Below are 144,179 nucleotides of genomic sequence, written 5' to 3'. Positions count from 1 at the left end.
TAAAAGCAAACCTAATATTGTATTATCATGTATACAACATACAGTGAATATAAATATTTTCTCCAGTAAATATTATAACAAACAAATAACAAGTCTAGTATATCCAGATGCATCAGAATAATGTAGCTACTAGCTAACAATGCTTCTATATTATACTATATACTATACTGTCTTATCTGCCTCTGTGCTAACTTACCTGAACTGTCTCTATCAAATGTCCAGTCTGCATCATTCTCATGGTCAGTAAAACCCATCTCATCCTCCCTTTCATCTGCAGGAAGAGCCAGTTCTGTCCTTTTCTTCTTTCACTTACCATAGAACATGGTGGTGCTCGCTAATACACTGTTCCTGCATTCATATCTATTCAAAAGTAGTATTGCCATTAAAATTTGATCTTATAATGCAAATTCCATTAACATATGACTAATAAGCATTATAATACTAGCATTCATGTTGTTATTGTTACAACTTAAAAGATCACAGCTGACCTTGCTAGCTAGCTAAGCTATTGCAATAATGCACATTCCACTATTGCACAGTGTTGCTATTTGGCAACACACACGTTTGAACGAATTACAAAAAAATAATTTGATAACTTTTTTGAGTTGTGAATATGTCATCATAACTTACTGGAAGTTTTTTGTGGATCTGACATCATTTAATCCTTTATTTTAATTGACGTTTACATTAGCATTTAGCAACTACTCACAATAAACGCCAGCCTGTCAGAAATCACGCTACAGAAAAACACAGCATGTCACGTGACTTAACCAAAGCACATCATTGGCTACACTAAGGTCCTCTCTTTCCAACGAAATTTTTTTAATGTTGGTCTTGAAGAAACAGTGGCAGGGAAATGAACCGAAGTGTCATGTTGCCATATGGTAACAACATGCGGTAGAGGGTTAAGGGAAATATGAATAGAGTGGAGGAACTATGATGTCAATTTGTATGCAAAAACCCGGAAGCGAGTTAGCATTTTAGCAGTTCTGGTTCCCTTGTTCCCAAGTAAAAAAAATTTTAAATGGGATTTCAAATAAATCGCTTAAATAAGGTTCGTGGCAAACACAACTTCAATATACTTTCACATTTTATTCTACGACATAAAACACATCAGTTACATCACACTCTTGAGTTTTTAAATCGGTTCAGCTTCTTTAAAAAGACTGTTGCTATCAGGTTGCTAAATGGGACTACAGGCGGTGTCAGAAACATTATACATCATCGAGCTGAACTCGTCTGGAGCGCAGCTCGCTTGTGTTGGGCATTTGGATTTGTCTGTTATTTAAGTATTTTCATAAATAGTAATTTATAGTTTGTAGTATTTTTCTAATTGAGAATTCATATTGTGTGTAGATAATGCCTTCACTTGTAAAGACTGTCAAGACAGATTAATTTGTTGATCATTTATTTTAATTAAAGATATGGGGATACTGCTTACCAGTGTAGCCTGTCTCTTTCCTGCTCTCAGTAATGCAAACGTGTCAATAAATGTGTAAGAAATACATACATATTATCTGTCATTCCAACGTGATCAAGTGATTTTTTGTCGTTTTTTTCATCATCTGAACACATTTAACTCTGTCATAACTGCAATATTTACACTCCTCCTTAAAATGTATAGCATATGTGACTGTATGGGCTGCTTTTTGCTGTACTTCGTGACATAAAAAGGAAAATTGAATGTTGTTCTGTGTCCATGATGGAACTTGCAGCATTTGATGGACTTTCTGCTCGCGCCTCATTTCTGTCGTCTGTTAAGGTAAGCGGGCTGCGTGCACGCGAGCGATTACACTTATTTAAATGTGTCTTATGATAATATTATGTTGGCACTTTTATACATAGAGTTTTAAAACGTTTACAACAACCGTAAAGCAAAACGTATTTCTCACGTATAAACGATTTATACGTGGTTTAATCCAAAAGGCACGTAGGTCTATGTGTATTTGCGTATTTATTTGTTTATAATATAAAGCGTGGATTATAATATAATAAACAGAGAGATTAACTCTGTCCTGGACCATATTTTTAAAAAAATAAGCTTGAAAAGTTGTCTGAAGCAGGGCGGTGCTGACGTCACAGGCGAGCGTCCCGAAGGCACTGTAGTTCGTTTGTAGCCTAATGTTAGCTTTTTAGTTCTTGCATTTGCATCCTCACATTTTCAGCTGGTAGAGTATTGTAAGATTAAGTAATAATAACTCTGACTTCAACAGTAGGTGGATGGAAACATAAGCTACAGTATAGCAGGATCTCTCCTATTAGCAGAACACAAGCACAGACCTCTTTTATAGCAATAACACAAGCTTGATTCCAGCTCCCAATGGTGATAGGACATATCTTCACACACACACACACACACACACACACACACACACACACACACATAGATACTGGAGGATTTAGCCGCTACTGACTAATGAAACTGTCATCAGTATGAGGAAAGCTGATTCTCAGAAACCGGAAAATTAAAAATATGCCCTCGCTGGAGCACCACTCTCTGATGCAGAAATTATTAAAGCCCAAAAGAAAGTGCACACCGTCCTGTTTGAGTGCGGTTTAAATGGACTGGATCTCATTCATTCATTCATTCATTTTCTTTTCGGCTTAGTCCCTTTATTAATCTGGGATCGCCACAGCACAATGAACCGCCAACTTATCCAGCATATGTAATACGCAGCGGATGCCCTTCCAGCTGCAACCCATCCCTGGGAAACATCCATACACAACGGACAATTTAGCTTACCTAATTCACCTGTAGTGCACGTGTTTGGACTGTGGGGTAAACCGGAGAAATCTCCTCAGTTGTTTGGATAATTATGTATCCAGATGTTAAAGGGCACCTAGGTTACCCCCTTTTTTCAGATTTAATATGAGTCTTTTGTGTCTCCAGAAAGTGTCTGTAAAGTTTCAGCTCAAAACACCTATCAGATTATTTATTATACCTTTTATTAAACTCTAATTTATACATTTTTGCACCAGGAGGCTGTTTTGGTGTACTGCTCCTTTAAGGCTAGTCCTCCCCACCCACCGTTTCTATGTGCCTTTCTGCGTGCCTTAATCTCCTGCCTCGGCTGCTTCAGACAACAAACAGACATAAAGGAGGCAGATCTCACGTAGCGTTTGTGTGAAATATTACAGTAAGAACTTTACCAATGAGTATTTGTTGTAGAGTTGCTATGAGGAGTCACACACAATGTCGTTACAAAGTTCACGCACACACACAGATACACACGCAGAGACACAGACAGCACGCGTTTAGCTTTAGCTTTGGACTCTTTTTGCATGCAAATGTGACAGGATACAGGTTAATCCCCACTGCTGTATGGATATCTGTTATATTAATGAACAAAATAAACCTGATTTAACGTCCACAAACCGCGATTGAAGCGTCTTCCTTTATAATTGTTCTGACACACGGCTGTGCTGATGAAGTGAAGCTGAAGTGAATCGCTGTAATTCATTACACACATGCTCTGTTTTAAAACATTTTAAACTTGTGAAAGTCACTCTTGATCACGTTTGAGGATGATTGATCCTAGAGAACTGAACAGATCTTTTATTCCCGGCTGCTTTGCGCTCGTCTGGTCTTGTTGATATGATTGTACACGTGACTACCAGGACATGTTAATGCGCGCAGCTGTCAATCAATTCGGTGGGCGGGGGGACCGCACTCCAATGTAAAGTTGCGGTCAATCTGAAAACAGCTCCAATTGGTCCACCGTTTTTATGTTGTTAAATTGAAAAAAAAGGACTGGGTGTGTTTATATCACCCCAATATGACAGTTTATACACTATATCTACACTCATGTCTGTCCAAACGGCTTGAAAAGTAGATTTTTCACCATAGGTGCCCTTTAATGTCCAAACACGTCTTTATAAGTTCAGTATTGTTGTTGCAGATGAAATATAACACAGGAAACGTGATTAAAACATGTTCCAGTGGGCTAGATATTAATTAACAGTCATACAAGCATCTTTACCAAAGCCTCTCCACACTTTTCACCCGTGTTTGTAGTTCTAAATTGAATTCACGTCCTACGCGCAATGTATTGTGGGCAATATCAGTGGTTAGAGTATGGACGCTTCTACACTTCGAGTTTTTACTGGAAATAGTAAACCATACGGGAACCATTGGCATACTCTTCTCAACATACTACGATTTGGGAAATACTAATTTTACTTTCAAATACTATTTAGGACTGATAGTATGCGAATTGGGATGCAGCACGTGTGAAGTTTTCACAAACTAAAGCTGCGGTCACACTGGGCTTTGTCCCCATAGACTTCCATTCATACACACGTGAATGCGTCAGACCGGAAACGCAGGGTCATGCGTTAACTTTCGCAGTTCGCTGCAGAGCAAAGTTCAAGCTTGGTGAACTCTGACCAGCATGAGACCAATCGAGGACCAAAACATGACCTCTCTGGACAGAAATTTAAAACATTGACCAATCGCTCGCTTTTTTTAATGTCTAATCATCTTGTTTAATCCCGCCCCTTTTTCGCAGCGCCGTACGACAGAATTTCGCACACACAAAAGCTGCAGTCACACTGGGCTTTGTGTGTGCGAAATTCTGTCGTACGGCGCTGCGAAAAGGGATGGTATTAAACAAGATGATCGCAGCTAAACTCTGGTGTGACGTCACATTGGGCTTTGTGTGTGCGAAATTCTGCGACTGCTCCATGTTTTAAATTTCTGTCCAGAGAGGTTGTGTTTTGATCCTCGATTGGTCTCACGCAGTCAAGTAGCGAGATTTCGCAGGTCAGCGTTCACCAAGCTTGAACTTTGCACCGCAGCAACATGCGAAACTTGACGCATGACCTTGCGTTTCCGGTCTGACGCATTCGTGTGCGTTTGAATGGAAGTCCATGGGAGGAAAAGTCAAGTGTGACCGCAGATTAATTTCGAGAGGAGCACGTGATAGGATTGACTACAGCTGATCCCTATCACTAATCACTAACTAGCCAATCGGATCATTCAAAATTTATTATAAAAATCCAGCCTAAACTTCATTCCTCATGTTTGTTTTGGAATCCCCCCCCACAATTCACCTAGAGCGCATGTGTTTGGACTGTGGGGGAAACGGAAACGCATCAGCTGCGTAAAACGCGGTGGCGACCCCTGATAATCAGTGTTATGTCCTGAGACGTACCTTTTTGTGTGCACAATGTGCTTTTGTGTTTTCGCTCTCTCTGTGTCTCTCTCTCTCTCTCTCCCTGCAGGTAATTGTGTCCACCTGGTAGCGATCATTGGATCTTTGCAGTGATTGGCTGTTAGGAGAGGGGAGAGAGAGTATTTAACCTGATCTACACTTCAAACCACTGTTGGTGGTGGCTAGATCGTGCAGTGGCTGAACTTTTCTCCACATACAGACCTTGTGTTTGTTAGAGCTTTCAAAATTTGATTTGACTTCAATATTTACAGTGTGGTTAAGCTATTGAAGTCAGACTACTACTTTCAGTGATCTTCTTAACATCTAATAATTCACCCAAAGAGAAGTGAGTCTGGTTGATTTGTTTGTTTGTTTTGAGCAGGGGTCACCAATCTCGGTCCTGGAGGGCCGGTGTCCCTGCAGGGTTTAGCTCCAACTTGCCTCAACACACCTGCCTGGATGTTTCAAGTATACATAGTAAAGCTACGGTCACACCGGGCTTTGTGTGTGCGAAATTCTGTCGTGCGACGCTGTGAAAAGGGGCGGGATCAAACAAGCTAATTAGACATTTAAAAAGCGAGCGATTGCTCCATGTTTTACATTTTTGCCCAGAAAGGTCCTGTTTTGATCCTCGATTAGTCTCACGCAGTCAAGTGATGCGATTTCGCAGGTCAGAGTTCACCAAGCTTGAACTTTGCACTGCAGCAACATGCGAAACTTGACGCATGACCCCGCGTTTCCGGTCTGACGCATTCGCGTGCGTATGAATGGAAGTCTATGGGAAAAAAAGTCAAGTGTGACCGCACCTTAAGACCTTGATTAGCTTGTTCAGGTGTGTTTGATTAGGGTTGGAGCTAAAATCTGCAGGACACCGGCCCTCCAGGAACAAGTTTGGTGACCCCTGGTTTTGAGGGTTAAGTATGAAGGTGGGTGCCCTTTTGTTTTGAATCAGTTTTCTCCTGTTTATGTTAGTAGAGGGAGTTAGTTTGTTTATGTATTTTTGTTTCTTTTTATTTCAGATTAGCAAGAGTTCATATTAAGAGTTAGCTTGTTTTTGTTTGTTGTTTTGGCCTTGCCCCTTCTGAATTAATACCCTGTTTTCTTTATGTTTTGATATGTAAATAAAATTCTCTTTTCTTGATTTGACCTTGTTTAAGTCTCTAGAAATTCTGTTTGAGGCGATGAGTTATCAATCTCTCTTTTTCCAGCCATTGCACATCACCCACCACCAATCATTCATTTTCTGTTGCGGTCACATCCCTAGACCTGAAAAGATCGTAACATCAGAGACTAAGCCGATGGAAAATGAATGGATATTTGCAAGTGTAAAGCTGCGGTCACACTTGACATTTCTTCCCATAGACTTCCATTCATACGCACGCGAATGCGTCAGACCGGAAACGCAAGGGTCATGCGTCAAGTTTCGCATGTTGCTGCGGTGCAAAGTTCAAGCTTGGTGAACTCTGACCTGCGAAATCGCATCACTTGACTGTGTGAGATCAATCGAGGATCAAAACACGACCTCTCTGGACAGAAAATAAAAACATTGAGCTATCGCTCACTTTAATAATGTCTAATCATCTTGTTTAATCCCGCCCCTTTTCACAGCGCTGCACGACAGAATTTCGCACACACAAAGCCCAGTGTGACCGTAGCTTAAAAGGGAAAATACAGTAGAAAAGGATGAGAAATATACAACACACTTCAGTTTTGAGAGATCTCGTTTATAGAAGTGCTCTGCAAAACCCATTGACTCAACATGTGATGTGAAGCAAGTGTTTCTGTAGCCAAAGTGTATGTTTACTGTATGACTCCAGCAGCGCTTCTGAAGCAAACACTGCAGCTTGTGAACGCAGAAGCACAAGGGCATGAAATTTTGATGAACGCTAATGTTGTGGCTGTGGGCCAGTGTGAGATAATTGCCTGCAGATCCCCTGAGCTCCGGCTTGCTTTCATGAGCTCTGCTAAAGCACACAGCACATACTGTACATGAGCATTACTGCTGCGCGCACACACACACACACGTGCACATGCGCACACACGGACACACACACATAAAAGATGAAGAGCATGTCAAAACACACACACAGCATGAAGATCTCAAAACACACACACACACACACACACACACACACGACATTAAGGACATCTCAAAACACACACACACGATGAAGATCTTAAAACACACTCACACACACATGACATTAAGGACATCTCAAAACACACACAAACACACACACACACACACACACACACACAGCATGAAGATCTCAAAACACACACGACATGAAGGGCATCTCAAAACACACACACACACACACACACATGACATTAAGGACATCTCAAAACACACACACGCACACACAAAATGAAGATCTCAAAATACACACGACATGAAGGGCATCTCAAAACACACACACACACACACACACACACATGACATTAAGGACATCTCAAAACACACACACACACACACAAAATGAAGATCTCAAAATACACACGACATGAAGGGCATCTCAAAACACACACACACACACACACACACACATGACATTAAGGACATCTCAAAACACACACACACACACACAAAATGAAGATCTCAAAATACACACGACATGAAGGGCATCTCAAAACACACACACACACACACACACACGCACACACACACACACACACACACACACACACACACACACACACACACACACATGACATTAAGGACATCTCAAAACACACACACACACACACAGCATGAAGATCTCAAAACACACACGACATGAAGGGCATCTCAAAACACACACACACACACACACACGACATCAAGGGCATCTTAAAACACACACAAGACATGAAGAGCATCTCAAAACATGCACACACAAACACACACACGTGACATTAAGGGCATCTTAAAACACACACACACACTATAAAGAGCAGACACACACAGACACATACGCACACATGAAATATGAAGAACATCTCAAAACACACACACACACGCACATGCGCACACGAAGAGCATCTCAAAACATGCACACACACGGACACACATAAAAGATGAAGAGCATGTCAAACACACACACACACACACACACACACACACACACACACACACACAGACAACATGGTGAGCATCTAAAAACACACACACACACACACACACACACACACACATTCACATACATACAGCATAAAGAGCATCTCAAAATAAACACACACACACACACACATATGAAATGAAGAGCATGTCAAACACACACACACACACACAGACACACACACACAGACAACATGGTGAGCATCTAAAAACACACACACATTCACATCCAGCATGAAGAGCATCTCAAAATAAACACACACATATGAAATGAAGAGCATCTCAAAACGCACACACACACACACACACACGCACACACACACGCACACACACACACACACACACACACACACACACACACACACACACACACATACACAACACGAAGAGACATAAGAATGGCTTTAAAAATTTATGTAATCTTAGAATGCAGAAGTGGGTGTGTCTCGGATGAACTGACCAATCAAAGCAGACACCGGCACACGCACTCTCTCTCTCTCTCTCTCTCTCTCTCTCTCTCTCTCTCTCTCTCTCTCTCTCTCTCGAATGTAACACTGATAGCAGATTGAAGATTCTCTAATGTTAAACACATTTCCCTCTGTCCTGAAGGATTTGGCCTTTGGTTTGCGATTATTCAAAGGTGAATAACTGACAGTTCGCGGTTTCTTCATTGATCTACAGCAGTGGCGTGATTGACAGCAAGAATGTGTTCCATTGTAACGCGGCGCCTTTGATCTTCCCGCTGAGAGCACACATTCTGACAGTTATGGAACCAGAAAACGACACAAGTAACAACCAAGTGTGACATCATCATCAGTCTTCTCAGCGCATAACAAACACCGCGTTGACAATTAAAGGGATATTACACAATTTCTTTTTTCTGTTGAGCAAAAAGATATTCCGAAGAATGTTGGAAGACCCTCATATTATTTTATGTTCCTAATAGTCAACCCATGGCGAGTTTTTTTTTTTTTTTCTTCAAAAATGTCTTCAGGATCTCATGTTTGGTGTTCAGCGGTTGTAACTAGCTAGAAGGGATACAGCTGCGGCCGTTCTGTCAGATTTGTCCAAACTTGTCAGATTGTCCTACCTCCCATTCAAAAAGTAGGTAGCACATTTTAATGATACAATATGCTACGAGTGTAAATGTTAATGAGGAGTAGTGTGATATGAAGCTGTTATATCGCCCTAACCCCAACCTCAGAACTATTCAAATACAGTGTTCATAATCTAGGACAATTTATTAATTACATATTTATTGCCACATCAGCAACTTATGGCTATTTCGTTGCCAAATGGATATACATTAAAATGTTACATAATTTTAAACAAATTCGTATTATATTAAAAAAAATTACTTAGACAAATATATAAAATATAAATAGATAAAATTTACAAAAAAAAATTATTCAAAGTTAAATATGATTTTTCAGTTCTATTTTTGATTTAAAAAAATAAAACTCTTCCTGGTGGTACCTTTTTAAAAATGTCCATCAAAGTACTCTCCTTATAAAAATTTTGTCTAATGGAAATTAAAGTTCTACATCCCAACACAATATGTTTGATGGTAAGAGCAGTCTGGCAGTTATTACATTTAGGTGATTCTTCGTTATTTAATAAATATGAATGTGTCAACCTAGAATGTCCAATTCCACATCTGGTATAGACCGTCTGATTATGCCTGATTTCGAAATTATAATTTGCTAAATGTCTTTCATTTATTATCGGGTTAATTTCATATAATTTGTTGTTGATGCAGTTGTCCCATTCTCGTTGCCATGTTTCGTTTATGTACAAATTTATGGTGGGTTTCAAGTCCTCAGGAGGAATTAAACATTATGTCACATTCAAGGAGATAGCCTTTTTTGCAGTTTCATCAGCCAGTTACATAATCTAGGATAAAATGTCAGGAAATTAACGAGAATTATTTATAATAATCATTACAGTATCCATTAATAGTATTTAATTACCAATTTATGGGTAATTAATGGCTAATTAACGAGAAGTATTTATATTATTAAACTATCCATCATTGTATTCACCTAACGTCCACGTCAAACACAAACATTACAGTAATGTAAAAACACTAGGCTAATTATACAGAGTATTAATCATATTGTTTATAAAATTACCCATTAAATTGTGTTTCATCAACGTCTACCCCATACCTCATCCCTCTCAGTAATGCAAAAACATTAATTATTGCTGTACAGGCAGAAATCATGCTGTACAGGCATGAGTATCCGCAGCTGTATCCCATCTACATGTTTTCATCAGACGAAAGAAATTAATAAAGGTTTAAACAACTTTAAAGTATGAGTAAATGGGTCAATTTTGGGGAAAATTATTTCTTTAAGTTGTGAAATGAGACAGCAAAGCACCTCTGAAGTAAATACAATTATTTAAATCCATTTCGAGGATCCTGTTACATCTCAACTATCATTTTGCTTTGAGTCACTGGTGTCCTTCATGCAACTCAGTTCATTTTAAAATTGCATAAACCAAATTACTTATTACTAGTATTTCTACACTAAGAATAATATATTAAAACAACTTCAGGAAGTGAATCTATGAATTAGTTTCAGTTTCCTTTTATTTTGTCATTCAAAACATCACAGTAAAATTGTAATGCAGAACGAAATTACGTTGCAACAGACCCAACAAGAACATAAAAAACATCACTATACAAACACTATAAAATCCTAACATGATAAACAAGCTTTTAGAATTTCATAAAAATATAGTTATATAAGATATAACCTGATCTCTCAGGACCTGAAGTGGGACACTCACATTGACTCCATTGTCAAAAAAGCTCAACAGAGGCTGTAGTTTCTTCGTCAGCTGAGGAAGTTTAACCTCCCAAAGGAGCTGCTGAAACAGTTCTACACCTCCATCATTGAATCAGTCATCTGCACATCAATAACTGTCTGGTTTAGCTCAGCTACTAAATACGACCTCCAAAGACTACGTCGAATAGTTCGGACTGCTGAGCGAATCACTGGTACAACCCTTCCTACTCCCCAAGAACTGTACTTATCCAAAGCGAGCAGAAGGGCTGCCAAAATCACTCTGGACCCCTCACACCCAGCACACTGCCTCTTTGAACTTTTACCTTCTGGTCGACGCTACAGAGCACTGCGCACCAGAACAGCCCAACACAGAAACAGTTTCTTTCCTCAGGTAATCCATCTCATGAACACTTGATGATAATAATTGTGGAACCAACATCACTACTTGCTATACACTTTTATACACATATACACTTATTTAACAACACACTTTACATGCCAATTTGCACATAACAGCTGCACATATAACGTTGTATATAGTAATATAGCTGTACATACACTTGTCCATCTGTATATTTGCACTCACTACTTCTATTTTTTTTAAATATATTTATTATCTGTTTTTTGTCCTGTCTCTGTAATGCTGTTGCACTGTAGAAGCTCTGTCACGAAAACAAATTCCTAGTATGTGTGAACATACCTGGCAATAAAGCTCTTTCTGATTCTGATTCTGATTTAAAAAGAAATCTCAGTAAAGAGTAACTTAATACTAAAATACCTATTTCACCATTTGTTATAATAGTTATAATATTAATAATTTATGCTAGTTTAACTATTTATTGATTTACTATTTTACACTAGCTATCAATAGTGTTTAAGAATTGGTCTTATTCAAAAGTCTTATAATGACAGGATAAAAACTATCACGAAACCGCACTGATTTGGTCCTCAGGCTTCTGTAACGCCTGCCTGATGGCATAAGCGTGAGCAGGCTATAGCCAGGGTGAGTTGGATCCCTTAAAATGCTATTTGCCCTAGACAGACAACGTCGTTGATAAAGTTCCTCGATAGATGTCCACTTGACTTCAACAGACCTTTCAGCTGACTTTATGATCCTCTTGATGGTGTTCTTGTCAGATACACTACTATTCTCATACCAAAGGGAGATGCCATTAGTGAGAACACTCTCAACAGCCCCTCTGTAAAAAGTTGTAAGAATTGATGGGCTGAGGTGTGCCCTTTTTAACCTTCTCAGAAAGTGCAGTCGTTGGTGCGCTTTCCTTGCAAGACAAGTGGTATGGAGAGACCAAGTCAAGTTCTCAGTAACGCGGACTCCCAGGAATTTAACCTGCTGTACAGTCTCCAATTAAAAGATTGACTAGTGGTCTTGTGTTTTGTTATAGTCATGACCAGAAGGTGGCAGCAACGGGGCGTTTCTTCAGTGTTTTTTAACTAACAAATGAAAGTGTTTTCTTTTTTCTTTTATCAAAGCCACTGACTAAAAACCTTGACTTCGTTTGCATTTATATAGTAATTTTACATTTATACTCTCCCCTCATGAAAACAATTAGTGAATAATACTATAGGGGCGACACAGAACATGCAAACTCCACGCAGAAATGCTAACTGACCCAGCCGGGACTCAAACCAGCGACCTTCTAGCTGTGAGGTGACAGTGCTAGCCAAAAAAGCTTTAAATAATTTGCAAATGGAAATTAAATTAGCCTTAAGTAAAACAGAATTGAAAAGAATGATTGCAGTTGAGATATATAAGGAATGGGAACAGGTGTGGAACAAGGAAACTAAAGAAAGACATCTGTACCAGATTTAGGAATATGTTGGAAAGAGAGGAAAAGGTACGGATATAGAAAGAAAGATGTCATCATTATAAGATTAAGGATTGGTCATTCATCATTAAATTACAGCCTGTATAAAATAGGAAAGCAGGAATCAGGGAAGTGTGATAATTGCGGAGAGTTGGAAACAGTTAATCATATAATTTTAGAATGTCCTGCATATGAAAGAGAGAGGTTTGAGTTTATACAAGAGTTAGGGCAGCTGGAAGGTGAGGTAATTTCTTTGAGAGTCTTGCTAAGAAATGGGCTTAGACAATCAAGAATTCAAGAAATGTTCATGAAATATTTGGGAAATATAGGAATAATGCATAGAATTTAGTTTTTATTTTTATTTATTTTATTTATTATTATTATTATTATTATATAGTTATTTAATTTAAATATAAATGTTTTCTTTCTACCTCAATTATGCACAATCCACACTCCAGATCAGTAGGAGGCGGTAATGCACCTATTCGTTGGTTTGCCAAACCGCCATAAAACACCAGAAGAAGAAGAAGAAGAAGACAGTGGAAAAAGGCAGACATTTATTCGAAATTCAACAGAAGGTAATAGTCAAAAAGAACAATTTACTAATACGGCAGGAGGAAACATGGTTTACAAGATTAAGAATAGGACATACTGGGTTAAACAGTGGATTATGTATTATAGGGAAACATCAAAATGGAATGTGTGCACATTGTAATGAACCAGAAACCGTAAAACACGTTACACTGTGTTGTAGGAAATATTCAGAAGAACGAGAACAATTACAGAAAGTATTTAAGAACATGACATTGAAGCACATATTGAGTCTGTCTGGAGCAAGTTCAACAGTTAATGCAGTTATACAGTTTCTGAAAACAACACAGCTAGCAAACAGGATCTAGAAATGTAAGTTTTTAAAAAAAATTTATTTATTTATTTTTTTATATATATATTTTTTTGTATTTATTTATTTAAATTTTTTAATTTTATTTTATTTTTTTAATACAGTATATAAATATATATATATACACACACACATCCCTAATGATCACATCTCAGTCCAGAAGGTGGCGGTAATGCACTAAGTTTGCAAGCTGCCAATAAAATACCACAGAAGAAGAAGAAGACAGTGCTAGCCACTGTGTCGCCACCTCCACTTCACATTTGGAAAAAAAAAAATTGATATGAAAACTGCAAAATTTGATCAAATGTGGGATCCAGTCGTACATCCCTAACACAAAGACTAATAATGTTTCATTTCTGATTTGTAAGGTTTTTTTTTTCCTCTCTCTACATCCTCTCAATTGCTGTGTCTTCTTATGGGTCACTTATGTCTTGTATGTTGCCGGTTTCCCTTGTTTCGAGCATTTTGCTCAGATAATTGTTACATGATGGGTTTTTCTGCCTGTACTTTGTTTTTTTATGTCAGCAAAAATTATAATAAAAATAATTTATAGTTGCTGAATCTATTGTAATTTAAAATCATGCAAAATGCTTAAATATTTTATAAGGAATCAGAATCAGAAAGAGCTTTATTGCCAGGTATGTTCACACATACGAGGAATTTGTTTTCGTGACAGAGCATCTGCAGTGCAACAGGATTACAGAGAAAGGAAACAAAACAAATAATATATTTTAAAAATAAATAGAAGTAGTGAATGCAAATATACAGATTGACAAGTGTATGTACGTGTTTATTACTATATACAACGTTATATGTGCAGCTGTTATGTGCAAATTGGCATGTAAAGTGTGTTGTTAAATAAGTGTATATGTGTATAAAAGTGTATAGCAAGTAGTGATGTTGGTTCCACAAATATTATCATCAAGTGTTCATGAGATGGATTGCCTGAGGGAAGAAACTGTTTCTGTGTCGGGCTGTTCTGGTGCGCAGTGCTCTGTAGCGTCGACCAGAAGGTAAAAGTTCAAAGAGGCAGTGTGCTGGGTGTGAGGGGTCCAGAGTGATTTTTGCAGCCCTTCTGCTCGCTCTGGATAAGTACAGTTCTTGGGGAGTAGGAAGGGTTGTACCAGTGATTCGCTCAGCAGTCCGAACTATTTGACGTAGTCTTTGGAGGTCATATTTAGTAGCTGAGCTAAACCAGACAGTTATTGACGTGCAGATGACTGATTCAATGATGGAGGTGTAGAACTGTTTCAGCAGCTCCTTTGGGAGGTTAAACTTCCTCAGCTGACGAACATTTGATTGTTACTAATTATTCTTGCTAGTTGACAATAACAGTTGACATGTTCCTCCATTTTGTGATTTAGCTCAAATCTGAATTGTGCGCATTGTTTTTAAAAAGAGATTGAGGAATTAAGATCACAGCAACAGTTGACTTATAATTCATCTACTATTGATGTATCTTTTCAATTTTGTATAAATTAACGAGAGAAAAACAATGACATGCCTCAACGCCTTCCAGAGTTTCCCGCCACAGGAAATGACATCACTTGGAGCCAGAAACAGAGTTGAACAGAAATTTGCTAAATCATCTCCCACATCAACAGTTTTTTTGTATCGAGTTTAACTTTATTTTACTGTGAAATTGTTAAAAAGCAAAAAATCTGAGATATGTATCAATTATTATGACACTTTTTTGTCAATTCTTAAAATCATTGGATGTAGAAGTGCTGTACACTATTGACCTTATTCTTCAATGCGGAAGTGCGCGCGTTTTTGTGATTGTTTCAGAACTTCCGATTCAGTCGCCTATGGGAGAAATTACTAGGAATAATAAACGGCAAAAAACGGTCAAACTACTTACTCTACAAACAAGTGTTTGCATGACAATACAGACAAAGTAGAATAATATAATAAGAAAATATCAGTTTGCAACAACAAGCAGCAAAACGAGCTGCTTTTAACATCTAAAAATGAATGGAAGTGAATGAAACCGGAAGTCTCGAGCCAAAATGATTCAAATGGCTGCGCCCACTCGTACGCGGAGAATAAGGTGAATACTTTGTGTAATTTAACTTATTTTTATTTATTTGTTTGTTTTTCGTATTTTCTTATTTTTACCATTGTTGTATTAGTTTTTTTGTTTCATTTTTTGTATTGTGTTGTATGATGTCCCTGGCGGTTATGCAATAAAAAAAACCTAACGAGACAGTAACGCTGGACAACGGAGTGAGGATCCTTATGCAGGTCTTTATTGAACAGGGTGGTCAAGCAAGCGGTGGTCAATACTGGAACTAAATGTAAGAATCTGGACGTGGAGAAAAATAGGTATAATGGAAGTTTTCAAAATAAAATTTTCAAGACAAAATGTCTTAAAAACAAACAGGATAACTTAATTCCCTCGTGTTGTCTCAACACAATCGGTTTGTGCTGAGACAGGAATTAAGATGGCCCCTTAGTTTTTACAAATTTAAGTGGATTAAACATAAAACAATTCAGTTGTACCCCCAAATTCAAGAATTGTGTTGTTTCAGCTCATTTTAAATACGTAGTTTAAAGAAACAACAAATGTCATTTCTTCAGTGTAAATACATGCAAACATAATTTTTAGACATAACTTGATATAATGTTTGTTATTATCTGTGATGGGAAAAACAGCGCTATAAATAAATGGCGTTACTAATGTCGATACTTTTTTCAGTAAGGAGTAATCAAATGAGTTACTGTTTCCCCCGTTACAACGCCGTTAGCGTTACTGACAATGAAATGTGTGTTACTATAATTGAAAACACTCAAGCGGTTTTCATGCGAGCAGCATCTCTTTCAGCTATAGGACTTCTCTTTCTCTGGGGTGTGTGTGTGTGTGTGTTCGGGGGTGGGGCAGGACACATAACCAACCAGTGATGATGATTGGTGTGTCTGTGAATGTGGTGTAACTGAGAACGTGATGATTGGCTTAGAGTGCATTTCCATCGTTCGCCAATCAGAGGCAGAGTAGAGCGGGTGTTCACACACAAGCACACACACAAGCACACACACAGTCAGTGACTACGTTTACATGGACATCAGTGATCGTATTATCTGCTTTAATCTAATTAAGAGAATAATAGGACTAAGGGGTTTACATGAGTTGCTTTTTTGAGTGTTACTTTCATGATCCCGTTTTACATGTTATAGCATATAATTCGATTAACGTCATTGCGTCACCTGGCTTTCCGCATTTCCTCTGGAGTTTCATACAATTTCAGGTGTTTCATTTTTAATTTGTCGACTTTAACTGCAGTTTGGCACTTTCACTTTCATTCACGGACATTTCCTGCATGCCCTCCGTGACAACCGAGATATTGGATGCGACTATGAACTGCTGGAAGAGTGTTGTTTTAATGGAAGTTCATACCCGCACGCTGAATGGAAGAAGAAAAACCTCAGCATTTCACGATGCAGGTGTCTGTGGTCTGCACTGACTGGGTAGGTGCAAAGACTGTCAAACAGCCGTGTGTGTGTGTGTGAACTATCCTGTCGCAAAACACAGCGAAAAGTCCTACATGACGGTAATAATTCGATGTAAGGTGTTTACATGTCTGTGCGGCACTTCAATAATGCGACTGAAATCGGCATACTCCACACGTCTTAATTCGATTTCTCTTTAGTTCGATTATGACCTTAATCTGATTAAATTAATCAAAAATTGCTGTTCACATGGTTAACTCTTAACCAGAGTATTGTCTTAATCGTATTAAAGTCGAATTATTGGTGTCCATGTAAACGTAGTCAGTGGCACACACCAACGACCAGGAGTCAGAACAATGGCAAATCCAACAAGCTAAAAGGTAGCGTTTACAAACTGGAAATATAAGCACTATTTTTCCCTCATTGAGGTGAAAGGCAGGAAGGTTTATGTATCATGTAAATTATGCCCAGGAAAAAGAGTCTCTCTGCATCTGTGACGAGTAATTCTGATCTAATGAAGCACCTCACAGCGTCACATGCCCGCCACAAAATTAGAGGATACGTAGGTGTGATAACCTGAGCTCTGCTACCAAAGGAGGAGACGAAGCCACAATGTCAAAACAAATAAAACTTGATTTTTCACCATCACAATCACTTATTACTCAGACAGAATTAAACACAAGAATATCTATATATATATCTATATCTATATCTATATATATATATATATATATATATATATATATATATATATATATATATATATACTTGGGGAAATGCTGCCGTTGTCTCTCACATTGTGCCACAACAACTTTGAAATAGTGTAGATTAGTGTACAATGTTTTAGATTTATTTTAGTCACTTATAACACAATAGTTACTTTCCCTGGTAATTAGTAGGCCCTCACGGAATAATTCCGCAGATTTTTAGCCCAATAATTCTGTTTATTTACTTGTAATTTATTAATTTAACAGGGACAATGCTCATTAATAAACAGTGAGACTGTAAATAAGCCAGAGTTAGCCACGGGGGCTAATTTTCATCTGTTGCCGCCTGCCAGATTTTAAAAGGCAACCTAAAATCAAAAAACACATGATCACACATACAGAAACAGTAAAGTTACAAATGACAACAGGATAAAACGTGTAATGAGAATTTCTTAAAATGTTAGACAGAAGAATTACACATGATTACAAACTTGATTTGCTTTTAGCCATTTCTTTAACTTATATTTAAAAGTTGAATCATTTGTAACACCCCTTAACTCAATGGGAAGTGTGCTCCAAAAATGACTGGCTCTGAGAAGACTGATCTGTTGCTCGACCATTATTGTTCTTGTGTGTTACAAACTCACATAATGGGGGTGGAGCATATCCATTTAAAATCTTAAAAATCAAACAAGCATCAGCCAAATATTACTTGAGTAATTACTTGAGTAAATACTTGAGTAAATGTGTGTAAATCTACAGTATATTTATTCAGTTTTTTAATTAATTACAGTAATATTATTGACTAACATGAAAATGTTCATCTGATTTATTTACAATACAGTTTGTACAGTAATATTTTACTAGATATATTATATGAGAGACTTGCTTTGTTCACGAAATAAAGTCTAATTGGATTTGCATTTTAAACATTAAATAAAAGTTAAAAAGTAATTCCAAAATAATTCCGCACAAATCCGCAGATTGTTACCAAATTTCTCCGCAGAAATAGCAAAAAACGTCCGCAGATTCTGTCTGGCTCTAGTAATTAGTTATCTTTATAATTATGTAACTCGGTTACTATTAGTGAGAAGTAAGTAGTAACTAACTAATTACTCTTTTAAAGGAACGTGCCCAACACTGGAAATTATTCAAACATTATTTCATACATAATTTTTTTAAAGTTCAAAATGTACTCGCAATACTAAAATCACCCTTATATTGAAATGGCTTTGAATGTGTGTGATGTTGATGTTTGTGTTGTGTGTGAGCGTATTGAGTGGAGCTTTGCATCATCTTCAGTCCTTCTGTTATTAATCTGACCAGCCCAGAGTCTTCATCACTGGTGTGGACATTCATTGTGTAATCAGAATTGTTTAAGGTTTTGGTGTAAGCTCAGAGGCCTAAACGGATCTTACATAAACCTCTAGATGTCATGTTTCCCTGGTTACCACATTCTGAAGCGTGAAATGTACTCTAGTCCCCATGGCAACATCCTCAGATGTTGAGGTTGATGATTTTTGATCATATTTTTTCTGTGTTTTTCATTTTAGGAGGTTTGGGTCAGCTGGGGGTCAGCCTGGCCAAACTACACAGGTGATTATATATATTTTTCTATTTTTAGATGTCTTATTTTTGTTGTGGGCGGCGCAGTAGCGAAGTGGGTAGTGCTGTCACCTAACAGCAAGTAGGTCACTGGTTCAAGCTTTGGCTGGGCCAGTTGGCGTTTCTATGTTGAGTTTGCATGTTCTCTCTGTTTTCATGTGGGTTTCCTCCGGGTGCTCTGGTTTCCCCCAAAAGTCCAAATACATGTGGTATAGGTGAATTAGGTAAGCTAAATTGGTATGGGTGTTTGCCAGTACTGGGTTGCAGCTGCAAGGGCATCCACTGCGTAAAACATTTGCTGGTGAGTTGGTGGTTCATTATGCTGTGGCGACCCCTAATTAATAAAGCGACTAAGCTGAAAAGAAAAAGAATGAATGAATGTTTTTGTTGTTTAGACTAGACTACACTAGAGCGTTTTGATTTTAAAATGTTTGAAATTTTGTCATTTTACAAAAAAATAATGATTCTTATACTGAAATTTTTCGGTTATGTCAAAGCAGTAAGTAAATCAGCATACCATGAGCTCAAAAACATTGCAAAAATTAGATGCTTTGTTTCCAGTGAGGTCTAATGCTGTGTTCACACCAGAAGCGGAACTTGCAGATAAATCGCGCTATTCGTGCGTAAATAGACACGTGAACATTTGAGTTTACTTGCTTCATTCGCAAGTCAAATCTCCTTCGTTCGCGCATCAATTCACTTCAGAACAGATGCGGATTTGCATCATGGGCAGGGCTTCTGTCTGCCCGGTGACTGTAGCGTCGTTGCTAAATGGCTAACATGGATTTTATTGAGAAAATAACTGTGTTTGTGTGCTTTATGAAGCCCGAAAAACAGCGTTGATTCGTTTGGAGCCATGTCTGAGTCCACTAGATCCTTTCAGATGTGCACCCAGCTCTGTAAGCTCATAAACTCCTCCAGAAACTTAACCTGGATAATGGAGACTTTCAGCGGTGCTTCTGACTGAGCCGAGCCCAGTTTGATGAACTGTTGTTAGTGTAGGCAGGAGGATTTCCCCCCCCAGGACACCAACAACAGGCACTACGTCATAATCACGGTCACAGAAGAGCAAGCTCCTGATTGGTTAACGCGGTACGAATGTCCGCTCAGATTTTCAGATTTTTCAACTTGAGCCATTGGCACGTCAAACGCACAAAACGCTCAATTCGCGCCACACCATTTGCGCTGCGCAATTTGCACCATTCGCGCGATTCACATTATTCGTGCCGCAGGATGTCTATTCACGTCTTTGCATTGACTTAACTCGCGCTTGACTCATCTTACGCGTCTACTGTGAATACAGCCTTAGAGAAACTTGTTCATGCTTTTATCAGCAGCAGGGTGGATTACTGTAACGGCCTCCTCATGGGCCTTCTCAAAAAGACAGTCAGACAGTTGCAGCTCATCCAGAACGCTGCAGCCAGGATTCTGACCAGAACCAGGAAATCAGAGCACATCACACCTGTCCTCAGGTCTTTACACTGGCTCCCAGTTACACTCAGAATAGATTTTAAAGTATTATTACTGGTCTATAAATCACTAAATGGCCTAGGGCCTCAATATATTACAGATATGCTGACTGATTACAAACCTAACAGATCACTTGGATCTTTAGGATCAAATAAACTAGAAATTCCAAGAGTTCAGACAAAGCAGGGTGAATCAGCCTTCAGCTACTAACAGCGCCCCCCGCTGCTGGATTCAGCTTCCAGAAATGATCAGATGTGCTCCAACATTAGGCACATTCAAATCAAGACTGAAAACACATGATTAGCTGTGCCTTTACTGAATGAGCACTGTGCTACGTCCCACAGATATCACTATTTTGTCTTTCTTTACTTTTTCCCTTCTTTAATAACCTGCTTTAACACATTTAATCTGTTTTTAATACATTTTTAACTATTTTAATTTTGTATTTCTTTTACTCCTGTTTATGTAAAGCACTTTGAATTACCATTGTTTAAGAAATGTGGTATACTGCATAAATAAACTTGCCTTGCCATACAGACTAGTGATTTTAATGCATTTCAGAAAAATCATCTCATTCCACAGTATCCAGCCTAAACCACATGATACATGACTACACACCGTCAATGATTTTTGTTAATTACACAGTATTTAACTGTAATATGAAGTGTATTTGACTGTAGGACATGTTTTGCAGTATGTTCTGTATTTTGAAAAAAAAATCTGTCAGTGCGTTCCTAACAGGATATATCATCCTCCAAAGGGCACTTCGGAGTGAAAAAACAAGGCCACCATATTGAAGTATCATTCCAAACCAGAGTGATCAAAACTGGCCACTTCGAAGTGGCCTTTTGGAATGAAGGATATGAAAAACACAACTGATGGACACTTCGGGAAATGATCCTTTAAGCAGGAAAGCTGTTTGGTGTCACACACTGCACTCAACTCGGAGGAGTTGATTCATGTTAGGGATGAGACCTTCACAATGGAATACACCCACAGACATTCACATTCTGAGGGATTAGATTAAGGACTGCAGAGTTTGCTGAAAAACAGAAGGTAATTTGCTCTGTTATTTTTATTTGTTTGATTGTTTGTTGGATGTTATTAATCCCAAAGGGAAATTCACGTCACAGCAGAGCTCTCCATACTGAAAATAGATCAAATAAATTACATATATAGTTGAAGTCAGAATTATTAGCCCCCCATATTTCCCAAATGATGTTTAACAGAGCAAGGAAATTTTCACAGTATGTCTGATAATATTTTTTCTTCTGGAGAAAGTTTTATTGTTTATATTCGGCTACAATAAAAGCAGTTTTTAATTTTTTTAACACTATTTTAAGGTCAATATTATTAGCCCCTTTAAGCTATATAATTTTTCGATAGTCTACATAAACAAACCATCGTTATACAGTAACTTGCCTAATTACCCTAACCTCCCTAGTTAACCTAATTAACCTAGTTAAGCCTTTAAATGTCACTTTAAGCTGTATAGAAGTGTCTTGATTAATATCTAGTCAAATATTATTTACTGTCATCATGGCAAAGATAAAATAAATCAGTTATTAGAAATGAGTTATTAAAACTTTTATGTTTAGAAATGTGCTGAAAAAAAATCTTCTCTCCGTTAAACAGAAATTGAGAAAAAAATAAACAGGGGGGCTCATAATTCTGACTTCAACTGTATATATAAAGACAATAATAAAACTCCATTCATACTGCACACTTTAGTTTCAAACAACGAGTAAACATTTGTCCATATCTAATAACTATAAAAATTCTGCATAATTGGTTATTCGATCTGATCACTGTTGGTAAAAATGACTTGTATCGTTCTCTGTAACTCCCTCTCTCTGCTCCCCACACTTTCCTGTCAATATTCTCTACTATCCTGTCCTTTAAAGGTTAAAAAGAGCTTGGACTGTATCAGAATATGGGGATGATTATTGTGGTTCATCATACTGACAAATTTGTTCATGATTCGATCATGTGCAGTCTCTTCTATCGTGGGTAGTACACACCACACAACAGAAGCTACCCTTTTTATAAGCTTGTTTAATTAGTTGTTCTCCTTCCCAAACAGTCCCCCTTCTCAGCAGGTTACAGTATACAGGATCACAGAAGATACCACAGAATCATAAAAGTTTTTAACAGTGTCTGACACACACCAGAAGACCTGTCGTCTTAATAAATAAATGTGACTCTGGCCCTTAACATACAAATGAGACCAATTGAGCTTGTTATTCAGATATACACAAAGATTTACAAAGGTTTTGTGAGAAAAAAAGACAGATGTGGACAGAATTAAACTTACAATGTATGCCTGTGAAACAGAAATTTCTCTAACGTCCCCTCTGTATGAATAGGATGTAAGATGATTTGAAAACCCAGATTACTTCCCTTTTTAAAATCTATATGGGAAAAATAGTTCCTGAGCCAGCGGTGCTGCACTGCCCTACAAAGGCAAAGTGTAGTATCTATGCAAACACTGAAACTAAACAAAATGCCTTTAAAGGGCACCTATGGTGAAAGATCAACTTTTCAAGCTGTTTGGACAGACATATGTGCATGTATGGTGTATAGACCGTCATAATGGGGTGATATAAGCACACCCAGTCCTTTTTTTTCAATTTAACAACATAAAAAACGGTGGACCAATTGGAGCGGTTTTCAGATCGACCGCAACTTGACATAGGAGTGCGGTCCCCCCGCCCACCAATATTGATTGACAGGCGCGTCATCATATCCTCAGTTTGTTGATTCACGTCCACCATTTTCAGTGTGTGAGTCAAAGCGATATCACTAAAGGAACACCCTTGCTTTATTTTTAAATTTAAGGCTCATTGGGCTCAACACACGATCAACATTCACCACATGATCGCTCTCATCGGAATTGTTTGGAACTTAGTTTGTTTGTAGGTAGGTTTGCAAACGTGTACTTTTCATTGCGTCTACCTTAAACTTCAGCTGTTTGCATTTCTCGCGATCCCAGAAGCTCCCTGTGATCTTAACTATGTGCAGCTGGAAAGTGCGAGTGCGTTGCCTCACGTGTGCGTCCCTTCATTGGAAATACAATAACGAACTTGGCTGCAGGTCGCACACCAGAAACGGCGCTCGGCGACGCTCATCGTCGCGTCAGGCAGCGCCATGCATTTCAGAATTCTAAACATAGGTTTCTATCAGTATACACACAATGGCACTTCAAGTCGGCGGCTGTCCGCGGCGCCCAGCCACGATTCGGGACACTTCATATTTCTGCTGCGCCACAGAGCGCCATCTGAATATTTTCATTTTTAACAACATCCGAATGTGCGTGTCTGAGTGTGCCGTGTCGCAGCTCTGGTGCCTCAGTCAAAGTTAATTCAGTGTGCGTGGTTATTAGTCTCGGTTTACAAGCTCGTAACTTTAAACTAGCACACAGTTGGCTGTAAAACTGTACAAAGACACAAATGATTTTGTACTCTCTGCTTGGTCTGTGTCCGACTCGTACATGTACGGCTTAATGCTGGTCCTCTCACTCATGTTGCTTCTCTTTGTCTGCCTGTCTGCCTCTAAATACAGAGTGGGGGAGATCTTGGCTCCGCCCCTTGTTACGTTGGGCGGGAAGTTGAAACAAATTTTCATGTGAAGCAACACACCCCTAAAATGGCTGACTGTGGACACGCCCCCAAAATGACACTTTTGAACACATTATAATAAAACAATCTGAATTGTGTTTTGAACTGAACCTAAACTGGCACACTCAGAAGAACAATAATATTAATATTAAATCTTAAAAAAGGGGTAAACTATGTGCCCTTTAAAGCTTTGACACCAGCTTGGGTTTTGTAGTTACTGCAGTTCTGACACAGTTGTTTTTTCTGAAACGGGGAAAAAAATCGAACCAGGAGATTTTGTCACATGACAGAGCAGGCCTTTTTTAGGCTTTAACTGAATTTTGACCAAACGTGTAGTTCCTGCAGTGTAGAAGTGGACGGCACTGTTGTGTGTGAGTCTTGCTGAAAGCTGGCTGATGGTGCTGGATGATGACTCCGCTGCCCGCTGTGACGGGCTGGAAACATGACTTTGGTTTGCCAGATCTGGTTCAGACGATGTTCAGCTTCACTACTTCACAATCCAGAATGACTCGAGCCAACTGAACACCATCTGCCAGCATGTGCTGGAGGAGTCGGGATCTAATGGTTCGGATGGTAATTGGGCTCTGCAGTGTAATGTATAGGGTAGTGCAAGGGCGTAGGTTTGTACTTGACATTGGTGGGGATAAACAACCCCCCCCACCCCCATCACCCAAGAGTGAACATATATATATTATTTATTGCAATTATTTATTTAACTGCTATTAAATTATATTAATAATTAATCCTCTCTTTTTACAGTTTATTAAGTTTTAGGCCTGTAGCCAAGGGGGGTTCGGGTGGTTCGAAAGACCAAAGTTGGATTATTATTATTATTTTTGAATTTTTCTTATTATTCAAATGGCCAAATTCTGAAGGAGGAAAATTTAATGTGCTGGCCAGTTTGTTAATTGCCTGTAGGCTTCAGTTTTTAATTTAAAACAAGTTTTAACAGATTTCTAAAAAAAAAAAAAAAAATTATGATAGATGATAATAAATTTGTATTTTAAAAATAAGCATCTTTTCATATTTTTTATAAAAAAAAAGTTCATTTAATTGTAATATAAAACTAAATGTACAATTGTAATTAAAAACTTAAAATAGTAAAATAGTGTGATAAGTAATTTGACAGAAAGGTTGAAAATATTTTTGGTATATCAAAAAGTGTGGTTATGATAACCATCCGACAAGATAACCCAGCAAAAATGAGTTCTTAAAATGTCACTAAAATCTAATATTTACACACACACACACATATACACACACATATATATATATATATATATATATATATATATATATATATATATATATATATATATATATATATGTGATTTAAGTGTTGGTGCCAGGCGAGCTGGTCTGAGTATTTCAGAAACTGCTGATCTACTGGGATTTTCACGCACAACCATCTCCAGGGTTTACAGAGAATGGTCAGAAAAATAGAAAATATCCAGTGAGCGGCAGTTCTGAGGGCGCAAATTCCTTGTTGATGCCAGAGGTCAGAGGAGAATGGCCAGACTGGTTCTAGCTGATAGAAAGGGAACAGTAACTCAAATAACCACTAGTTACAACTGAGGTCTGCAGAAGAGCATCTCTGAACGCACAACACGTCCAACCTTGATGCAGATGGGCTACAACAGCAGATGACCTCCAGTCAGCTAAGAACAGGAAACTGAGGCTACAATTCACACAGGCTCACTAAAATTGGACAATAGAAGATTGGAAAAACGTTGCCTGGTCTGATGAGTCTCGATTTCTGCTGCCACATTCAGATGGTCGGGTCAGAATTTGTTGTCAACAAAATGAAAGCATGGGTCCATCCTGCCTTATATCAACGGTTCAGGCTGGAGGTGGTGGTGTAATGGTGTGGGGGATATTTTCTTAACACATTTTGGGCCCATTAGTACTAATCACTAATTGAGCATCGTGTCAACACCGCAGCCTACCTGAGTATTGTTGCTGACCATATCTATCTCTTTATGACCACAGTGTACCCATCTTCTGATGGCTACTTCCAGCAGGATAACGCATCATGTCATAAAGCGTGAATCATCTCAGACTGGTTTCTTGAACATGACAATGAGTTCACTGTTCTCAAATGGCCTCCACAGTCACCAGAGCTCAATCCAATAGAGCACCTTTGGGTTGTGGTGGAACGGGAGATTCACATCATAGATGTGCAGCCGACAAATCTGCAGCAACTGCGTGATGCTATCATGTCAATATGGAGCAAAATCTCTGAGGAATATTTCCAGCACCTTGTTGAATCTTTGCCATGAAGGATTTAAGCCGTTCTGGAGGCAAACGGAGGCCAACCTAAAACTAGTAAGGTGTACCTAATAAAATGGCCAGTGTATATAGTAACAGTACATATAATTTTAAGTAACTGTTCATATACTTGATGAAACCAAGTCAACAAAACCTTTATAGTATGTACAATTTAATTAAATTAAGATTCATTTGGTAAGATGTGTGGATTGGGAACTAAATGAGCATGGACATCTCAAGTAATAAAACTATATGTCAAATTCCCTTCTTTTTGGATCTTGTTGGCGTTACCAATCTTTGTTTATCAGGGAAAACAGGTGTATAATCAAGCTGTCTTTGTACTTCAGACTGTCTCAGTTTAACCTGCAGTAGATTTTCTGTCAGGCGAGTTTCCTTCGTCAGAGACTCCATTATAATCTCTCCTTGCAAACGCAGAACACTGTGCAGCAGTTCTTCAACCTCCTACAGGAATAAGAACATATGACACACACACACACACACACACACACACACACATACACACAAACATGCTTTGTGATTAAATCTTTCATTTTTATCCCCAAATGAGTTTTCAAAAGAGCATAATAGAGCATGTGTGTAAGTAGTCACAATAAAACCCATTTGTTTGCTTCAGCTCGTTTCCCATCAGACAAATATGAGGGAATAGAGAGGAAACCGTAAAGTAAAAACCCCATTTATTTTCTCCACAGTGAAATTGATTTTCGGCGATAGCGCATAAACCTTTCAGGGCAGACCTACCGCCAGCTCGGAAGCTGTTAAGAGATGATCTATGCTTTTATAGAGGCCACAAGTCCTAGTCTTGTGTGTTCATTTTTATATTGTGGAACTAAAGCGGTTGTGCTCAACAGGGTTAAATAACAGTGCTGCGCTCATTTAATCCATCTTAATCCATCTGGTAACTGCTGACAGCCCGCAAATACTTAATGAAGTGCTCTATAATGTCTTTGGTATGAGTGTGATGATTGTAAAATAGTGTTAATTAGTAGTAAATAACTAGCTATTGTAACAAAATTACGTATGCACTGCAAAAGTAAGCGATTACTGTTCATTTTTAGGTAATTTAATTAGTTACTTGTAATTTACATGCCTTTAATACTGTAAATAAATACAAGAATTCTGTATATATCAATCCATTTATTGTTTTCCAAATACATTATTCTATTTTTCAGTACAATTTTACATGTTGCCCCCTACCCTAGGTTTTTTATTTATTTATTTATTTATTTATTTATTTATTTACTTATTTATTTATTTATTCAATTATTTATTTATTTAATTATTTATTTATTTATTTATTTTTTTATTTATTTACTTATTTATTTATTCAATTATTTATTTATTTATTTTTTATTAAGATTATTTTATTATACATTTTAATCCATTTCTAATCCATGTAATCCATTTCTTTTTCTTAATAATTTTTATTATGTTATTTATTATAATATTTTATTATTTTTATTATATTTGTTTCTGTGTAGTTAAAAAACAAACAAAAAAACTAATATACCTTTGTCATCGAATACCTGTAATGTATTGTACTTTTTGTCAAAAACACAATAAAAAAAAATAAATAAAATGTTACATGTATTAATTATTAGGATGATTACATATTCTTAAGTCAGAAATCAGTGCATGACAATATTTAGTATTTATATTATATTAATATTTTTATCTATTTTAATATATTAATAATTTATATTATTTAATATAAAATATTTTTAAAATATTTTTAAATTCAGAGTAGCAGAGTAAATAATTACAATTAAAGAAACAATTAATTGAGTAAGATAGTGATGTCGATCTATGATTTCATTTTTACATTTATGAATAGTTCATTTACTCAATCATTTTAGAGCATTACACACTCGAAAAAATGGTCGCTTGTTCAAACTACTTATTTAAAAAAGCTGAAACGACACAATTATTGGGGTTTTGTTGGGATAACTTAATTGTTTTATGTTCAATCCAATTAAATTCATAAAAAAAGTAAAAAGTTAACCTAATTTCTTCATGTTGTCCGAAAACAAATCGATCGTGTGCAGGGCCGGATTAAGACCAAATTGGGCCCTGGGGCTATAGCAAACCCAGGGGACCAATTTATTTTCTTGCCTCACAAAAGTATTTTTGGTCACACTTTGTTGATGGTCCGTTTGTTGAATTTAAGTTACATTGCATCTACATGCGAGTGTGTGTGTGTGGATGTTTCCCAGAGATGGGTTGCAGCTGGAAGGGCATCCGCTGTGTAAAAACTTGCTGGATAAGTTGGCGGTTCAATCCGCTGTGGCGACCCCGGATTAATAAAGGGACAAAGCCAACAAGAAAATGAATGAATGAATGCATCTACATGTCAACTAATTCTCATTAGATTATAAGTAGACTGTTAGGTTGGGGTTAGGGTTAGTGTAAGTTGACATGTACTTGCAAAGTTTCTTATAGTCAGTTAAATGTCTGTTGAAGGAGCAGTATCAGCAGATATTAAGCTCGCTGGTTCGAGCCTCGGCTGGGTCAGTTGGCATTTCTGTGTGGAGTTTGCATGCTCTCCCCGTGTTGTTGTGGGCTTCCTCCCGGTGCTCCGGTTTCCCCCACAGTCCAAAGACATGCGCTATAGGTGAATTGAATAAACTAAATTGGCCATAGTATATGTGTGCACATAAGAGTGTATGGGTGTTGCCCAGTGATGGGTTGCAGCTGGAAGGGCATCCGCTGTGTAAAACATATGCTGGATAAATTGGCGGTTCATTTCACTGTGGCGACCCCTGATTAATAAAGGGACTAAGCTGAAAAGAAAATGAATGAATGAATGAATGTTTACTTAACTCAAATTTTTTATGTTCAATGATGAAATTAGTCGGCGGTTCATTCCGCTGTGGCGACCCCAGATTAATAAAGGGACTAAGCCGAAAAGAAAATGAATGAATGAATGAATGTTTACTTAACTCTTTAATTTTTTATGTTCAATGATGTAATTAGTCGGCGGTTCATTCCACTGTGGCGACCCCTGATTAATAAAGGGACTAACCTGAAAAGAAAATGAATGAATGAATGTTTACTTAACTTAAATTTTTTATGTTCAATGATGTAATTAGTCGGTGGTTCATTCCGCTGTGGCGACCCCAGATTAATAAAGGGACTAAGCCGAAAATAAAATGAATGAATGTAATTAGTAATTTGAAGAAACTTGCCCAACTCTGCTGTGGGAGAATTAAGGATAACTCCAGCCTTCACAGTTTAGATTTGTGCTGTAAAATAGCAGAGTTTGCAAGATGTTTTTTTTAGGTCAGTGCTGCTGAAAGGCCTGTGGTTTCGCATCAGAGCCCATCAGAGACTGACTTTGATGGTTTTTGAAGAGGTAATGGTGTGCCAACAGCTACAGGGCAGCTTAAGACCACAATCCTGTTTTATATTTTACCACTGAGCAGGAAACCACACTTCAGGTTGCTTCAGGGCCACTGTGCACACTTTAAAATCCTTCTGTTTTTTATAAAAAGGTCAATAAAATACTAAACAAATAAAAATTATTGTTATAAATCATCACTTTTAGGGTGTTTACAAAGTCATTCTTATGGAAAAAAAAAACACAATGAAAAATACTGTACAGTAAAACATTATTTGATATATTACATGTGTGCAAAAGTAGTGCTTACATTTTTAAATATACTGCAACATGTATATGGCTATATAGTGATAATAAAATATACTGACCAGACACTATGTATGGGATGAAATAATATAAGGTCAAAAACTACACTAGTATCTTTAAATGTTATAGTCAATTTTTTACTTGCCTAGTTACATATTCATAAACTAAATTTTTTAAGTATATTACATTAATATATATATTATATTTCACTAAATCTATCTATCTATCTATCTATCTATCTATCTATCTATCTATCTATCTATCTATCTATCTATCTATCTATCTATCTATCTATCTATCTGTCTGTCTGTCTGTCGTTTCATGCAAAAGTTTGGGCCCCCCTCTGTGGTTGCATAATTATGTGCCCTTTCTTTATAAGAGAAGATCACAGTGAAATGCCATTCGGTTTCTAGAGAAAGCTAGATAATGTAATGTTTTTTTCAGACAGAAATACGTAGTGTAACAGTATTGAGATGTGTGAAATTAAATTGAAACTGAAAAATAGGCTATGCAAAAGTTTGTGCACCCTCTCTTTTGTGTGGATTTCAAAACCTGTAGTCACTCAATGCTTTCTGATTACAACACGAAATTGATTTGAGTGACTCTGTAAACCTTTACAATCCTAACACAGGTGCAACCAGTCATGAAAAAGGATATTTAAGATACCTTAAAAGAACTTCCTAATGACCTGAATCTAGGACAATTTACCAACATGAATTAGGAGACGGATACAAAAAGCTATGACAAAGGTTTAAAGTCTCTATCTCCACAGTCAGAAATATAGTAAGAACCACAGGAACAGTTCTTGTGAAGGAAAGATGTGCTAGACCAAGAAAAATATCTGAAAGGCAAAGGCGAAGAATAGCTAGAATGGTCACAGACAAACTACAGACCACCTCCAAAGAGCTCCAGGAACATCTTGCTGCTGATAATGTCATCGTACATCAGTCCACAGTTCAGCGCACTCTTCACAAAAAACAGCTCAATGGAAGGCGATGCAGAACAAGCCTTTTCAGTATTCTGCCAACAAGAAGAGTCGTTTGAGGTATGCAAAGGCTCATCTGGACAAGCCTGAATCATTTTGGAAAAATATACTGTGGACAGATGCCACAACCATAGACGCTTTGCATGACGGAAAAATAACACAGCATTCCAGGAGAACAACCTACTCCTTACTGTAAAATATGGTGGAGGGTTCATTGTGCTGTGTGGATGTGTAGCAAGCACAGGTACTGGAAACCTTGTCAGAGTTAAAGGTTGCATGGATTCCAACCAGTCTCAGCAGATTCTTAGGAACAATGTTCAGAGATCAGTTAAGAGGCTGTAATTACGACAGGGTTGGATGTTTCAGCAGGACAATGACCCAAAGCACAGTTCCAGATCTATCATGGAATTAATGCTCAAACACGATACAATGTTCTAGAATGGCCATCCCAGTCCCCAGACTTGAACATCATTGAAAATCTATGAATTGATTTAAAAGGGCCCTTTCATGCTTGGCACCTATCAAACTTAACTGAACTGGAGAAATTTTGCAAGGTAGAATGGCCCAAAATGCTTAAGCACGAATTCAGAGACTTATCCTTGGCTATAAGAAGTGTCTACAGGCTTTTATTCCAGCCAAATGTGGCTGTACAAAAGATTGATGTCAATATTCTGTTAGCGTGACCAAATTTTTGCACCTACAATCTACCTACCTACCTATCTTTCTATTTACGGGTAGTCGGTTTTATTTAGAAAACACCCAGATATCACCTAAAACATCCTAGCAAAATTGAGTCAGTATGCTGTAAATGTCTGATATTCAGTACCTGTCTGCTCATCTGTCCTTCATCCGGCAGACTGTGTAATCTGTCCTGCAGGGTACTCATGATCTGAGTCCGGCTGGTCTCTCTGAGCTCCTGGATTTCTGCTTGTGTTCTGGACTGAGCCGAACGCAGCTCCTCCACAATCTGCTGTTGTTTCCACCGCTCGGCGTCTGTTCCTTCACTGAGAGGCTGCGGCTGAGGAGGTGTTTCAATCTGAAGATCTCGTCTGATGCGTTTCAGACTCGTCTCACCGCTGAACGCTGCCTGGTAGAGCCGCTGATGGGGAACGTATGTTTGCACAATGAAGTCCAGAAGAACAGCATGATGAGTCGAGGAGAGGCAAGGATTAATCTGTGATAAACCTGCCTTCACAAGACTAATGACCTCAGATGACTTTAAACCTGATATGAGGATTAAAAACAGCAGAGATGTTAATTGTTTATGAATAAAATATTACAAATTGTAAAAATAATTTAATAGTACGGTTATTTTATCCATCTGTTTGTCTGTCTGTCTGTCTGTCTGTCTGTCTGTCTGTCTGTCTGTCTGTCTATCTATCTATCTATCTATCTATCTATCTATCTATCTATCTATCTATCTATCTATCTATCTATGAGGCATGTGATCAGCTTAGGACAAAAAAGAAGGAAGACGAGATCCTGCCCCTTCAAAAAAATAAAATAATTATTTGTGGCCATCACGGTGGCGCAGTGGGTAGCACAATTGCCTCAAAGCAAGAAGGTCCCCCATAAGTCCAAACACATGCACTATAGGTGAATCGGGTTAGCTAAAATTGACCGTAATGTATGAGTGTGATTATCTATCTATCTATCTATCTATCTATCTGTCTGTCTGTCTGTCTGTCTGTCTGTCTGTCTGTCTGTCTGTCTGTCTGTCTGTCTGTCTGTCTGTCTGTCTGTCTGTCTGTCGGTCGGTCGGTCGGTCGGTCGGTCGGTCGGTCGGTCGGTCTGTTTGTCTGTCTGTCTATCTATCTATCTATGAACAAATATATATTTCATTAAATTTATCTATCTATCAATCTATCTCTCTCTCTGTCTAGCTCCAAATATATATTACATTCTATCTATCTATCTATCTATCTATCTATCTATCTATCTATCTATCTATCTATCTATCTATCTATCTATCTATCTATCTATCTATCTATCTCTCTCTCTGTCTGTCTAGCTCCAAATATATATTACATTCTATCTATCTATCTCTCTCTCTGTCTGTCTAGCTCCAAATATATATTACATTCTATCTATCTATCTATCTATCTATCTATCTATCTATCTATCTATCTATCTATCTATCTATCTATCTATCTATCTATCTATCTATCTATCTATCTATCTATCTATCTCTCTCTCTCTCTGTCTGTCTAGCTCCAAATATATATATTACATTCTATCTATCTATCAATCTATCTCTCTCTCTGTCTGTCTAGCTCCAAATATATATTACATTCTATCTATCTATCTATCTATCTATCTATCTATCTATCTATCTATCTATCTATCTATCTATCTATCTATCTATCTATCTATCTATCTATCTATCTATCTATCTATCTATCTATCTATCTATCTATCTATCTATCGGTCTTTTTGTTTGTCTGTCTGTCTATCTATCTATCTATGAACAAATATATATTTCATTAAATTTATCTATCTATCAATCTATTTCTCTCTCTGTCTGTCTAGCTCCAAATATATATTACATTCTATCTATCTATCTATCTATCTATCTATCTATCTATCTATCTATCTATCTATCTATCTATCTATCTATCTATCTATCTGTTGGTCAGTCGGTCTGTCTGTCTATCTATCTACAAATATATATTTCAGTAAATTTATCTATCTCTCTCTCTGTCTGTCTGCCTGCCTGTCTATCTCCAAATATATATTACATTCTATCTATCTATCTATCTATCTATCTATCTATCTATCTATCTATCTATCTATCTATCTATCTATCTATCTATCTATCTATCTATCTATCTATAAAAAATATTACTATTTCACTAAATATCTATCGATCTGTCTGTCTGTCTACCTACGGTATCTATCTATATTTTTTTATAGAATTATGTATCTCTACAATAAAAAACAACTGAACAAAAAGTGACAAACTAATGATCTAAATATAAAGCTATCGATTTGAATTACTTTTACATTATTAGCCACGTTAGTAAATCAAACTTCCAATGACACCATCAGAATGAAGACAAATTTGACATGAAATTATCAGTTAACATGACATTAACTAATCTACAGCCTGTAACTAATTTGATTTCGAACGTGTTGTGATGAATAAACATGTTTTGCTAATTATGTTTTAAGGTAAAACGCCAAGGTAAAAAGCCAGACCTCTGCGCGTTCCTGTGACGATCACGTGATGAAGTATTTACGCGCTAATCAAAATATCAGTTTGAAGGAGCTCAAATGGACGGCGAAATAGATAACCCACCGTTGATTTTCGGCAGGAGGTCTTTGGAAATATTAGCCACTTGTACCACTATGGACCACGGCAGTCCTCGAGTCACCGCAAACATCACATTCTCATACACAAACTCCTGATGTAAAAACTGCCGCTTATCGTCGCCATCAAACTCCATCCATTCAAAACAGCGGCTCAATCGACCAATACCTTCATCTCTCTGAAAAAAAAACAGAATATAGAAGTTTTTATTCAACGAGTGAGCAGTGAATACGCACAAACGTCCTTCAAACTGAATGATGATGGATTTACTGGATCGTGACATAATACTTCATACAGCATCGGGTTTCTCTGCTCTGTCAACAAGTGTATGCGCGCGCAGGTAAGAAACAGCCGTCGATTTAGTGTATCTCATGCTGTTTATTTGTGTGTGAATGTGGTGAAATGAGAGGTAAAGGGCTGCAGGTTTACCTTCATCCTCGAAATCTCTTGTAATGTGTGTATGGAGGCCATCATGACAGCTGTTGTGTTGTTGTTGCCAGGAAACCCAGAAGACTTGAAACTGCACTCTCTGTTTCTATTAATACAAGCTGTATGTTCTGGTAACACACACCAACATCTAGACTAATAATGTTCTGATAATAATTTTGATATTCTGTTAGACCTACATAATGAGCAACAAGTATGAAACGTTGAACAAATAATATTTTGTTTAATGATAAGTTTAATGCCATTTTATTTTAGAAAATAATAATTTGATAAGCATCAGACCTGTAGCCAGCCTGGTGAAAGGAGTGGTTGTTTTTTTCTCAAAAGTGAACCTTTTTGGGGTTATTCGCCTCATTTTCTATTTAATTATGAGCTTTCAATTCTAGCGACATTTTAAGCACTATTTTTTAGCTGGATTAGCTTGTCAGGTAGTCATATTAACCACATGTTTTGATGTACCAAAACCTTTCCATAAGATTTAGAACAAAGAAATATGAATAAATGCTTGTTTTTAGGATACAAATGTGTGACATCATATTACATCATTAGAAAAATAGGAATCTGTTAAAGTTTTAAATTAAAAATTGTGTCCTATTGTCATTTATTAGGCAAATAACAAACTTGCCAGCACGTTAAATTTCGGCCACTTAAATAATAAAAATTTCAACATAATAATAATAATAATAATGTTGAGCTTTTTCTAGCCTCTCTTGAAAAAAAAGTACATTTAAATTTTTATGGTTAACAACATTAGCCAAATTAGTATTCAAATTAATTTGAATATAGGCTGCTTTTGGTGCTTCACACCTTTTTTTAGTGGTCATTTTTTGTTTCAGGAATAAGGTTCAAGATTTCGATTAAAGTTACTTGTAAAACCTATTCTTTATTTAAAAACAATACAGTATTTCAGTAGGCAAAGATGACTTCACTTACATCAGATTCTTATGCTTTCTTGCACAGCTGAATGTTGGACTCATGAAAAATAATTGTTTGCAATTAGGGATGCTCAAAATAATCGATTAACCGTTAACCGAAAGGGTCCGTTTGTAACCGATTAATGGTATCAGTTAACCAATTAAAAAGATTATTTTATATATTTTTAGTTTAGCTGCAGGGGCTGATTGAATGTGCTTTTGCGTTAAGAGTGGCATCTTTTGAATGGTTTACTAACGGCCGCAAGTGGTTTGCACATGGCTCGTCTGCTTTTTTTTTTTTGACAGAAGACAAAAACATATGATTGAAAAAAACAGCCTATGCCGGTTCTTAAAAAGGATCAGTCAGTGTTTTCGTTTTGTAATTTAAATGAATCATTTAAGTGAAAATTTAGGGCAGGCCTATTTATTTTATTCTGTTTTTCTATGCTGTTGGAAACACTGCAGGTGCTTGAAGATGCTCTGTTGTCATGTTCTGTTATTAATATGCTAGCATGTTAAAATAAATCAGTATTTTAAAATGCAATATTTAATGTGTCAGACACAAAATAGACACGTCAATTTGTTTAAAAACATGTAACGGTAATCTGACCAGTTAACCGTTAATAACCGATTACCGAGCAGCGGTTGTCGGTTAGCAAAATTAACCGAAATGAGCGTCCCTATTTGTAATGTTAAAAACTGATTAGCTGAAGTCACACCGATGTGACCAAGGATTCGGCTTGGTCTTAAAGCCTTTTTCGATGGGTTGTTTGCACAATTTATAATGGCATATAGCAGTCAAAATAGGAAAAACAAGCACATTTTTCAGTGATCTTTCGAATGTATGTATGTGTATATATATATATGTGTGTGTGTGTGCGCATATATATATATATATATATATATATATATATATATATATATACACACATATATATATACACATATATATATTTATATATACACACACACACATACAGAAATATACATATTTATTTATATATATGTATATGTCTGTGTGTGTGTGTGTGTATAAATATATATATATACGCGCACACACACATACATATATATATATATATATATATATATTAATTATACATAATTTACAAAAAACATATTTTGTTTAATAATAAGCATATCTAATACTTTTAAATGTGAATAGTTTATTATGTATATTCTATTTTTAACTTGTAGCCTATCTGTTACACAAATAATTAGTATTATATTAATTCTGCTGTTTTATATTTAATAAGTTTGCTTTGACTGCAATGTTTGATTTGTTCACAGAATGAAGAGAAATGCTTTACTTTTAAAATGATATTGAATCAGAAAATTTAAATTAATAGATTTTCAAAATACATTTACTGTATGCTGTCAGCATACACTATTGTAACTCACACTCTATTGTTGGTTAGCATGGCCCTTTAGTCGTGTGCTATTTATGTGCTTCAGTGTTTAAACCAAGAACAACAGGTAGTTTTTGGAGGGCTAAGAGTTAATTCAGTTTGGCACAGATGGCCATGCAGTCTAATCCTCTTTCATAGAGTCCCACTCCTCCTCCTCCTCTCGGGATGAAGGTCTGCCTGTGATAATTAGCCTAATGGAATGAATGACTGTGGATTGACAATATGCAGCTGTGTGCATGTCTGCGTGTGGGTGGAAAGTGACAATCCTCAAGAGAAACGCTTTCAAACGCTGTTCCATCCTTACACGAGCCGCAGAACGGAGCGCTCGGGTATTCAGCAAAACCTGTTGAATTCTCAGACTGGATTACTTCACAAGTATTGATAAAGTTTGAAGGATTTGGCAGCCGAGGGGAATGAATCGACGCTTACGAGGTAGGACAATGTGGGGAATTAGGACAGAGAGTCAAGATGGCTCTGTTTGTTAAAGGGACAGTGCATCCAAATATTAATAATCAGTCATTATTTCACTCACTTGTTTGAGTTTCTTTCTTCTGTTTAACACAGAGGAAGATATGCTGGGAAAAAACAGCTATTAATTTGAATTGTTCTTATAAAAGCTTAATAAAATGTCATGTGAATGCTTGCTCTTTTTAATTAACACACAGGACACTGTAATTTTTTTTTTAATTTGCATAAATGTAAACCTTCGAGACGTGTATAGATTTTGTTATTTATATTGTTATTTATTACATTAAAGCAGACATTTCACTAATTTTTAATATTGACTATTTATATAAAATGACTTTTATTTCTTTTTATTTAATGCAGGCACCAAAATGGGAGAACTCGTTTCTGACCCACATCTGTTTTAGGATCACTTGAAAATACAATTGTTATTAGCAAAGACTTCAAATAGTGAATGCTTCTGACAGGACTTTAACATCCTAGCTCATTAATGCACTTAACAGCACATTAAATTTTCAAAATAAAAGCTCAAAGGCCTTGAAATTGTTTAGTCAATTTTTCAAGTGAGGCATAAAATGAGTTTAAGAAAATGTCTACATAATAAGAAACGGCAGATATTATTAAAGACCAAATGATTAGCCCTCCAGGGAAATGTCATAGACTGTAAAATATATGGACGTAGTATCCGTGACGTCACCCATAGGTTTCTGAAGAGCGCAAAAGAAGCTACAAGTAGGCGCGGCCAACCGTCGCCATTTTGTTCGCGCGTCATCGCACCCGCGGCGGGATACCAAACAAGGGCAAAGAGGCGGAGAGTGAGCGGAGCTCCAGACACCAGCTGGCACTTTGCTTAGACCTAGCAGACAGACTTTACTTGATACTCTATTACCTGCGACTCGTTTGTGTTCTGACCACATGTGCTTGGCTGTACACTATATCAATAAAGTGTTTAGACTTTTAAAAACACTGTAGTAATACAGTGAGCCACTAAACATTATTCTTATGACGTTTTTCAACAGGAGGAAAACGCAAATTACGTCCAAACACTTCAGATATAGTCTGTGTTAGTAAATGCAAGACTATTGATGAACTCCAGGCATAACACTGTATGATAACGCTTCAGATGACTGTTCTAGAGCCTACAGCTAATCAATCTGTCACATTCTGGAGTGCTTTACGGGTCTAAAGAAAAATATTAATGACAAATGATCTTAAATAAAACAAATACATTTATAGAGATGGTATACAAGTATATAACTTTACTCACATGGGAAACGAGGCCACATTAATGGTTTGTGAGCACAATTAAATGCACACAGCATCCCATATCATCTGATTATTGTAAGAAATAAGTCTAAAAGGAGCTGACTGTGTAAAGCCACATAAAACAAAACAAAAATACGATGAATATGCCGAGATCAGTGGCTAATCTGCCGGATTCAGCTGAGGTGAAGTGACGGCGACCAACCAGACCTAGCTGTCACTCAAGTGGCCACGCCCTTAATTATGCAAACTTAATATAACCTAATATAAAGGAAATGGATGAGTTATAAAAAAAATTCACCCCCCTCACAGTTGTCATGAAGGGTAATAATAGCTATATGAACCAAAATCGTTCTTTGTACCAGGCTGTAAACACCTTTTTTTCTGCTGTAAAGTTGGCCATTCTAACAGTGGGCTCAATTGCAACTTGCTCTATTATGGAGCCAGGACTAGCGGAATTTTGATGAATTGCAGTTTCAGCTACTTCCGTATTGGCTTCCCGAGGGAGAGTGGGAGGTTGCCGTTTGGGAAATGTTAATTCTTTTTCAAATATTTCCCAAGAGCAAGGATGTTTTCAGTGCGATCTGATTTTCCAGCAAACTGAATGAACCAGATCTGACCAAGGAAAGGATAGTATTCATGTAAATGCCTTTATAGCCCTGATAATATTCATACATGTTTTCGATATTCCTGCACTGTTAAAAAATCTTGGTTGCCTGAATCAATTTAACCCACACCTTCCAACATTTGTCTCTGAAAATCCGGGAGACCGGAGGTGGTTTGGGGTTTGTGGCGGTGTTCGGGGGTGAGGTGTCTGAAAAACACTGTTGAGAACCTGTAACTGTACTGTGGCGCTAGTAACTGTACTATGGAGTGGGTTTCGGGCGGCTACTGCGATCAGATACTATACTAAAGTTGCCAACCCTTGGGTGTTTCAGACTGTACCAAAAAGCTGAGGAAATCACAGGATTATTGGAGAATTACGGGAGAAATAACAAAACGGGAGGGTGGAAGGAGATAGGTCTGAAATGTGGGAAACTCCCAGGAAAAACGGGAGTGTTGGCAGGTATGAATTAACCTTATGACTTATTTGGACTTAAAACAGCTTGCATAACTCATAAAATTAAGTTGGAACATGATTAACTTAGTTTCATTAGTTATAATTAACGAAAAACATATGTTGTCATGACTTATTGATCATATAATGTTTTACAGTGTATTATGGATGCCAAATGCTGCTTTTTAATAACATTCTTGAAAATCATTTGCTTTGTGTTTAATAATAAAATAGAAATTCATAAGAGTTTAGAACCAATTGAGTGTGAGGAAATAAATTTTTGAGTGAACTGTTCTTTTAACACAAACAAGCCCTGTTTTTAGATTTTAATGTATTTTGAAGAGCATGCTGTCTTTGCATTGGTGATTTTTGTGCTTGAGTAAATATGAGTATATATTTCAGACTGAAGTATTTATATGTGTGACAGTAGTCGAGACGAGAGAATTTGTTATAATTTAGAGGTTTGATTTCATCCTGATGATAAAGCATTAATTTAAACATTGGTATATAAAGCATTTCTTTGACTTTAAATCTTACAGGTCTCGTGAAGTGCTTTGAAATATACATTTTTATTCAATGTTTGATGTAATCTCAACCAAAACATGATGTGGGACATAAAGTAGCTCCTCCCCTTTTTAAAAAAACCGCCAATAGTGTTTTGTTTTATCAGCGCTCAAAAACAAATGAGAAGTGTCTTGAGGGGGCAGAGCATGTCAGATACTACAGAGAATTTGATTGGTTATGATGAGGTGAAATGAATAAAACTATTGATCCATTTGGGCGGAAGTGACAAGCTACAAGCTTTACATGTTTAAATCAGTTTTATGTCTTCTAAATGCGAATTTTGTCACTGTTTTGGAGCACACCAGCTAATAGATATCCTAAAAACAAATAATACTGATACTAACATCTAAAAAACTTTATTTTAACTTCATGGGACCTTTAAGTGTAGCTGAATGTACTGTAGCTGTTTTACAGTTGATGAAACACATTTCTAAACATAATAGTTTTAATTACTAATAGCTAATTTATTTTGTCTTTGCCATGTTGGCAATACATTATATTTTACTATAGTTATTTTGCAAGATACTACTGTAGTATTCGGCTTAGTGACATTTAAAGGCTTAACTAGGTTAATTACTGTAGGTTAAACTTAGGTTAATTAGGAAACTCATTGGGCAGCAATGGTTTGTTTTGTAGCCAATTAAGAAAAATCCTTATGGGGGCTAACATTATTGACCTTAGCAGCGTTTTTTTATTATTATTAAAAAATTTTTTTTTTTACTTTAATTGCAAAGGACAGGTTACAGACAGGAAAATATCGGTAGCAGAGAGGGGAAAGGTCAGCAAAAGACCTCGAGCCGGGAATCGAACTTAGGTCGCTGTGAGTACTACAGTACTATATGTGGGCGCACTTAACCACTATGGGCTACGGGAATAAGGCTGGACAATATATTGTTTAAGCATCAATATTGCAATGTTTATAATATAATATAATGTATATAAATTATTATTTATTAAAGATATTATTAATTTACTGTTATTATTATTTTTGCAATAATGAACATGTTATTTTACATTTGATTGTTCAGTTTCTGTACTTCAATACTGTTAGACTTAAAAGCACATAAAGCACTGTTTATTTATTTATTTTTGCTTGTAATTTATTATAATTTATGCAGATGCACTTCATAGAAAAAGACTTAATCATCCTAGTCGATCTAAATTAATGAAATCTTTCCAAATAGTCATTAATCTGGTGAAATTTTATTCAAAATTCAAAATAAAATATTGCTATGTCAGATTTTTCCAATATCGTGCAGCCCTGATAGGAATGTTAAAAAAAGAACTATAGGAACCTCTTTTTTAAAAAATTCCTTGCTCTGTTAAAATTAACTTATTTTATACACATATATAATATGAAACTTTACAGGAGGGCTAATAAGACTGTGTCCTCAACTCTATCTGTCATTGTAAATCATTTCTTATTATGTCGACATTTTCTAAAACTCATTTTATGCCTCACTTGAAAAATCGACTAAACATTTAAGGACTTTGAGTTATGTTGAAAAGTTAATGTGCTGTTAACTGCATTAAGTACCCGGTAATGAGCTAGGATAATAAAAAGGCCTGTCAGAAGCATTATGGAAACCATTTTGACTCTTTGCTAAATTACATTTGTAATTTCAATTGATCCTAAAACAGATGTGGATCAGAAACAAGACGTCCCACTTTGGTGTCTACTTAAAATAAAAATTAAGTGATTTTATATAAATAGAACACATATTAAATGTGAGTGAAATCTCCCCTTTAATGTTTTAATAACATTTGTAAAAAAAATGGTTTTATTATCATTCAAGTAGATATATTTATGCAAAATGGAAAAAAAAGTACTAATTCTGACTGGTTTCTGGGAATTTTCAAGGGTGGACCTTTTTATGGAAATTAATGGGAAAATACTGTGAGTTTGGTAAATTGAAGGTTAGCCTATGACAGGGAACTTTAATTATGATTGAAAAAAAAATCTTACTTCATAATTTTGGTACAAACAGCCAGATTTAGTGCAATTCTCTACCCTGCATATTACTCAGATCACAAATTTTTACGTTCACTTAAATGACAAATGTTTTTTTTTTAAACATATTTTTTAAATGTACTTGTGCACCAAAATTCAAGTTCATTTATTTATAGAGCACATTTAAAAACAGTCACAAGACTGACCAAAGTGCTGTACATAAGACAAAGTAAAGATAAAAAGACAGAATGTAAAAACATAGAAATAAGACTGAATAAGAAATAAGAGAAACATCTGAAGTAATGTAAAAAATGTAGCAATAGAAAGGACTATAATCTTAAAAAGCCAAGCTAAAAAAGTTCGTTTTAAGATATGATTTAAAAATAGATAATGGTGGAGCCATTCTAATCTCAAGAGGCAAGGTGTTCCACAATCGAGGATCCGCCACAGAGAAAGCTCTGTCACATCTACGTTTCAGCCTGGACTGAGGAACTAAAAGAAGATTTTGATCACTTGACCTAAGAGATCTCACGGGAGTATAAAAATGAAACAGCTCTGAGAGATAGGATGGGGTGTTAGATGCAGGGATGTATATACCAGTAAAGTCAATTCTGAATTGGACAGGCAGCCAATGAAGGCCTCTTAGAAGAGGGGTAATGTGGTCATATTTTCTGCTATTACAAATAAACCTAGCAACAGCATTTTGGCTCAACAGAAGGCGAGAAATTTGAGATTTTGAAATGCCACAGTAACATGCATTGCAGTAGTCTAACTGTGATGTAAATAAAGCATGGACATCTCTAGTGTGGTGGGAAAATTGACCATTGCATAACAAATACACAGATTGAGTAAACATTTAGGTGGAAAAAAACACACACATACTGTACCATCTAGGGCATACTACCTCACCATAAATACCATTTAGGGCACACTATCCCCCTAAAGTCACTTAAAGGGGAATTCCCCCCCAATTTTCCAAATGCTGAATATCACAATAATATTGAAGCCACATTTCTGCATTTGAACCCAAATACTACATCAATCCAAGAAAGTTTGATATTATTTGGGGCAGGTCATGGAGTTTGCTCATTTTACAGCAGACATAAAGGGAATATGGTTTATCACTTTAAGATTATGACTTTACGCAGAAATAACCTCACTCCAGTTTGACAAATAGCGTTGGCGGCCACCAGCCCGTCGCCACAAGATGGCGACAGTGACTGCTTAATGAACTCAGCCATTTCTTTTTGTATTTCAAACTACAGCTGATCAAATCATTATAAAACAGGTCAGTGACATTCTAAGTCGATCTCTCTCTTTTGTATGTTGCAGTGCTTTATTTTTACCACAGTAATCTGGTAGTGTTAACTTTGGTTTGGCTTTTACGAGTTAATTATTATGATCTCCCGATTAAAACAGAGAAATACTTGGAAATCTCTGTAGACTGATGGCATTTGATGCCGTTCAGCCTTATAATCTTAAAATGTGAGCAAAATCAGCTGTTTTGTCATCACTTTAGACATTACGCTAGAGAATCATTCAAATAGCTCTAAAGTGACGTGTTTTTAAGCAACAGTTTCTGCTGTTCTGACGTCAGCGGCAGATGTGAAGGAATGGCGGAAGAAAGTAGTTCCTAATACAAAAGGGTTTTTGAGACTCTCCATGTTTGATTTTCTTTTTTATATACACAATTATGCCATCAAACTGTTGTATTAACACAATATCACACCAGTAGCAGAGCAATGTGGCTGTATATCGTCACTGGTGGACACTTATGGCCCGTTTCCACTGAGTGGTATGGTACGGTACAGTTCGGTTTGATACGCTTTTATGGCCGTTTCCACTGTCAAAAAGCGTACCGAACCGAACCGTACCACTTTTTCGGCACCCTTTCGAAAGGGTACCAAACACGAGAAAGGGTACCAAAAGGCGGAGCCACATGCGCAGCTGAACACTATTGGTTTACAGAGATACGTCATTCGCTTACGCAACAAGCCAGAATGAAAACAAAAAACCCGCCATGTTTGAAAAACACAGCCGAGAGATTACAGCGGAATTATAAATACATATAATAACGAGCCATGATCGATTGTTGGGAAACAAACCTTGTCGTCATCTGGATGAACAGCCACAAATCCAAGAAGAAGAGCAGATTTACCCTGTGCCCTGTAGTTTTTTACGAGCCAGTCTGAGGCGCGAGCGGTTTCGCTTTCTTGCTAGCGCTCGCAGCGCGTCTAACATTATATCTAAAATAACAAACTTCTTGAGCTGATGATAATAACGTGCGCTTGATTATTGACGTGCTTTTGAAACCCGATCCTGTCAGACACTGACAAACGCGAGAGTGATGCGTGAAGAAACAAAGGAGTAGCCGGAAAAAAAGGAGCACATTATTTTTCAGCAAACAAAATGCCATGTATAACTAACTTATTATCTTCACCTTTTGGACTAATATGAACCGGGAATGACGGAATTACTGTCTAACAAAGGCTACATGTGCTGCTGAAGATTACAGACACAGATGAGAGGTATTCACTGACTGTAGGCTATATTTTGTGTTGTTTTGAACCTAAATACGGACGAAATGTCTGCTGTGTGTTGTTCTTCTGTAATTGATAACATATTGGAGACTGTAAGGGCCTGTATGTGTTTATATATGTTCATTTATTTAGTTATTTAATATAATTACAGACGTTACAGTAGGCTGTTTCGCACTGTCATTGATCTGCAGTTATAATCAACTCATGTTCATTGAAAAGTTAGTAATAAACATTTATACACAAGTATTTATGTGTGTAAAGCATCTGTTTTGTGAGAAGTGCTTCTCATATGATATGTAAGTGACCCGTACAGCTTTATTGTAGACATATCCTCGAGCGAGAATGACGTTGACTGAAACTTTCTGTCATACACCACGCCCACCAAAAGGGTACCCTTGGTAGTGGAAACACAAGCCTGATAAAGGTGACCCGTACCAAACCGAACCGAACCGTACCATACCAGTCAGTGGAAATGAGCCATAAGGCACTCAGCTTGCGGCCTTGAGCCAACAGACGCCTCCCACCAGTGCCGATAGTTATATCACACTGCTACTCATGTATATAAATGCTTTTTGTATAATTTATATGCTTTTGTGTTGCTTAATGAAAGAATTAAAGTTAACAAATCAGTTTTTTTATATGCTTTAGTTTGTGTGCATGTCAGCTTATCAGCAAAATCTTTATAGTTATGTTTGTATATATAGTTTATATAAATTCGTCTACGTTTCTGGATAATTGAAATAAATTCCCTTAAAGTTTCCAACTTGGAATATTTCCATAATTCCCAAGGTGAAGTTTCCCATGGACATTTTACCGGAAATTTTCTGCCCCTTTGCAACCCTGATTCTGACCTGTATGTTAATTAAAAGAGTAAGCGATCGTATGACATTTTATATTTTTTATGAGATCGATTCAAACAAGGTGAGGTCAAATGTTTTTGTAACACTTTTGTTAACATTTCAGAGCAGCTTAAAATAAAATCATGCTGTTAATGCTTATAATCATAATTTCTAGTGCATTGTTAATGAGCTTTGTTGTCATGGGCCTGTTGAAAGTATTTTGGTAATCATTTTACACCATTTAACTTATTTTAAATGATTTAAATGATCCCGAGCAGATGCAGATTTGTGTTGTAGATCTAGTAAATCTGCCTCATGTCTCCTCCCTCATCTCACACATATCCCATGAGTCTTAAATATTCAGTAATCTGACAGCGTTGTATTGCAGGTTTCTCCCAACGGGCTGCCAAGTTCTCAGTTACTAATTGTGCAAATCATGTGTAGCACTTTCAACCGTTAATTCAACCTTTAGAGAGTTATAATTAGCGTCAAATATATGCACACGTCTCCGAGGTGTTTAGTAATTAATTAGCTCTAATTAAATGGGCTTTGTGCTCGCTGTATTATTGCGAGAATTATTGAAATAAAACAGTAGCGGTGCTGGAATTAAACAACATCTAAACTTCCGTATTAATGTTCCTTCAGGTTGGGGGTAATAGTGGGTCACTTAAGAGTACAGAGGATGTGCTGATGTCTTTTCCTGAGATTACAGTAAGCCTGTGCTTTGGCAGTACTAGCAGTCACTTGTGTCCACATTTGAATACACCTAAAACTACAAATACTCTGTTAAAGGGGACCTATCATGGCCCTTTTTACTAGATGTAGAATAAGTCTCTGATGTCCCTAGAGTGGGTATGTGAAGTTTCAGCTCAAAATACCACACAATTAATGTTTTATAGCTCTTTGAAATTGACCCTTTTAGGCTTTATTCCTAATTGTGCCATTTTGGTGACTGTTGCTTTAAATTAAAATGAGATGAGAGGGCGGAGCTACAAATGCCTGTGTGTCAGCATAATGGCAGATTCAAAAACAAGACTAATGTCCTATGCTAATGAGAAAGAGATGGTCACTTATGGGCGGGGCTTTCCCCCTCTGAAGACACGTACAAAGGGAGAATGTCAGTGTTTCTGCAGACTGATCAAGTGTGGTTATAAAAAATAATAATTAAGTTTTCACCATTAGAAGCTGGTTATATTCACACACTGTTTTTACACAACTGTGTTTAAACCCCTTATAAAAGTGATTTATTTTCATAATAGGTTTCCTTTAATGCCCTTGCAACCACTTTGAACGGCCAAGCAATGCCCTAGCAACTATCGAAAACAACTTATCGGTGGCCTAGCAGCTAGCTTGAACACCTGAATCACCTGATTTAAATATATATATTTTTTTATTTAACCTTCAAATGACAAACAGGCATTTTCAACTTCCATTGTTAAACATATGTAACATTATATCCAAGCAGCATATAATAAACAAAACAGTACAAATTAATAATAATAATAATAATAACATAAATAAACCTTAAATAACACAAAAGAAAAACATTACATTCAGGGGGGTCAGTCCATTTAAGCTGACAAAAGTTTTGAGAACTTTGAGGCACCTTTTGTTTTTACCTGTTTTATGGATTTATATAAAATGTTGAAATCTTTTTAAATGCTTTAAAACAAGGAGAAACTTTAACAAATCTACATTTGTGAATAGAAATTTTTGCTACAATCAACATATTACACAGAAATTCAATTTCCTGAATCACCTGATGTGTCCTGATTCGCATACTTATACTTTGTTTTAAAAGTATGTACATATTTGTGCGGGAAAACTACATATGTTTGAATGTGTAACAGAAGATTTGCTTAGTTACGTGCCCTGTCAATCAATCCCTGTCAAAGAAGCAAAAGCATGTTAACTACCATTCAACTACCACTTTGAGCAACTTAGGAATACCTTAGCAACCACCTAAAGCCTCGTTCAGATCACATGATTTTTATTGCTGGTTACAAAAGTCACTATGTCAAAAATCTTGACTTGTCGTGGGTAACAAATATGCCAGACTACACGTTCCTTCATGATCAGTCATCCTGTGACGTCTACGATGAACGATATTTCCCAAAGCAGTCACTAGTGTTGCTATAACAAAATCTCTTATCTCAATTTATTTAATTTTTTAAAATCTTATTTCAATCTCAATAAACACTGATGCTTGCAGACAACTAATTACTATATTATTTAAGGGCATTCGCTATGACATGGATAGGATTAAACTTATGATTCCTTTTTAATATTAAGATATTTTCTTTGAAATCCAAATGGTTATTTTCCTGCCATGGGTTTCTTATTAAACAATCCCTCGCCTGAATTTGCCACGAGTGACAGAAAATATGAAAGCACATAAGCAGCAGCAAGGAGAAAGCAGATTCTCAAGACATAATCTTTAAAATAAGGACATATTAAAAATTTGCAAATATATAACTGAGGTTTGTGATACAACAATCACGGTGAAACATTCATTAAATCCTTATTTTCCTCAGAGCGAAACAAATCATCCACCAGTATAGTTGAGTAGTGGAGGGGCACAAACAAAAATATAATTCGTATATTTTCCTTGGAAAAAATATCTTTTTGAAGCGAATTTCATTTTATATAAATTTTAACTTAATTTTAATGTATTTTTTGTTGGTCAGTTATCTATAAGCAAAAATAACGAAGAACATTACCTCAGAAGAACAAACTCTGTTGGAAGGATGAGAGAACTCAGAAACCCGCTGAGAGAATAGAGATGTCCGCATATTTATGCAAGTCTGTCAGATGAAATTGCTTAAAACACTTTAATATTTTTGAAAAGCTAGGCTAGTTAAAGTTTGCATAACCAATGATTGATCTTATCCACCCATGACCCATCCAAAAGTAAATATGCTGCCTATGTTTTGATTACCTGACCGGTGCATTAACGGCAGCACCCGCTGATATAACCGAGAAATGATGTGCTCCTATTGTCAAGTTTCACCCACGTGACAGAACTCGTCATGAAGAGAAAAAAATTAAACATGCTAGACTTTCTTCGATGGTGTCGTGAGGCGTCGCAGGCATCGGCTGTCGTTAACTATGCCACATCAGACGAGAAAAACAATTGAATCTTGTGTCACAATGCCCGTTTGTCCTTTATGAATTTCAACGACACCCTACGTCAAGGAAATCGTGCCGAAAACGTGACAAAATCGCGTGATCTGACTAGGGCTTAATGAATCCCTTAGCCACCACCTAGAACACCATAGCAACCTTTCAGAGCATGTTAGTAATACCCTAACGACCACCTAGAACACCTAACGAATGCATAGCCACCACCTACAACACCACAACAACCACTCAGAGCATCTTAGTAATACCCTGCTAACTATTTAAAACACCTATTAAATGCCTTAGAAACCACCAAGAACACTGTAACAACCCCTCAGAGCATCTTAGTAATACCCTGGCAACCACCTAGAACACTCTGTGAATGCACTAGCAACCACGTAGAACACCTAATGAATCCCTTATCAACCACCAAGAACACCGTAACAACCTCTCAGAGCATGTTAGTTAAACCCTAGCAATCACCTAGAACGCTTATTGAATGCCTTAGCAACTACATAGAACACCATAACAACCTTTCATATGTTGCTGTGTGTTTGTGCAGAGGCACTGCAGGATTCAGAGAGAACAAGCAATCATTCACTGTAGGCCAGATTCACAGTCACTTTCATCTCAAGGTGACCTTAGAAACTGCATTCAAATCAATGCGCTTGATGCACCAGGGCCACGTTATTGAAAAGATGACATCTCAAACCATAAGGAGGGTTCAGAGAGAATATCCACTATGAAATCAATTATTCTAGACATTATTATTGTCATTATATATGCTGTACTTCAGTTTTATGGCCTAACATGCACGCCAAATCATTTAATGAAGCATTTGCTGTGTTATTTTTATATATAATAAATTATATATGAATATAGTAATATGTAATGAAATTAGTGAGGGCAACATGGTGGCTCAATGGTTAGCACTGTCACCTTACAGCAAGAAGGTCATTAGTTCGAGTCCCGGCTGGGGTATATTTCTTTTTGAAAAATGCAGCTCTGGATAATCTCTGGCGGCCACTAGTCTCTTCTCCATCTTTAGAAGTTTTCCTAGTCATCTTGACACATAGATATATACCCTAGATATTAGGCTTGGGCGGTAATTATGTAATATGGTATACCGCGGTGTCTAAAAATAGCATTGATATCAGTGTCAATACCGTTATACCGTCATAAAAAACAAGGCACTTATATAGGAGACTATTGAATATTAAATATAATTTATTCAATGCCTAAAAATGCATATGTGTGGTTGTAATCACGGGACCATGTGGAGGAGAAAGAGAGAGTTGGGGAAAGATGACGAGTCGCGCACCAAGTGACCTGGTCAGGGAAAAGAACTTCTTAGCAGTATTTCAGTTTTCGACCGAAGGAGAAGTGAGAGGCGGTAAATATGGATGCAAATTTTGCAGCAAAAAGGTGGTTGCAAGAGATGGAAATACCTCAAACCTAAAGTTGCATACATGAAAGCCATCCAGTAACTGCTGTGAGGATGGACCGGAGTTCACTAAGAGCAACAGTTTCAATGCCTCCCGATGCAGACCCAACAATATCTAGGTCCACCTCCAGTACGCAGCCAATGATAATGGGGGCCTTAAGGAAAACAAAGTACAAAAGGGACAGTGTCTGTTGAAAAACCTGTACTGATGCAGTGACAAAATACTTGCCAAAGGAAATTGCATCTTTCCATACAGTGGGGAAAAAAGTCCTTTAAGGACACGGTAAAATGTAATTGATTTGTGTGTGTGTCTCTGCAAGAAAACTCTTCTGGATGTTTAAGTTAATTTAATTCTGTTTGACTGTTGTGTTTGCACTTTTTTATAAACTGCTATTTGCTGCTTTCAAAGTTGTTCATATTGTTGTGCATGTTATGGTTTCAGTATTAGTGTTTGGTATTTCTGAACAGATTGGTGACGCTGTCTGAGCCTTACGTCATTATTACTTTATTATTCACGGTAATACCGTATACTGAGGTAAAACAGGGAGGAGGTATGACGATATAAAAATTTTCCATTTTTGCATGTTACAAACTTTTGTGCTCAACAAGTATTGATGATAATACAGTGTTTTACTGCAATCGTAGCATCAACTTGCACTGAATACTAGGCTTATGCTAGTTTTGTTGAACAAAATAAGAAAACAATGTAAATTAAATATGACAACAAGATGCTGCGGTGCTAGAAACTTGTAATATTGTCGGCTAAATGAACGAATCGTTCATAACGGAGATTCATTCCCAAACAAATCGCTCCCTCTGCTAGAATGAGAAGTGAATGCAGGAGTGTGTTCCAGGACATGGATTAGATAGAAGGATAAAACATTTCCATGCACACAAACACACGCTCTTTGTCAGCAATGCCCGTGCGGTCACGTATCCATCGCTGTAGAAAAGTGATGTAAAATTATAATTTTTGTAATTTTAAAAAGTATTTGCATACTGACCACCGGGAAAACTCCCGATCATAGATATATGTATGTATGTATGTACATATCTCTGGCTCTGGATGGCCAGTCCTTCACTGCAGCTTGGTCCTGCATTCATTTCAAAGGAGCGCTACCCTGTACTAAAATGGCGGCTCTATTGACGCATTCCTTCCAATAGACAACAATAGTGTATGCGATATCTAATGTAAATATCTATGATCTTGACAACACTGCTGTTACCTCAACGGAAACCCCACCTCTGCTTTCATTTAATTGGAGAATGAAAAAGAGGCGACTGACGTAACATGGTTTTCTGCTCAGAGTTGACGTTTTTTAACCGCGAGCGCACAGCGCGCAACAGCAAAAACGGGAGGCGCACAGGACGCATAAGCAGCATGCAAAATGCTCACAGCCGTTAGTAAACCATTCAAAAAGGCGCCTTTCAACCCAAAAAACGCAATCGGTGTGATCGGCCCCTAAGGCTGACTTTTATTTCAGCATGTTGATGTACCTCCATGTAAACTGAATATTTAGTAGGGGGCATGGCTTTCTTTTTGTGCATTATTCCCTCATACAAACTAACGGTAAGAGGGGTGTGGCTAAGAATATAGTGACTGAACCTGTCAAACTGGCATCATCAGAGAAGGACCGCCCACTCCAAATGCAGAAGCAGATAGTCAGACTTTAATTGAAGATTACAAAAAACTTTTTTCAGTAAACTAACTTGCACGGATTAATTGTTCGCCTGATGAACAACAATGTGCGCTAGCAAAATCAACAAATGTGCATGCAGAGACAGAGAGATGAGGATGATGTTGATGAAGATGTCTACTGAATGAGGAGCGAAATCACCAAATGGTCTTAAACAATTGCTGAATTCCCTACAGAATGTTACGTTTTCACTAGGGTTGGGCCGATAGACGATGCCTTCGTCCATCGCTGATGGCCGATGGACATCACGAGGCTGAGATGGCATGGCGATCCTCCGCCCCGCCCTCGTCACAAGCCCGTTCGCGAAAAATACATTAATATTTTTTAGTTTTAAAATGGCATTTTAGAACGAAAACGATCCTCGTCCACACTGTGTTTTACCTAGCATTTCTGAAAAGCCCTCCTTCCACACTATAACCACTGAGAACGAACATCACGTGACCACACGCACAAACACACACACAGACATGTGCAGTGTTGCCAATCTAGCAATTTTGTTGCTAGATTTAGCAACTTTTCAGACTACCCTAGCTACTTAATTTTTTTAAAAAGCACCTAGCAACAAATTTAGCAATTTTTAACATTCATTTGGCTAATTTTAGCAATTTTTAAAAAGTGACTCAAAAGAGCAGCGGCTGCAGGCTTCACTCAGTAGAGTAAATTGCTAGCTCAGATTGTTTAATTTACTGATATTTGTTAACATGTATAATTGTTGGTAATTTAGATAGCAATAGATTCCAATAGTGCTATAATTGTTGTCACTTTCACACAGTGTTGCCAACTTAGTGACTTTGTTGCTAGATTTAGCGACTTTTCAGACCCCCCATAGTGACAAATTAAAAAAAAGCGACAAATTTAGCAACTTTTTTGTGTGTTACTGGAGATTTTTATAGACTGTGTCATTTGTCCATACTGTACCGTTCCTACTCTTCTCAACGATCCGCGGGTGATGCTGCCGGCCCCTCCCCCGCCTCAGAGCACTGACAGGCGGCCTCAGTCCTCATACAGCAGTCTCTTCCACCTGCAACCTCACCCCTCTGCGTACCGACAGCAATTAATTTACCACCGGCAATGTGAAGGTATTTCCCTTGTACAGTCAAACCTTCTCCTTTATTTTAACAATTTAATTCGACCGTTTATTCTTTTCTTGTTCACAATCACAGAGATTTTAGTGAGTTTCGGAACTTGTCTGAGTTTATTACATCTGAGAGATTACAGCAAATTCACTACACATCTATACTGATATACTGTATTCAAACAGCAATAAATTAAGCTAAATTGACATGCTTACATAAAACGTAGTGCAAATTTAAAAAACCCTTTATTAACCATAGGCTGTTAAACAAACAGAAATGGTAGAAGGTGATGATGTCAGCAATATGCAAATTAACGTATTTTTTATTTATTTATTTATTTATTTATTTATACAGGGACAATGTACAACATGACATGTTGTGCCAGAGTTAGCTATAAAGCTAATTTACATCTGCAGTCCCTGGGCAGGAAGTTGTAACAAATTTAACAGTAAAAAAATAATACAATATACACTTACAGTACAATACATACAATACATCATTGTCAATAAAATCAATACAGTGGCTGCATATCTGATTTTGTTTAAGCCAAATTTTAAGAACAATTTTAAAATAATTAAAAGTGGCACTCTCTCTGATATGCACTGGTATTTTATTCCATCTTTCTGCTGCTTTAACTGAAAAAAAACTGATTGTCCAAAAGCAGTTCTCCTAAGCTTAACCGAACAATCACCTCTAACCGATGACCTAGTCTGTCTTATATTCTCCTTGCCGATATCGCGTAAGCTAGTGACTTTTCGGCAAGAGTTTAGCGCCTTTTCATAGAAAATAGTTGGCAACAGTGCTTTCACAAATGTGTTCATTTCACAAGTTAAAAGGGTAAGTACACAAGCTCTGATTGTTTAAAAGCAGGTAACTTCATTATCAGTGTTATATTTAAAAATAAAACATTCTTATCAAAAAGCGTTTGTATTACTTTAACTATATTTGTCATACAAATCTTAAATGGACATATTTCAAATAATGTTTTAGTATTAATTACTTTGTATACTACATAAAGATTACACAATGTCGTCATCACTCAAAGTAACATGTTAATAAGAACCTATTTTTGTGGTTCTTATTGCATCTGGATGTAATATTTTAATATAATATATTACATGGCACCTCAGAGAGTAGAGAAATGATGGGCTTACGCTTGTCAGATACTATGTGATGACGTCACTGATACGCAAATTAGTGCGTGATGTCATCTGGCAACATTTAGCTACTTTTCGGGCAGGCTTTAGCTACTTTTCATTGGAAATAGTCGGCAACACTGCAGTATACGTGCAAGTCTGAGCTCCAGCCAGTCAGCAACCGGTGCTCTGGGCACAAAACCCTAGAGAGCAGTGCTTGTCAGACAGTTTATCAAGGATGTACTGCTGGATTACGTCTCACTATAGTTGTTAAACGTGATATTGAATTAATCTTGTCTCTATCTAACGACTCTTCGGTCTTTTGAATCTGTCAGGTAACGTGTCACAGCGTCAGTACACTGCTTCAATCTTTCGCTTTCACACTTGTACATAGTAATTTTAGTGAAAACCTCAGATACTGTTGGTTGTGCACCTTTTTTACAGACCAAGTTTGTCATCGCCATTATATCAACACAGATCACTCTGCCTATTCATGCCAGAGTCTGACTGACAGGTGGTATTTTGTGTGTAACTTCTCTTTATTTATTTATGATTTGGTTATGGGTAAAACTAAGACCATGCGGGTCTGGTAGTTGAAACGGTAGGCTACAAATAATTAATTCGTTATGAATTAATTAATTATTCATGAATAATTAATTAACTGCTGCCTATGATGACAATGCCATCATCCATCACGATATTTCACATTAGACATCGTACGATGCCAAATTGGTCGACTTCGCCCAACCCTAGTTTTCACACAAAAATACCATACAAACGCTTCAACCTTTCACATTGTAATACTCAATATTCTTGAGTACTTTTAAAAGGGCTAGTTTTGACTCACAATTCACTACTCGTACTACATTTTTAGGCAAGTAATGTTACTTTTAATTAGGTATTATTTTTCAGTACTCTTTCCACGACTGGTGGGCGGATATAAGCGCTAGAGAGCTGCAAACGCATTTTCAGTCTCAGCTTTTGGTGTATCATTGTCTAAATGTCATGTTTGTAGAATAAACACAAACTAAGCCTGCCATCGGGGGTCAGAAAGCAGACGTTTCGCAGCTCTGCGCATCTCTGTTTATGCAATCCCGGTGTCACTGTCATGTGTCTGACGCTCCTGTAGACTTCAGTGAAATCTCAAGATGATTAAAGAAGCTTTGCGTTCTATCCTTAGCAGCCCAAGACTCTGATTAGTGATCTGACCCATGTAAACTTGTGTTCCCATAGCAGTCGAGCGCTCGGATGATGCCGGGAACGCTGCTCTGCCTGCTCAGATTTTCTGTCTATTTTCGCCTTTCACACCATTTGTTTTTAGCATCAGATATGGTCATGCATTCTGTGATTGTAAGTATGTTGTTTTGGATTTCATTTCTCTTGTATGCTGTTTTTATGTTTAGATACACTCCTGAAATCATGCTGCGTTAATGGGAAACAAAGTTAGATCTTTATTACCAATGAAATACAGTGAAAAATATGTGATGGCTATGAAAGAGATGACTTTTATGCTCACATGTGGCTCACAAGTAGAATTAAAACATAATATGCGAAGATAAAATATGTCATTATTTATAATCTGGATTGTGATGAAATGATTTGTTTGATTTTTATGTAAATCAGATACTTTTATTTGTCGAAATGTCATGATTAGTAGACTCTTGATAATTTAAAATGGTTTTGGTCTCAGTTTAATGCTGATAAATTGATTTTAAACTAACTTTGCCCGGAAATGATGCTCTTGAATGTCTTTTAATGTTGGATTAAAGTGCCTATTAAGGACTAAGACCTAAATGCAATTTAAACTAGTCTGTAATTGTTTCTCCAAAGTGCATGAGATTAACCTCTGGATTGGAGCCAAGTTTTAAACTACATAACGTCATTTAAAAGTGATGTATTACATGAAGTAAGTGATCATTACACTTTTCATCACAATAATACAGTATTATTTCTGAATGTATACACTTTAGAGTACCATGCTATTGCTTAGACATGTTAAACATACTGTACCATGGTACTGTATTTACACAGTATTTTGTAATGCTGAACTTTGCCTTTAAACACATTCATAATTTAAATGTTGCCTCTGTTTTACCATCTCTGTTTTAGTGAGAATTTTTTTGATTGAAAGTTCAAGCATCTCACTTTGTCCTATTCGTTAGCATATAAAGTGAAATCTGAAATTAATATGGATGGCATGTGATTTAGCTTTGAGAGAGTTTAATTAAATTAAGAAATATTGCAGTTATGTTTTTAATAATGTTGATTATACTCTGCGTTTTTTTGGTGAAACTACTGAAGATTTATTACTTGCATCTGTATTTAATCCCATTTCTCTTTGTGACTGTAATAGGAAAATTACTGAAACTCTTTGGTCATTTTAAAGTGAGATTTTAAAGCCAGATGCTAATGGTCTAATCTGATTCAATTATTTATGCTAAGCTAAGCTAAAGCTTCTTCCTCCAAACCTGTAAATTGGCTGAATGGATTTTAAAAAATGGTTAAATTCTAGGTTTTTTAATATGAGCCTATTTGTAAAATTAGCCTATTCTAGTGGTTATGAAGATAAATAAACCAAAATTAATTGTATTTAATTTTTTATACAATGAAGACACTACATTTTTTTTTAAGATTTATTTTTGGCCTTTTTGCCTTTATTAAGCGGATAGGACAGTTTTACAGATAGGAAGCAAAGTGTCCACGAGCCGGGATTCGAACTCAGGACGCCCTGAAGTGCTACTGCACCATATGTCAGCGCGCTAACCACTAGGCTATTGCACTGACAAGACAAAAGAAAAGCGATACTGTACTGTAAAACCCAATAAGTTAAGGCAACTCAAACCGTTTGAGGAAACCGATTGATACAAACCATTTGAGTTTAAAAAAATCTAGTTCCGTGAACTTCGTTTAAGTTAAAGTAATGAGGTATTTAATTGACTCATTACGTTCAACATTGAGTTCAAACCTCTTTTAAAATGAGTAGAATTAACTTTCAGTCAATTTTAAGTTAACTACACTCATTTCATTTGATAAAGTCGACTGATGGGTTTTACAGTATACACCAGGGTTGCTCCAAGTTTTTCTTGTAAATGGCCAAAAACCAAACTTGACTGAGGCTAGTGGGCTGAAGGTAAATATACTGTAGTTGCCATGGGTAATTTCGTAATTTATTTAATGATATTTAAAATAATTAGAAAACATTGCTTTATATTAACTAATACAGCAATGACTTATTACAGTTAAAAACAAAAACAATCTCTTTTATAACAGAATGGAGTTACACTAGTTTTTATCTTGATTTGCTCACTGATGTCTTCTGCATGGTCCTCTATCCGTCGAGTAACATTATTTACATTTTACAAAAACAGATTCATTTAAAACAGTTAATTGAAACATCCTTTTTTGTAGCTCAGCAATAAAACAAACAAGCAAGAAAGGTTACGTGAAATTAGAAATGACGATCTCTTTTAAAGGCAATCGCCTCTCCATCATTCTCACTCTATTCTCATAGAGGTGAAATCAGGCCAAATGAAATCAAAGCCAAAATCAACTCTGGCCTACGAGCCCTACATTGGACATCTTTTCTCTACATGATTACCGTGTTATTTTATATATTATTATTGAATTTCTGTGCCTCAATACTGTTAGATTCCACAGAAAACCCTAAAATGAATTTGTATCTGTTCAATTGTGGTGTATTTTATGCAGATACTCCTCTACAAAATAATACCAATCAATGTAAAATCACTAATTAATTCCAAATAGAGATATAAGTCATCTTGTGAAATTATATTCATATCGCAATATATATTAAAGACAAACTAAACATCGTAATGTCAGTTTTTGTCCAATATCATGCAGCCCTAGTTTGGTCTTTTATTTCACTAATTTGGCAACCGTTAAACATCGACTGAGAAATGGTTTGAATTTCCGTTTAGTAAAAAGACCTTGGCGACATGGTGGCTCAGTGGTTAGCCTCACAGCAACAAGGTCACTGGTTCAAGTCCCGGGTGGGTCAGTTAGCATTTCTGCGTGGAGTTTGCATGTTCTCCCCGTGTTGGTGTGGGTTTTTTCTTGGCTGCTCCGGTTTCCCCCATAGTCCAAAGACATGCACTACAGGTGAACTGAATAATCTAAATTGGCCGAAGTGTATGAGTATGTGAGGGAATGAAAGTGTATGGATGTTTCCCAGTACTTGGTTGCATCCGCTGGGTAAAACATATGCTGGATAAGTTGGCCACCTCTGATGAATAAGGTGACTATGCCGAAGGAGAATGAATGAATGAATGAATGAAAAAATTAGATAAAAAAGGGGAAAAAAGTGGTGTTCCTTTAAACTCTCTATGGAAATGTTCACACATTCACAGGCCTTATAAACTTTCACTCCATTATGGCGGTGTGTATGGCCTGGTCAACACTACACATTGCACATGGCGATATCGATGCTGAAACAATATATTGTGCAGCCCAATAACAAACATGCTTTTTTGCAGTGCAGATAATAGAAGCATCCCAAAGTGCTTACTTTGCACTATTCTACGACATTTTATGGTGCACTTTAAATACCCAGATAAAAAAAACTGGGTAGTCAAGTTGCTCCATGTGTTGACAAAAAGCAAGCCAGGGTGCTTTGTAAGTGAAGTTTATTTATAAACTAATTTCGAGAGGATCACATGGTTATGATTGCTTGTGGCTGGCCCTGCATTATCCAATTTATGATTCACCAATCAGACGATTCCTAAGCCACTATAAATACCCTAAGCCATATAAAAGCCATCTTCGTTTAGAAGAATCCCCCCTTCCACCTCTACTTCTCCTCCTTTCCTAAATGGGTGGAACAGTGGCCCAGTGGTTGGCACTGTTGCCTCACAGCAAGAGCGTCACTGGTTCTAATACTTACCATGCCAGCCGACGTTTCTGTGCCAACGCATTCTCCCTGTGCTCACGTGGGTTTCCCTCCGGGTTCTCCGGTTTCCTCCCGCTGTCCAAAAACATGCAACTTAAGTTAACTGACTAATCCAAATAGGCACCATAGACATGCTCCTAGTAAGTAGTTATCTCCTAAGATCACTCACTATCAGTTCATTAGCTACTACAGCAGGGGAGTTCTTGAGATCTACCTGAGCTCAAACTCCCCTCTCGCCTTGCAAACAGGAGGGAGCCCCAGGCTCGAGGATCTTATGAGCTCAGGGCTCTCTCCCGGGACAGCCTACCAAACAAGCTTTATAATCAATCATCAGCTAAGTGTGAAACTTGGCTAACTCTTGAAATAACTACAGTCATAAATATTAACTCAACACTGGACGTCTTAAACCTATACATAACCAAAATACGAGTGGTAATCTAACTGTACTAACTATGAATAGACTATAAGTGTGGTTTATTTATAAACTAATTTTGAGAGGATCACATGCTTATGATCAACACGACTGGCACCTCATTAGCTCCGTAATCTGCCGTATTAGATGATTACGGAAGCATTATAAATAACCAGAGTTTTTAATTCCAGTTATCTTCGTCTTGAAGTTTCCCCCCCTTCTTCCCACCATTTTTTCCAATAGGGCGACATGGTGGCCCAGTGGCTAGCACTGTAGCCTCACAGCAAGAACACCGCTGGTCCAACCTCCTATCGGGCCAGTTGGCGTTTCTGTGCAGAGTTTCCATGCTCTCCCCTCGTTCGCGTGGGTTTCCCCCGGGCTCCCCGGTTTCCTCCCACCGTCTAAAAACATACACCATAGCCAATCAACTAAATCAAATTATCACCCAAGACAACCTTAGTTTACACTTCTCACACGTAGAGAGCAGGGGAGTTCTCGAGACCTACCTGAGCTCGAACTCCCCTCTCGCCCTTCAAACGAGAGGGAGCCCCGTGTTCGAGGATATTACGAGCTCAGGCTCTCTCCCGGGACAGCATGCCAATGACGCTTTATTGATTATCAGATTATCAGTGTGAACTCTTGAAATGCACATAGTTTGTTTACCTAATAATTATAAGGCAATGAGTTTACTCTCTTTAATTAATGTAAAGTCAACTAGTCGTGTTTTACAGTGTATAGTGCACTATAAAAAATGTTCCACACAATTCATTTGTGTTGAAAAAACATGAAGAAATTAAGGTAGCTTAGTTGTTTACAAATTTAAGTGGATCAAACTTAAAACAATTAGGCAAAATCTTAAGAATTGTGTTGTTTCAGCTCATTTTAAATAAGTAGGTTGAACAAACAGCAATTCATTTTTGAGTGTGTGTCATTTCAGATGCAACTATTGTTGTCCATGTCCCAAACTCTTGTCTTTTTTTCGCAGTGTGAACTGACGTGGTTGAGAGATGCAGAGGGCGGCTCAAGGCTCTTTCGACGCTGATCCCCATTTCCACAATGACCCTCATCAGTTCCCTCATCCTCCAACATCATCTTTCGGCTCCATCGTGACAGCATCAAGTCCCGTCAAGAGAATTACTTTCTACAAGAGCGGCGACGCCCAGTTCAAAGGCGTCAAGATGGCCGTCCATAAACGCACCTTCAAATGCTTTGATGCCTTACTGGATGACCTTTCCCAAAAGGTTCCCCTGCCTTTTGGTGTACGTACCATCACGACCCCCAGGGGAACCCACAGCATTAAACATTTAGAGCAGTTCGAGGATGGAGGGTGTTATCTGTGCTCCGACCGCCGATATGTAAAACCAATCAACATGGAAGAGGTAGGAAAAAGGCAAGCGGTCTGGCACAACCATAGCCATTCAAATAACACCCGACGAAAGCCGTCCCGACCTGATGAACCCCCATCAGGACACCATCACCACCATCATCGGCACCCCAAAAGGATTATTCTAGTGAAAAACAGTGACCCCGCCGTTCGCCGATCTATTATTCTGAGCCGACGAACTGCTCGCAGTCTTCGAGTCTTCACAGAGGAGATTTCAGAGCTCATGCAGTGTCACGTCAAGAAACTGTACACCCTAGAGGGACGCAAGGTCAGGATTATATTTCTTCAGTCATTTTTTAATGGGCTATATGCACAGCTAGTGTTTTTCAGCCAATGATAAACTTGCGGTGAAAGGTTAATGTGACTATTTTCAATTTAATAAGGTTCCCTTTTACAGCATGTATGTTGAAATTTCATTAAAATACAATCAGTTAAATAGACTTAGGTCCAATCCCAATTCTATGTTTGTACCCCTACCCCTTCCGCTTGGCCCTTGAAACAGAGTGTGAAGGGGAAGGGCTTCAAATTCACCCCTAAGAAATGGGACAGCACTACAACACCTGCACACATCATCATATGTCATCGCGATCTCTTGCTTTAAATGAGATCAGACGATGACGACTGCTGTAGTTATTCCAGTTGTGTTATGCTTTCAGTGATTTCCTAAGATAATTACCAAAAAATATGTTATCATAATGATATAATGTGGCAATAATATCATAACTATAACTTTGCGTTTACACAGTGGCCATATTCATCTATGTAAACACAAGAATACAACATTAACGTTATAGCAGACACTGTAAAAAGCTCATTCCCAGCCACTAGACTTTTCTGACAGGGGATTGGAGTGTCATCGTTTATGAATTGGAGTGTCAGCCATTATTATGGATTACAGATACCGAAATTTAGCATTTTTTATTTTAGCAGGGTTTTTTTTTTAAAGCATGACGGTAAAACACGAATGCAGTTATGAATGTATTAAAACATGTGCTTGTTTGTTGTAAAAGTTTGTAATAATGTGGATCTCCTTACTTCTGGGTGCCATTGTAGCTGGTGTATTTTGGGAAATTTTCTTACCCCTAGAAACCCCTTGGTTTCTAGTATGGTCCTGAAAAATCTCTGTTCAAAGGGTTATCTAGACCTTCCCCTTAGCCCTACGCCTTCAAGCTAAAGAGAATTGGGACACCCCTACCCCTTCACGTGAACGCGCAAAACGAGGGGTAAGGGTAAGGGAAAGGGCTAAGGGGTAGAATTGGGATTGGGCCTTAAACATTTGTTTAGTTGTTCAAGCGTAAAACGAGATGAAAGACAGCGTAAATTCTAGCGCCGTCAGTAGCAGCAGACTAGCGCAGAAACTCCATTGAAAATATTCGGTCAAATAAATTTCTATGTTTTAGAGACATGGTGGGGAAAAATGTAATTGAATGCAGTGCTTCTTGTCTGGTTTTAAATCCCACTTTATATCAAATACAGTATCAATCAGGCACTGAAGATCATAGATTCTTAAAGAAATCAGATCTTAAACGTGGGGATTTTGCAATGCTTGGCAGTTCACCGGATGCGCTTGGGCTGACTGACTGAAAACTAAAAGTCTGTGTGCATATACCCCATTAGCTGGGTCAAGTATTTTAGGATGAAGGTGTCAAGTCGGGACAGAACTGCAAGCTTTAGGGAATAAAATTAGCTAGCTTTGTGTCTATGTACAGCTCACCTAAAAACATTTACTTAACCCCTTTTGTTGTTCCTCACAGAAATGATGTGTTTTCTGCTGTGAAGCACAAAAGGAGCAATTATATGTTCACAATTGCTGGATTTCCATCCTAATGTAAAGCAAATCATTCCCAAAAAAAGAAAAAAGTGTCCAGTATGTGCATTTTCACCATTTCACCATTAGAGTGGCTGACTGTAGTATTGGTAGCCTAGCAACCAACAGTAAACAAGGCAAGCATAATGTAGTTAGTAGTTAACGTGGGTGTAATTATTAATTACAGTCATTTTATATATATATATATATATATATATATATATATATATATATATATATATATATATATATATATATATATATATATATATATATATATATATATATATATATATATATACACACACATATATACATGCATATATATATGTATATACATATATATACATATATTAGAACTTCAGAAACAGCAAGTTTAAGTTGTTATCATTCACACTAAATTGATTAAAAACATGAAACTATAAATCAATTCTACAAATAAATACTACAAATATATAACACAAATAAATTTCCGATTGTCCCCATGTTTCGATCAGTAGTGTCACATTTGCATTAAATTTAACATAATATGTGTGCGCTACACCTTTAAGGCTGTGACTCAAATGAAGTAACATCATTTGATTGAGAAGCTGACTGTGATCAAGGATGCGTTCTGTCATTGAATTGTATGATTTTATGCTTGTTTTTGTATGATTTTTTTAAGGAGGATAAGCTTAAAGGTCAGGCTCTGTCACATTTTTATAACTGAAAATGTACATTTCTGGTAGAATGTCCCTTAAATATTTGTGAAAATATTGAAAAAATTTGGGGAAATGTTGTTTGTGTGTGTGTGTGAATTATACATATTTGCATATAATAATGTTAACAACATTAATAGGGATTCATTTCAGTCAGGTGTTGATGTAAGGAGTATTGGGTTTAATAAGTTATAAAGTAATTAGTTATGTAACTAAATTTCTTATCTGCTGAAAAAGTCATGTAAGGCATTGCTTTTAAGTTTTAGGTAATTACAGTTATTTAATTAATTACCAATATTTGCCTCAAATACTGTACATAAATTCAACAGTTCTGTATGAATCAATTCAGAAAAGCAGTGTACTTATTTTTATATTTTGCAGAATAATTTTATTTTTCTACTTAATTGGGTTACATTTATCAAGATGTTTGATTATCATTAAGAGGTTTTATAACATTTATAAACATCATATTTTATACAAATATTGATTAATTTGTCTGAAGTACTACTTTTATTAAGTTAAGCTAAAATGCCGTTTGACTCAGATTTAAAGAATCAAATGTCTTTATGTACACTCTCAGAAATCAAGGTACAAAAGGGGTGGGTTGGTACCTTGTTAAAAGGTACAAATTTGTACTTAAAAGCTCTGTATTAATACCTCAAGGGTACTTATTAGTATCTAAAAAGTACATAAAGATTTCCTCAAAAGTATATACTAGTACCTTAAAATTTTTAGAGCAGTGGTGTAGTCCTTAAAAAAAGGTGGTGTACTATTACACCCGACCCAAATTTAAAATGAAAGTAGGCAAAGAAACAACGAAAATCAGTGTTTCTTTGATTCATTAGCTATATATATATTATATTTATTAATATGAATATAAGCTAGCCTTGGCAATTGGCTGGATGTATACAGTATGTAGCTTATATAATCATTTTAATACTGAAAAAAGAGTCACTCAAGATAGTTACAATTTAGTTCACTTTTATTTAAGCTAACTCAATAGGGCCTGTGCATACATGGAAAGACAGCTTTTTAACTTACTTTCTTTACTGGCTTATTACTTTACATTTAATACTGTAGGTTCCTTTACACATCAGTCAGCCATTATTTTTGATTGTCACATTCGTGCACGCTTGTTTTAAACCAAATTATTAGGAATCTGTCTTCTGTTGTCGCTATTATATACTTGTAGTTACCCTTTTAAACTGCATATTGTTACGTGATTTATGAGTAGTCTTTGCCTCATAAAAAAACATTTTAGTGTTTATATTTATATATATATATAGTGTCGTTCCCTTTAGCAGTAGGCACGATTAAGACAAATGTGAAATACTGTTGTACAGGGGCGATTTTAGGATTTTTATTTTAGGGCGGATCAGGAACAGATCATTTTGGGGTAAACAAAGAAAAGTGTATATACATTTACACACATATACATTTTTAAGTAAGAATTTAAAATAATACACAAAAAATTAGTGAATTTTAATCAGAAAAATAAGTGAGTATACCGAGGGTATATGCAATTATTGATCCTCAGAAGTAGTAATACCCAAACGGCTCGTGGAAAAAAGTAAGCATACTGAGTATATGTGCGTATAGCAAGGACTACACCACTTCTTTTGAGGTACCAATATGAACCCTTCAAGTACAAATGTAAACCTTTACTGAAGGTACCACCCCAGTCACAGCTCGCGTACCTTTATTCCTGAGAGTGTAGTCTATGCATTGAGATTCATGAGGATTTTATGTAGTATTGTAGTTTATGATTCAAAGAATTAAATAGCTTATTGAGTAATTAAATTACTTTCAGACAAAGTAGTTTGATTGGTTATTAATTACTTATTTGAAGCAACATTACCCAACCCTGGATGATAGAAAGTAGCTGTTTATGTAGACAGTATCAATAAGCATTCATCTGAGTGTATCTGACTCGTGGTTGTTTTATTTTGCCTGGTTTATTCACTCTTGTCCTTAGATCGACAGTATTCAGAGTCTGATGCAGTGTCCTAGTGTGCTGGTCTGTGTGGGTCGAGAACCATTCAGGCCATTGCTCATGGAAAGCTTGAAGAAACTCTCAGATGAAAAGCTTCCAGGAGTGGGAACAAGGTCACACTCCAGCATCTGCAGTGAAGGCCATGAAAGCAAAAAGAATGGTAAATATTTTCTCTCACTGTGCACACAGTTCAAGTTAATGACCATTTACATTCATTTGTTTTAGGTGAGTCATTAAAGTGACTAACAACCTATCCTCCCATGTGCCCCTAATAATAGACTGAAGATAAAACAAACACCAGCTTAAGTGTTGTGAATGCCTAGTCTTATTGCATATACATTATCAACCCAGCAGGCACCTTGATGACAAAATGGCATCAAATAAATGCCATAAAGAAGTTTAAAATGCAAATTGATTTGATGGCAAAACCTTGATGTCTATTTGACATCCACACATTGATCAAACCTGTCAACATTGGGATGTGAAAATAAGGGATACGCCCACCATAATAAGGGATACCCACTTAAAAAAAAATTCTTCTAGGGCTGTTTCATTGTAAATAAACAATTTAACGGTCAGTAATATGTAGGCCCTCAAGGAATCTGCGCGCGCAGAATTTTAGCCTATCATTAATTCTGTTTATTTACTTGAGTAAATGTGTGTCAATCTAATTTTATTCAGTTTTTAAATTACAGTAATATTATTGACTAATATGAAAATGTTCATCTGATTTATGTTCAATGCAGTGTGTACAGTAATATCTTTTAGTAGATATATTATATGAGAGACTTGCTTTGTTTACCAAATAAAGTGGATCTAATTGGATTTGCATTTTAAGCATTAAATAAAAGGCAAAAAGTTATTACTTTTTATGTTATATATTAGTTTTAGTTATGATACTCACAAAGTAATTCCGCAGATTTTTGCTAAAATTCTCCGCAGAAATAGCAAACAATGTAGGCAGATTCCGTCTGGCTCTAGTAATATGTTTTAATATTGTTATTTACAAAAGAAAAAATAAATAGTATACATTAGCAGCAAATAAATTAGCAATTATTTTATATTATTTTATATTATTTTTGTATTCTCATTAATATTTTCTTCATTGTATAACTTACAGATTCTGATTAAAGAGCAACAAATGAATCACATTTATTCTGATTTTTTCTTTGATTACAAAAAATAACAGAAGTGTCACTTTAAAAATGCACACATCTAACGTTTTAATGAAAGCATTTGATTGCTTTCCTGCTTTTAGATGTTATTATTATTAATTATGTGTATATGTCTGTTTAAACACACACCCAAAACCCAGACTTTCGCTCCGCTTCAAATCGCGTGTACAGAAGCGGAAACAGCGTCTATTTATCACTATGGAGCACGTCAGCTGACAGTCACGCACTGCTATATGGCTGTTTTGAGGATTGCATAGGAGGGGCGATGGCACCTGTAATGAAAAGGAAACGGAATCCCGCCGTTTTCATATTTATTTCAAAGTGTTTTCATGCCTAAATTAAACGAAAAACACAGAACAGACTCACATTTAAGAGCAAAGGGAGGCCCTCGGTGGTATGGGTTGCATATAGGGACGCTCGGCTCTTAAATGTTTATTGCCACCCTTCAGAGAAAGACTGAAAATACAGGAGAAATGTGGGAAAATACCTTTACAAGATGATAGCAGTATAGAATTAAAATACAGGGGAATCCCGGGAAAAAACAGGAGGGTTGACAGGTGTGACATTAATGTCCTTTTGACCACCAAAATAATGACAATAAAAAGCATTTTAATACAAGACATTTTTTATTCATCTGAAAGCTTCAACTCTAAATCTCACAAACTACAACTACTGCAAATCAATTTGATAATAATTGATTACCTTGATTACCTAAAACAACATCAAACTGACATAATATAGGATTCAAAAAACACTTTAAAATCGAATACGAGACAGTCCTGTAATTAATTTATGACATACTTTTTGACACCAGTGTTACTAGCAGGCAGCCGGCAGCTAGCTCCCTGCAACTCTCTCATGGTCGCCCACTGAAGCGAAGCAGGGCTGCGCCCGGTCAGTACCTCGATGGGAAATCAGGTTGATGCCAGATTTGGTGTTAGTGAGACCAGCAGGGGGTGCTCAACCTGCAGTTTGGTCCTAACGCTGGTGTGTGGCGCAATCATTTGGTAATTGCATCATTTGGTGCTGCACACTGGTGGTGGACGAGGAGATTTCCCCCATAAAATGTGTAAAGCGCTATATAAATATAAGGAATTATTATTATTATTATTATTATTATTATTATTATTATTATAAAAAAGTAAAAAACTAGTTTCCCTATTTTCCATTTAGTGATTTTAGTGAGAGCAGCAGGGGGTGATCAACGTGCGGTCTGTGTGGGTCCTAACGCCCCAGTATATTGATGGGGACTCTATACTGCTCAGTGAGCGCCGTCTTTCGGATGAGATGGTCTCGACTCTCTGTGGTCGTTAAAAATCCGAGGATGTCTTTCGAAAAAGAGTAGGGGTTTAACCCCAGCATCCTGGCCAAATTTGCCCTCTGACCTCTGTCCATAATGGCCTTTTAACCATCCCCATATCATAATTGGCTTCATCACTCTTCTCCACCAATCAACTAGCGTGTGGTGTGCGGTCTGTCGCACCGTCATCCAGGTGGATGCTACATACTGGTGGTGGATAAGGGGATTCCCCCAATGTGTAAAGCATTTTGAGTGTCCAGAAAAGCGCTATATAAATGTAAGGAAATATTATTATTATTATTATTATTATTATTATTATTATTATTACATGTTAATTTGATGTTTTTTTGACATCAAGGGAGTCAATTGACATCAAATCGAAAATGTCATTTTGACATTAAAATGGGCCCTGGGAAGCCTATTTTAAATTTGTGGTTCTATTTGCAAGTTGAAAATATTTTGTTTTATTTTTTTTACAGTCAACTTTGGTCTGGAGACCAAGAAAAGCATCATTCATCCAAGATCCGACTCCAGTAATCGATCAACAAGATTCTCTCTTTCTTCAGAAAAGTCCTACCAGAATGGATTATGCATGACACCAGGACAGTCTGGTTGCGTCAGCACCTGTCCTTATGTTAAAGAGGTCGTAATGAACGATGACATCGAGAAGAGAGTGCTTGTTAACAAAGACGGCAGCCTTTCTGTGGAGATGAAAGTTCGCTTTCGACTGTTCAATGATGAGACCCTCCAGTGGTCCACCGAGATCAAGAAATCATCAATGAAAGTGAACGAATCTGGATCTGTAAAAGACACTGAATATCTTCAAGCTAAAGCAGAGTATTCAGACCCAGACTCTGTTTGTGCATCTGAGGCTGAGGAAGCTTTCGCAACAAAGAAGCATCTTGAGGAAACACTTTGTCAAAACTGTTGCAACCATTGCCAAGAATATGACATTTGGAAAAACCCAATGCATAAAGAGCAGGGCGCCTGCAAATCCCCCAGCTCCAGTGGATCATCTCAGAAAATTACACGCAAAAAGTCATCTGTGGATAGCACACGCACAATTTCTCGCTCCAGCGGAGAGTACCTGGAGCATGTGGTTGAAAAGGCCACATGCTTTCAGGAGACAATGGAGGAAGGTGACACTAGAGTGGAATACTGTTCAACAAGTCATTGCTGCAGCCGAAGTGAAGTATCCTCAGCTGGCGTCACGTCAAAGAGCAAGAAATCATACGAGGACGGCTGTGGGAGTCAAGCTAAAAATAAATGCTCTCATATGGACATCACAGAACCTGAAGTCTCTCCAACGCCACATTGTGAGCTAATTAAGGTCACGGGAGAGCGTCCGATTTCTGCCGTCAGCAACTCATCCAAAGTGCTCGAGTCTTTGAAGGAAGATCAGGATGATGATTATGATGACCTTCCTCCGAGTGTCTCCAGAGCTTCAAACTGGTCTCAGAGTGGCCTCCTGGAGAGTGATTATCAACCTAAATGTGCTCATTGTTGTGGTTTTAAAAGTTCACCGCAATCTTATTTGTCTCCTATACCTCCAAGTAAAGAAACAAGCACTGCAATTCATTCACTGAAGGTAAAAAAGCATAAAACTACTTTTGCAACTCCAGTAGATGGAGAATGCATGAGCACGACATCTCCAGTCTCAAAAGTGTCCTCTATGTGCCATGCATGTCATTGTAGAGCCATAACCCCATGTTCGGTGGCATCTGGTCAGGAGCAGTTGTTTGAGAAAGGAGCTTGTAGTAACATTTCCAGACATAGCCAAGCATCTTGTAAGTCTAGAGGCCAAGCAAACACCTCTGGATCCAATGCATCAGATGCTGTTGAGAAATGCGACGATGCTGGAAAACGAAGTGTCAGATCTGGTGGATGTTCATGCTGTGGTGAGAGTAAAGGATTGAGCGGGAAAGTAGAAGAAGGTGAACCAGAGAAAGCTGATTCCATATTGTCAAAAAAATCTGTTGCATGCAGATCAGATGTGCTTGAAATCTCTGACCCTGTTAATAATGCATCAGAAGGGGAAGCCACACAGGAACGCTCTCGGTCTAAAAATTCTAATGCATCTTCTACTTCAAAAATCTCAAAGAAATCCAACTGCTCTGCTCATGAAAGGTGTTCTGGTGGGAGATCATTAAAATCTGAACATAATGAAGGACAGAGTGTTGAAGAAAGAACCAAAAGTGCCATGTCAGCAAAGTCGGACTGCATTATTTCACAGAGAGAACCCACGCCAGCCTTGGTCCTGACAGAAACAGATAATGCTGAAGAAGAAAGCCAAGAAAGAGCTGTCAGCCCAATGTCTGTCCGTTCAAATCTCTCACCTGCATCGAGGACATCCCACAAATCAATATCTGCACATTCAGAGAAAGCTAAAACGCCTAGAACTTGTAGTCCAAACGATGTAGAGGAAGTGCCATTGAAGTTGCTTAATTCTCAGGGTGATGAACCAGAAAGTGCTGCAAGTCCAAATCAGACCTTGTCAGATAATCATTATGAGCAAGACACAGACCTTCCTCATGACGTGAGATCAGCTAGTGCCATGTCTAATAAATCAAACCAGTCTTCACAGCATCCATCAAAAGACTCGAAGAGGTCTGTCAAATCTTGTTGTGAATTACAAGGCAAAAGTCCCGATGTTCTGTGCAAGTTGGAAACTGAGGAAAGGCAATGCCGTCCATTGTCAAACTGCTCAAAAACATCCGTGAAGTCAAAAGTATCTTCAAAACATTCCCAAACAGAGGCTAAATCTCAGGAAAGAGTTCCCAGCGCAATGTCTGCTAAAACAAACGCTTCTAAAAGATCTTGTGGGTCCTGCAGATCAAACCACAACATTCCAGAAACCACAGTTACCTCAGTATTAAATAATGCAACAACCGATGAATGTGCAACTTCAACAAACAAGTCAAAAAGACCCACCAGCCCAAGGTCGCAGACCTCAGAAAAGTCTTATGCTTGTTCTGAAAGATCCATCAAATCTGAGACACCGAAAACAACACTAAATGCCTTAACTGTGACCTCACCATTGCCTAGGAAAAAGAGGTCTCCATCTCCTAGATCAACCCACAATAGTAAAAGCAAGAAGACTGATAGCAGAGCAGCTAGTGGGATGTCAGAAAACTCAAATGTGTCCCAAAGATCTGGTAAATGTAATTGTCTTAGCTCCTCAAATGGTGATTTGAAAGAGAAATTAAAGGAAGATGCCAAAGATGAATCTGAAGGGATCTTGTCAGGAAAATCAGATAAAACTCTTTTAAATAATATTAAGTCCTCAGATAACCAGTTTGATGAGCCTGTAAGCCCTACATCGACAGCTTCAGTCTCTCTTGGGTTAGGAGAGGATCAGAAAGGTGACGACTTTGATGAACGATCAACCAGTGGCATGTCAGAGGAGGGTGGGAATAAGTTGCATGAAGTAAATGGAGTCGATGCAGAGGAAAGGCCTAAGACAGAAGCATCTGTGAACTCAGACAAATCAAAGAAGTCCCATCAAAAGACTCCTGTTCAAGCCCTCTCACCTGTCTCAGCTGAAAGCGTCATGTCAGCAGAATTTAAGAAGAGCAAGTCGGGGAGCCAGTTAAATGAAAACAATATTAGAGTGCCCTCTACTTTGTCACTGTCATCTTCACGAAGTAAGTCACCCTCGAGAGTTTCACCGGGAAGTGCTAAAAATACAGTTATGAAAGAGAGAGACTGCAAAGCTGTCAACAACACAAACCATGCAGAAAAGAGTGAAGCATCTTCAAAACATGAGCAAAGCGAAAGAGCTGCTGGAAAAGGCACACCAGCAAGTGATTGTTTAAACTCTTCAAAAGCCTCTGAATGTTCAGTGAAGTCCAAAAATGGTCAAAGAGCTAGAGAAACTGATAAAAGATCCAAACATTCTTCCCATTGTTTGGAAATGAACGGACTAGATATCAATTCTAACAGAGACCTTGATGATGGCAAGGTTAAATCTCTTAAAACATCCACATCAGACAAAAGATCTGTGAAAAATGATGCATCCAGGCCAAATTCAGCAGGAATGTCTGACATTTCCCAAAGTCTACCACTGGAGATGCCAAACAAGAAAAAAGCATCAGTCAAGCATCCTGATTCCTCAAGCGAAAGTGTTTTATCTCGGGCACTCTCAGCTGCAGATCTGTTGAGAGAGATTGTTGGCAATGCGAGACCAGTCAGTAGAGGATCAAAGTCAGTTGCCTCCAGCAAAAATGTCGACAAGATTGAAAATAAAAGCCAAAAAAGCAGCAGGAGCAAACACAGCCACTCTTCAGAGCACAATACTAAAGAATTGATGCCATCATGTTTACCAAACGCTTCCCCTACAGAAGTTGTGAACGACTGGCTTAGAAACATTCCCATTGATGGCTATGTTTATGAAATGGATGTTGAACATACTGAACGTGAAGTTGTTGAGAACGCCTCCCAAAGGGACAAAAGTGAGGCACCTGAGAGCATAATGGAGGTTGAGGAACCTGATGAGAATCACACAGGAGATAATCATGTTCAGCAGCAGACCAATGATAGTTGTGTTGAGATACAAGCATGCGATGAAATGGATCACAATCCTAAAACATTAGCCAACCAAGACAGTTTACAAAAGCAGTGTGATTCTTCAGTTCAGGTCATGAAGGTTTTACTCGGTCCAAAGCTAGACCGATCCAGTAGTTTACCTGAAGTTTCCCCAGTGTATGGCAGAAAATTAAGCCAGTCTGCTCAAGGGCTTTTGGACTGCCTTGCAAACTTAAGATTGATTGATTCAGACTCTAAAGATGAAAAGCATCGTAAATACAATGAAGTCATGATGATCCTACAGTCGCTCTGGCTCCAAAAGCCCATCGAGGATGAACATATACAACAAAATCCAAAGAAGAATCAATCAGCAGAGGATGAATTTAACCTGCGGTATTCATCTGGCGTTGATGTAAATAGTGGTTCCACCAGCTCAGTTAAAGGTGAAAAAATAGAGGCCTCACATGGCACAATACCACCAATTGAAGAGCAAGAAACTTCACTGCATGATAAAGATGATGAAGAAGATGAGGTCAAGTTTACAGAATGTTTAGATCCATCCAAAATCATTTCAGATCCGGTAACTCCAGACATCGCAGAACGAACACAGGGAAGTCCAGTAAATACACAACAGGATGATGACCAAGAAAATGACGAACCTCAAGAAGAGGTTTCAAGTTCTGAAAATAAGAATGAATCCGATCAAACGCCACAAACGACTTCTTACAAGAGCTCTGGGAATGAGAGTTACACGATGAAATCTCCAGAAAACACAAGCTCAGGAACTCCACCTTCTGTTCAGAGAGCTGCGCTTACTAAAAGAGTTTCTCAAGACCCAGATCCTGTTTGGGTCCTGAGCCTATTGAAAAAGCTAGAAAAGCAGTTCATGCTGCATTACACCGACGCCATGGCGGAATTCAAAGTGAGGTGGGATTTGGACGACAATGAGATGCTCAATACAATGATAACCGAACTGAAAGAGGAAGTACACAAACGTATTCAATCAAGTATTAACCGAGAGCTGCAAAAAATCCAAAGCCGCACTGGCAGAGGACCGAGACCTCCAGGAAATGCACTGTCGAGAGAGTCTACAGCTCAAACCGAGCAACGACGAAAGCGTCTTCGGGTCATGCGCAATAAGTCCATCTTGACAAGGAGTGATGAAGATTACACTGCATCAGGAACCGAAAACAGCGATCAGCGCAGTGATGATGAATACTGTCCATGCGATGCATGCATAAAAAAGAAATTGGCATCCAGAGCAGCCCAGCGAGCTCAGGCTTTGAGTTTTGCTCCAGTTATAATGGAATTTGATCTGCGGAAAATTTTGCAAATGAAAAAGGACCCAGTCGAACCTCCGCAATCAAAGCCTGAAGAACAATGCACAGCTTGTCAAGGTGAAAATAACCTAGAAGTTGTTCATGAAGAGGTAGAAGAGGTCAATGATGATACTAGAGGACGTGATGCTGAAATGGCAGATCAAGAAGAGACAGATGGTGCTGTCAATGCAATCGATGCAACTTTAGACTCTGACAAAATAGATCAGAACGACGAGGAAGCAAATAATAAGTCTGATGATGTGGATGATGGTCAAAACGAGGAAGAAGGTGAGTCCTCAAAAGAAGAAATGGTGGTAAATGATAAGGGAGATGATGAAAATGAGGAAGAAGTAGACTTAGTTGAAGAAGACACAGAAAAAGAAGCATATACAGAAGATGCACCAAATATTGAAAATAGTGATTCGACTGCACCAGTGGAAAAAGAAGATGAGATGACAGAAAATGCTGAGGAAAATGAAGCAGATGACAAACAGAGTACAGAAGAGCAATCTACAGAAGATGTAGAAGAGTCAAATAAAGACGTTACACCTGAAACTACTGAAGGTGAAACACCAAATGAGGAGTCCACCATTGAGAAGAGTGCTGATGGGACATCAGACGCTGGACAGGATGACGAAAACCCCAAGATGCCAAAGGTGAAGATTGAGATGGAGGTCAGAGAAAGTGCAGAACATGAAGAAGACAAATTTAGCTCCGTTGAGGAACAGAATGACACACTAGCAAAACAGGCGACGAAAACGTCAACAGAATCTCAACCAGGATCTATGGAGAACTGCACAGCGCAAGCTAAACTGAAAGATCTTCAGAGTTTCATGGAAAGTCTTGAAAGTCATGGAGACAGTGTGGTGATTACTAAACAACCACCATACAAAGAGCCACACGAAGCAGCAAACCAAAAGGACATGTGCAACGGCTTGACTGAGTGGCAAGTGTCTCCTAAAATGAACATCAGGGCCAATAAACAAAAGAATCAGAAGAATGGACAGTAATGTTATGGAAGAGTTTTATTATTTGCCGCATAAAGCACTTTATTTTGATGAGGAGAATCTGATTTCAGAGACATTTAAAGAGCGAAAGAGAAACTTTTAAGAGATTTCAAAACTGTATATTGTACAATTCTGTAGTCGAGTTATTGTTTTAAATGAATTTAAAAGACTTTTATGGCTTTATGTACACAAAGGAAGAAAAAACACACATTCCAAGTCTCAGAGTCACAAAATGATATACGTTTTAAAGATAAACACCAAATACTCAGGGTGCTGAACATTGTTATTTAAATGCATTGTGAAGATAATAACCTCAAACAAGGTTAGCATTACATTGCATTGAGCTTATATGCTAAATGGCTCGATTATATTTCAAAATGTGTATTTGCAGACGTGTTAGATTATGGGGTGTTATTCAAATTTATAGAAGTCATTCAGTTCTGACTGTATGTTTGAAAGCTGCTTTCTGAAGTCATATGATTTTCTGATGCTGCTGAAGTGGTGCTTGACGCTGCATTTACATCGCAGTGAGTGGCACTTAAAGCATCCTTGACCAACATCCTTGTATGTTGCTATTGTATCGTAACATTAATAAATGCTCAACTCTGAAAATGAAATTGTTTGATTTGATGTTGACAGGTAACTAAAAATCTTTGTTTATATACTAAAACATTTAGTTTTCATACCCAATGTTGGGTCAAATATTGACCAGTTAAAATAAATTACACTTTTTAACCCGAAGGATAGGTTTGACCCATACCTGCCAACATTTGTCTTTGACATTTGTTCAAATACTGAATCTAACACCTGTGCAGAAATCAACAGCACTACTGGGTTGTAACCATGTTGCCAGATTGAGGTAAAAAATGCTTCGAAATTTGAATATTTCATCAATTGTGTGAGGTGATGAGCTTCATAGAAGATCTGGCAACTTGACAAACATGGACAAAAAGTTATTTTTCATAACTACACTGTTATAGAAAAATGATTCAAAGACGATTCCTTAGATTTACAATTTTTTTTAAGTTAATTGGTTGTAAACAACCCAAAATTTATTTGGGCTGAATTGAAACAAACAAATTAGGTTGAACATTACTAAATTCAATTAGTTTGTTTAAATTCAACACCAATAAATAGTTTGCACCAATTTTGCAGACATACGTTTTTTTCGTGTACATTGGGCCATACAAATTACAGGAGTTTCCCGGGAGAAATAACAAAATGGGAGGGTGGCAGAAGATGGGTGTTGGCAGTTATGGTTTGACCCAGTGTTTGCATTTTTTGTGTAGTTGTAGTTGCAGTTGTAGTGATCATTGTGTGTTATTGCACAAATATAGTGCAATTTGTGTCGCAAATATGGAACACTTGGACATGATAAATCCAAACATGATAGAAATGCATGTATTTAAAAGGTGTATCTTGCACTTTAATGACATAATTTTAAGGTCATAATGATATTTTCATAGCTTTAGTATTTTCAGGCATATTCTACACTATAAAAAATGCTGGGTTCCACACAATCAACTTGTGTTGGGTCAACATGAAAGAATTAAGTTAATTTTTCTTTTTCCTTTCTTTTTAAATTTTTTTATTTGCAAATTTAAGTGGATTCAATACAAAACAATTAACCCCCTGAATATGAATATAATATAATATAATATTATAATCAATATAATATGAATGAAAATGAATATTTTTATCCATTTCCCAGTGAATATAGGCAATGTATTTGGGTGCATTTGAACAAAACAGATTTATTAAACAGATATATTTATTTATATAGATATATTGCTAAAATAATATTTTAGTCACCAAACATCTTTAGAAATTGAAAAATAAAACAATCTAATATTTAATTCAAGCAATATAATTTTTTTTTTGCTTCTCTTGATTTTTCCTCTTTTTTTAAAATTTGTATTTAACATTTTTCTATAACATAAATTTGGGTGTGCTAGTTCTTGGACCGTTATCGTAAGTTATTTTGTTAGATAAGCTCCAGATTTGGCTTCAGTACTGACTAATCTAACATATATTCACAAATGTAATATTGTACAGCTTCCTATTAAAAATATGAATTTAAAAGCTAGATTTGTGAGGGGTGTACGTATATATGCAGAGCACCGTATATATATATATATATATATATATATATATATATATATATATATATATATATATATATATATATATATATATATTAATTGATACTGAAACTCTTTAGCTCTTGTCTCTTGTCCAGCAGCTTGAACAGATCTTGCGTCATTCTAATCCCATTGCTTGTCCATTAGGAGTATGTTTAGCTGGGTTAGAGGATTGAGGTTGACTTGCATCAGTCATTAATCTAGTCCAGCTATCAGTCAGTGGTGTTTAAATGTAATTCAACACAGATTGTCACACAAGCTTAAAATTTATACGGTGTGTTTACACTTTAAAAGACCATCTACTTTTAATAAAATGTTGATTAACTGCTTAATTCCCATTCCCTTAATTCTCTTGTGTTGTGTTTTGCAACAATCTGATATTTGCAGAAATCTGATATAATATATGCAAATGACCTATTTGACATTCAAGTTCATATTTGGATTTTACAGATATATAAAATGTGTGTGTGTGTGTGTGCGTGTGTGTGTGTGTGTGTGTGTGTGTGTAATATATTATATATATTATATATATATATATATATATATATATATATATATATATATATATATATATATAGCAATGCTATACAATTTATATATATATATATATATATATATATATATATATATATAGCAATGCTATACAATTTATATATATATATATATATATATATATATATATATATATTATATATATATATATATAGATATATATAATGTATATATATATATATATATATATATATATATATATATATATATATATAATGTATATAAACCATTGGATTTACAAATACAGTGGTGTGAAAAGTGTTAGTGTTTTCTTATTATTTCCTGCATGTTTGTCACACTTCAGTGTTTCTGATTATCAAACAAATTAAAATATTAGTTCCAAACTAATAATAATATTAAAACTAAATCCAAATGTGGGTTCTGCAGCAGAACAAGATTCAAAGCACACCAGTGAGTCCACTTCTGAATGGCTGAAGAAAAACTTTAAAGTGGCCTAGGCAAAGTCCTGACCTGAATCCAATTGAGATTCTGTGGCATGACCTTAAAAAGGCTGGAAAACCCTCCAATGTGGCTGAATTACAACAACTCTGGGTGGCCTAAACAGCTATTAGGTTTAAACCCCTTTTTCACACAGGGCTATGTAATTTTGTATTTTGTTTCTCTTTGTAATAAAAACCATTTCAAAACTTCACGATGTTTACTTGTGTTATCTTTGACTAATATTTAAATTTCTTTTATGATCTGAATCATCAAAATGTGACAAAATGCAAAAACAATTAAGAAATAAGGCGTCAAACTCTTTTAACGTACACGCTCAAATAATTTAGTTTTAGATTTTATATATGTCTTCATATATTTTATGTATCTACAATCCAAATATGTGAACTTGAATGTCATGTAACTTGCATATATTTCAATGTGTCATATTTGAATATGGGTTATCATAATTCTGTCATCATTAACTAATCAAAAACCTGTTTGAGTTTCTTTCTTCTGTTGAACACAAAAAAAGATATTTAGAAAATGTTGAAAACCAGTAATCATTGAATTCCATAGTATTTGTTTTTACTACTATAAATGCCTGTGGTTACCGTTTTTATAACATTACTCAAAATATCTTCTTTTATGTTCAACAGAAAAATGAAACAAACAGGTTTGCAACCACTTGAAGGTCATAAATGTGATAAAATTTTCCTTTTAGGGGTGAACTATCCCCTTAAATACACTTAATCAGACTGATATCTATTAAAATGTTTATATTATAGCAATAGGAGGAAAAGGTCTGGATTAAGGGCCTGTTAAAGTATTTTTAACATCTGTCAAAGTATTTAGGGCTGCCAAAATATTTAAGTAATGTAAATGTAATGTGCATTGTTGCCAGAAGGAAGAAGGAAAACTGCCTTAAAAAGTGCACTTACAGTAACAGCAACAGTCCAGACATTTTAACATTAGTTTTTTATCAGGTCACAGAAAACACACACTCCCACTGTACAATAGTCAACATAAAAGTTCACACACTGAACATTCATTTGCAAAGGCTGAATGTTTACATGCCACTTTGTGTACATTCGGATCAGATCAGCTATCCTTTTCATTATTATTATTTAATTCAGCAGCAAACGTAACAAAAAGACCAGTCAGTAATGCAATATTTCCTGGGAATATAGAAACTAAGAAACTTCATAATCACCTTTAAGTAATATTAATTAATTAACAATACTAGTCATTCACAATCATGTTTTGGGAGTATTTGTGCACTATAACACTCTGTTTGTATATGAATGAATCTCATGGAATGGCTCGATTTTTCATTTATTTGTCCTTTTTATTGATGCATATACAGTTAAAGATAAAATTATTAGCCCTCCTGTGATATTTAGATTTTTTTTTCAATTATTTCCAAAGTTCTGTTTTAACAGAGATTGAAAAAGCTTTAATAACTAATTGTTTGCCAAAATGACAGCACATATTTTTAACAGTTGTTTTATCATAGTATATTTATTATTTAGCTTAATAGCAAATTAAAGGCTTGACTAGTTTAATTGGGTCAACTAAGTAAGTTAGGTTAATTAGGCAGTGATTTGTAGACAATCGAAAAATAGTAATTTTGTTAAGGGCGCTAATAATATTGACCTTAGCAGTTTTTTAATATATATATATTCATTTATTCATTTTCTTTTTGGCTTTAGTCCCTTTATTAATCAGGGTTCGCCACAGCGGAATGAACCACCAACTTATCCAGCATATGTTTTATGCGGTGGATGCCCTTCCAGCCGCAATCCAACACTGGGAAACATCCATACACTTCTACATTCACACTCTACGGCCAATTTTAGCTAATTCAATTCACAATTCATGTGTTTGGTCTGTGGGGGAAACCGGAGCACCCGGAGGAAACCCACGCGAACACGGGGAGAACATGCAAACTCCACACAGAAATGCCAACTGACTCGGCCAGGACTCGAACCAGCGACCTTCCTTCTGTGAGGCAACAGTGCTACCCACTGCGCTACTGGGCTGTGGAGGTGGCAGTGTCAGGAGAGAACTCCAGACTTCCCTCTCCCTAGACACTTCCTCCAGCTCGTCCGGGGGGATCCCGAGGCATTCCCAGGCCAGGCGACAGACATAATCCCTCCAGCGTGTCCTGGGTCTTCCCCGAGGCCTCCTTCTGGTGGGACATGCCTAGAACACCTCCCTAGGTAGGCGTCCAGGAGGCATCCGAAACAGATGCCCGAGCCACCTCAGCTGACTTCTCTCGATGTGGAGGAGCAGCGGCTCAACTCTTGAGCTCCTTCCAGGTGGCAGAGCTCCTCATGATATCTATAAGGTTGTGTCGTGCCACCCTGTGAACGAAACTCTTTTCGGCCGCTTGTATCTGAGATCTTGTCTTTTTCGGTCATGACCCAAAGCTCATGACCATAGGTGAGAGTAGGAAAGTAGATTGACCAGTAAATTGAGAGCTTTGCCTTTCGGCTCAGCTCCTTCTTTACCACAACGGACCGATACATCGACCGCATTACTGCTGCCGCTGCACCAATCCTCCACTTGGGGTAAGGACTTTGCTACAACTTGTTAAACATTACTTGGTAAATATTTGTTAGTTTCACCCAGAGATGTATAAAGTACTAGAGACCCAGACTTAAGTAAAAGTACAAGTACTCTATCAAAGAGTGACTTGAGTAGAAGTAAAAGTGCTCTTTAAGCACCATACTTAAGTGGAAGTACTAAAGTATTCAACATTTTTTGCACTTAAGTATTGCAAGTAGTTTATTTCAAAATTTACTACTCAAGTACTGAAAGTAAAGTACAAGTATTGTGTAATGTAGTTATTAAAGAAAGCAGTCAAAAGACATCATATTGTTTTGTTTATTTTAAATCTCTTTTTTGGGGGCACGTCATTAAGCAGAACGAAAAGAAACATGACTTACAATACTGTTTTTCTCTCACGCTTGAACCACAGATCTGACAGATTATAACAGCTTTAACACACACCTTTTAAAGTTGTGTGTCACAAAAACAGTCCATAATCCACTCAAAACGCTATTGAAACCCATTTTCGGAGCACAAATTACTGGTTGTAAACGAACGTTCTAATTCACTAGATTTTGATTTGATTGTAAAAAAAAAGAAAACGTGTATATTACTGTGTTAAATGAAAATCTGAAATATTTTATGGCTTATGGCTATGATTTAGTATTCAAAAATGTTTCATTTTGATTATGTTTTAATTAAATTGGTCTTAAACTTCATATTTTTATAGTATATTTATTCATTCTGGTACTTTTACCATAAACCAACATCTCAACCATTTGGTAGAGGCTGATATTTTAGAAATTATGGGATGTGTTGGGGGAAAATGTATTGATTGTGTTAACTAGCGACATTAGGAGTTAAGAAATGCAATAAATAAAAAAATTATATTGGTTTTTTTCTTGGTGTGACAGTTAAATAGTTACTTGTAATAAAATTGTGTCCTTTAATACAGCAGTAAGATATATGAACTGTACCCTTAATTTGACCCGCTCAAAGAAAACACTCTTTCTGAATGTATCAAACTAAACTCATGCACAGAAGACAGCATGAGCATTTATAGCAAATAAACTCATGTAAATATTCTCCCGCCTGCTTTTTAAACGGTGACAGGCGAGGTCTTACACCCCTTTGGTTATTGTCTTCACCTTCTCAACAGAAAGGGCTGCTATCGGCTTTAGAAATGAAAGCGTTGTTCACTGATGGCGGGAAGAACAGCCGCGGTTACAGTCTATGTATGTATAATACGCGGTTATCACAGGTAATCTATAATAGACACAGTGGAGAAAACGTGCACCTCATACACGCCCAGGTCTGGATCCACAAGTATCGCTTTAACAGCCAAGAGGAGATGAAAAGTTACCTCACAAACAGACCAGCGGGTCAAATGTCCAAAGTGAGAGAGGCAGAGATGGAGTCTCACAACATTTCTCTGTAGTAGTGAAATAGCGGCTCGTGTGCTGTGCCGCCTTCACTCGCCCTCGCGCCTCCGTCCTTCGCCATAGTATTGCGACACCGCACATAGGAGATAAATGACGTCAGTACGTAATAACCCATTATGATCTATTACTGAACTGATATCGACCATTTTGACACCTCTAGTAACGAGTAACGATGCAGCTCATAAAAAATCTATCGGAGTAAAAGTATTAAACTCATCGAAAATATGAAAAAAAGTGGAAGTAGGAGAAAAAAACAATACTCCAGTAAAGTACAGATACTGCCTTTTAGTACTTAAGTACAGTAGTGAAGTAGTTCTACTTCGTTACTATACATCTCTGGTTTCACCCGAGGGCAAATATTTAAATTTAAAGTATTTTTCCATGAGATTTACCCATGTACACTGAAAAAAAAAGATTTATTGCATTTACTATTTTTTAAGGTAAAAATTGGTTGCAAACAATGTATACGGGCTGAATTTAAACAAAGAAATTAAGTTGAATATTCATTTATTCATTTTCCTTCGGCTTAGTCTCTTTCTTCATCAGTGGTCGCCACAGCGGAATGAACCGCCAACTTATCCAGCATATGTTTTACACAGTGGATGCCCTTCCAGCTGCAACCCAGTACTGGGAAACACCCATACATACCCATTCACATACAGTACGGCCAATTTAGTTTATTCAATTCACCTATAGTGCATGTGTTTGGACTGTGGGCAAAACCGGAGCACCCGGAGGAAACCCAGATCAACACGGGGAGAACATGCAAACTCCACCCAGACTTGCCGGGACTCGAACTAGCGACCTTCTTGCTGTGAGGTAACCACTTACCTTAGAAAAATGTAAGTAAATCCAATGAATCATTTGTTTTTAGTGTACTTTATCATGCATTGTTTTGTTTTTCAGTACATTTTGTGTTGCAACTACCTCTGTAATTTATGGCGTAAAGGAATGTACATGTGTTGTTTACATATAGGCTATGCACTGTATCTACAGTATCTACTCCAGTTCAGAAACAGGCTCATGGATGAGAGCCATCAGCATCTCCCGCAGCTCAGTAAATGTGGGTCTCTCCTTGGGGTTTGCCTTCCAGCACAGCAGCATAATGCCGTAAAGCGATTCTGGACAGCCGGCCGGTCGGGGCATCCGCTCTCCTCGCTGAATCCCTCGAACACACGACATTTTGTCTTGACCTGAGATTGTGGAAGTAACAAATACAACTCCAAATCAGAAAAAGTTGTGACAGTATGGAAAATGCAAATGAAATAGAAAGTAGTGATTTCAAAATTTCCTTTGACTTGTATTTCATTGTAGACAATACAACAAACAATATTTAATGTGTTCCTCATTATTTTTTTTATTTATCTTTTTTCAAAAACTTGCACTGCATCAAGAATCATCATTCATTTATAAGCAATATCACCATATGGGCTCAGCACTACTGCAGCAAACCTTTGTCAAATACCACAATACGTAATTAAATTCACAAATGCCAGTGAAAACTGTACTGTGCAAAAAAGAAGCCCTATGTTAACAGTGTCCAGAAGCTCTGTTGACTTCTCTGGGCTCAGAGGCATCTGGGATGGACAATCACACAGTGGAAATGTGTACTGTGGTCAGGTAAATCAATATATTTCAGGTATTTTTTGGGAGAAAATGGACGCTGTGTAAAACCTTAATACATTTTTTTTTAATTCTATTGAACACAAAAGAAAGATATTTTGAAGAAAGTTGGAAACCGGTAACCATTGACTTGCATAGTAGAAAAAACAAATAAACTATGGAAGTCAATGGTTACCCTTAAGGTTTCTAGCATTCTTCAAAATATCTTCATTTGTGTTCAAACGAAGAAAGAAACTCAGAAAGGTTTAAAACAAGTGAGAATTTTTGGGTGAACTATTACTTTAAGGATTTTCACAGGTAGTTGTTTTAAAATAATTAGCAAACATTAAAATATGTGATAACATGGAATGTTTCCTTAATGGTTTATAAATCACCTAGAAGCTGAATTAATAACCTTTCATTATTGTACAGTATCCTATAGAGGATTGTAAACGTTTATGTCATGATTTAAACATGAGATGTAGCAAAAAATGCTACTTTTTACTTGCTTAGTCTGTTTGTGTACATGAAAATGGGATTTTGTAGCCCTAAATTGGGCTTTAAAATGCAAGTTTTGGAAAATGATACTGCACAGTTGTGACTATGGATCGCAAAACCAGTCAAAAGTCCCAATTTGTTTTAAATGACATGTATACATTGACTTAAAGCTATATAAATAAGCTTTCCAGTGATGTAACCATTGTTATGATATGACAATATTTGGCTGAGATTCAACTAATTGAAAATCTGAAATCTGAGGGTTTCCAAAAATTCAAAATGTTAGGAAAATCATATATATATATATATATATATATATATATATATATATATATATATATATATATATATATATATATATATATATATATATATATATATATACCAATGTATAAAAAAATAAATAAATACTAATGCTTTGCTTCTTAGACTTTACACACCTGAAACTTGTCTATAGCACTTGTTCACTGCTGCTCTTATAGTTGTGTAAATTTCTTCCTTATCCTCATTTGTAAGTCGCTTTGGATAAAAGCGTCTGCTAAATGACTAAATGTAAATGTATATGTATATATATATATATATATATATATATATATATATATATATATATATATATATATATATATATATATATATATATTTTTTTTTTTTTTTTTTTTTTTTTTTTTTTTTTAGTTTTATAGCCTAAATAAAAAGCTTAACAATGCATATTACTAATCAAAAGTCAAGTTTTAATGTATTTACAGTGGAGTATTGACTAAATATTTTTACAGAACATGATCTTTTAGTTAATATTCTGATGATTTTTGTGGCATAAAGGAAATATCAATCATTTTCAGGGTCACATTTGTATTATGTCATGGGTGTGAAGTGCACTTACCAGGGTATGGGTCATCTCCATATGTGACAATTTCAGTTAAAAGGATGCCGAAGGACCAGACGTCGCTTTTGCTCGTGTACTCGCAGTTGTCGAATATTTCCGGCGCCATCCATTTCACCGGAAGTCTGACATCTGCTGGCAGACCACAACTCAGACGTGTACTTTTGTTTGGGTGTCTAATATGGATGAATATACAGTATTTTCTCACCTGAAGAAATCCTGTGGTTTTCTGGTCTATTAACTTGAGCGAGTCCGAAGTCGGCAATTTTGCAGGACTGCATCTCGGTGAGCAGAATGTTCTCGGCTCTCAGATCCCGGTGAACTATTTTATTCTCAATATACATCATTCCTTCTGTTATCTGAGAGAGATTCAACAAAAGAAAAACATTCATTAGAGACTTCACTAACTTAGTCAGAAATAGTTTCTTATATTATTTTAAGCTGTATTCATTTCAGGCTCTGGCCATAGTCAAAACGACCTGTCAATCAAATCAAAGAAGGCGGGGCTTTACAGTTTCCAGAGAAAACGAGCGCGAATTCCAGCGAGGCTTCAGTTTGTAACGGTGAGGTAAGATTTAGCTAAAAAATCATATTTGTTATTCACAGCTTTTAATAATCCTGCTGATATATTATTAAGGGACCTAACAGCATTATCCATGCAAACTATTCAAGGTTTTGGATACAATTCGCCATTTTGAATGGAAAATAGGCTGTTATTTTCCATTTTTTGTATGTTTGTATGAGAGGCTACGTGACAAAAATATATTGAGGTAATGAGACTTGATTAACTTAGTGATAAAATAACTAGCTTCTTATTTTAAGCTACATCAAAGAGCTTAGAATGACTCTATGCTCTTTGACAACATTCCAGGGTCTGGCCATAGTCAAAACGACCTGTCAATCAAATTAAAAAAGGCGGAGCTTTACAGTTTCAAACGAAACAAGCTGGAATTCCAATGAGACTTCAGTTTTTAACGGTCAAAGTGTGAGGTAAGATTCAGCTAAACCATATTTATTAATCACAGCTTAGTCAAAAATAGTTTCTTATATTATTTTAAGCTGTATTCATTTCAGGCTCTGGCCATAGTCAAAACGACCTGTCAATTAAATCAAAGAAGGCGGGGCTTTACAGTTTTCAAAGAAAACGAGCGCGAATTCGAGCGAGGCTTCAGTTTGTAACGGTGAGGTAAGATTTAGCTAAATCATATTTGTTATTCACAGCTTTTAATAACACAGCTGTTATATTATTAAGGGACCTAAGTTTATCACATACGAACTACTCAATGTTTTGGTTACTGTTCGCCGTTTTAAATGAAAAATAGGCTGTCATTTTCTGTTTGTTTTTTTTGTATGTTTGTATGGAGGAGCCACATGACAAATATATTTTTGTCATGTGGCTCCATACAAACATACAAAAAAAACAAACAAACAGAAAATGTGAAGTAAAAATGTTTACCAATTATTATTTGATAAACAACCAATTATTTTATAAAATTTTTTTTGCAAATGAAAGAGAGATTCAACAAAAGAAAAAAAACATTAATTTGAGACTTAACTTACTTTATGAGAAATAACTAGTTTCTTATTTAAATCTGCTTTTCAGAGTCATTCAACAACCTGCCAATCATATCAAAAAAGGCAGGGCTGTACAATTTCAGAAGAAACGAATGCGAATTCCAGCGAGACTTCTGTTCAAAGTATGAGGTAGTATTTAGCTTAATCATATTTATTATTCACAGCTTTTTATGAAACATATTAATTATATGTTAATTATATTATTATATTAATAAGCGCCCTAAAGGCTCGTACACACCGGGATGCTTTTTGTTTGCGTTTATTTATTTATTTATTTAATTTTATTTTTTTATTAACTCAATGCCACAAGAACAAGAGGTATTACATTTCACATAGTTTCTGAAAGAGAATAAAAAAAATATATTAAAAAAATTAAGTAAAATTACATTTACATGAAATTAAATGTTTTCAGAGCATTACATGTTTTCAGTGCTTTTTTGTTTTGTGATTGTTCTAAAATATTTATATATACTTTGAAGTCATTCACAAAATGGGTAAAGTTTGGTTTACATTGAGCCCACTTTTTCTAATGTATATGGTATTTTCCTAACAGCATAAACAAATTAAAAATATATTGTCCTTTACAGTTCAGGTTCTCATTATCAGAATAAAACAGTACATCAAATGAACCAATTTCTGTCTTATACTCCATTTTTTTGTTAATAAACAATTGCAAATCTTTCCAAAATATTCTTGAGTAAAGACAATGAAAAAAAAAGATGCAAAATTGTTTTTTTTTTCTTGACCACAAATTTCACACATATATGAAATATTAACTTTAAATCTTTCCAAAACATGTTTAGCAGGATAAATTCTATGGAGTATTTTGAATGACACCTCTTTAATTTTGTTATTTAAACAAAACTTATTTCCGTTTGCGTTTATCGTCTGCGTTTTACGAGACGTTTTTCCGCGTTCAAACCAAAGCGATTTTCACTGGCATCAAGCAGAAGAGTACGCAAAATCACTCCTTGACGTTAGATGGGGCTACACAACTTTAAGCTTCTGACACCCGCTTATAACACAGAAGAGAGGAAGTTCACACACTTGTTGTTAAAGATACTGGTGACTCGAACAAGCATGGATGGTTAAAGTAGCAGCTCCATCTCTAGCGATGAAGAAATGATTTTTGTTCACAGAGCAATAAGCAGCTCCACATTCATATCGGCTTTGGGCATCTTCTTCAACGTGCGCTCGCATTAACAGTTTTGCGCTTGAGCGCCTAAGTGCTGTTTACTGTAACTTCAGCAGCTCCGTGCACGTGAACAAAAGTGCCAATTTGATTGGATGAGAAGGTTTTGACGTGGCATGTCAAAACAAAAAAACGAGCATGAGGCGTTTCTTTAAAAATGACGCTTTTACGCCTGCCGTTTTGCGCGTTGGCGTGCACGATCACATTGGCACCCTTTTCTTTAGTCACGAGGCGTTAAATGTTGACAGAAAACGTGAGCAAAAATGTCTTGGTGTGCACTGGCCTTAAGAATATTATGTGCAAACTACTCAATGTTTTGGTTACAGTTTGTTGCTGTTTTGAATGGAAAATAGGCTGTCATTTTCCTTTTTTTTGTATGTTTGTATGAGAGACGTGAAGCAAAAATGTTTAGCATTTATTCTTCGGTAAACAAGCAATTCTTTTTATTTTTTTGCAAATGGAAGAGAGGTTCAACAACAAAAAAAAAACATTAATTTGAGATCTAACTAACTTAATGAGAATTAACTACTAGTTTCTTATATATTTCAGGCTCTGGCCATAGTCAAAATGACCTGTCAATCAAATCAAAGAAGGCGGGGCTTTACAGTTTCAAAAGAAAACAAGCGCGAATTCCAGCGTTTTTTTAACGGCCAAAGTATGAGGTAAGATTTAGCTCAATCATATTTATTATTTACAGCTTTTAATAAAACAGCTGTTATATTATTAAGGAACCTTAATATTATAGAGTATTATCAAACTACTCGTTTTGGTTACAATTCGCCATAAAATAGTCTGTCATTTTTTTTTGTATGTTTGTGTGAGAGGCTACGTGACAAAAATATATTGAAGTACAAAATGTTTAGCAATTATTCTTTGATAAAAAAAAAAAAATTGCTTTATTTATTTTTATTTATTTTTATTTTTTGCAAATGAAAAAGAGATTCAACAAAAGAAAAAAAAAACATTAATTTCAGACTTAACTAACTCAATGAGAAATAAATACTAGATTTCCATATAATTTTACGCTACATGTCAGGGTCTGGTCATTATCACTTGCCAATCAAATGCAAATCAAGGCGGGGCTTTACAGTTTCAAAAGAAATGAGCACAAATTCCAGTGAGGCTTCAGTTTTTAGCAGTCAAAGTATGAGGTAAGAGGTAAATTATATTTATTATTCACAGTTTTTTTTATACCACACATACCATACTATTATAGGACCTGAGAATATTATCCAGTGATGCAAACTAGGCTACTTGACGTTAGGGTTACAATTCGCAATTTTGACTGGAAAATAGAGAGGCTACATGACAAAAATGTATTGATGTAAACATTTTAAGCAATTGTTTATTTTTTATTTCAAAGCAAGGAGTTTATTTATTTGCAGATAATATTTGTATCTCACAATTTTAATTAATAAACTTACAAAAAAGGCAGAACATCAGAATTCTCTTTTTATATTTAACAATTCTGAATTCGTCCCTCAGTTAAGACTTTTTCCACAAAGTTTCAGTATTATATGCAATTTTGTGCTTATATCTTGCAAGTGTTTTAATGAATGAGATAGAAATGTCACAGTTCTGTAAAAAAGTTTTCATATTTTAGGCTTACAAATATGATTGAATGGGTATATGTATATTTTATATATTACAAAAAATGACTGTTTTCTGTCTTTTTCTTTTATTCACCTAAATCCATTTAAATCCTTTATGTAATTACTATAAATAATGATAACAATGGCGGCACAGTAGCTCAGTGGTTAGCACTGTCGCCTCACAGCAAGGTCGCTAATTTGAGTCCCGGCTGGGCCAGTTGGTATTCCTGTGTGGAGTTTGCATGTTCTCCCCATGTTCACGTGGGTTTCCTCCGGGTGCTCCGGTTTCCCCCACAGTCCAAACACATGCGCTATAGGGGAAGTGAGTAAACTAAATTGGCTGTAGGGCAGCACGGTGGCGCAGTGGGTAGCACAATCGCCTCACAGCAAGAATGTCGATGCTAGGTCAGTTGGCGTTTCTGTGTGGAGTTTGCATGTTCTCCCCGTGCTGGCGTGAGTGTCCTCTGGGTGTTCTGGTTTCCCCCATAAGTCCAAATACATGCGCTATAGGTGAATTGGGTAAGCTAAATTGTCCGTAGTGTATGAGTGTGTAATGATGTTTCCCAGTGATGGATTGCGGCTGGAAGGGCATCCGCTGCGTAAAACATATGCTGGATAAGTTGGCAGTTCATTCCACTGTGGTGGCCTCTGATAAATCAGAGACTAAGCCGATGGAAAATTAATCAATGGAAAATAACAACAACAAAAAACCTTTGTGTACCATTATGGTTAAAAAAAAATAATAAAAGCTGTATTTGAGGCATGGTTATACTGAAAAGAGTTTTTAAACGTGTTTGGACATCCCTGATAAAATGTAGTCGTGTCAGATGTGTGAATGTGGAGTTTTTATGCTTGTGTAAGGTGTTTGAAGACCATAATGAGGGCTTTCTCATTCCTCACCTCCTCCAGCGCATTTACTGAATTGATTTGTCCTTCATGATCATCGAATTCCAGGTCATGGCTTGGAGGACGGCGGAGCGGGAAATGAGGAAGCATCAATCTGAATATTAAGACGCAGCTGATCTTGCATGACAGCAGTACCAAACGCAATTGAAAAAAATAATGAACCCATCACCTGTATCCCTAACATTAAAGTCAATGTAGAAAGCCTTTTCAAGAAAATCAATCTGAATGAATTACTTACTTAATAAATTGAATGCATCGACATATATTGATTATAGTGACTCACTGGGCTATAAACCTGCCTTGCTATAAAAAGTTTCAGAAATAATGTTTCCTTACAGCTTAATTTGTTTTTTAATAAAAGCTTTCCATTGTCATATAAAGACATTTTCATTCATTCATATATTTTCCTTCGGCTTAGTCCCTTATTTACCAGGGGTCACCACAGCAGAATGAACTGCCACAACTATTCCAGCAAATGTTTTACACAGCAGATACCCTTCCAGCCGCAACCCAGTACTGGGAAACATCCATATACATTCACACACACACTTATACACTACAGCCAATTTAGTTAATCTAATTCACCTAGACTGCATGTCTTTGGATTGTGGAGAAAACCGCAGCACCCAAAGGAACCAGCGACCTTGTTGTGAGGCGACAGTGCTAACCACTGAGCCACCGTGTCGCCCATAAAGACATTTTTAATCAATAAAATAAAAATCTGCCTTACAATTCTTGTTTTATTCAAAACACACAGCTGAGCTTAATAAATTAGTTTGGAAAACCGTTAGCAGTGTTGCCAGATTGGGCGGTTTTGAATTTATTTTGCGGGTAAAAAATGACATAGGTCAAAATTTGGGCGCCTTTGCAACGGTTTGCCAGCCAGCCCCGGTCTGCCCTTAAAAACCTGTTTTGATCTCCCAAACAGATGCCATAGCCCCCGTTCTTCACATAAATACGCTTGGAACAGTGTAGAAACGCTTGTGATCTCCCTCCCCGACACAACATCTCAATCACTCCCTACCTCCCAACACCCCACCCCCCCCCGCTAATCTGCCTGATTGTTGGGCGGCACTTTTTGGTTTTCAGCGGTTTTTCGACAGCTTTTGGGCTGGAATCAGTCAGCTACATCTGGCAACACTGACTGTTTGGCAAAAAAGATATTAAATCATTTTAAATATGTCATTAAATGATTCTTGATCTAAAAAAAAAAGAAAGGAACAACACATGATTGAATTCATGATTTTGATTTCAGGTACCTTTGTGACATTAAACTAACAAAATTATATGATCAAAGTCTCGTAGCACAATTCAAATGCATAAATAGATAACAAAACTTATAAATAACAAATCATGGAAAACGTAATTTACGAATATTTTTATAAGCCCCTTTCAAACATACAGACCTTTCTGGAAAATTACCGGCAATTTTCTCGAAAGGTCTGTATGTGTGAACAGGCCCTTTTTGAAAATACCGGTAAATTCATTCTGGCAATTTTCCTGAAGGATAAGTTGTAACATTACTGGTAATTTGCCGGAATGCTGCGCTGTGTGAACGCAGAAGGAAAAATTCCGAAGAGAGCACGTTCACGATTAGAACGCACTGACGTGAGACGTGTACTCCAGCCAATCAGAACATTCAGACGCATTCACATCTGTGCTGTTTATTAAAATAAAACCTTTGACTGTGTTTACCAGGCACTTTTAGCTGCTAGATGTTAGTCAGATAACGTTTCTATGTTCTTTCTTAATGTCAACTGTGTAAATAATTATCGATAAAATGCTTATAATAAACCACCGTTTGCTTGCCTTCAAGCTCTGCTTTAGTTGCTTGATGTGAAGCAGCCGGTGAGCGCCAGCACACAGATGTATTACGTACATCTCGACATGCGAAAGTGTTTTCATCGAAGTTGTTCACAATACTTATCCATCCACAGAATTTGTAATGTCGTCAAATGTGTAAACGTTTAGCTGCTGTTTGCGCTTCTGCAAAACAGCTGCATGAATGCTACAGCTTTATATAAAAGTAAAATCATCAAGAAAAGCCCCGACCCCTTCCATGTTTACAAATAAAAGCGCTGTCGTTTATAGGTCATTTCTGGTTAATGATGTCAGAATTTACTGGTATTTTGGCATGGATGTGTGAATGGTCTTTTCCGGAAAATTTCCGGAGAGTCCTTGCCTGTGTGAACAGCGCTTTTTTTTATTTAACTGTAATGTTGTTGTTGTAATTTTCCAGATATTTACCGGTATCACTGTGTAAAAGGGGCAATAGTGTCTTTCTGTTTTTTATTAAGCACATTTAACATTAGAGAGTGATTTTTGCACATTCACTCTTCAATTAGATTTGAATGCCAAAAACATCACGTAAAATGCTGATGATAAGTGTGAGCACAAATTGTCCTGTTGTGAAAGAGACATAAAAACAAAGTTACCTGGATAGCAAAATCCAGCATGAGTGAAAACTCTAGGTCTTGTTTCTGCTTGTGACCTGAGGAAAAAATAAACTATGAGTTTAATTGTTAAACTGCATTTATCACTTCAGTATGAAAGCGATGTGTCAGTAGGGATGGGCGATACTTCAATATATCAAGGCTTGGGCGGTAATACGGTAATATGGTATACTGCGGGATCTAAAAATAGCAACGGTATAAGTTTCAATACCGTTATACCATCATAAAAAAACAATGCACTTATATAGGAGACAAGTATTAAATATTATTTATTTAATGGCTAAAAATGTGTATGTGTGATTGTCATCACGGGACCGTGTGGAGGAGAGAGAGAAGTGAGGTAAGATGGCGAGTCGCGCACCAAGTGACCTGGTCTCGAAAAAAAACACAACCTTTGCAGTTTGGCAGTATTTCCGGTTTCGACCGAACGAGAAGGGAGACGTAAATACGAACTAGAGGTCTGCATTCCTGCTGCTGTACCGCGGGAGCTATGGGATTTGAACAGGAGTGGGCGGTCTATCGCTCCCGAGCGAGCAAGCACGCGTGTGTGTGTGTTTGAATGAGAGAGAGCGTGATGCTGTGCGTTGCTGGCTTGGTGCTGTCTATGTGTGTGTGTGTGTGTGTGTGTGTGTGTGTGTGTGTGTGAATGAGAGAGAGCGTGGTGCTGTGTGTCTATGTGTGTGTGTGTTTATACAGACAGCTTGTTAAAGGCAAATTTAGTCCCGCGCAGATCTCTTAATACGAACTACGAACAAGACAAACAGGTGACCATGAACCTAAGGTCGCATATACGGTATTCAGTTTCTGAATGGTTTAGGCACAAGCCAACGGTTTGGTGACGCTGTCTGAGCCTTACATCATAATTTTTTTTATTATGCACGGTAATACCGTATACTGAGGTAAAATAGGGAGGAGGTTTGATGATATCAAAATTTGGATACCGCCCAAGCCTAATAGCAAGCCTGTTTGCAAACAGAGATTTACAGACATACTTTTGCTCTAAAATCTATTCATAACATTAGTCAAATGTTTAAAATAACTACATTTTGTGACCAGATATGGTTTCATATCACAGAATGAAGAAATTGTATTATTTTTAAGTGTTTTATAGAGGCTAGTTTGATTAGCATTGCATTATAAATATTCTTCATTCTTTAAAAAACCCCAGGATGGCTTGAAGAACACTATAAACCATATACATACTGTCTTCATGTTTGATCAGATTAAGCATTTCTATCTTTTTCCTCAGCTATAGGGACGGCTGTATCTAAAATTGCCATCCTTTACCCTTAAATAGTGTCCTATGTGAAGGAGCAGCCATTTTTAGTGCTGTCCAAATGTAATCAATCAATCCCACAATCCACCGCAATAACGAGTTTACAACAGATGTACATTCAACCCCTAGAGAATGCCCATAATGCACTGAGTTTTCACATCTGACCACAAGAAAGAGTTCACAGCAGTCCTGTAGGTGTAAGTTACTACATAAATTATTTATTTGCTAAATTAACATTTGTGTAAATGACAGAAATCAAAATACTTAATTTCATTACTAAGGCCCTGTCCACACGAACACGGGTATTTTCAAAACCACACTTTTTTTTTTTACATGGTTTCACTGTTTGTCTACACAAAAATAAAGAATAGGGTGACTGAATCTGAAACTTTCGAAAAACTCCAAGCAGAGTGAAGATTTAGCGAAACTCCGGGTACACTGTGGTCGTGTGGACACTACAACCGTAGTTTTCGTCTCATGATGTCACATTGAATGCTGTTTTCTCTTTTCTGATTGGCCAACACCAAATTGGGTTTCACACCAAATGCAGAAGATGCGAATGAGGTAATTTTGACAAAAAAAAAAACATGTTTGCATTGACTTGTGTGCAGTTTACTTGTGAAAATACTTAATTTCCTGTTTGGTGTGAGCCCAGCATAAAAGTGTCGTTATCGCCACCTGTTGGTTTGGCTACTCTTAACATGCATCACAGTGCCTTTTTGCATTTTCATGTGAACAGTTTTTTCTTTAAACGAAAGTGAGGAAGACTGTTTATAAAAATAGCCACTCGTGTGGACAAAAAATGTCTGGACAGTTAACAAAAAAAGTTATTTCTTCCGTGGTCAAATTCACTCCTTTAAGTGGATCGTATTTGTAGACTAAAGAAGGGAGGAGAAAATAAGGGTGTAGTGTTGATGTCGAATACAGATTTGGATGTCTTTACTTCTGTAATGAAAATGTGGAGTTTGCTCAGTTTCGCCCTCTAGTGTCCAATATGATTGAAACCGATATTATAATTACTATGTTTACATGGACATCAGTAATCGAATTATTTGCCTTAGTCTGAGTAAGACAATAATATGATTAAGGTGAATTGCATGAGTTGCTTTTTGAATGTTCCTTACATGATCCCGTATTACCAACACAATCTCTCGGCAAATCGTAACTTTTTGATTTAGTGGCTAATTCGTACGAATTTGTACGATCTAATTCGTACAATTTAGTACGCTTTGCTCATCCGCCAATGACGGTTGGGTTTAGGGGTGGGGTTAGGTGCCACGTCTCCTTTTTTAAATCGTACGAATTAGCCACTAAACTGTTAAAACGTAAAATACTTACGTTTTCACGTGAGATCAGGCTGGTATTACATGTTATAGCACATAATTCTATTAATGTAATTGCGTCACCGCGCTATCTTCATTTCCTCTGGAGTTTCATGTAATTTTGGGTGCTTCATTTTTAATTTGTCAACTTTAGCTGCAGTTTGGCACTTTCAAGGTTCATTTAGGAACATTTCATGCATGCCCCCCCCCCCCCCCCCCCCCCCCCCGTGACAAACAAGATATTGGATGTGAGTATGAACTGCTGGAAGAGTGTTGTTTTAATGGAGTTTGATGCCGCAAGTCGTATGGGGGAAAAATCCTCTGCATTTCGTGATGCACGTATCTGTGATCTTTCACTGACTCAGTAGGTGCAGAGAATAGTGTCAAACAGCCGTGTGTGTACAGGCTATCCTGTACGTTTGTGCTCACAACACATTTGCTTGTACTACTAAAAAAAAAATTAATAAATAAATAAAATGAAACAGATTTTTGTCTCTCAGTGGATAGATATGAATTATTGTTTATCACAATAAATACCAGAAAATATCATTACGGCTGTGTCCGAAATTGCCTACTACTCGAGTAGGTACTGCATTTGAATTTACTACACAACTAAAGTAAAGTTAGTAAAGTAAACTCTATATAACATAAATGTGAGTATGAATGGAATTCGGAAGTTACTACATCTGCCGTTTGTCATTATCACAAGACCTGCCCACGTAAGTTGCGTCACTTCACTGCCGTTTATAAATTCTCTTGTGTGGCATCATGGGATAGCTAGCGTCCGTCATATGTATACTTCAGAATTTCAGCAGTAGTATGTCATCTGGTTTTTTCACATACTATGAATTTGGACGTACTGCTCGCATGCTGTTTTTAACATACTAAATAGTATGGAAGGATGCAATTTCAGCCATAGTTTTAGGTCCATATCGCCCATCCTTGTGTGTATCAGTTAGAATCAGGATTAATGTAAAGCCATCTGTTGTGCTTTTAGAAGATTGACTTGACTTACGTAAAAGAAATGTCTTTAAGCTGCCGTTTTTCATGAGCTCCGTGACTATACACATTGGTTGACTTGTGGTACACACAGCATAGAGCTTCAGCAAGCGCTCGTGATGCAGGTCCTTCATGATTTCAATCTCTGTTTGGATGTCTGAATAATTGACACCTGCAAGTAAAATGGTATAGATTGTAACCGCATCAGAAAACAATCCAAGAAGCAAATTTGAGTCGGTGGTTCTCAATTGGTAAATGTCAAACTCAAACTTAGACAATTTTTTTATTGGATTGCAGTTAGCAGGCAAAAAAACGATAATACTGTACATAAAAATATTAGCATTTGGGGCTATTTTTATCATAAAACTCTTTCCCGCATTCATATAAACAAAATATACATTTTGATAAAATTAATCAAGTAAATCAATGGGACTGAGTTGAAGTAAACCCATCTGAAGTTCCTGTGTTTATAATTGGTTTGTAATGTAAATGGTTCACCATTGAACTCTTTGATGGCCACTTCTGTTCTGCCGTTCCAGAGCCCCTGCCACACTTCTGCAAACTCCCCGCTGCCGAGTATCTTTTCTTTGGTAAGTGAACTTCTGTCTATTTCACATGTGCTATAAAATGACAGAGTCTGAGGAACCGGCTGATCCAGCTAGAACAGAAATAGGCAGATTGTCAGAGTCAAAATTGAAGGCAGTAATTTCATTAATCTGGTGGTTCAATCCAGAGTAATAATGGATGATCAGTTCATTGTCAGTTAAGCATAAATTTAGAGACAACAATTCATTCAACTCATGATTCGACAAGAATCACAATCACATGATCATTTTTTATAAGTTTTCTAAGACAATTTAGTAATAAACATGAGCCCTTTTATTATTTCTTGCACATTTTTTTGTAAAATTAAAATATGTGTCAGAAATCAAAACTAACTTGCAATAATCATTTAAAAAATAGCTCAGTTTTTGTGTGTGTTAATAATGCAGAAGTACTGAGGTTTAAGAAATCCAGACAGCACAATATTGTCCAAATAATTTACCAAATGGTTTCCATATTTTGTTTAATAGATCTATTATCATTTTCCAGTGGTAGTTTCTCCAAAAAGCTTTTTGCCAAGCTTTTATAGATAGAGATTCATCAGATGCTCACAGCAAAAGAATATTTTCCATGCCAAAAAAACAAAACAAGGAATGACATAAAAGAGCCTCATATTTGCTGCACACTCAAAATAAAACAATTTTTGCTGCTTGTTCAAACTACTTATTTAAAATGAGCTTAAACAACACAATTGTGGATTTTTTTGTTCAATCCACTTACTGTAAATGTGTTAATTGATTTGTGTTGGGACAACATGAATCAATTTTGTGGAACCCTGCATTTTTGTACAGTGCAGAAGTTATCTTGCTTTCTAGTTAATGATTAGTTGATTATTAATGTAATTGACAATCGATCATGCACAGAATGAAAATGATTAATTGAATTTACTACATTTTTTTAAGGTGAGTGGTTGCAAACAATTTATATGGGCTGAATTTAAACAAACGAATTAAATTTCGTAATGGTCAACTTAAAATTGTTGTTTTAAATTCAGCCCATATACACTGTTTGCAACCTCTCACCTTAAAACAATGTAGTAAATCCAATTAATAATTTTTTTCAGGGTGGTAATTTGAGCTATATTTAACACCAAGTGAACAACCCCTGTTGAAACTGACTGACCTTCACACAGGCTTCATGAAGTATGGCACAGAGTCCTCCTTCATGTTTAGAATAAAACTCGATGAGCTTGCGGAGGCTCTGGAAGGTTGTGTGATGAACAAGGAAAAAATGCTGGTCGCTTTCTCCCTGTTTGATCCGGTAATGTCGTGCATGAGGGCCATTTTTCACTTTCATAAAAAAAAAACATTTGTTAGTTTTACAAAAAAGACTACTCTGGAAGTACAGAGACAGTTTATTCATTTTTCTATTCAAGTGCATAACAATCCTTTAGATGTGTGTGAATCACATGTACTTTACCTGATAAATAATAATGATTATTTTCATCACATTTCCAGACAAGAAACGCTCCCTCTATGTTCTCTGGTCTCAGCAGACATCTTTTGGCCTCTAAACGCGTTTTAACATACTCAAAATACCATCTGAAAATCAAAGCATACAAGTTGTTAATAAGTTTATTTGTGTGCAGTGTAAAAGAAGTCTCATTCTCACACTGTAATATATATATATATACACCGTTGAAGTCAGAATTATTAGCCCCCCTTTGATTTTTTATTTTTATTTTTTAAATATTTCCCAAATGATGTTTAACTGAGCAAGGAAATTTTCACGGTATGTCTGATAATATTTTTTCATCAGGAGAAAGTCTTATTTGTTTTATTTTGGCTAGGATAAAAGCAGTTTAAAATTTTTAAAAAGGTCAAAATTATTAGCCGTTATACAATAACTTGGCTAATTACTCTAACCTGCCTAGTTAACCTAATTAACCTAGTTAAGCCTTTAAATGTCACTTTAAGCTGTATAGAAGTGTCTTGAAATAAATCTAGTCAAATATTATTTACTGTCATCATGGCAAAGATAAAATAAATCAGTTATTAGAAATTTGTTATTAAAACTATTATGTTTAGAAATGTATTGAAGAAATCTTAAATAGAAATTGGGGAAAAAATAAACAGGCGGGCTAATAATTCTGACTTCAACTATCTATCAATCTATCTTACTATATCTATATATATATCTATCTATATATATATATATATCTATATATATATATATATATATATATATATAGATATATATATATATATATAGATAGATATAAATATATAGATATATATAGATTAATTGTTTTATTCATTGAAGCATTAAAAAAATATAATGCAATACTGCACTTTATATATACTGTACTATTTATTTACTATTTATTTACTATTAAAAATATAAAAATGTCTTAAAAACATATGGTAACACTTTACATTAACGTTGTATAGGTTAATGTATTTACTAACATGAACAAACAATAAACAATACATTTATTAAAGTATTTGTTCATGTTAGTTAAAGGTCTTGTATTTAAGTTTTTGACTCTTCTAAAGCATAAAAATACCATCATATGTTTGCAGATATTTAAGAAACATGCCAAGTGAACTTGTTTATCTGAAAAACAATGCTGAAGTCAGATATTCTGCTTTGAAAATGGGTGTTCCATGCCAGAACGCTGTCTTATTTATGTTTTTTTTAACCTTCCCACTGCCAGCCTACCCAATTATATTTCAGCACCCCGTTTGCCTTGTTGGAAAACCACATATTTCATTCATTCAATCAGGAAGGCTCTCAAAGCATGCATCCATGAGCAAAAAGTGACCTCCGGTGGACAGTAGCAGACTCCAAAATGAGACACAGATTCAGAGTTCCACATGAGGTTATTAATTAGCAAATAATATAAATATTACAAACGTAAACATTAGGTGAGCAGGATACATTGTAACCCCGTGTCCTAACAACACGATACATTATGAGATTTGCAGTGTTGAGCAATTTGGCTGTTTGCACCAGACGCAACACGACATAAATTTAAATACAGTCATTCAGAAGCACAGAATATGCACTCACTCAGGAAATGGTAAGGTTTATAATCTAACTAATACATATTAAACCTCTTTAACATTATTAAATGTAGATGCTGAATCACTGATATGTGTTGGCAGTTCTGAAGTTCAGTTTCAAATGGTTTTTATTTTCAAGATCTGAGGTGAACTATCTGCTGCTGCTTTCAGTAGTACGGCAATAAATGTAACCTAAATGGCATTCAAACTCACATTATTAGCATTTAACACTGAATAAAGCATTTGAGGTGTTCCTGAAGGGATCATTGTCAGTTTTCTGTTGTTCTGCAAGAAATAGGAGCAGTTTCTAAAATAAAAATTTGAGGTGTTTGTTAGGACAAAAAACTCCTTTTAATATGGAAAATATTCCTTCTGTCATGTGCCGTTGCTTTTATTTAGAACACAATTTAAATCAGCCTTTAGGCTCGACAGTCAGACACACTGCTGTTGGTGTCATCAATCTGGCAACCTGCGCGTGCATTCGTTTTGATCTAGAAGTGCAATACCTAGTTTAACCACTGGGTGTCAAACTTACACACTGCACCTTTAACTAATGAAACCTTATTGTAAAGTGTGACCAAACATATATATTTGTTTTATGCGGATTTGCTTAAAAAAAAATCTGTAATGCATCATTGTAATGTTTGTGGTGAATTAAATTAAGTTAAATTGTTAAGCTAAATACCTAACAATTAAATTGTTAGGTGTTTAGTATTTATATGTATTTTTTATTTTCCCTAATAACGTGTTTGCACAGTGAGCGTTTTCAGTTCATTCATATGGAAGTTGAGCTTAAAACGAACATGCAGCACGTTGTAGGATTGAAAGCGGCACTGAGAATGCAATGAGAGCAGATGAGAAAGTCAGAAAGGTTAGGCATTTTTCAACTTTATGCAAATGTCAAGAGAAAAAATGCCTGTCGTTGTGAAATTAGGCAAGGCAAAATGTTGACATATGTTTCTGAGAGTTTGCAGAACTGGATTACTGAGCTGAAATCACTTACATGTAGGCTACTATGAGAGTGAACTACTTCACACTTTCAGTTTACCACAACCATGTATGCCTGTGTGTGTGTGTGCATTGATCATTTCTTGCACGTGTGATAAATGTGTACATACGCCGTCTTCCACCTGATTAAAACAGGCATGCTCAGCTGTAAATTAGACATGCCCCAGAGTTTTTACGCTGTAAAAACAAAAAACTAATTCACAAGCTGTAATGTTGTTGTTGTTGTTGGTTAACAGCAGGAATGTCACAAGCTCAACTAGATGCCATTCCATCCTGCACCTCTGCCATTCACCGAGACTACACCTCCCACAGTGCATTACACCGATCACCCCATTACAGCTGTTGCACATTTCCTAAACTATTGCCTTTATTGTTATGCAATAATCCAGACTATATAAGCCTCACTCACTCGCTGTGAAATCTTGTTTGGTTGTTACTGACATTTCTGAGTGTGTTCATTGTGATTGGAGAAACTAGTGATAGTGAGATGAAGCCTTATGAAGCATTGAAGCTTTTCAACCAAGTGATTCACAAAAGGGTTCGTTTCTTGAGGCTTGTGGTGAAATGTGGTGATTATTATTATTATTTTAAAGCTGGGAGGGGGTAGTTTATGTGCTTGAGTAACTCAATAGAGGATGTCGTGCCAAGATTTGAACAGATTCCTGAACTAGTCGGTCAACGAAATCATGGGTTCATATGGTCATGGAAAACCTGGAAAAGTCATGGAATTTTTTAACAAATATCTGTGTACTTGAATTAGGGCTGCGCTATATTGGAAAAATCTGACATTACCATATTTTGTATTTCTGTGATGTATATTGCGATGTGAATACAATTCACCAGATGATTTAACAGGTTTATTTGGATTGATTGTAGAGGATTGAATCTCGAATTATATATAACAAATAAATTACAAGCATAGATAAATAAAATATAGTAAAGATAAAAGTGAATTATAGTTTTCAGGTATTACTATTCAGGTACAGATATTGAATATTCAACACTGCATAGTGTTCAGTGTATATTATTTAATCTTTATTAAAGTTACAAAAGATTTCTTGTGGCCGGATGTTTTAAAATGTGAAATATTGAAATGTTCACACAGTCACAGGCCTTAAAGGGACAGTTCACTCAAAGATTAAAATGTACTCACTATTTACTCACACTTCACTTGTTTCAATACTATAGGGGTTATTAAGTTATATTCTTTTTGTGTTCATTTAAAAAAAAAAAAGAAAACTCATGAATGTTTGAAACAAGTGATGGGTATAATGAAAATGGGAAGTAATTTTTGGGTGAACTATCTCTTTAAAATGCATGCAGATGATAAACTTTTACTCCATTATTATTAAACTCTATATTAAACTATAATCCCAACATTGCATATCCTGCGATGTGACTATTGCGGATGCACACATTATGATATCGATGCTGAAGCGATATATTGTGCAGCACTAACTTGAATATAGTTGTCTTTACTTATTTTCTGTCCTTGGCCAAAAACTTGCTCTCACATTGTTAGTGCTGTGTAAGCATTATCAAAATCAATTTAAAAACTAATTTAAACAAAGTAGATTGTTGCGTGTTCTTTGATATGCTGTAATAAATTTGAACATCATTGTTTTTCTTATTATTTATCATGTTTATGTAGACATTACTTAAACATTTCGTCATGAAAATGTACTTAAAACTTCTGGAAAAGTCTTGGAAAAGTGATGGAATTTTAGCAGTAAAAATGTGTATGAACCCTGGAAACCCTGCACATGACCTTACCAATTTGAAATGAGCTCTGGGCCACTGATTTGAAACAAAAGATTCGAAAGGATTTGAAGCCTATGAGGCAATGCTTTGAAAGTAGCCTTGTTCCTTGTTCCCTCTTCCTGCCTGCCTGGTGTGTTTGTGTGTTAGTTTTGGACTGTTTTTTTGGATATATGATTGTTTCCTGCCTCTGTGCCCTTGCTTGTTATTAGATTACACTTTGGGGATAACCCCTTTATACTGCTATCTGCTCCTATTTTGACCTATTCCAGCTTTGACTTCTCTTTAATGAAATGCATGTGAATCCAGCTACTGTTTTGTAACCACTGACAACCATTGCAGTCCTATAATACGGAAGTCAATGGTTACAGGTTTTCAGCTTTCCTCACAGTATGTTAATTTGTGTTCCACTGTATTGACTGTTAATCAATTATTTTTTTAGTTTTGCATTTTTAGATTCTGTAACGGTAACTCCAACTGCTCATTAATGCAAATTTCTAATCAGCCAATGACATGGCAGCAACTCAATACATTTAGGCATGTAGACATGGTCAAGATGATCTGCTGCAGTTTCCAACCGAGCATTAGAATGGGGAAGGAAGGTGATTTAAGTTACTTTGAACGTGGCATGGTTGTTGGTGCCAGACGGGCTGCTCTGAGTATTTCAGAAACTGCTGATCTGTGGGTGGCAGTTCTGTGGGTGCAAATGCCTTGTTGATGCCAGAGGTCAGAGGAGAATGGTCAGACTGGTTCCAGCAGATAGAAAGGCAACAGTAACTCAAATAACCACTCGTTACAACTGAGGTCTGCAGAAGAGCATCTCTGATCACACAACACGTCCAAGCTTGAGGCGGATGGGCTTCAGCAACAGAAGAGCACACCAGGTGCTGCTCCTGTCAGCTGAGAACAGGAAACTTAAGCTACAATTCACAAAGGCTCACCAAAATTGGACAATAGAAGATTGGAAAAATGTTGACTGGTCTGATGAGTCTCGATCTCTGCTGCCACATTCAGATGGTCGGATCAGAATTTGGCATCAACACCATTAAAGCGTGGATCCATCCTGCCTTGGTGGTGGTGTAATGGTGTGGGGGATATTTTCTTGGCACACTTTGGGCCCATTAGTACCAATTGAGCATCCTGTCAGCGCCACAGCCTACCTGAGTATTGTTGCTGACCATGTCCATCCCTTTATGACCACAGTGTCCCAATCTTCTGATTTGTTTTTTATGTTTATTGTTATTGACATTATTCTTATTACTATTTTTTTTTAATAAAATATGCACTACAGCAATATTTATACAGTCTTTGCTTTTAATTCTATATGGTATCAGAAAATGCAAAAATAAATATTTTATTTATTTCTAACAATATTTATAAAATTGCTCAAATGATTTATTTAATAATTACCAGGAAAAGGGCATTAGGGTCACCACCCCTATATATACACCTTTTAATATTAGCTTTTTTATGATTTGTTGTTAGTACTATTATTATTACAACTATTATTTATTTGTAAAAAAAAAAAAATAGAAAATGCACTACAACAAAATTTCTATCTTTGTTTTTAATCCTATAGGATGGTAAATAAAAAAATAAAACAATCATTTTATGAAATGTTCAGTAATAAGTATTTTGGAGAAAATGTGTTTAATTACTATAAAAAAGTGTGTTCTTTTCCTTTTTATTGAATAAAAAAACTTGATCATTTCTGGTATTTTTACTTTCTTTCTAATAATTCTTCTAATTATAATAATCAAAATCACAGGTTTTCTGTCAGCAAAATCCAAAACCCAATCTATACTATTAGAGTCATTTCTTTAGAAAAACAAACAGTCATCGCACTGCAGAAACTTCAGCAGAACTTGTGAAACTGGAAACACTGCATTCCACTTTCATTAATGGCCAAGTTTAAAAAAACAAGCATGAGTTCATGCTGTACGGTACATTAGTCAATCTCACAAGCAGAAAATATGATCAAAATCTCCAGCAGGACTTACGGCTCGGCCTCTAGGCTGTCCAGCGGCTTGACAAAATCTTTAGGCACGTAACCATGTTGCTCAATGAAGATACCCGAATTGTCAGTTTCGCCAGTTATCCTCCTAACATACAGCCAATACTCAGTTTCTTCCGTCACTTCCAGAATATCTCCTTTCTTCAGATTCAGGTCCCACATCGTGCGTGAAGGATAGCTGTAGATTGAAGTGTAGACTCTGTCGCGGTTGACTGACGGTTGCTGGTCTTTTGTCGGACAGCACGGACAGCAGCATTTCGGTTTGCATTCACAATTCCCCATGTTTACCAGTCATATCTGCTTGTGTTGTGTTGACTCTTGCAGAATGATGGCGGAGTGGCACAACTTGTTCACTACACACTCACTGCAGACAGACTGGTTCTCTAGTTACTGTCAGGAGGTCAAGGAAGTTTTTGGTGAGAGAAAAAAATGCTCGGAATTCCCCTGATGTCATTGGGTTGAGTTTATTCAGCAAAAACAAAAGGCTGTGCATTGTGTTTTAATTTGTGTATAACAGTTGTTTAGTTGGGTATAATTTGTAGGCGTGCAACCTGAAATGGTGACTGTTAAAAAAGAGATTGTTTTACTGTTTTGTTTTGTTTTTCTTCACTGAAAAGGTAAAATGTGGGATTTTTTTCTCGTCATGGAATTTCTGAAATATCATAGACAGTGCATGACGTTTAATTTATGTAGAACATTTTGTTTTGTGCAACCCAGGCTCATTCTGAAAACGCTATATATTTTTATGGAGAGCTCCAAATACGTCACAGGAGCTACGTTTTTTGTTTTCGCGAATCCACCAGAGGCCGCTGTGTACGCTTTTTTAGTTCTCAAGTTTCCCTCGTAAGTGCCATTCGCACCTGCTCTACTCGCATAACTCCACCAGAGGCCGCTGTCGACTGACTGACTGATCGACTGACCCACCCTCCTCTTTCCCTTAACCCAATCAGTAGTGTTTTCAAAAGCTCAGATTGAAGCACCCACCGCCTTCTCTAAACCCAACTGACCGTTTTCAAAAGCAATCTAGAAAAGGAAAAGCGCTCACCTGGTTTTCACCACGTTTTCAGATTTTCCTACATTCTCACACCATTATTTACTTGTTTGTTTTATTTTTTGTCTTCTGTTTTTGTCTTACCCGCTTTCTGGAACCGTTCTTCACCGGACTCAAACCCCATAATCGTGGTCAAATCCTCTCTGCGTCTCAGTCGGCAGACCTACAAGGCGAGCTACTGGACAAACTGGTAACTGCAAAAAAGCCGTCCACATAAAGGTAAGCAGTCGGCTGGTAAGCTCAAAAAGGAACGCCATCATACCACCTTGTAGTGTTCGTTTCAAAGACGAAATGCAGCCATACATTCCTCTGGCTACACAATTCGCAAACTCCAAAAACATATATAGGGCTACATTTTCAGAATGAGGCTGTGTTGGTTTTGTGGTGTGTAATTCTTAGGCATGCAAGCTGAAATGGTGCACTTTAAAAAAGGGATTACTATGGATTGTTTCATTGTGTGGATTTGTTACTTCTAGTACCGGTTTCTCATCACGGGTCATGAAATTTCTGGTATATCACTGAAATTTAAAAAGTCAAATTCAGACACAGGGCAGCACAATGGCGCAGTGGGTAGCACAATCGCCTCACAGCAGGAAGGTTGCTGGTTTGAGCCCTGGCTGGGTCAGTTGGCATTTCTGTGTTTTATATATATATATATATATATATATATATATATATATATATATATATATATATATATATATATATATGTATGGATATATTTGTTTGTATATATATATATATATATATATATATATATATATATATATATATATATATATATAGTATGTATGTGTATGTATATATATATATATATATATATATATATATAGATGTGTGTATATATATATATATATATATATATATATATATATATATATATATATATATATATATATATATATATATGTGTCACATTTATCAGGAATCTGGTTATTGCAAATCTGATGAAATAGAAAGAATATGATTAATAGAGGTATTTAATCTGTTAAATAATGAAAATGTGTCATATAAAATAATATAAAATATTAGTCTATATAAATATAAGAAATATTTTATGTTTAACATTTTCAATTTAATTGGGTAATTATACACAAATATAAATAAACAGATAGAACCCTTAAAGGACGTTTAAGATGAAAAGCAACCAGAACTATGAATATACTCAAACAACTTTTTTCTATTGCAAATATTAATGTAGCCTATACTCTTTTTGATTTTTTTTTTTATTATTATAACTATTATTCTTTTTTTCTATGTTTTTTTTTTTTTTTTTTTACGGTGTGGATGTCATAATTGTAAGGTTTTGGTACTATTTTGATATATATATATATATATATATATATATATATATATATATATATATATATATATATATATATATATATATATATGTGTGTGTGTGTGTGTGTTTGTGTGTGTGTGTGTGTGTATATAAATAAGCTGAGTTTGAGAGTTTTATTTATTTGATAGTTTATTTCGCATTTCTTGATTGTAAAGACTAAATACAAATAAAAAGTGAACATGAATTCATGAATTTTTTTTAAGAGCCTGGAGGTATTAAAGACTTTGCAAATTCAGTTTGCAGACATTTGTGGGTACAGACATCCTTTGTGTGCGTTCTTGGAAATTTTTTCCTGGCTTTTTAATATTGTCCATATCGATATCAGAATTATATCGTATCAACCGAAATTAAGAAACATATCGTGATATAAATTTTTGCCATATCGTCCAGTCCTAGTTTTGCATTCCGGCATTTATTTTAATGGATCCGGCATTAACTTGTGCACGGTGAAGTATTGTTTCGCAGTGAAAATAAATAACGGCATAATGGCCAACCTAAATAATATTTGTATTTTCAAAACAGCATAGATGCAGTCACGCATATTTAAAATTTTTTAAAACCACAAGTAAATCTGATTAGGAGTCTGATCAAAAGAGATCTCGAGAAGATGAAGCTGCGAATGGATCGGGAGACAGACGCAAAGAAATCTCAGGTCAACCAGAAAACATGACAGAAGAGCTAATTGTGGGCTCTTCTTGAAGATTAGACTCAGTAAGTCATTTAACTTGGCACATGATGATCCATACGATTTATGTTTGTAGCTACATGTTTTTATTACCCATGACTGACTATACCATTATATATGACACAAAATAATAAAAGACCGTTCAGAAATGTGATGCTCTTTTTTGCGCTATAACCGTTTAATGACGTCATGTTCCTGGAAAACTAAAATTGTTTGGTGGACGTCGGTCACGATAACTTTTGTTTCCTGGTTTTGTTCTGGGAATTCTTCATTTACAAATTAAGCGCTGCCCTTGAAACAGAATGTGAAGGGGAAGGGCTACAAAATTTACCCCTAAGAAATGGGACGGGACTACACCACCCGCACATGTCATTGCAGTCTCTGACTTCATATGAGATTGACGATCGCGACTGCTTATTCCAGTTGCGTTTTTTTTTTTTTTCTTCAGGAAGTCACATTATCATAATGATATAATGTGGCAATAAGATCATAACTGTACTGTGTGTTTACATCGTGGCCATATTTATCTACGTAAGAAAACAACATTAAAGTTATAGCAGACACTGTAAAAAGCTCATTCCCAGCCACTAGACTTTTCTGACAGGGTGTTCCAGTGTCATTGAGTGACAGATGTTAAAGTATGTTGTTAGACTGCTAAACAGCACTACAGTATCATAGCCAAATTTAGCCCTTAACCCTACGCCTTCAAGCTAAAGAGAATTGGGACACCCCGACCCCTTCACGTAAAGGGGGGAGGGGAGGGGTGGGGGTAGAATTGGGGTTGGGTCTTAAAATCAGGGATTTTTATCTGTCATTTTTAAAATTTTGCTTACCTTTTTCCAGCGTAACTTCTGTATACAGGTTTAGTTAGTTTTGTATTTAAACTCATAGAATTGTTTATATAAACCTTATTTAATGTTTTAATCAATGCTATTTATTTGTTTATTTACTCTTTAATTTGTGTGTGTGAACTGTATATTAGTGGTGTCAAACTCAGTTCCAGGAGGGTCGCAGTTTAGTTTCAACCCAGCTTCAACACACTTACCTAGATGTTTAAAACAGGCCTGAAGGACTTAATCAGTTTGATCAGGTATGTTTAATTAGGGTTAAAACCAAACTGTGCAGATAAGTGACCCTCCAGGAACTGAGTTTGACACTTGTGATGTAGACCATTTCAATGTGGTGATGTCAACTACTTCATGCAACCCAGGCTCATTCTGAGAACGTAGTCCTGGGGACGTTTGTGGAGACCGCGAAATACGTAGCCGGGGGTACGTCCGGCTGCATTTCATTTTTTTAAGCGAACGCTGCGGGGCGGTGTGACGCCGTTCCTTTCGGCGCTTGCCGGCCGGCCGCTCGCCTCCGTGTGGAGGGCTTTCCCGCTGCAACCAGTTTGTCCGGTTAGCTCTTCGTGTACTTTGGCGGACTCGAGGCGCAGAGAGGGGCTGACCACGACGACCGGGTTCGAGTCCGGGGAAGAGCGGTTCCAGAAATCAGGTAAGAGAACAAAATCCAAAAAAATAAAGCGAACAAGTTCATCACAGGGTGAGAATGTGGTCAAAATCCGAAAACGTGGTAAAAATGAGACGAGGGCTTTTCTTTTTCTGGACGGCTTTTGTGAACCGTCATTGGTTGGGATTAGGGACGGAGGAGGGTGGGTCAGCCGATTGGCCGGTCGCACGGTCAATCATTCTGTCATCCAGGCAGGCAGAAGGTCGTTCGACAGTGGCCTCTAGCGGGTTTACGCGAGGACGGCGCGGGAGAAAGCGCTCACAGCGGCCTCTCGCGGACTCGCGAAATCAAAAACTGCAAAAATACGTACCTCCCGGGACGTATTTCGCGGTCTCCAGAAACGTCCCCGGGACTACGTTCTCAGAATGAGCCTGGGTTGACTTCATAACTGTAACAGGAGGCAATTCAATCATAACCTAACATTATAACAGCTGTCATAACATTATTTATCAATATTAGATTAGATTAGATTAGATTCAACTTTGTTGTCATTACACATGTACAAGTACAAGGCAACGAAATGCAGTTTAGGTCTAACCAGCAGTGCAATAGCAGCAAGTGCAGGATACAGGTATAAGTTATAAAGTGCAGTTATAGAGAAATGATGGTAATATTTACAGATGGATGTACTATCAACATTATATACAGGTTGTATTAGCTATGAACAGATTTACAATAAATGAATATATGTACAGGATGCTATTAATAGCAGAAGTGTGCAGATAGATAAACATAATTACAAATGTCCATGTGCTGTGGGTATGTACAGTTCAAGTAAATGAATCAGTGCAATGAATATGTGCAAACTTTAAATGTGCAAATGTTAAATAGTGCAGTGATTGTGAGGACAAATATGTGGACATTTTTGTATTCTAGCTATTGAAATTAAAAATATAAAACAGGAAATTCACTAGGACCATTGTCAATGTTTACATCCCTCCAAATGGCTATATGTGTTTAGTCTCAAAAATATGTAGGTCATAATTGTATTCCAAGTTTATTTATTTAATATTAAATGTGTTGCAGAGCATAAATGTAAGGATCTATAAGTATAATATTTATGCATCATTTTATTGTGCTTGATTTTGTGGCAGGCACGCATCTAGAATTGAATGGAGAAGTCAATGATTTAATAGGTCGGACAAAATTAATTTACTCAAAACATACCTGGGCAAAATTTAATCAATTCCTTAAAGTGTATTACATTTGCAAATTATAAATAGTTATACATCTTTCAATTATGATCAAATTTTGTACACTTTGTGAAGTATAAATGAAGGTGTGTGATATTTCTGCATCCTTGTATTTGTGTGTTCAGTCTGCAGTGCTGTTGTTTTTGGAGGAGTTGAAGCAGGCGCTCACTGCATCTCGAATCACTGGATGACCCTCTAAATGATCCTGAGCTTCAGCAAGAGTACAGCCACACTGGAGCATCAGCAGAGCCGTCGGGACCACCTGACACACAATAACAGATCAGGGTAAATCTGCCTTTTGAGTGTAATTAAGACACTACTTTTATTAATGTCTATAACATAGCTCTCTAGAATACTTGATTCTGATTGGTCAATCACAACATCCCAAGGTATGTTATTATTCGATAACCGTTTGTAAAAAAAGATCCAAAGAAATTCGGCACACTGCCACTTTAGCTCTCAAATAAGTCTTTAATGTCACAACGTTTCGAGCAACATGGTCTTCATCAGGTGATGATCTTTTTCTAGAAACGTTTGTTTTTGATCGAGCACCTGTCTTTGAGATTTTCTGATGTGCACACACTTCTGTTTTTTATTATTCGATAACCGACCAGTAAGTCTTATCGCACAGTGATAGGTGTAATAGGTGTTCTATGTCCCCAGCAGATCATACTCACACATTTTACACCTGCACTAAAATGTGTATATGCATGGGGACTTTTAATTTGGAATACGCCAGCTCAGGAACTTTGGTTACTGTTATACCATAATATAAGCATCATAAAAAGTTTATTAACTGGTTTGATTTAAATTAATAATCTTCACTGCCTGAAATACAATATAAAATGGAGTTCACGTTGGATAAAAAGCTTTGCATCAATGTCAATTGTTCCATGGAATCACTTTAAAATATGGAATTGTATATTACCCCAGTATTTTCAATGGAGTGTCACAGCTCCCCTGCTACTCCAGAGCTCTGAATTTAATCTCGTTTTAAACCTGAACAACTATATGACTGCAGGTGTATTTCATTCATTCATTCATTTTCTTTTCCGCTTAGCCCCTTTATTAATCTGGGGTTGCCACAGCGGAATGAACCGCCAACTTATCCAGCATATGTTTTACGCAGCGGATACCCTATCAGCTGCAACCCATCACTGGGAAACACCCCTTCTTTCCCATTCACACATACACTACGGACAATTTATTCATTCATTTTCTTTTCGGCTTAGTCCCTTTATTTATCAGGGGTCGCCACAGCGGAATGAACCGCCAACTTATCCGGCATATGTTTTACACAGCCAACCCCCTCCAGCTGCAACCCATCCCTGAGAAACATCCATTCACACACACACACACACACACACACACACACACACTGCAGACAATTTAGCTTACCCAATTCACCTATAGCGCATGTCTTTGGACTTGGAAACCGGAGATGATTTGTAGTGTGATTCATACCTACTGTAGATGATCTATTAGGGTTTTTTCACACCTTTATTTTTATTAAGCAGATTCATAAATAGCAGTAGATACATGTCATATGTAAAAAGCTGTATAATCTGCTGGTTTTAAACATCCAAAGGAATAATTGAATATATGTAAGCAAGCAAAACATCACCCCTATCCCCACCGAGACAACCATTTTCATTTAAATATATGTATAAAAAGGGGATGTCACTATGATATACTAACACCAAGACATACTAAAATGTACTGTCAGCTTGTTGAAACTGTAGTGCTATTTAATAGATGTTTTAATTGTTCATGCATTATTTTTATCTGCGTTGTTATTTCCTTTTCTTTATTTTGGGTAAGGATAAGGGTGATGTTTTGCTTGCTTACATATATTCAATTATTACTTTGGATGTTTAAAGGGCACCTGCCCCTTTTCCAGATTTAATATAAGTCTTTTGGGTCTCCAGAATGTGTCTGTAAAGTTTCAGCTCAAACACCCATTAGATTTTTTATTACATCTTTTATAAGTTTCTCTTTTATACCTCTGAGCATCAGGTAGCGTTTTTTGTGTACTGCTCCTTTAAGCCTTGTCCTCCCCGCCCACCGTTTGTACGTGCCTTTCAGCGTACCTCAATCTCCTCTCTCGGCTGCTTTGGACAACAGACAGACATAAAGGAAGAATATCTCACGTAACATTTGTGAGAAATACTACAGTAAGAACTTTACCAATGAGTATTTGATGCATTTGTTGTGGAGTTGCAACGATGAGTCACACGCACACACACAGATACACACACACACACACACACACACACACACACACAGATAGCGTACGCGCGTTCAGCTTTTCACTCTTTTACAGGATACGGGTTAATATCCACTGCTGTATATCCAGCCTGATCTCATGAGAAAACGTAAGTATTTTTCGTTTTGTCAGCTTAGTGGCTGATTCGTACGAGCTCGAAATTGTAAGATTTTAAAAAGGAGGTGTGGCACCTAACCCCACCCCTAAACCCAACCGCTATTGGGGGATGAGCAAATCGTACTAAATTGTACGAATTAGATCGTACAAATTCATACGAGTTAGCCACTAAATCAAAAAGTTACGAATTGCCGTGAGATTGTGTCGGGATATTTGTTATGTTAATGCACAAAATAAACCTGATTTAACGTCCACAAACCGCGATTGAAGCGTCTTCCTATATAATTGTTCTGACACGCAGCTGTGCTGATGAAGTAAAGCTGAAGTAAATCGATGTAATTCATTACACACCTGCTCTGTTTTAAAACATTTTAAACTTGTAAAACTCACTCTTGATCACGTTTGATGATGATTGATGATCATCAATCATCAGCAAACAGACCTTTTATTCCCAGTTGCTTTGCGCACATCCTGTCTTGTTAATATGATTATAAGCGTTACTACGGAGACATGTTAATATGCAGCTGTCAATCAATTCGGTGGGCGGGGGGACCGCATTCCTACGTAAAGTTGCGGTCGGTTGGAAAACCGCCCCAATTGGTCCACCGTTTTTGTGTTGTTAAAATGAAAAAAAGGACTGGGTGTGTTTATATCACCCCAATATGACGGTCTATACACTATACACATATGTCTGTCCAAACAGCTTGAAAAGTCGATTTTTTTTACCATAGGTGCCCTTTAGAACCAGAAGATTCTACTGCTTTTTGCAGTACATATGACATGTATCTACTGCTATTTATGAATCTGCTTTACAAAAATAAGGTGTGAAAAAAACCCTAATAGATCATCTACAGTAGGTATGAATCACACTACAAATCATCTGTACACTGAAAAAAGGCACAAACAAGCTATCAAATTAAGTTGAACATTACTACATTACATTTTTTGTTTGTTAAATTCAGCCCATTTAAATAGTTTGCTTCCCCTTGCCTTTAAACATTTAATAAATCCAATGAATTATTTTATTTTCAGTGTACCGTCATTCATATTAAGTGCTTATACTAAGTAACATTGTTATTTTTTAAAGAAGTAATGCAAGACTATAAATTATTTTAAAATTTAACTTCCCCCAACACTGAACATTACTAAAGCAAGCTGAAAGTGTAATCGGACCCTTCAAAAAAATGTGTTGAATAACCTGACGGTAATTAAACCTGTATTACTTCCGTCTCCAAGCACAGACATGTGAAGTATGGAAACAAGTTCTTACTCGATCCCGTCTGTTTGCTGCATCTGTGTGTTTGTGGACATCTGCTTGTGTCGTGTCTTCAGTCAGATCATCTGTACTGTAGATGACTTTCAGTAGAGTCTTTTCACAGTCTGTTCTGGATGAGCCGCTGAACCGCTGACAGTGAGAGTATATTATTAAAACCACCATCAGGAATAAAGTACACACAGGGGCTTCATTTAAAAACCGAGAGTTAAAATTAGACATCATGGACATCATTAAAATGAAGCTAGTATGCATTTTTTTTTTAAAACACTTCCATAATTACAGTATGTTTGTAAAAAAAGCTACCTTATTCACAGAAAAGTTGGTTTTATATATATTTAAATGAATCAATCAAATATTTTTGGTCATATATGGCCCCCTCATAATCATTTTTAATAATCATGATTACAATATAGATCAGTAGAACGGTGGTTAGCACTGTTGCCTCACAGCAAGAAGGTTGCTGGTTCGAGTCCCGGCTGGGTCAGTTGGCGTTTCTGTGTGGAGTTTGCATGCTCTCCACGTGTTGGCGTGGGTTACCTCCTGGTGCTCCGGTTTCCCCCACAGTCTAAAGACATGCGCTATAGGGGAATTGAATTAACTAATTTGACCGTAGTGTACTGTATGAGTGAATGTGAGTGTGTATGGATGTTTTCCAGTACTAGGTTGCGACTGGGAGGGCATCCGCTGTGTAAAACATGTGCTGGAATAGTTACCGGTTCATTCCGCTGTGGCGACCTCTGATAAGTAAGGTACTTAGCGTTGCAGTTTGTGACTTCCGCCTAAATGGATCAACGTTTTTTTCATACTTCTCATCAAATTTGACCAATCAAATGCTCTCTGGTATCTGACATGCCCCACCCCTTTCAAGACGCTTTTCATTTGATGTGCTCGTGATCAACCCCTATCACTGGCAGAGCTGTGATAAAACAAAACACTATGGGCTGTTTAAAGGGGAGGAGCTACTACTGTATATGTCAGTTGAGATCACGTCAAACATCAAATAAAAATGCACATTTCAAAGCACTTCACCGGATCTTAAACTAGGGCTGCACGATTAATCGAAAAAAAGATCTCGATTCGACCCCCACATGATCTTAATTCAGCATCTCTGCGATTCAGCCAATTAGATTTTCAAGGTCAGGAGAAAAGCATCAAGGTGGTGACACAAGTTTTATATACAGTTGAATATATTTCCCAAATGATGTTTAACAGAGCAAGAAAATCTTCACAGTATGTCTGATAATATTTTTTGTTCTGGAGAAAGTCTTATTTGTTTTATTTCGGCTAGAATAAAAGCAGTTTTTAATTTTTTAAAATCCATTTTAAGGTCAATATTATTAGCCCCTTTAAGCTATATTTTTTTCGATAGTCTACAGAACAAACCATCGTTATACAGTAACTTGCCTAATTACCCTAACCTGCCTAGTTAACCTAATTAACCTAGTTAAGCCTTTAAGCTGTATAGAAGTGTCTTGAAAAATATCTAGTCAAATATTATTAACTGTCATCATGACAAAGATAAAATAAATCAGTTATTAGAAATGAGTTAATAAAACTATTATGTGTAGAAATGTGTTGAGAAAAATCTTCACTCCGTTAAGCAGAAATTGGGGAAAAAATAAACAGGAGGGCTAGTAATTCAGGAGGGCTAATAATTCTGACTTCAACTGCACGAGGCTCAGCAACATGGACACCTCCATATAGTGTTAAAAGAGTCACATACTGTATTTGTAAGATGTATTTCCCCAAAAATGTCATTTATGTCTTCAAGTAATAATGTATTCGAGGCCGCAAAAATACTCGTGAGCTGACCATGAGCTGTGCGTTTATCAGAGGGAACGCACATGCACGCGTATACTTTAGTCTACTTTGTTTGGGAGCCGTGCGGGAAGTAGGATTTGCATGTGTGTTTTTATGAACCATGACATGAGCGCACTCAGCAGTGAAAGTGAAACCAAAAGCGTTTTAGAGTTTCAGAGTTCATTTTAGAGTTATGATTATGACAAGCATTTGATGTTTTTTCATTCATAGCGAATCCAGAGTGTTGTGCAGTGTCAGGCTAACTACTCTAGCCTATTGACCTTATGCTTCACGTACGAGTGGGCGCAGCCATTTGAATCAGCCGTTTGCATTTCTCCCGGTCACAGAAGCTCCCTGTCATCTTAACTAGGTGCAGCTGGAAAGTGCGAGCGCGTTGCCTCACATGCGCGTCTCTCCATTGAAAATAAAATAACGAACTAGCCTGCAGGTCGCACACCAGAAGCGGCGCTCGGCGACGCGCGGCGCCATGGATTTTAGAATTCTAAACATAGGTCTCTATCAGAATACACACAACGGCGCTTCAAGTCGGCGGCTGTCCCCAGCGCTTAGCCACAACTCGGGACACTTCATGTTTCTGCCGCGTCACAGAGCGCCATTTGAGTAGTTTCATTTATAATAACATCCGAATGTGCGTGTCTGAGTGTGCCGTGTCGCGGCTCCGAGTGGCACATCCAGTGCCTCAGTCAAAGTTAATTCAGTGTGCGTGGTTATTAGTCTCGGTGTACAAGCTCGGATCTTTAAACTAGCACACAGTTGGCTGTAAAACTATACAAAGACATAAATGATTTTGTACTCTCTCCTTGGTCTGTGTCTAAGTCGTACATGTACGGCTGAATGCTGGTCCTCTCACTCATGTTGCTTCTCTCTGTCTGCCCGTCTTTTGCCAAACACAGAGCGGGGGAGCTCTTGGCTCCACCCCCTTGTTTCGTTGGGCGGTGAGTCTAAACTAATTTTCATGTGAAGCAACACACCCCTAAAACAGCGAGCTGTGGACACGCCCCCCAAAATGACACTTTTAACACATTATAATAAAAAAAATCTGAACTGTGTTTTGAACTGAACCTAAACTGGCACACTACCATAATATTAATATTAAATCATAAAAAAGGGGTAAACTATGCTCTTTAAAACGTTAAAAACAGATCTTTCTGCTGCTTGGTGTTGCAAACTGATATGTTCTTATTATATTATTCTGCTTTGTCTGTATAGTCATGAACATACTTGCTTATGGGGGAAGTAGTTTGACTGTTTTCTGACGTTTATTATTCTTAGTCTTTTCTCCCATAGGCGACTGAATCGGAAACAATTGCAAAAACTTCAACTATCATTGAAGAATAAGGTCAATATAAGGTTAAATATCAAGCAGGAGGGATATTGAAAAATGTTTCATTTTACCAGTAAAAAATGGGCTAATAACATAAACATAATGTTATTATGTCTCAAACATACTGTAATTATGCCATCACTTTACTGTGCAATAATAACCACAACATTTAAAGTCTATCGAAGTCCACCATTCCAAGTCTATACAAAATTTTGCATTTTAATCAAAAGTAAACCTACACATAGGCCTAATAGTATCTAATAGTATTATTGTTCGTTTATCTTACTGTATATTTGAGAAGTAACAATAATAATAACCTACTTATTAACCTTTATTTACATCTGAATCGTGAGAAAATCATGATCGTGATTTTAAGAGAAAAACAAAACGTGATTCTCATTTTAGCCAGAATTGTGCAGCCCTACCTTAAATGCATTCATTACTGACATACCTGTAATATACTGATGGCTCTCCTGTACAGCTTACTGTTAGTGACTCTGAGATCTATCATGTAATTCACGTAGACTTTTCCCTTCAGTACATGAGCTCCTGTGCTGATTGCATTAAGACACCATTTGGTTGAAAGCTCCCAGCGCTGTCTCTGTTGAATAAAATATTAGGTGTATTATTCTTATGGAGCTATATATATTTCAACTAAATTGTTGCTTCAGGGACTAGCTTATATGATGAATGACTAACCATTACAACTGGGTTCTCCTCTGAAGAAAAAGACCATGTGATGTTCAGGACTGTTTCAAACACGCTGCACACTTCCTCCTGTATTCAAATACAGCATGTGGGCCAAAGACAATTTACAAAAGTGATTTTAGAAATATAGAAAGCATTTAGCTTACAATAATGTTTTAAAGAGCCCCTGTTATGCATTAAAAAGGTGATATTTTGGTTTTGGGGTCTTTAACAACAGGCTGATCTGCATGCAAGATCAGAAAACACATTCATTGTCTTATAATGTGCATTTATTTTTACATAATTATCCCATTGACTCCCATATGATTAGTTCAGCGATTTATTTGTTCCCAAATCCCTCCTTTGCGTTAGGCTAATCTGTCATTGGTCCATTGACCCAGTCTGTTGTGATTGTTCAACTGGGTTCAGTGTGAGACAGAGAGAAACATCCACCACAGGTTATGAAGTAGCGCAGAGTATGTAAGAGCCCAATGCCGTTAAAAACCAGGATATTACTCTACTCTTAACCCTAACCCCAAGGAATAACAATGACACACATTCAGTATTAATCCACACAGTGCAAAAGTTGAGCTATTTTCAAAATTGACCGTGCCATGCGTTTAAGGAACAGCTGATGGTGGCTATAGTAAACGCAAACAGCAGAGGATCACTAGTTTAGAAACGCATTTAACCGGTACGGGAAGAAGCACGCATCATGTTTACAATGTGGTTTTGGACGCAACATGTGAACAGCCCCATGCAGATATAACCGTACAAGCACTGATCTATACTAGATACGAGATTACAAGCTGTGCGGTGCAATTACAAGGTACAACACACTATTAAATACATATTTTACAAACTACAGAAAACGAGGCAACGGTTTTAATGACAATTACATGTTATGATCCTGAGGAAGAGGAAACTGGTCCATATGAACTGTAACAGTTACTGGCAAAGTCACTGTCAAAGTCTGACAAAGTCCCATACATAATAGTCTCTGCTGCTCCTTTTAATGGCGGGCGAATCCCACGTTGCAGGTAGGTTAAAATAAAAAAAATGACAGGAACAAACACAGCACACGGTTGGCTATACTGCGGTATTGCTGTGAAAATTAACTTTAACCCTTTATTCCCTGCAGCCAAATCTGCATCTGCCATTGATTGTCATGCTTGTGTCATGATCAGTCTCGTGATCACCACGGTCCACTAGCGTCTGAAGAGAAAGGCGGATCCGGCACTTCATATTTGGTAATGTACCATATCAACGTTGATGCATTTAGGCAAAGGTTAAAGAATCAATAGTTTTAAACACTGTGCATTTTCAAATTTAAACCTCAGCTGGATGTTTTCATTCACTTAGAGCTGTCATTTTCAAATACCCATAATAGAGGCTCTTTAAATGAACAGTCTTACACCAACATTCAGTTTCACTGTAACAAATGTATCTATTAAAAAGAAATGAAAATTGTTCTGACCTTTTTTAAAATTAATGTTATAATTATAGTTTAAATAAATAAACAAAACATCCATTAATGAGTGTTTTGAGGCTTTAGGTTAAATAGAACTAAATAGTGCTGCAGCAGGACAATGATCTAAAGCATAGTCTATTTGTGAATGGCTGAAGAAAAACAAAATGAAGACTTTGGAGTGGCCTAGTCAATGTCCTGACCTAAATCCAATTGAGATGCTGTGGCATGACCTTAAAAAGGTGGTTGATGCTTGAAAATCTTCTAATGTGGCTGAATTACAACAATTCTGCAAAGATGAGTGGGCCAAAACTCCTTTACAGTACTGTAACAAACTAATTACAAGTTATTGAAAATGCTTGTTTGCAGTTATTGCTGCTAAGGGTGGACCAACCAGTTATTAGGTTTAGAAGGCAAACACTTTTTCAGTCAGGGCTCTGTAATTTTGTATTCCCTTAATAATTAAAAACCTGATGTGTTTATTGTATTATCTTTGACTTGTTGGATTATCTGAAACATTACAGTGTGACAAACATGCAAAAAAAGGAAATAATAAAAGGCCACACACGTTTTCACACGACTGTATGTATGTGTATGTGGTGATAACAATTAATAAAAAAAAAATATTTTTTTTTGTTGCTCAAAATACAATAGTCTTTTGCCTTTTAATAATAATAATAATAATAATAATAATGCATGCTTTTCTTGATCTACACTCTGGCCACTTTATTAGGTACACTTGTCCAACTGTTAATACAAATTTCTAATCAACCGATCACATGGCAGCAACTCAATGCATTTAGGCATGTTGACATGGTCAAGACGACCTGCTGCAGTTTAAACCAAGCATCAAAATGGGGAAGAAAGGTGATTTAAGTGACTTTAAACGTTGTTGGTGCCAGACGGGTTGGTCTGAGTATTTCATAAACTGCTGATTTATTGGGATTTACTCTTTACAACCGATCTCTGAACATCTCTGAACACACAACACGTCCAACCTTGAGGCGGATGGGCTACAGCAGCAAAAGACCACACCGGGTGCCACTCCTGTCAGCTAAGAACAGGAATCTGAGGTTACAATTTACACAGGCTCACCAAAATTGGACAGTAGAAGATTGGAAAAACGTTTTCTGGTTTAATGAGTCTCAATTTATGCTTCGACATTCGGATTGTAGGGTCAGAATTTGGCATCATCAACATGAAAGCATGGATCCATCCTACCTTGTATCAACGGTTTAGGCTGGTGGTGGGGGTGTAATAATGGTGTGACTGATGGCTACTTCCAGCAAGATAACGCACCGTGTCATAAAGCGCGAATCATCTCAGACTGGTTTCTTGAACATGACAATGAGTTCACTGTACTCAAATGGCCTTCACAGTCACCAGAACTCAATCCAATAGAGCACCTTTGGGATGTGGTGGAACAGGAGATTCGCATCATGTATGTGCAGCCGACAAATCTGCAGCAACTGCGTGATGCTGTCATGTCAATATGGACCAAAGTCTCAGGAATATTTCCAGTACCTTGTTGAATCCATGCCACGAAGGATTAAGGCAGTTCTGAAGGTAAAAGGGGGTCCAAGCCGATACTAATAAGGTGTACCTAATAAAGTGGCCGGTGAGTGTATTTTAAAATGCAAAATACCTGGAAGAAATAATCAGCCTACAAAAGCAGCAGTATGCATTTCTAACTCATGTACTGGATTGAAGTGTTTAGAAATAAGTGAGAGTTTTGGCTATCGGCACAAATCCTAATTATTCATTTTACTCACAGGAACAGTGAATTTCTCAAGGTCATGAGCAATTGCATGCAAATTAGATGTCCTTCGCCTCACTCGATTGGCCAACTCCATCACCTCATGCAGGTCATCTCAGGATACACATTAAAATGTATTGAAATATATTCAAGCAATGTTACAATTTGAGCATGATGCATTTCAGTCATTATTTTGTTTACTCACCATTCACTGTAAACAGAAATAAGATCATGTCATTTTGACTGAGTCCAGGTAACACTGTCTCCACAAAATCCCTGTGACTTATTATGAATTCTGGACCCTAGAAATAGTTGATTTTGTATTAGTATTTGGTAGTAAATGTTATGAGAAATATTAATATCCAAGGCATTGGTTTACTGCAGTTGTTTCAGAATTATGAATATAGTTGATGACTTAAGCAAAATAATCTGCCAGTGGGGTGAGAAAAATAATCTAGTTTTTCCTTTTGACAAAATTATATTGCTTACTCTGTTGGCAGATTATTTAGCTTGTTTTAAGGAAAAACTCCGTTAATTTGACATATTCCTTAAAACAAGATTGTATTTTTTGCTTGTCTAGAAAGCATTTTTGCAGTGTATGCTCACCAGAGATGATAGATCTCCCTCTTTATTTCTCATTTCACTGAAACCATTGTTGATGAAACCTCTGATGTCACCAAAATCTAAAAACAAAACAAACATTAATATATTTTTTATAAACATATTGTTGCACTGTTATTAATTTACTGATTAACAAACTATTACACTAACACATTATAATTAATTTATATGAATCACTGTGGACAGCACCTGCTCCAAAAGTAGGCATGCATTCACTGGCATCAGTCATTCCTATAATGCCAAGAGTTTGCCACCCCAGATAATACACATGTGCTTTCATCTGAAGACTGGTGAAACATGAACAGAAATAAATCATACGTGAGTCTTTGACTATTATGACCTTAATTATTATGGTAAGTGCTCTGCTTTTTACTGTATGCACAAGTTCAGCATGGAAGTCCTTAGAGGTTTATGTTATTTAATGTTCCTTGTACCTCTCTCCTGCTTTCTGAATAAGTGCTGCAAGTTCATCGCTGTGCGAGTAAGTAGTTTCATAAGCCATCTCACTCGCTGTGATCCAGGCCGACGTACATCTGAATGACAGATTTTCGCATAATGTATTACTCATGAGAGAACTGTGGTAAATCATTGCACATTTTTATAGTCTTATATATAGTGGTGTGAAAAAAGTGATTGCCCCTTACTGATTTTTTTTCTTTTATGTTTGTCACTCTTGTTTTAGATCATCAAACATATACACATACCTTACCAAAAGTTTAACTTTTGCCTTGTTAGTCCACAAAGTCTTGCCAATTCTCTTTTTTTATGGTGGAGTCATGAACACTCACCTTAACTAAGGCAAGTAAGGCCTGCAGTTCTTTTGATGTTGTTGTGAGGGCTTTTGTGGCCTCTTGGATAAATTTTGGGTTAAATTTGGTTGGCCGGCCTCTCCTGGTGAGGTTCTCCACTGTCCCATGTTTTTGCCCTTTATAGATAATGGATTTCACTGTGGTTTGTTGCAGTCTAAACACTTTAGAAATGGCTTTATAACTAGGGATGGTTGACGTGCAACTGATGTTTCGACGCAGTTTCAAGATCCCGAAGCGCAAATGTTTCGAAACACTGCACCGAAGCATGATCCGAAACACCCAGGTCATGTGACTAAAGTGTTTCGAAACACAAGTGACTAAAGCGGTTCAAGGCATCGGTCATTTCAGAGGCGTTTTTTAGACTTGGCGAATCTGCGTTTGACTGGCAGGGATGGAAGAAACTTCTATCTCAAGTGGCGTAGTGCAGTGGTTCTCAAACTGGGGGTCGCAGAGTAATTTCAAGAGGTCGCGAGAGTGATTTAAAAATTGTGTAATTTTCAGTGATTATAATAAATATTTTTCAGTATTACAAGTGAAAGCTAATTATTTTCAGATTTCTTGAAAGATATTACTGATAAATTTATAAAGTATTTAGGACACGTTCAGGCAGAATGCATCTTTGAACTTGAAACGCAGCGCTCAGGAACAGTTAAAAACTTGTCATGTCAACTTGCCGCAGTAAACAAAGCCAAGTGGTGCTCAAAGCCCGCAACGCTTGCCCCGCCTTCGCGCTCTTCTTATTGGCCCGCTGCTCTAAGCACTGAACACAAATGGATTGGTTAAAATCAACTGTCAATCACTCAGTCAACGCCTCCTGTCTTCAGATGACAGGAGCTACAACCGCCAAAATGTAAAGCTCTGAAGATGAGAATGACAATAACACTGACAGATTTAGATTTATAAACACCTAAAGCTAAAAATAATGACACATCTGATTAATGATCATGTGCTGAATGTTAATCCACCATTTACACTTATTGAAGAGTGGATAAAAGACTTCCATTGGACTTCAAGTCTGCTCTGAAAATAACTAAAGCATTTACTGTAAAGTCTGTGGGATGGAATTCTCAGGTAACTGTTTGCCACATCTACACATTTTAAGCACAAGAGGTTCTGTTTAATCCTTTATTTAATCGCCAGATGATGTCAGCCATGCAGCTATATGTAAACGTTAACACCAGGTACACCATCGCAAAAGGGCTAGCACTGACCAAGATTAAACTAATATTGCAGCTCATGAAAAGAGCGGTATTGCTATTAAAATGACCTATGCATTTAATAAGGTATATGTCAAAAGCATCTGTGCAATATCAGACACCACCCGTGAGAACACAGCACAGTTATCATTAACATATTCATTAATGAATTCATATCAAGAAGTGCGTGCAGGGCCGGTGAGCGGTCCGTCCGTGTATCATTGGTCACTCAATTATGCTATAAAAATTAATTTTCTTGTGATTACGGGATTTCATAGAGACATATTTTCCTCACGCATGCATATAATTTTTTTGCTTGTTAGTTTTGATTTTTGTTGGTTTCAAATGCAATAAATCTGTTTATAAAACTTTATTGTTTGTATATACTTTGGTAGTGGGGGGTCGCGAGTTCTTGATGATCTTACATTGGGGGTCGCTGGTTTAAAAGTTTGAGAACCACTGGCGTAGTGGACTGTGCATGTGCACAGAGTAACTGCTGTAATTGTCCTGAGTTCGAATCCCAACTTGTACAAATACTCTGAAATTATGACTTGATGTAATTTAATAATGTCATTTTTTTATGACCAAAGAAGACATATTTATTCAAAGTGTTTATCCGGATGTTAGACCAATGTTACTCTTGTTTTAGATCAGCAAACAATTTTACATAACTTACAAAAAGTTAAACTTTTGTGAGTCTATCCCAGTCTCTTTTTTTATGGTGAAGTCATGAACACTCATCTTAACTAAGGCACGTAAGGCCTGCAGTTATTTTGATGTTGTTGTGAGGTCTTTTGGGGCCTCTTGGATAAATGTTGCATTAATTTTTGTTGCCCAGCCTCTCCTGGGAAGGTTCTCCACTGTACCATGTTTTTACTATTTGTATGGCTCTCACTGTGGTTCGCTACAGTCCCAAAGTTTTAGCAATGGCTTTATAACCTTTTCTAGACTGGTAGATCTCAATTATTTTTGTTCTCATTTGTTTTTGAATTTATTTGGATGTCAGCATGATGTCTTAACTTTTGATCTACTTCACTTTGTCAGGCAAGTCCCTTTAAGTGATTTCTTGATATGTGGCAGTAACCAGATTTCTTTACTTGTGTTATCCTTGGCTAATACGTAAATTAGTTTGATGATCTGAAACATTTAAGGTGTCACAAACATGCTAAAAATAAGAATCAGTAAGGAGGCAAACACTTTTTCACACCACTGTTTGTGTATATAATGTTTATATGTGGCCATTTTATTTGGTACACCTGGCTAGAATGAGGTGTAGCCGTCTGCCGGTTTCCCCCACAGTGTAAAGGCATGCGGTTTCAGTGAACTGGATTAACTAAATTGACAATAGTGTGTGAATGGGTGAGTGTGTGTGTATGTTTCCCAGAACTGAGGGTTTTTTCTGGGTTGTTGGGTTGCGCTGGAAGGGCATCCCCCGCTTTAAACATATGTCAGAGTAATTGGCAGTTCATTCCGCTGTGGGAATAAGCCAAAGGAAAATGAACGAGTGAGTCTGTCATCTGCACATCCATCACTTCCAAAGGTGCTCTGTTTGATTGAGATTGGATTGAGACATTTGAGAATAATGTTCATTCCGCTGTGGTGACCACTGAATAATAAAGGGACTAAGCCGTAAAGAAAATGAATGAATGAATGATCTATCCCTTGATCAAGCAGTTTACGGATATACCTAATAAAGTGGCCAGTACTTAACTAATAATAATTAAAAAATCCAATCCTTTGAGAAACATACTCAGGTGTAATTATCTTCTCTTTAAATGCAGCGTCATGTCCAGCCATAAGAACAGTTTCCAGAATGATTTTGGTTGCACTGCCTCCTTTCATTCTGGAAGATCCACTGATGGCCTCAGCCTATAAGGAGAGACCAGAGGTTACTCATCTACACCAACCTCTAGCAACTGCATATTCATGCTTTAACCATTTATGGCCTGTTTCCACTGAGTGGTACGATACGCTTTGGTACGCTTTTATGGCCGTTTCCACTGTCAAAAGGTACCAAAAAGCGAACCGTGCCTAACCACTTTTTGGTCACCCTTTGCAAAGGGTACCTAGCACAACAAAAGGGTACCACAAGTCGGAGCTAGACGCACAGCTGAAGGCTATTGGTTTATAGAGATATGTCACTCACAGAGCAGGAGAATGAAAACAAAGGAACCGCCATTTTTAAATACACAGTCGAGACATTACATCGTATTACTATATACATATAATAACGAGCCATGGTCAACCCGAGCTTAAACAAACCTTGTTGTCGCCTTGATGAACAGCCACTGTAAGCAGACTCGTCATCGTCCTGAATGAGGCCGATAAGTGTGGTGTCGTCTGCAAACTTCAGGAGTTTGACCGAGGAGTCTTTTGAAGTGCACTCATTCGTGTACAGGGAGAAGAACAGTGGGGAGAGGACACACCCCTGGGGGGCGCCAGTGCTGATTGTGCGGATGCTAGATGAGAATTTTCCCAGCTTCACCAGCTGCTGCCTGTCCGTTAGGAAGCTGTTGATCCACTGACAGACAGAGGTGGGCACAGAGAGCTGAGTTAATTTGGGCAGGAGAAGTTTTGGGATGATCGTGTTAAAAGCTGTGCTGAAGTCAACAAACAAGATCCTCACATAGGTCCCTGGTCTGTCTTGGTGTTGCAGAGCATAATGCAGTCCCATATTTACTGCATCATCCACAGACCTGTTTGCTCTGTATGCAAACTGAAGAGAGTCCAGTGAGGGTTCAGTGATGTCCTTCAGGTCGGCCAGCACCAGGTTTTCAAAGGACTTCATGACCACAGATGTTAGCACCACCGATCTGCTGTCGTTTAGTCCTGTAAGTTTGGGTTTCTTTATGATGGGGATGATGGTAGAGCGTTTGAGGCAGGAGGGCACTTCACACAGCTCCAGTGATCTGTTGAAGATCAAGGTGAAGATGGGGGGCAGTTGGTCAGCACAGGATTTTAAACAGGCTGGTGTTATCAAATCTGGGCCTGGTGCTTTTTTCCTCTTCTGTTTCCAGAAGACCTGGTGCACATCATCTTCACTAAACTGAAGTGAAGGTATGGGGGAGGCAGGGGGTGGTGGAGGTGTTAATGGTGGCGTGAAGAGCAGTTCAGAGTGGGTGTGGGGGGTTTTCTCAGCAGTAAAACTCATTCAGGTTGTTTGCAAGTCGTTCGTTGTCTGTTTTTAAAACTTTTTCACACGGATGCTGAGTCGCTGGAAGAGAACTGACTCCTTAGTTTCTCAGAATAGTTCCTTTTTGCGACTCTGATCTCCTTTTCCAGTGTGTATTTGGCCTGCTTTTACAAGGCCCTCTCCCCATTCCTGTAAGCAACCTCCTTGGCCTGACGTAGCTGTCTGAGTTTTACAGTGAACCATGGTTTGTCATTGTTGTATGTGAGTTGAGTCCTGGTAGGAATGCACACGTCTTCACAGAAACTGATATAAGATGTTACAGTCTCTGTGAGCTCATCCAGATAATTTGCAGCAGCTTCAAAAACACTCCAGTCAGTGAGGTCGAAACAGGCTTGTAGATCCCGCTCTGTTTCGTTAGTCCATCTTTTCACAGATCTTAATACAGGTTTGGCTGTTTACAGTTTCTGATTGTAGGTTGGTATAAGATGAATCAAACAATGGTCAGAGTTTCCCAAAGCTGCTCGTTGGACAGAGCGGTATGCATCCTTTATTGTGGTATAGCAGTGATCCAATATGTTACTGTCTCTTGTGGGACATGTAACATGCTGTCTATATTTTGGCAGTTCACGGGACAGTTTTGCTTTGTTAAAATCCCAGAGAATAATTAAAACAGAGTCCGGGTGTTGTTGCTCGATCACCGTGATCTGATCAGCTAGTTTCCGTATCGCCAGGCTCGCGTGTGCGTGCGGAGGAATGTAAACACTGACGAGGATGAACGAGCAGAACTCGCGCGGGGAGTAAAAAGGCTTACAGTTAATAAACAGTGCTTCGAGATCTGGACAGCACATCTTCTTTAAAACTGTTACATCTGTACACCACCTTTCATTGATGTAAAAGCACGTCCCGCCACCGTGCGGTTTCCATGTCGATTCTTCGTTGCGATCCGCTCTGAACAGCTGATAGCCTGGTAGGTGAAGCGTGTTGTCCGGTATGTTGTCGTTCAGCCAGGTTTCCGTGAAACACAGAGCAGCTGAATGCAGAAAATCCGTTTGTCTGAGAGAGCAGAATGAGTTTGTCTATTTTGATGGGTAGAGAGCGGAGATTTGCCAGATGGATGCTAGGCAATGCGGTCTGAAATCCGCGCTGTCTGAGTTTCACAAGCGCGCCTGCACGCTTCCCTCATCTGCGCACCTGAAAGCGTTTGAGCAGCACCGCTGCTCCGCCGACTACAATGTCCAACAAAACATCACATAAGTCCAAGTCTGGAAAAATATTTGGTGGTGTATGCGCCCAAATGTCCAACAGTTCGTCTCTGGTAAAACTAATTGTATGAACTCAAGACAGGACAAACTAACAAAAACAATTGCAGAGCACGACACTGAGGTGGCCATCAACGCCGGCGCCAGATCACATTTGTCACAAGTGCTTCTGACACTTAATTCTTTCAGTAACGGACAAACGCCAGAATGAAGCCCGAAAAAACAAAGGAGCAAAGGATTTATTCAGCAACCTAAGACATGAACAAGCTGCCATGTTTAACTGTTATCATAACCTTTTGGACTATTATGAACTCGGAATGACGGAAATACTCTCTAACAGAGGTTACATGTGCTGCTGAAGATTAGAGATACAGATGAGAGCTTTGCACTGACTGAGGGCTATGTTGCGTGTTGTTTTTGTACCCAAATAAGGGCTAAATAAATGCTGTGTGTAGTGTATCTGTAATTGGTATCATATCGGAGACTGTAAGGGGCTGTATGTGTTCCCTTAATACTATGGCCAGGAATTGCATAACAACATTACAAAGTGTGGAACCTTTATGAAGCTCGAGACAAATTTACATTTTGGAAAACATTTTTACGTCTCATAAGACACAATATAGGAAAAACTATTTTACCAAGGACAAAACTAATTTACAAGACGCAAAACACTTTTACTAGTCCCGAATCAAATTTACAATTACAGATTCCTCACGGACAGGGAATGTACCACACACTGGAAGTGACCCGGAATGTACCACACTCCGGAAAATATCAGCTCGTGTGTGACTTAGACACAGATTAACAGTCCAAAGGCAGAGGTTAACCCGAGTCTACAACTATAAAAATCATGGTTTGACCAACTGCGATAAAACATCGTTTGGGTTGGGTTCGCTTGGGTTCGAATCCTGTTGATGACATGTCAATTATATTTATTTCTTTACAATAATTTTGGTTATATACTGCTCTGCCACACATATGTTAAACTCAATAATGTTTACACTGACACCCAGTAATAAGAATATTTATTCGGTATGGTTATGTTTTGTTGCTGTGAAAAAGGGACGCATTTGGGGCAATCTGCAAACGTGAATAGCTTACATCTGGAAAGGGGCACCAGTTAACACTGACACCAGTTGTACCGTAACACCAGCTTCGTTCAGTTTACTTTTAAGAGTCCTCAAGCAGATGTTTACACCGTGTAGACTTGACATCATGTTTACGATTACAGCGTACGAGTGGCCCTCGTTTAAAATATTGAACACATTGATGGAGTGATGCAGTATGTCTGGTGTAGCCATCTGGTCCGCATCCTTTAGAAACTCCAAACACCGACCACATGTAAAGCAAAACCGCGTTAAGCCGCTCATGTGTTTGCCACAAAACGGGCAAAGCATTCCTCGACCACTGTCCACGTTCTGTCACCATAAACTTTATTTACGCCATGTACTCCACAACACGAATTTACCGCGCTCACCACCAACAACAACACTTTTCCCATCAACACTCCCGGTGTGTGGTACATTCCACGTCACTTCCGGTGTGTGGTACATTCCCTTTCCGTAAGGAATCTGTAATTGTAAATTTGTTTCGGGACTTTTAAAAGTGTTTTGCGTCTTGTTAATTTTTTTTTTTATGTACATTTGTTTTGTCCTTGGTAAAATAGTTTTTCCTATATAATTGTGTCTTATGATAGGGAAAGATGTTTTCCAAAATCTAAATTTGTCTCGAGCTTCGTAAAAGTGATTCACACTTTGTAATGTTGTTTTGCGCTTCCCGGCCACCAGACTTATATGTTGCATTAGTTGTAATTTATAATTGCAGATGTTACAGTCGGCCATTTTCATCATTGATCTGCGGTTATAAGTAAACCCTTTTCATAAAAAGGTTAGTTATACACAAGTTTAATTTTAGTGTGCAAGCAATCGTGAAAAACTGTAATTGTACAAAGCCTTAAAACCTACAAAGACGGATATTGTGCTAACCGTGTTAAGAGTTTAGGAAACTTGTTAAATGTATTGAAAAAACTGTCATAGCAATTGTAAAAAAATCTGTATATCACTTACATTTATCACAATTATTAACACTCTAGCAACCACATATCGGTGTGCTAACTGTTAAGATTGCTTTAGTAATCACACACTAACATTCTACCAATTGCATACCAATATGTTAACCATTCAAGACTGAAAGCAATGCATGTGTACGGATGATCTTATTTGAATGAATGCCAGTGCAATGTCCCCTACCCCCAGTACAGGATTCAGGATGAATGCTTTCTCTCGTCTCTGCTCTGCAATCATCCTCTCTGCAACGTCTTTAAAGTGAAACGTGCAACCCTGCATTGGCTCAGTCCTGTCAGGTTGGCAAGAGTGTTAGGCAATCAAAATGAAAATCGAGATGGAGTTTGTGAAATGCAAATGTACCTCTGCACTGCAGGCCTACCTCGCCATATGTACAGGATTGAATCCGAGAAGCACTGGGGTAAAGACGTCTAAGTGGTTCAGACAAAAATCCAGTTGCCCGGCAACAAATGGTGCCTTTGACATAGAACAACATCATGAAGCACATTCACAGTTGACCTGCAGGTGGCTTTGATAAGAGCAGACATAAATGTTACCTAGATGTCAGAGAGAAATAAAGCATTACAGTAGCTTACCTTTTCTAAATCATTAGTTCAATCGCTCTTTAAAATCGCACTTGTTGTTGTTCAGACTATACAATACAGGAATATGATTTGCATTGTTTTGATTTTTATTGTTGTGAATTCCGTGTACACATTATTATCAAATCCTTAATATGATGCAACATAGGCTCATTCTGAAAAGGTAGCCCTATATACATTTCTGGAGATTGCGAATTATGTAACCAGAAGTACGTATGGCTGCATTTCTTTTTTAAAATGAATGCTATGGGGCGGTATGACACCTTTCCTTTTTGCGCTTACCAGCTGACCTTTTACCTTACATATTATATATATATATATATATATATATATATATTATTTACATAACGCTTTCAACGTATTATAACAGCTTGTCACCCAGTGATAAGCACAGTTATTCAGCAAAATATAAAAGTGAGCGGCGTTCATCTGACAGGTCTATTTGCGCTAGCCCCCTTCCAATAGATATTGGATAAGACGAAATGGCCAAGCATCCAGCCCCAAATATACAATCTCATTGAAGCTTCAAGTGATTTTACAAGAGAGAAGTTAAAGATTTACAAGTCTTTGGATGCCTACAATGTTGTTCTGTGTGGTCATGTGCAAGAAATAATGCTCCATGATTACCAGATTCAAAACTTTGTAGTGCTAAAAATCAAGTTTCTGCCTAGCCAAAGACAAGGAAAGAAGACGGAGCTATACAAGGCCTGGATAATCATCAACAATCCAAACAACAGCATTCTGACAGTGAACGGCACCTGTAAGGCAGGGTAAGTGAACTTACATGTTTACATTTCATTCTAAGCATTCAGTGTCCGCATAAATTCACCAAATTTAACTGTTTTTGCTGAAGTCATTGCTGCAGTCAAAAACGAGTAATGTGTATGATTCAGCATATAGCGTGAACTTGCCTGATATGACATGAGAACTGCAGAGTCGAGCATTTTTAATTAGGTCCTCACTCCATTCAGCTCCCTTTTAGCCAAAGATGTCTGCGGTTGGCATTAAAAGCAGTGTGGTGTATGGTAAAAGTTACGTTTTCTAATTTTGGACTTTGAATTTGCCATCCTACCGCACAACACAACATGTTTGCTATTGCCTCCGGTCTCTTTTTGCAACCTGGATCCCGTGTGACGTAGATTGGTAATTCCTCTATAGTATTTTAAAAAGCACAGATTGACCACAGATTGGCTGTGTTATCAGAATGAGCCGTTGCTGAATATAAAACAACAACTTTTTTTATTGTAATGTAATGTGCACATGTGTGTAAAGCTGCTTTGGAACTTCATTTACACACACTTGAACTGAATTGAATTGAACAACTGACGGAGGAGATGTCCCGTCACCTTAAAACACAGACCTAATTCAGGGCTATACGATTTTTATTTGCAATTCATTAAAAGGAGATGTGTGAATCTAGATGAAGTTTGATTAACTTTCTACTGTCTGATTAATAAATGAAAAACGTGATTTGAGGAAAAAGACAGTAGTGTTGTTTCATACCGATATGCCGCAGGATATTCCAATGAACAAGACGTGTTTCTTTCCTGCACAAGCCTGAAAAAAGCAAGAAAACTAAAATGTTAATGTCTATTTAAATGTTTAAATATATCAAGCTCTATTAATATTCAGTGAAAGTGTTTTCCATAACATCCTCACCATTATTCAAATGCAGTATATCTATATGTCTACATGCCTAAATGCATTGACTTGCTGCCGTATGATTGGCTGATTAGAAATTTGCGTTAACGAGCATTTAGACAGGTGTACCTAATAAAGTGGCCGGTAAGTTTATAATGCTAATGACTATATACCTAAAGACACTTTAGTAATCACACAGCAAAACTCTACAGCAATCACATATTAATGTGTTTACACCCTAAGACCCTAACAACCACACAGTAACATTTTAATGATTTAGATGATTTTAGTAATAATATAGCAGCAACACCCTAGCAACCAGACATCACTGTGTTTATATCCATTTAGAATATATAGTTTAAAAATGACATAGCAACCAAAGCTGAGCCATTTAGAGCACTTCAGTAATTACCTGGCAACACCCTAGCAACTGCATTCCAATGTTAAACCATTTAGAACATTGCAGTAATCGCATAACAACCTAGCATCCACATCAACACCCTAGCAACCACATACCATTATTAAACCAATTAGACCATTGCAGTAATCACATAGCAACAACCTAGCAACCACACATCAATGTTAAACCATTTAGAACAACAGCCTAGCAACCACACATCAATGTTAAACCATTTAGAACACTAGTAATTCCATAGCAACACCCTAGCAAACACATACCAATATTAAATTGTTTAGAACATTGCAGTAATCACATAGCAACACCCTAGCAACCACATATCAGTGTATTAACCATTCAGAACACTTTTTGTAATAACATAGCAACACCCTAGCAACCACATACTAGTATAATAACCATTCAGAATGCTTTTAGTAATCACATAGCAACACCCTAGCAACCACATTGCACTAAGTTAACTGTTCAGAAAAACTTGTTATAACATAGCAACACCTTAGCAACCACATATCAGTGTATTAACCATTCAGAATAAATTAGTAGCCTTACAACAACACCCTATCACCCACATATCAGTGTGTTAGCCATTCAAAATGCTTTTGTAATCACATAGCAACACCCTAACAACCACATATTAGTGTATTAATCATTCAGAATACATTAGTAGCCATACAACAACACCCTATCACCCACATATCAGTGTGTTAGCCATTCAAAATGCTTTTGTAATCACATAGCAACACCCTAACAACCACATATTAGTGTATTAATCATTCAGAATACATTAGTAGCCATACAACAACACCCTATCACCCACATATCAGTGTGTTAGCCATTCAGAATACTTTTGTAATCACATAGCAACACCCTAGCAACTACATATCAGTCTATTAATCATTCAGTATGTTTTTGCAATTGCATAGCAACACCCTAGCAACCACATATTAGTGTATTAACCATTTAGAATGCTTTTGCAATCATAGCAACACCCTAGCAACCGCATACTAGTGTATTAACCATTCAGAATGCTTTTGTAATCATAGCAACACCCTAGCAACCGCATACTAGTGTATTAACCATTCAGAATGCTTTTGTAATCACAGCAACAACCTAGCAACCACATATTAGTGTATTAACCATTCAGAATGCTTTTGTAATACCAGTAACACACTAGCAACCACATATTTGTGTATTAACCATTCAGAATACATTAGTAGCCATACAACAACACCCTATCACCCACAGACCAGTGTGTTAACCATTCAGTATGCTTTTGCAATCACATAGCAACACCCTAGCAACCACATATTAATGTGTTAACCATTAAGAATGCAATAGTAGGCACAAAATAACATAGTAGAAACCACATATCAGTGTGTTAACCATTCAGAATGCTTTTGTAATCACATAGAAACACCCTAGCAACCACATATTGTTGTATTAACCATTCAGAATACATTTAGTAGCCACACAACAACACCATATCAACCACATATCAGTGAGTTAAACGATCAAAATTCTTTTGTAATTACATAGCAACACCCTAGCGACCACATATCAGCGTGTTAACCTTTCATTATGCTTTTGTAAATATATAGCAACAACCTAGCAACGACATATGTGTGTGTTAACCATTCAGAATGCTTTAGTAATCTCCTCAACACCTAAGGAACTGTATATCAATGTTAAACAAACACTTAGTAACCCTGGCATTGCAGTAAAGAGCACATGTGCTGCTCAAAGGAAGTTCTCCAAATATAAAAGCAGCCATTGTCTCTCTATTGCACAGTGAAATTGATTTATTACTACATTGAACCTGCAGTGCTCATTTTTTCTCTCTCTCTCTTTGCTCTTGTGTTCACCTTGTCCAGCATGTGAGCTCCGAGTGCCGGGTCGTCCTCTGGAGCCTCCTGTGATGTCAGCAGGGCCCTTTAAAAACAGAGTCCTGAAATACTGCAGTCTCATCTTATGCATCAAACAGACAGACTGTTTATTCACCTGTCACCTCCAGCTATGATGTACAAACACATCTGCTTCTGTTTTCGCCTCTTTAGCATCTCATTATAAGACGTCTGAGGCATGAAATAGAGAATGACGAATATAAATAATACAACAGAACTCTGACATTTTATAATGCTCTTACTTTATTCAGTATGCAATGCTTTATGTTTTATTTATTTCGGAAAATCAATGAATCATTCTTAATCTCATTACCGCCAAAAGAAATGCAGTACGGCCTGATGTTCCACAGCCACTTAATACAATCAGATTGTCTTCTGGATTCTGCAGAGACAAATCAATAAGGTTAATTTTTGACATTAGTTTTTAAAGTTTAAAATAAATAAAAAGAAAAAAAAAACATTATAAACAGTAATAATACTAGTAAAAATAGGATTATAGGTTTAATGTTAATATAAATGACATATTTATGATTACATTACAAGCATGCAAATTTGTGAATATAATTTAATTGATTTACATATGTGACCCTGGACTAAAAAAACCTTCAACCCAGTCTCATTACGGATATGTACCCCTAAATACATTCCTGGACAGTATGAAATACGTCCCAGGAGCTACATTTTTTTTGCAGTTTTCGTTTTCGCAAATCCACCAGAGGCTGCTGTGTATGCTTTTTCAGACCTTAAATTTCTCTTGCGAGTGCCATTCAAGCCTGCTGTTCTCACGTAAATCCACCAGAGGCCGCTGTCAACTGACTGACTGACCGTCCACACCCTTCTCTAAACCCAACCGATAGTGTTTTCAAAAGCACCGATTGACCCGCCCACCCACTTCCCTAAACCCAACTGACAGTGTTTTCAAAAGCAATCCAGAAAAAGAAAAACCCTCGCGGGAGGCTGATTTTTACCACATTTTCAGATCTTAACACATTCTCACCCTGCACTGTAAAAAATGCAGGGTTCCACACAATTCATTCATGTTGTCCCACCACAAATCTATTAAGTTAACTTAACACTTTTAACAAATTAATGTGGATTGAACATAATAAAATGAAGCTGCCCCAATGAAATCTCAAGAATTGTGTTGTTTCAGCTTATTTTAATTAAGTAGTTCGAACAAGTCAAAAAATAAATTTTTTATGTGTTATTTACTTGTTTATTTTCTTTTTTGGTTTCTGTTTTTGTCTTATATGCTTTCTGGAACCGTTCTTTGCTGAACTTGAACCTCACGGTCAACTCCTACCTGCATCTCAAGTCTGCCGACGTATGGCGAGCCACTGTGCAAACTAGTAACAGCGGAAAAGCCGTCCACATGGAGGCAAGCGAACAGCTGGTAGAGTGAAAAGAAACAGAAGCCGTTGGGTTGGCGGCATCATACCAGCCATTGCGTCCTTTTTAAGTTTGAATTGCAGCCATATGTAGCTCTGGCTACACAATTCGTGCTCTCCAAATATGTATACAGGGGTATGTTTTCACAATGAAGGCTGATTTTTTTACTTCTGCGTCGAGTGATCGGCATGATCCATGTCGTCTGCCTTGCGCGTAGCCGTGCATTTATACTTCTGCGTACTGTTTGTGTTGCTCTGCAATAACACTTCCAAAATGCTAGCTGGCAGTAGGTCTTTATGTTACTCTGTGTCGAGTTTCTTTGCAGGTGTTTTGTTTTTTCTGAACGGTACAAGTACAGTAGCTAAAACTCGCTCATTCAGAGGTGGGAACCGGCAGACATACAACAACTTTAATCATAACCTCCTAGGGCTTGAGTGTCCACATACATGTACAGCACATTTTACCTCTTAAGTGGCAATTTAAAATACTTAGAATTTTAAAATGTACTTTGAACTTTGAATGACATACAGTGTCATCCTGCTACTGTTTTGCAGTATATGAAATGTCCCAAACACTATTTTTAACTGTTCAAAATAGGAATAAATGTTGTTTTTACTCTATGATGGTCATAACATGTAAAAAAAAAAAAATATATATATATATATATATATATATATATATATATATATATATATATATATATATATATATGTATATATATATATATATATATATATATATATATATATATATATATATATATATATATATATATATGTGTTAAATATGGTTTAAAAACCATTCAGGGAGTGTTTTATGTAAATTCGAACCACGAGTCCACATGGACATAATTTTTCAAGTACATCATATCGAAAGATGATGCACATTGGCCCTTAAGAGGATAAGGTAAACACAAAACAAAAGTTTCCATCTGTAGCTTTTTCACGGGACCTGACACTTGTAAAGTGGCTCTATCGGGGTCACGGCTCGTCAATGCTACCAATCCGACCAATCACAGGCTACCAAGCCGACTAATGTAGTTACATTTTTTGAGAAGTGTGCATCAGTGTTGGCGAGGAGTATGCAACTGTGCGAAGGCTGCGTCTGACCATACACGTGCGCTTGACTCAGAGGTATAAATAAGCCTTGAGCCTGTGTTAAAAAAGTCATAAGTGTCAATTGTCTGAAATTGAACTTCACCTCGATTAATGCAGGGTTTGCAATATTACAATTTTTGGTACAAATATTTGATAAACTGGATTATTAAAAAAACTCTAAATGTTAAGAAAAAAGCGTTACAATTAAATCTTTAGCAATGCATTTTACTAAACATTTTAATGGATATTTGAAGTAAAAAAAGTATTTTAAAAAATCTTTACGATCTTTAAATAATGTTCTAATGATTTTTGGCTTAAAATTGCAATTTATTTACAAAAAATGCACATACAAAACAAAAATACAATATATTTTGGCTATTAAAAAGTACCCATGCAACAAAAAAATGGTTTTGTGGTCCAGGGTCACGTATTAATACTTATTAATAATAAATTATTCGACTTTTTTTTATAATTAATAATGAAATTTTCAGCATATATATATTTATATTACAACTGCACTGTAAAAATGCAGGGTTCCAGACATTTCATTTATGTTGTCTCAACACACATCCATTAAGTTAACACAACTAATTTAAGCGGATTGAACATTAAACAATTAAGTTTACCAAAAATCTCCAGAATTGTGTTGTTTCAGCTTATTTTAACTCAATTGAACAAGCAATAAAAATCTTTTTTTTTTGAGTGTATTAGTACTAAATAAAGCAGATTTATATGAACATTTATTTTTAAATATATAAAGCAATACATCAATATTTTTGACTGAATTAAATAGAATATTACTGACCCTCAGCATCAATTCAACCCTTTTTGCAACATCCACCATTGTTTGGATGACAGGTACACTATATAGTCTCTATAAACAACAACAACAACAACAACAAAAATCAGCTTGTAAACCTCTTGTTATAGAAACATGAAGTTATGCCTCACATATCATGCTTACAGGGGACCTATTATGCCCAGTTTTACAAGATGTGGGTAATATCTGATGTTCCCAGAGTGTGTATGTGAAGTTTCAGCTCAAAGTACCACGCAGATAATGTTTTATAACTCTTTGAAATGGACCCTTTTAGGCTTTGATCACAATTGTGCCATTTTGGTGACTGTCGCTTTAAATTTTAAAAGAGGGCGGAGCTACAAATACCAGTGTGTCAGCATAGTGGCACATTCAAAACTAAAAGTGAATGGCTGCTTCTCACTTAGGGCTGTCTATGGTAATGAGGGAGAGATGGTTACTAATGGGTGGGACTTTCCCCCTCTGATGACAAGTACAAAGGGAGGATGTCAATCAAAGCGTTTCTGCAGACTGTTTTTATCAAATGTGATTATAATAAATATAATTAATTCTACCATTAGAAGCAGGTTATATTCACACACTGTTTTCACACAACTGTTTTTCAACCCCTTGTTAAGGTGATTTTTGCATAATAGGTCCCCTTTAAAACCAACAGTCCAAACCTGATAGAGTGTATCAAGCTTTATATCCTTCTGGAAGATCTCAGCGTCACACTGTTTCAGCACGTGCAGGATGTGTTTAGTGTTTGCTCTGTCTATTCCTCTGCTGATGGGGTTGCTTTTCTCCATCACAGGTAGACCGAGCTCGTAACACGACTGCAGCGTCAGACAGAAAAGCAGACACTTAAGATTAACAGCATCACTCAGGAGCTCCTTTAATTACATTCTAGCTTACAAGGGAGGAAGATTTGTTGGTCTATTACCAGCGAAAGGAACATCTGAAGCGAAAGCAAAGCCAGTATTCAGTTTTCACTCACCTCTGACTGATCCATGTTTATCAAATGACACTCAGACGTTCAGTATTAGTGCATTGAGAGTGTTTGAGATTGAAAAAGCCCTCGGAAAATGCTAAGTGAGCATATCAAAGTTCAACAAATGAACTTTGACCCATCAGCTGTAACTACTGTATATTTCCTCTCTGAGAAGTGGATGTTGACACACATCTTATAGTTGCTATTACAACCATTACTGGTTGAATAAAAGTAACTTTAAGTCAGAATTTCTCTGTAAGGGTATAAATAAATTTAAAATAATAAGTAAATATAATAAATTAATGCAAAAAAGCAATATAGTAGTAGTAGAAGTTTATCATTGAGATATTTTACCAACTAACTACTAGACTGACTGATTCAGAGAATTAATACAGCAAAAACAGGAAGGCTAACCAGGACGCCGAACTACATTTAGTCATTGTATTATTTGCATGTACAACAATTTTTTAAAAGTGCCAACCAGTCAAATTGCAGCAGTCATATACAGTTAAAGAATTATTAGCCCCCCTGAATTATTAGCCCCTCTGTTTATTTAATCCCCCAATTTCTGTTTAACGGAGAGAAGATTTTTTCATTACATTTCTAATCATAATAGTTTTAATAACTCATTTCTAATAACTGATTTATTTTATCTTTGTCATGATGACAGTAAATAATATTTGACTAGATTTTATTTAAGACACTTCTCTACAGCTTAAAGTGACATTTAAAGGCTTAACTAGGTTAATTAGGTCAACTAGACAGGTTAGGGTAATTAGGCAAGTTATTGTATGCCGATGATTTGTTCTGTAGACTATCGGAAAAATATATAGCTTTAAGGGGCTAATAATATTGACCTTAAAATGGTTCATAAAAAATTAAAAACTGCTTTTATTCTAGCCGAATTTAAACAAATAAAACTTTCTTCAGAAGAAAAAATATTATCAGACATACTGTGAAAATTTCCGTGCTCTGTTAATCATCGTTTAGGAAATATTTAAAAAAGAAGAAAAAATTCAAGGGGGTGCTAATAATTCTGACTTCAACTGTATGGCGATATAAATCTTCACTGGGTTATTTTAACCTAACATTCAGTCAAAGATGGGGCAAGACGGTCTGTCATCTCACAGCAAGAAGGTCGCTGGTTTGAGTCCCAGCTTAGTTGTCAGTTGGCATTACTATGTGGAGTTTGCATGTTCTCCCCATGTTCGCGTGGGTTTCCTCCGGGTGCTCCAGTTTCCCCCACAGTCCAAACACATGTGGTACAAGTGAACTAATTGGCCATAGTGTGTGTGTGTACTGATGTTTAGCAGTGATGGGTTGCAGCTGGAAGGGCATCAGATGTGTAAAACATGATGTTGGCGGTTCATTCCACTGTGGTGACCCCTGATGACTAAAGGGACTAAGCTGGAGGAAAATGAATGAATGAATGTTTTATTCACTGTTGTATTATTATTGTATATGAAGTTATTTGCATATATAATCAGCATGCTCTTTACGAAGCCTGATGTTTCTGCTGAATTCATCATTTGTTCAGGTTTGCCTGCTGCGGATGAATTTAATTAATTTCTATCCACCTCAAATGCATTTATATGAGCTCAATTATTTTATGCATATTTTCTATAACCTTTAACTTCCAATCAGCATGAACTTTATTAAGCTGAAAGCTGAAAAAATGTCCATACATTAAAAAAAATCAGTAGCTGCTAAGTTTTCTGTTGATTTCAGCAAATCCTCTGATGATTGTTAGCACTTGGTCAGCACTTTTAGGTACAGACTGTTTTATAGGTAGTTCATCTTATATTCATTCATTTTCCTTCGGCTTAGTCTCTATTTCAGAGGTTGCTACAGCGGATTGAACCACCAACCATTCCGGCATATGTTTTATGTAGTGGATGCAACCCAGTACTGGGAAACACCCATACACTCATTTACACACACACTCATACACTATGACCAATTTCGTTTATTTAATTCACCTACGGTACATGTGTTTGGACTGTGGGGGAAACTGGAGCACCCGGAAGAAACCCACACCAACAGCCGGTCTACAGCCAATTGTTTTTAATGGATAAACAGGAGACTTAGAGAATATTTCAAGGTATGAACACAGGTGCAGATTCAGGACAGTGCATCCAATAAAAAAGAAAACTCTGTCATCAGTTTCTGTCATTGGAAATTAATTATTAAAACTATTATGTTTAGAAATATGTTATTGCCACCAGCTATTGCCATCAAAAAGACGTTTTAGGCAACCTCAAGTATAGAAAAATGTCTATCAAATGTCATTTGCGTCTACTGCCATTAGAAATACTGGGTTTTCAGTATGAATAGGCTTAATTGTGTTTTTATTTGATGATATTCAATGTATTTGTGTCACATGTTTTTTTTGACATATGTGATGTGGATGTTGATGTAATTATGTGGTGAGGCCAAAGATAAATTTCCACTTGTGGTGAATAAAGAAAGCCAAGTCAAATCTTCTGTCTTAAACAGAAATTTACAATGGAATACAGAACAATATATATATATAAGAATTTAAATTTAACAGGAGGGCTAATTATTCTGACTTCAACTGTATTTTCCCAATGAACAAACCCTAAAATAGTATCAGCAAGAAAAAATTCAATCCTATAGGTGCATCTCTACTTAATATCTTTGTCTTTATCTTTAATATCTTAATATCTACTTAATTCTCTGACCACATTTCTAGAACTGCTCGATCTTGCAGATTCACACTCTATAACATCAGAAAGGTCCGACCCTTCATATCTGAACATGCAGCGCAACTTATTGTTCAAGCTCTTGTTCTCTCCAAACTGGATTATTGCAACTCTCTACTAGCCGGGCTTCCAGCTAATTCTATCAAACCTCTTCAGCTGCTTCAGAATGCAGCAGCACGAGTGGTCTTTGATGAACCCAAAAGAGCACATGTCACTCCGCTACTCACCCGTTTGCACTGGCTGCCAGTTGCTGCTCGCATCAAATTTAAAGCTCTGATGTTTGCTTACAAAGCGACCTCTGGCTTTGCTCCTTCATATCTGCTCTCACTTCTGCAGATGTATGTGCCCTCCAGAAACTTGCGTTCTGTGAATGAACGTCGCCTCGTGGTTCCATCCCTAAGAGGGAAGAAATCACTTTCCCGAACTCTCACATTCAATCTGCCCAGTTGGTGGAATGAACTCTCTAACTGCATCAGAACAGCAGAGTCACTTGCTGTCTTCAAGAAACGACTAAAAACTCAACTATTTAGTCTCCACTTTCCTTCCTAATCTGCAACTGCCTCTCTGGCTATACCACTAACTGTACTCTCTTTCTCTTTCAAAGAAACAAAAAAAAAACATTACTAATGCTTTGCTTCTTAGACTTTACACACCTGAAACTTGTCTATAGCACTTGTTCACTGCTGCTCTTATAGTTGTGTAAATTGCTTCCTTGTCCTCATTTGTAAGTCGCTTTGGATAAAAGCGTCTGCTAAATGACTGAATCTATATGTAAATATATCATTGTAGACTACTGCATTATTTAATTCTCAAATTTGATCTGCAATCTTGTGGACAGACTTCTACTATGCACACATTTGATATCCTGGGAAATATATTTTATATTTATTTGTGACCCTGAACCACAAAACCAATCGTAAGTGTAGATTTTGGGAAATTGAGATTGGTAACCTAAACGTTGAGCTTACTATTGATGTAGAGTTTAATAAAGTAATATTTGGCTGAAATACAACTATTTGGAAAAATGCACATTGCTAATCCAAAATTGAGTGTTGATATATTTACAGTACGAGATTTGCAAAATGTCTTCCTGGAACATGATCTTAATATTTGAATGATTTTTTTACATTTAAAGACAAACTGTGTCTAAATTACAACCATTTGAAACTCTGCAATCTGAGGGTTAATAAAATCTAAACACTAAGAAAATCACCTTCAAAATTGTCCAGATCAAGTTCTTATTAATGCACATTACTAGTCCAAAACTGAGTTTTGCTATATTTACAAGACTTGCAAAATGTCTTCCTGGGACATGAGCTTAAGATTTGAATGATTTTTGCATTGAAAGACCATTTTATTTGTCTGAAATACAGCTATTTGAACATCTGGAAACTGAGGGTTCAAATAATCAAAACATTGAGGAAAAATAATAGTCAAAGTTGTCCAAATAAAATTTTCAGCAATGCACTCCACATAGCAAAACTTCTCTGACCCAGCTCTGACCCACACAATCAGCTTTTGCATGGCCCGATGCTGCAGTGAATTACAGTACCTGACTGGACCAAATGTGGCTTCCATACAAGGTCCAAACATAGACTATATCTAGGGCAAGTCTCAGTCAAGTTAATAACCCATAACTGGACCTGAACTGGGCCAGATATGTTGGTGTCCGACTGCAATGAAATTGGGTGTGTTATGGGTGTGCTTTTTCACAAAGCGACCTGATTGATAGAATTTGTTTCTTTACTCAAAAATGACTTAAATGTATTTATATGTGGGTCAAGAAAGACCAAACTTACGTGGCCCACATATCCGTTTTTAACATCTGGACCAAATACTACAATTGATATCTTGCCCTTGTCTTGTGTGCCGCCTTAAAGACTATGCCACCTCTGCCAAACCTGGGTTATGTTCGGCCCACATGCTGTATGCCAGTGCCAGATGAAT

The 144,179-nt window shown here is 36.9% G+C and overlaps 4 protein-coding genes across 4 annotated transcripts; 1 reads left to right on the top strand and 3 right to left on the bottom strand.

Moving 5' to 3' along the window:
• Positions 1 to 27,138: 27,138 nt before the first annotated feature.
• Positions 27,139 to 35,329, bottom strand: c17h8orf74 (chromosome 17 C8orf74 homolog). The gene is made up of 4 exons (XM_056476408.1): positions 35,269 to 35,329; positions 34,828 to 35,017; positions 32,356 to 32,753; positions 27,139 to 27,345 (listed from the first exon to the last, which is right to left on the bottom strand). The coding sequence occupies exons 1-4, from the start codon at positions 35,311 to 35,313 to the stop codon at positions 27,139 to 27,141; spliced, it is 840 nt and encodes a 279-aa protein (XP_056332383.1). The 5' UTR covers positions 35,314 to 35,329.
• Positions 35,330 to 61,086: 25,757 nt separating this feature from the next.
• Positions 61,087 to 75,549, top strand: rp1l1a (rp1 like 1a). The gene is made up of 4 exons (XM_056476407.1): positions 61,087 to 61,731; positions 65,944 to 66,121; positions 68,916 to 69,691; positions 69,767 to 75,549. Exons 1-4 carry the CDS (start codon positions 61,087 to 61,089, stop codon positions 75,287 to 75,289), a joined length of 7,122 nt encoding a protein of 2,373 aa, XP_056332382.1. The 3' UTR covers positions 75,290 to 75,549.
• A 3,858-nt stretch (positions 75,550 to 79,407) lies between these two features.
• On the bottom strand, positions 79,408 to 105,467 carry si:ch73-340m8.2 (tyrosine-protein kinase SRK3). Its single transcript, XM_056477410.1, has 9 exons — positions 105,082 to 105,467; positions 98,730 to 98,851; positions 98,433 to 98,599; positions 97,206 to 97,365; positions 96,724 to 96,879; positions 93,093 to 93,148; positions 85,601 to 85,751; positions 85,393 to 85,524; positions 79,408 to 83,605 (listed from the first exon to the last, which is right to left on the bottom strand). Exons 1-9 carry the CDS (start codon positions 105,375 to 105,377, stop codon positions 83,412 to 83,414), a joined length of 1,434 nt encoding a protein of 477 aa, XP_056333385.1. The 5' UTR covers positions 105,378 to 105,467; the 3' UTR covers positions 79,408 to 83,411.
• A 5,244-nt stretch (positions 105,468 to 110,711) lies between these two features.
• On the bottom strand, positions 110,712 to 139,594 carry gckr (glucokinase (hexokinase 4) regulator). Its single transcript, XM_056476527.1, has 19 exons — positions 139,516 to 139,594; positions 139,202 to 139,354; positions 138,528 to 138,596; positions 135,550 to 135,618; positions 135,334 to 135,407; positions 135,198 to 135,264; positions 132,783 to 132,836; positions 131,060 to 131,154; positions 130,864 to 130,969; positions 125,973 to 126,091; positions 122,652 to 122,750; positions 122,407 to 122,504; positions 122,203 to 122,279; positions 121,802 to 121,898; positions 121,613 to 121,710; positions 118,385 to 118,462; positions 118,137 to 118,286; positions 114,535 to 114,669; positions 110,712 to 111,143 (listed from the first exon to the last, which is right to left on the bottom strand). The coding sequence occupies exons 1-19, from the start codon at positions 139,528 to 139,530 to the stop codon at positions 111,003 to 111,005; spliced, it is 1,794 nt and encodes a 597-aa protein (XP_056332502.1). The 5' UTR covers positions 139,531 to 139,594; the 3' UTR covers positions 110,712 to 111,002.
• Positions 139,595 to 144,179: the final 4,585 nt, after the last annotated feature.

This window comes from Danio aesculapii, chromosome 17, assembly GCF_903798145.1.
Source record: "Danio aesculapii chromosome 17, fDanAes4.1, whole genome shotgun sequence".
In the NCBI taxonomy this organism is placed as follows: domain Eukaryota; kingdom Metazoa; phylum Chordata; class Actinopteri; order Cypriniformes; family Danionidae; genus Danio; species Danio aesculapii.
Note: the sequence above shows the minus strand (reverse complement) of the source record. Positions and strands in the feature narration are given on the sequence as shown.

Excerpts from the sequence above, each read along its gene's own strand:
- si:ch73-340m8.2 (XM_056477410.1), bottom strand. The coding sequence starts at position 105,377 with ATGGGGAATTGTGAATGCAAACCGAAATGCTGCTGTCCGTGCTGTCCG. Across the intron at positions 96,880-97,205 it reads GGCCATCAAAGAGTTCAATG|GTGTCAATTATTCAGACATC; the intron begins GTGAACCATTTA and ends TTTTACTTGCAG. Across the intron at positions 93,149-96,723 it reads CTTAAAGACATTTCTTTTAC|GTCACAAGCAGAAACAAGAC; the intron begins GTAAGTCAAGTC and ends TTTTTTCCTCAG.
- rp1l1a (XM_056476407.1), top strand. The coding sequence starts at position 61,087 with ATGCAGAGGGCGGCTCAAGGCTCTTTCGACGCTGATCCCCATTTCCAC. Across the intron at positions 61,732-65,943 it reads ACACCCTAGAGGGACGCAAG|ATCGACAGTATTCAGAGTCT; the intron begins GTCAGGATTATA and ends TCTTGTCCTTAG. Across the intron at positions 69,692-69,766 it reads AGGACGGCTGTGGGAGTCAA|GTCACGGGAGAGCGTCCGAT; the intron begins GCTAAAAATAAA and ends GAGCTAATTAAG.
- c17h8orf74 (XM_056476408.1), bottom strand. The coding sequence starts at position 35,313 with ATGATGGCCTCCATACACACATTACAAGAGATTTCGAGGATGAAG. Across the intron at positions 35,018-35,268 it reads AAGAGATTTCGAGGATGAAG|AGAGATGAAGGTATTGGTCG; the intron begins GTAAACCTGCAG and ends TTTTTTTTTCAG. Across the intron at positions 32,754-34,827 it reads CCTCCTGCCGAAAATCAACG|GTTTAAAGTCATCTGAGGTC; the intron begins GTGGGTTATCTA and ends TCCTCATATCAG.
- gckr (XM_056476527.1), bottom strand. Across the intron at positions 131,155-132,782 it reads GAATATCCTGCGGCATATCG|GCACCATTTGTTGCCGGGCA; the intron begins GTATGAAACAAC and ends TCTATGTCAAAG. Across the intron at positions 130,970-131,059 it reads AATCCTGTACATATGGCGAG|GACTGAGCCAATGCAGGGTT; the intron begins GTAGGCCTGCAG and ends CCAACCTGACAG.